General features: G+C 46.0%; 3 protein-coding genes and 1 long non-coding RNA gene across 10 annotated transcripts; 2 read left to right on the top strand and 2 right to left on the bottom strand.

Moving 5' to 3' along the window:
* Positions 1-3792: 3792 nt before the first annotated feature.
* On the bottom strand, positions 3793-17783 carry MAEL (maelstrom spermatogenic transposon silencer). 2 transcript variants are annotated; one of them, XM_050903317.1, is made up of 12 exons: positions 17627-17783; positions 16803-16889; positions 14678-14780; positions 12521-12676; positions 11958-11999; positions 10943-11070; positions 10013-10067; positions 9288-9435; positions 8009-8071; positions 6982-7114; positions 6642-6720; positions 3793-5829 (listed from the first exon to the last, which is right to left on the bottom strand). In XM_050903317.1, exons 1-12 carry the CDS (start codon positions 17756-17758, stop codon positions 5714-5716), a joined length of 1242 nt encoding a protein of 413 aa, XP_050759274.1. In that variant the 5' UTR covers positions 17759-17783; the 3' UTR covers positions 3793-5713. The 2 variants fall into 2 exon arrangements, with proteins under 2 accessions (XP_050759274.1, XP_050759281.1); XM_050903324.1 differs by having other exon boundaries at positions 9288-9429.
* A 10683-nt stretch (positions 17784-28466) lies between these two features.
* On the top strand, positions 28467-67036 carry ILDR2 (immunoglobulin like domain containing receptor 2). Of its 5 annotated transcripts, none has more exons than XM_050897642.1 (10): positions 28467-28562; positions 37895-38227; positions 39669-39788; positions 49340-49396; positions 53873-54019; positions 54772-54948; positions 60159-60272; positions 62079-62289; positions 63203-63893; positions 64750-67036. In XM_050897642.1, exons 1-10 carry the CDS (start codon positions 28517-28519, stop codon positions 64783-64785), a joined length of 1932 nt encoding a protein of 643 aa, XP_050753599.1. In that variant the 5' UTR covers positions 28467-28516; the 3' UTR covers positions 64786-67036. The 5 variants fall into 5 exon arrangements, with proteins under 5 accessions (XP_050753599.1, XP_050753591.1, XP_050753621.1 ...); XM_050897634.1 differs by having other exon boundaries at positions 60156-60272; XM_050897664.1 differs by lacking the exon at positions 49340-49396.
* A 12370-nt stretch (positions 67037-79406) lies between these two features.
* Positions 79407-83686, bottom strand: LOC127018277 (zinc finger protein 501-like). Its single transcript, XM_050899799.1, has 3 exons — positions 83532-83686; positions 81710-81796; positions 79407-81254 (listed from the first exon to the last, which is right to left on the bottom strand). The coding sequence occupies exons 2-3, from the start codon at positions 81759-81761 to the stop codon at positions 80341-80343; spliced, it is 966 nt and encodes a 321-aa protein (XP_050755756.1). The 5' UTR covers positions 81762-81796; positions 83532-83686; the 3' UTR covers positions 79407-80340.
* A 15154-nt stretch (positions 83687-98840) lies between these two features.
* Positions 98841-104144, top strand: LOC127022434 (uncharacterized). 2 transcript variants are annotated; one of them, XR_007767347.1, is made up of 5 exons: positions 98841-99531; positions 100961-101096; positions 102456-102510; positions 103062-103221; positions 104041-104144. It is a non-coding gene; the product is annotated as an uncharacterized LOC127022434 (long non-coding RNA). The 2 variants fall into 2 exon arrangements; XR_007767346.1 differs by lacking the exon at positions 103062-103221.
* The last annotated feature ends 4592 nt before the right edge of the window (positions 104145-108736 follow it).

The following is a 108736-nucleotide window of genomic DNA, read 5'->3' as shown; positions in this document are numbered from 1 at the left end:
GACTAGGGTGCAGCCATGAGTTCCCTGTAAAGACAAGACAGTCCCCTGATCAATCTACCTGCATTCCTGGACTGTTCTTGCATTTGGAAGATGCTGTTCTTAAGGAACTGCCAACCTTCATGAACTCCTTTATTCTTCAGAGCTGCCCCCCAGGGATTCCACCCCTACCCATTTCCCACATAACCACCAAGGTCTGCTCTCGCTGCCTTCCTCACTCTTCTCAGGATTTTGAGAAGTATTTCCAGTATTACACAGACACAAAAGCTGGCGCTGCCACTGCTTATTTCAAGATTCAGTATAGCGCACAATTCAGAACTGATCAGACAGAATTTATTATCTCACAACTCTTGTTGCTAGAGTAACAGCACTACTTTTCTATTTATTTGTATCATCTCTTCCAGGAAAGACACCAAGGCAGTCTTCTATCTAAAGAAGTTCACAGTACGACGACCAAACCATCAAGATTAGTACTAGTTCCAATGCATCCAGAATTAAATTTATTACAGCCCAACATAAGGGAATTTGGAACTTCTCTCTCCTGCATCTCACCTGTTCACTGGGGAGTGAGGGGAATTATTTGAAAATGGTAATCAGAGAAGCTTGTGGGAGCTTCTAAGACAGAACCAAGGAAAAGTGAGGGAACAGAGATAATACAGGGTTAGACTAATAAAAGTGTGTGCCGATTTCTTTATTTTACTGAATCATTGCAATAAAAACTAATTGGCAGCTCATTCTAGGGTGAAAGTGAGGGATGATAATCCTGCAGAAGACATCAAGAGGGCAGAAACTAGGTAACAAACTTGTTATTCCCCTGCCCCACTACAGTACATTTACTCTGCCAAATGGAAAGATGTTGTTAAAGCCTTTGCAGTCAGCTGCATATACCTCTGTCTATCAACCAGAAATTAACAACTCAGTTTCACACATATACTTGAGTCACTTAACTTCTGGGGAACGTTTGAAACTCTTGCTACGGCAAAGGATTAGCACTTTTTAATTCAACTAACAGGTCAAAAAGCACAGTACCTCTGTGTTAATTATGCAGGGTTTTTAAAAGGTATCAGGAACAGAAGCTACAGCTATTTTGCAAGGAAATCCAGACAGGGCTTCCTCGAATACAGGTTTTTATTCACCCAACACAACTTTTTATTCAGAAGCATCTGACCTTCAGCACAACGCCACCTGACTGCGATGGCTCAAGACCCAGAGTCTCCGAAATGGAAGCAAGTTTTCTACTTGGGTATGACTCAGCATGCACCTCACTCTAGGTAGCTGGCAAAGAACACACCCAGTGGAACGAGTATCAGCTGTGCCATTTGATCAAGGTTCACAGCACTGCCTCCCCCAGTTTGACATGCACCCGAACAGCAAAATCCAACACCTAATATTTGACAGACCCTCCACCCAGAAAATTCCCACCAAATTACTGCCTTCCTTCTAAGATTTTGATGACTGACATATTGCTAAAGATGTAATAAAGACTAATCTTACTTTAGACACAGCAAACACTCTCCAATAACTTAACTAGTTATAATGCAGACCCTGAAACTGGCACAAATGTTGAGCCTACAGGCCTCAGGAATAAAGAGATTACTAGGCTTCCCTTCCCACACATCACTTACTGTCCAGCTTGTTTTCTCACACTTGGGCAGTGAGAAGGGAGAGTTGCTCTTTATGTGAGAGAGCAGCCGGAATGCACGGAGCTCCACCTGCGGATGGACGAGCCAGTCGGGAGCTCACGGGTTAGACACAGAGGGCAGACCAACTTGAGTGACATTCTAGTGGATATCTGCTGTAGACAGCCTTATCAGGAGGAAGTACACAAGGCCTTCTTCAGACAACTGGAAGAAGCCTGACACAAGTGACTGAGGAGCCAAGGAGGGGACGCGCTCTTTGCTGGACCTCATACTTACAAACAAGAAATAACTGGTCAGGGATGTGAAGGCTAGGGGGCAAACTTAGCTTCAGTAACCATGAGATAGTAGAGTTTGGGATTCTAAGAGGAAGGAAAAAAGCAAAAAGCAGGATCACAACCCTGGACCTCAGGAGAGCAGTCTTTGGCCTTGTTCAGAGATGTGCTTGGAAGAATCCCGTGGCATATGGTCCTGAAGAGAAGAGAGGTCCAGGCGAGCTTGTTGATTTTTCAAGTATTACCTCCTCCAAGACAAACAGGAAAACAAGCAGAGGTTGATCAAAGAGCTCCTGACAAAACTCAGACATAAAAAGGAAACATATAGGAGGTAGCAGCAAGGACAAGTGATCTGGAGAAAGAGAGAGATGCTGTGTGAGTGTGCAAGTATGGCGCTAGGAAAGCCAAAGCCCACCCAAAGCTAAATCTGGTGAAGCACATGAAGGGCAACAAGAAGGACTTCAGTGGGTGCATCTGAATGGGAACGGGGAGCTGGTCAAAAAGGACAAGGAGAAGGTCGAGGGACTGAATGCCTTCTTTGCCTTGATCTTTACTGGTAAGATCAGCCTTCCAAAACAAATTCCAAATTAAATTAAAGACATCAAAACCAGGTATTACTGTATCTACAGTATATATGTATATATTCAAGAGACCATTTCTGCTAAATCAGAATACAAGGTACTGATAAGAATATTCTTAGCTGGAGCAGAGACAGTGGTCAACAGGAACTTCTTCCGCATACCTAGTTTCTACAGCTTATTGGAAGAAGGTGGACAAGCCAGAAATGCGTAAGTAACAGTCAAATTCATAGTTTCTACTACATAGAAGCAGTAACTGCTGCTTGCTCGACATGAACATGCTTTATTTTTCAATATCAGTTATATACTCTTTGAATAGAATGTAAAAGAATATGGGATTACACGTTAATATACTGATGTCATAGACTAGACCAGCAAAGTTGTCACCACAGTCCATTGTGTTTTCATGACCCTCAGGCAACTGCTCTCCTAGCCAAAATCTTTATAGTGGAGAGTAGTAACACGCAAATCAATAATTCATCTCCTATTTGTATAACAAGAACAAAAATACCTATTAACTTTCTAATGTGTATGCAAAACCGGGATGACTTTTACTCATTACTGTCACGGGACTGAGTAAGCTACGCTAATAGGAGGACAGAAAGTCAGGTCTGATAGAATCTGTTAGATGTCTCCTTTACAGGAACAACTCTTTAGACAGTTCAATTTGTATGGTACCTATACACCCATACACAGAGAGTATTAAGTTACTGTTACTTTTTACCATGTAGAAAGTACATGTTTCAAGCTCCCAGGCTGCATCACTCAAACTCTGCTCAAGAGCCATTCTGCCTTTACTTGGGTTTATTTCCCCTTGAGAATTCTGTCATGCAAGTGGGGACAATTTTGTCCTGATTTTGACCTACAGTTTGTGCCTTACCAGTACTATTCCTTGCACTTAAGAAGTGTGCTGAGGTTGTAAGTCACCATCTTTCCCTCATCTTTACTTTTCCATTAAAGGAAAGAAGCGTTACTGTATTGTGCTTATTAAGTGGAATTTATTTTTCAAGAAATCAAACAGAGTTTCAAATTTCAAAACAGCCAGGGAAGCAGAGCTCCAAAATGAAAGAATTTTCTATCATCCTCCAACAGCTGTTAGGGATCTCCCTCAATATATGCAGAATAATAGTATTAAATGGGCTATACCATGTTAGTGTACTCATTCTCATTACACAGATCTTACAGTTTTCACCACAAAAAACACCACAGGTTGTTGGTTATTACAGCAAGACAATTACTGCCCTAGTTAACAGCCCACTGCCTACAGCACATAAAATAGTACGTACAGCTGTAGTACTATTTAAGTTACAGGTGATAAGGTATAGACATGCCATGGAACCCTAACTCTGTACTTCTCCATTTCTGCTCAGATTCTTTATCTCAGTCTTGAAGATATATAATACCTTAAGCATAGTAACAAATTCTCTTAGATTTGTGTACTTACACTGATACTGAAAAAATATTTTAATAACAATGAATTACCTTCTTCATAAGAACTGAAACATGAAACTTTTATTGCAACATTGACCTCTGAAAATAATTCAAAGATTACAGTTCTGTATGTTTTGAAATGTCAGTGCAGCAGTGGCTGTCAGTTAAGAAACTTAAAACTCAAACAACTCTATTCCAATGCAAAGAAGCCTTTACCACTACTAAATAGACACTCTTACTCTGTTACAACATTCCCAGATGCTTCACTGGTAAATCTCAGTCTTAAAGGTTTCTTGTCCCTTATCTGGTGAAATTTAGCAGGTAGAACAACAGCCTCAAAGGAAGGAAATACAGAATAATTCAAGAAAATTCAGTGATATAAGCAAACTGTTAGGTAAGAGGCATCAAAATGGTTCAGTGATCCTGTAATACTGGAGGAAGGGCCTCAACTGGCCTTACAGCAACTGTAACAGGGTTCCAACTAAACCAGCAATTGGCCTTTTTTGACATACTGATCAGCATGCTCAAGTTTATTCATAAATGTGTCGACCTCTTATTTTGGTTGGGTTTTGCGTTTTGGTTGGTTGGTTTGGGTGGTTTGGGTTTTTTTGCTATTATCCAAAAGAATGAACTACCTAATTTTGAGTTTCAGTTTCTACAAGGAGTGAAATAAATATCTTCTCACAGTTAGTTGCTATGGAAATAGTATTTCACAACTGGACCTCTATTGGAATAAAATGTAGAAACAACTCAAAAATAAGCTCTTATTTCTGAGAATCAGTTGCTTAAAGACACATGGTCTAAGGACAAGGCTCAGACAACAGACAACTTTTTGGGGACTAGTCCAAGACTCGTACCTCCATAAAATGGAACATCTAACTTCCTAGTGATACATCAGACAGTCTCCCAGTTTTTATGTGCCCTCAAATAATTATGAGTGGTATTTACCCAGCCTGACTAAAGCTTGTGAAATTATATCTGCGGTTTAATGTATCGGTTTGAATTTGATATTCCTTTCAAAAAACCCCCATAACACCTACACTCCTCTTCAGTCTGTAAGTTTGAGGGACATGCATTTTTTTAAACAGAAAACTGATGCAAAGGAAGAAGAAAAAAAAAAAAAAGTATGTTATACTTGTTCCTGATGTATATAGCCTGTGCCTCTAAATGAACATTAATAGATGGATAAATTTGCCACCACATTCCTTCCAAGACATTTCATAGAAATTCTGCTTTTTTGCCTTGAATGACCACTCAAATTCTTCATGGCTAGAACTGACAGATTATAGCAAACCTTTAAGACTGTTACACCTTCATTCCCCTGGTGCAGCCCTTCATACCTTCAATGCCACCCCCCATCATTTTTTGGGGAGAGACTGTTATACTCTGAAATTCTGTCTTCCACATGCAGAAGAGGGGAAGGAGATTATTAAAGAAGAAATGAAGCACTTGTTTAAAGTCACATTGGCCACTAAAGAATTCTTCTAATCTAATGATATCAACTGATCAATCTTGAATTTGCACTCCTTCCATTAAGAAACAGAACTAGTATGGCACGTATTTTTAAAGAGAGGATGCAACTGTCACGTCCCTTCAAAATAAGTCTTCCTATAGATAATAAACGAGATTTTCGTCGTGTTTAAATCCAGTCAAAAGTTTTATCATTCTAACAAGAACTTGAACTGTCAAGGGTTGCCCATAAGATGAGAAACTGCAGTCTGGATAAACTACTGGTTACCTTAGGAAAACAAAGAAAATTAGAATTTACAGCTGTCCTGGATATAAAAAAGTTTTTTCAATTACTGAAAGACTTGGATAGATCAGATGCACTTTTCAGCAATCGAGTAATTCCTCTTCCTCGCATGGTACTTGTTCCATAAAATGAAGTCTTCACACCACATGGAGAATCACCTATTAAATTAAATACAGTTTGCAAATCAAATCAGCCTTTAAAAGTTGCATAAATTAATTGAATTGTTCTTCATATGCTGTGGAGCTGAACCTATTCAATAGCTCTAATACAAAAAGTCAGAGACAGGGGTTGTGTCCTCTATAAACACCAAGACCATAAGATTTCATGATTTATAATTGGAACAGTTTTGGAGTTTAATTCAGCGTGTATTTTATACGCAAGAAAATAAGCTGCAAACTCAGAATTCTTACAGTTATTTGTCTTGCAAACTTGATTCTGTTCCTCTGAAGATTAGCCATGAACTGCCCAGATGAACTGAGCTCATGTGCCTTCTATTAAAAAAATTTCATCTCCAAAAAGAAGACTTCAAATGAGCAGTCTTTATAAACTGAGTTAAAACAGAATACTTGCAACAAGTACCAGCTGAGTCTGCACATATAATGACTTAAGAGCAAGGAGAGTATTTTAAAGATGGCTCTGCCTCAAAGCACCTAAGTATATGAGAATGGACTTCATGTAGCAGAAAAATAAGAGGGTATAAATCAGAGAGCAACACTTAGAAGAAAAACTAAATTTTGAGAGACTTTTTTGACCATAAGATTGTGTCCAGTAAGAAAAGGGCAGCTCTTTATGTTTACGTCTTCAGAAATTCAGTGAAATCCATATGCAGGAATAAGCGCAGCTCATGCAGAGCTGTTTAAGCTTTATGCCACTGACAGGCAACATCTAAGCCCAGAAATTTGAAAAAGCAGCAGTTGGATTAAGTTTAAATACCTCTTTCCCCTTACAAATGTGAAAGTTTCAAACTCACAATGAGAAGGGACAAACTCTTGATCCTGACTTGGAGAAGCGAAATGTCTGTCACATCCAGAACACTCAGCGTTCATTTTCTGTATAAAGAAATAAACAATCAAAATAATATATGTGTCTTCTAAAATGCAGTATACACAACTATCCAGGAAACCTATGAATTATGGTCAAAAATCACAAGAAATGACCCAGCTAGTGATTATTTTTCTTTCATCAGTCTGCTTAATATATATCACAAAAGACAGCATCCAAAAAGAAAACAGCTAACCTGAAACTGGCAAGTTCAAACACTGGAGGAGTTAACTAGAAATAAAACAGGATAACGGTTTAAAGAATCTGACCTGAAAACGTCCAGCATCCAGTATCACCATCTTGGTATTTGTGCTTTCACCATAATCAGAGTCTTGAAGAGGTAGGTGAGCTGCTGTCAGTGAGACTCCATACACACTAGCTAAAGATTTACTGATGCAATAACTTGACCAAGAAAAAAAGAAAACAAGAAAAGTTTGGCTAAGAGGGCTGTAATGCTTATGTACAGAAGCACAGCATTTTTAGTTCTCCAACTGGCAAACAAAAGCAACCACAGACTGAGATGTACAGAGAAGATGACAGAGGGCAGAAGGACATTATCACAGCAGCTAAATAGTTATCCTGCACCCTTCCAAGACCACCAGCCTATTCTACAACTACAACTACACATGAAATTAAAACAACTGCTTCCCCACACTATCAAATGCAGCCACTTAGAAGTGTGAAAAGCAACATTTTTTTTGCAAGGCATAGCAGTACACAACACGCGTTTTTTGAATGAAAGACTATTCGTTATTATCTCTCTCAAAGTGCTACTACTACTGAGATCTTAAATGGCATTTCCTTGTTTCCCAACTATTTACTTTCCCCTTCTCCACACCAAAAAAATTACAGAACCTTATGTATCTACATGTAAGGCAGTATAAAAGTTTCCAAAGTAGAGATATACGAGAATATACTGAGAATCTCTCACCAAATACGGGTATACTAAACCTCTGAAGAAAAACAGTGAATTCTAATGTAATTAACACTTCTCTCAACTCTCCAATAGTAAGTGGAGGTAGTGAAAGGATGACTACAGAGTGATGCACATTGCTATCACAGAAATTACATCACATCTAAGTGCTCCAGCACTTAGACTCACAGCATACTGCTAAGCCATACAAACAACAATGAAAGTTACAAATAGAACAAAATCTTGGGGGCAGAGGGAATAAATAAAACTCAAGATCTAGAACTACAGTGCTCCAGGCAGTCAGAGAAGCCAGAGCCAAAGACATGCGTCTATAACAAAATCAAAAGTCATCATACTGGAGGTAACTCCTTAGCAATACTCACGCAATTTTCTTACAGGATGCCAAAGCACAGCAGAGTATATCGTTCTCTTCATGCCACTTGCACCTACATGAAATGAAGTTCAGCTTATTTCAGAAGCATCTACATCATTAACCAACATGAATAGTTGGTCTGGTCAGAAGGAACAAGAACAAATATTGAAGACGTTATCTTTTTGTCTCAGTGACCATATAGTACCTTTAAAATTTCACAGAGGACCAGCGTTCAATAACTAAGGTCTAAGTGGTTTATGCAGAGTTAAAAGGCACGCTTAACAGGCAACCTGCTTCATGCTGAGGTGGGGGGAAGGGAGAAGAGAGAATCCTGAGACAAATGGAATTTAAAAGTAACAATTTGAAATTTCCCATTAATGTGAAATAGTTCCTCTTAGTATAAGCGTCCCCACCTTCCCCTCCAAATGTGTGTTTTAATAGTACATTTTTCCATTCTTGTTAAGGTCTCCCTCTAGTGTGAAGATACTCATGGAAATGGAAAACTGCCTGACTAAAAAGATAAAGTGACACCAACTATCCCAATGGATCTTAAAATCCATACTGTAAGCAGACTTCCAAGAATTATTTTTTTTTTTTAAAGATCTACTAAAATTTAAGATCAAATTATTGGTTCTTACTTAAAACAGTAGCAGAGGAAAAGCTGAAGTATATTTCTAAGTTAACTGCAGCATCACTAAATATTCCCCGGCAACACCACAAGCTACATACCACTTTGTACAAACACGGAAGAATCTGAAAGCAGGAAAAACTTTACCGTTCAAGACACATAGGAGAAAAGAAAAAAAAAGGAAAAAATCCTACAAAGTAAATAGGATTCCAGATGTGTAATAAAGAACATTCATTCTGGAACAAGAAAGTAGGATCTAGCTTAACGCTTATGCTTGAGAATTTGATTTATACCACTGGCAAACATACCTTACCCCTCATCACACTAGCAGCACAAGGCATTTGATGTATAGCAACAGCCAGGTCCCATCCAAATTACACTTCTAAGAGTCTGAATCTTCTCACTTCTATGATTTCCAGTTAAATACCACTATATATTTTATTCCCATTTTTTACCCCCTCCTTTAAATTAGGCCTCAGACTCAGCATTAAAAAGCCACCTATCTTTACACTTCTTTTGGGAAAGCATTTTTCATTTCCAGTTGTACTCATGATGTGACAAGAAGCATTTCTGACTCTGCCCTAGCAGCATACAAGCTGTATGTAGGGCACCAAGACACGTCAGGCTAATATACGTTTCCACAAAGAAGAACCCAACATACCTGGTATTACTGGAGAAATCCCACAGGAAGACATCCAGTTCTCTACACACCCAAGTCTTGGATGGCTCCTTCTGGTATTTCTTCTGGTACAGTCCTATTACCAGGTCTTCTACAGCAAGAAGCTCCAGATGGCTCTCAATGCCTATAGCTCAGAGAAAATCCAGGTCAGGAGAACAAGAGAGTCAGTGAATATTCTGCTCAGCTCACTTCTCAGTCAGTTCCTGTTCATTGCCCAGCCTCTTACCAGAGCATCAAAGCTCTTGTAAACCTTAAAAAGTTATTCCACCAGTGGTTTTAGTAAAACCTGGCTTCTTAGCAAAGTGGGTCGTCCTATATTCCCATAATTTTCTCCACCTCAGTAATTATGTATCCTACTTCCGGGCCATCTCTCCTCAGAAGCTGTTAGTTTTCCCATGTGTTACCATACGCTCACCTTCACAGTAATCTCACTGCCTCTAGTGCTCCTTTAACTGGCTGAGCAAGAAACAGTGTATGTTATTCTACGGACGTGCTCATTAGCCAGTTAGCTGATCATGCTGCTGTTTTACTGTCACTAATGGGAAGGAAAAGAAGAGGGAGAAGCATGCAAAGTAGTTCTAGCTATCAGTACCAGCTTTTATGAAACCTTTGAGACCCGAAGATTTTCAAATACAGCTGTCCATGATTACATAACCCTTCTTCCTTGGGGGGTGGGGGAGGAAGGCCAAAAATGATCCATTTCCCACCTGTTATGCTAGCCATTCGATTGAGACACCAGTTAATTCGGAATCTGTCATTAGACTAGAGGAAAGAAAATTTCAGTCACATTGAAGTAGTACAGTATATATTTCTGACATCTGCAAGACTTCTGACTACATCTGAAAAATTCCCCTCCAAAACAAAATTCAGCGTTTGTGGGACTGAATGTACACTCTTCCTGAAAATTACCTTGAAGAGGAACCAAATGCCAAGGAGGCTTTCCAGTCAAACCCCAGGAGAAATTCTGGACTAATGTTTGGGGACAACTTAAAGGTTAACCTATACTACAGATATCTCCATTAAGTGCTTTGAGATATTTTTTCATGTGTATTTCTTCAGAGCCCTTTATTTATGGACGGAGCCCAAGATCTTGATCCTCCCCACCTTTTTAAGGATTAACATTAGGCTTGAACGGAATCAAAACGTAATATAGCTGTCATGAAGCTTAAATGCCCCTGAATCCTAACGTTTTGTTTTGCTCATTGGCAAACGAAACTTAAACAAAAATTAAGATGTATGGTATTCTCATTGGGAAAGAGTCATAAAAACGTAAAAACATCCCTTAGAAAAGCAGGATTGTGTGACTATTATTCAGCACCATCAATTTAAGTCAATCTTAAAAGCGCTTAACCTAAGCCAAAACAATGTCAGAGACCAAGTGAAACGTTCATCAGTAGACCAGAGCCAGAAGTGCAGGCTGAAAATAAGGCGGCAGAAAATTAGGTCTCTGCTTTATAAAAAGGTTAGCTTCTAGGGGCCATTTCTTCCTGCATGGAACTGGGAAACTTTGGAAGAGTGTCTTTTCCCGCTCATTTGCTCACTGATTAGGTTTTAGAGTGAAGTATCTCCTTAGTCATCCAACAGAAGTGAAATCAGAGGTTTTGATTCAGAGCATCTTACTTTGACCTTGACCATACCCTGCAGTAAAAGTGAGGCCGAACACCTCTGGCTGGCTGGACAAATTCAAGAAGTTCCCGTAAGACAACTGCGTAACAAGTACGTGAAAGATGAAATCCAGATACAGGGATCTTATGAGTGGCATCACCTAATGGGGGAGCAGAAAAAAAACCCAATTTATGAGAAGTCCTGTTTCCTTAAATGATACAGTTCCCCCCCTCCTTTGTATCTTTTTGTAGACATACATGTATACACACACACCCCTCCTCTTCTCTACAGGCAGTGTCTGTGATTAAGCTATCAAAACCTTGCTTCCGTCAGCAGAAGACTGGCGGGTCTGGGCTGTGAGCAAACACACACACACACACACACACACTTACCCCTTTTAACAGGCCATTATCTAAGTATTTGACATAGGAAAACACAGGCCAAGTTTGTTCCCTCTGTACACAAGGGCAGGAAGTGTCCTAATAGAAACAAACTGGAATCTATAAACACTACTTAAAAGTCACAAGGGAAAACAAGGCAGGCCAAGCCAGACACAACGGTAGAAATACTTTAACTTTGTTGATACATGTAAAGCTGCAAAACACTTACAACTTTTAAATAAATACTAGTATCTTTGAGTTACCCTATTATGAATTAGCACTTCATGCTGAAGATATACATACACAAGGACTATCAAGGGAAGGACACTCTGCTCAGATGGGCTTGAAAGTATTTAAAGCCATACAAAGTTGTCCCATTTAAGAAGAACATACTGCAGTTATTATTGAATTAAAATAGGAAGACAAAATACAAATAACTCTGCCATTGACAAAACCATTTTGGGTGAAGTGCTCTGCCATTTGTGGGTACAAGAAACATATAAAAGGTGATGTGACAAGCTGGTCTGTCACTCCTTTCTCTTCGAAACTTGACAAGTTCCCAGAAGGAGAAACTGTAGACTTACAAAACATTTGGATACAGATCAGATAAGCTGAGTCTAAAACTGTACACCTTTGCATACCATTCTTTTTCTCCACTGATACTCACTAGCAGCCTGGCAGTGGTACCGAAAACCGCGTGGTGGCACTTCTGGAGAAGAGCAGGGGAGACGGGAGAAAAAGAACAATCATCATTCAACATCCACAATGACAGATCCTTAACTCTCAACTTTACACCATAGTTTCATGTACAGAAAGGAACAGCTTCATCTTCCCTTGTGGCCTTGTACAAGTGCCACAATTATTTTTGAGAAAGTTATTTTCAGTTATATGCATTTTAAAAGACAAAGTATATTCTATAGTGTGCGTGTTTAGGTCCAAACAAGACAAACATTCATTGGCATGAAATATAAAGCACAAACATCTGAAGGTCCTCCTGGATTTATTCTACCCTCTTTGAAGTTTCATGCAGTTCTGACACTTAAGTTCACCTCTTCAGAAACAATCAGCACTGCTTTGATATTTTAAGAAGTCCAACCACTTATAGTCAAAGAAATAAACCTGTCTTAATACCAGAAATCTAATCTGGGCAGCAGTAACTGACATTAGAAAGCCTCCCCCTCACCCCAAAGCAAGATGAACTACTTCTTGTCTCCCTTCCTTGGAACTCACCTGGATCTATGAAGTGATGGAAATCAGCCATTATGCCATCCTGTAGGGAGTACTTGACACACCCAATCTCGCAAGGAAGGAAGCGCTGTTCACAGTGGGACGGCAGCTTACCATGGCTGTAAATGTTCAGGAAGTAGAAGATGTCTGCAACCACAGCTGAAAGAAAAACAAACAAACAACATTTCAGAAGAGCCACCAGAGGTTACAGCAAGCCATCCTGGCCTCACCTCATCCAGTGAAAGCTTCAGTGCGCTTTATCATACGAGTGAGTAAAGTAGGGTAATGACCCAGTAAAACACACAGATCTTTCTCTGTAGCTGAGATGACAAGGTAACTAATACTTATGCAAGAGTCAGGCATATCGGTAGTCCTGGTACACCTTCCATAGATGCTACTGTGTGTAGAGATCAGGGCAAAAAAAACCCAAAATAAAAGCAATTTTAAAAAAAAAAAACAAAAAATCAAACCCCAAACCCACAAGAATGTTAAGAGGCCTGGTATCCAACAGGAACTACTGTTCCTTTTTATGATAGGTCTCTTCACTCTTTAGGAAAATAAGGTTGAAAAAAATCAGTAACTGCAAAGCAGCCTCACAAGCTCAATTCAGTAACTTACACAAGTTAAATGAGCTGGTAATAATCTTCTGGGGTAAGAGGAGATGAGAAGTCTGGTAATTAAAAGGACTGCTTCTCCTCTGCTAAATGAGCTCCCAAAGAAGGCGGCAAGAATACCCAAGGCAAATGTTAAGAAATAAATTTATCGTTTACTAATTTAAAAAGTATCCAACTATGAAAATATTTCATAATACACCTTAATCCCTCTCTTCATGAATGTCACATAACGTTCTCACTGAAGTTTAAGATAGCTATTTAATCCTTGCCCTTAAGTTCTGCCCTTCATCAAAAAATCCTACTTGTTCTATTAAATAATAGAGATGTATAACTGTTTTTACACAGAAACAATGCTGTAAGCGAGACTTTATGGCATTTAACACCAGTTGTCCTAAGCTTTAATGCTGGTGCTCTCTTACATGAGTCTTAAGCTCTATAAGCTCCGGGTTAATAGGAAAGATACCTCTCCTACCTGAGTTTGAACTGCTTCCCTTATGAAAAAATTGATATAGCTACAGGGAATCATACAGGACTTTTAATGAGAAGTATTACGGAGCAGCATCATAAAATGCATCTCAGTTATCCTTTATCATTATCCCTTTCATTCAGTTTAAAGATCAATGGTGTCAGCTCAAGCCACCATGATCAACCTGATCAAATTTGCATCACAATGACAGGGGAGCATGACCTCTGGCAGGGAGGACGCTAACAGGTATTACACTTTTTATGGAGCTACTCTTTCCTGCCCCTCCATAACCATGACAACATGAAAATAGTTCAAGAGACTTGTTAGATAAAATGCTTGAGCTGAGACTTAACCACACAGCAGATACAGCTTATATTAACTGGCTGCTTCACTTATCTTGTAAGCACTACCATTTATCATTTTTCAGAATAATGTAATATTCATTGGGGAAAAGATTACAGACGTGTTCATTACTCAATTCTAATTAAAACATCCATTTGAAGAGGGGGTACAGATAAGAAACGTTTAGTTTTCAAGAGTTCTTTCAATAAGGAAGCAAGCCAGGATGTTATAAAAGCACTGACAAAGTACATATCCCCTCTTTCATTCTCCCAAAGAGGCCAGGTCATCGTTTTATTTAACGCTTCTACCATACAAATTTTGAACTTTGGTATCTAACAACTCTTCACCCTTTAAAATTGGTACAAGTATTCTTTTATGCTGAACTTGGATTAGGCCTTGTAAATCATAAATGTAGGAGTTGAAGAATTACCTTTTTCTTAAAAACCTTGAAATAATTGTAAAGAAACTATTAGTGGCTATACTCCCATCAAGCTAAAAACCAGAAGACAGAATTATTTCGGGGGTGGGGGGGAGGCAGGGGAGGGACACTTCCACTGACTTCCCTCTATACTACAAAAGACCTTTTTACAGCAGTAGACCATTAGTTTAAAACAAACAAACAGTTGACACAGATGGCTATTAGCAAAATGTAAACAGCCTTTGTATAGGTACCACTGAGAATATCTATAAAGGGCAAGCTTTTATCTACCAGGATCAACTGCTTTAAGGTTACTATACCCTGATCATTCTTCCAAGACATAACAGAGGCATCTGGAAGAGAAGTAACACTGGGTATCTTTGTGGTCAGGCAAGCAGGAACCGGATGAGCCAGATTACAGGTCTGGAAAAGATGAGAAAGTTAAAAAAAATCAAGAGAGTTTACTAGCCCCCAATAAAGTCCTTCATCTCCTTATATTAGAGGAAAATATAATGTGCACTAACAGTTATGGTTAGGTGGAACAAGTCTGAAGTTCATATACAAGTGCCTGTGTACAGGCAAGGAACTTTTCAAATTGGAATTTCAAAATTTTTTCCATAAACTTTATGAAAACATTTGGCACACGCGTTAGTTTCCTTTGACTACGAACTGAATTCATGAAAAGCTGATAAAGCCTCAACGAAGTCATCAGACTGCTCCAACACAGAGCAAGTAAGAGGGGCGCGTACGCCCACTGAACATTGCAAATCCATGCATGAACAATAAGCTTTTAAGAGGACAGGAAGAGAAACCTGGCAGGCTTACAGAATTCAACCATTCAAGACCCAAATTGGGAATAACATCCACATCTATGTACAATAATTCCAGATGATCATCTTAGCCACAGGTTGTTGATTATCAGTTTGAACTATTTAAAATAAAATGAGGAATTAGTCCCATCCAAGTAAGCTTAGGTCACGTCCAAAAGATGACGAAGACCTTTCACCACGCAAAATAACTGTGGTTGTCTGTGTACAGGGGTGTGATTAATAAATTGAGATCCCATATAATCTCATACATACACACTCCTTTATTTCCACTGACAGGCAATAAGGATGATGTTCTTTATTTTGGTAAAGCAATTATTCCTTTCCCTGATTACAGCTTTCTAAAATGCTACCGCTTGTGGAAGGAAATACAGAAGCCTCCATTTATGACTTAGTTGTCATTTCATGTAGTTCTCCATTACATATGAAAATGGAGCTCCATTAATTACATACCCCTAGCCTGCTAAATAACATAATGATGATCATGTTTTAAACAGCTCTTTCCCATACAGACAGGCCCCCAAAATCAGAAAACATTGCCTAACATCTCCCTACTAGTCTAGATTGACTAATTTAACTAATCCAGATCTACTAGTTACTCCAAACTACGATCATCCTGTCATTCTCTCTAGCATCATGCACGTGTTTTAAAGTCCTAAAATTTACCCTCACCAGTAATTCATAGTCAGTATGTAGTAATATGGGATGAAGAAGTAAATGCAGCATTATCCTTTTACTCTATCAGGCTCTTTGCTTTGACACACAAGTTTGTACACTGTCAACCAAGACTGGAATAAAATAAGCTGACACCTCACATAATTCAAACTCCGAAGCAAACTATGCTTCAGGAACCTGCTGGGAGAGGGACAGATAGACAGAAGGAAAAAAAAAAAAAAAAAGGACACACACAGACACCTTTTCAAGACAGTATATAGGAGAACGGATCTGTTTAGCAGTATTTCTGACCACAACGACCTTCAGCTTAACCTAACTGCTTACTTCTACATTGTGGGATTTTGTCCTCCACCATAGCATTACTACTCTCTCCATCATCAAACCAACGTAAAAATAATGGCAAGGTATAATTATTCTTTTTGTGTGTAGGTTGCAACATTTCATTGACCTGTTCCACCACACAGCCACTCGAGAATGCCAAATCAGCTGTGTATAAGATGCGGTTTCAGGCCATCAGACAAGAACCACCTGAATTAAGGACATCCACCAAGCAAAAGCAACATGAACCTATGACCAAAGTCATACCAATTTGCAGTATTATAAATAAAAAACCATTGTAAGTCAGTCACTGCAAAATATTGTTAAACATAAAACTAAGTTGTTAGAGAACTATATTTTACTTGGTAAAAGAGCCCAAAGGAACAAGCTGTGCTGGTTTAAAATGGTATCGAGTATTCTCACCTTTAATTCAAAACAGAACAATTTTCTTCTTTGTACTTCTACATAACCTTCATAATGGTATGGACTACCACAGCAGCCATACCCTCCAGAGGCTATGGAGACCAGGTGATCTTCCATAGCATCATAGCTGACCAAACCCCAATACCACTTATGCCCCCTCTTATTTAGCTACATCGAAGGGTGTTCCTTTCTCAGCATTTACCTCTTTCACTGTCTTCTGAGAGCATTTCTTTTCACTCCACTTACGAGCCTTCTCTGTATATGCCATCTTTTCTTCCTTAGTCAGCAACTTGAAGGAAAGTGAATTGTTAAAAAAAAGGTTTTACTGCTTCCTTCTAGTAGTCCCACAAACCAACAAACTCTGTGTAAGAAATTAATTGTGCATTTCCAAAGGACATTATCAATGCTTGGCAAGAACTGCCAACTGCTAACATTGAGTCAAACATTTCCAGTAGCTTTCTCCCTAACAAAGCCATAAGCTTTGATTTGAAACACCTAGCAAGCACATGCTTTTGAAGCAACTTCAGATGAGGGAAAACTAGCACTGCCCTGCCACAAACAAGAGGTCTTCTGAAACTACTCTTGCCAGCCAGGGATGCCACTACCCATCGCACACAAGCCAGAGCTGCCACCCCGCAGCTGAGGGGAGGATGGCATAGCTTGTGCTTCTTAGCTAGAGCCAGCTGAGGCCACTCAAAATGCCCATTTGAACCGCTAACCACACAGCAGCTGAGCCACCAGCTAGTTTACCCTCCAAGAAAGGCCACGCTGACATTTTGCCCCCCACGCAACCTGCACAGGGGCACCACACAGATCAACGTGATGGGTGCTGGTTCCCCACCAGCAAGAGGCAGGTGAGCTGCCACATAACCCACAGCCCCGGCACGCTGCAGCTGGAGCTGGAGCAGGCTTCCCCCCTGCCCTCCCCGCCATTAAGCCGCGTTAACCCGAGGCCGTTCCCCCCCGCCCCCCGCAGCAGGCCGGACAGGCGAGGAGCGGCGGGGAGGAGAGGGCCCTTCTCCTCACCGCCCACGCCTGGGAGCAGTAGGGGACGGCGTCGACCACGCGGGTCACGGGCAGCCCGCGCCGCTGCAGCTCGGGCAGCTGGTCGCGCACGAAGAAGTAGTAGGGGCTGCGGGAGCCCTTGCGGTGCGCCATGGCGGACGACCGACGACGACGACGACGACGACGACGACGACGACGACGACGACGACGACGACGACGACGACGACGCCTGACCTCGGGCTCTCCCCACCACGCCGCGGCGGCGCTGCCGTGCGTGGCCCGCGGACGGGGCGGAACCGGGGCCGGCTGGCAGCCCGCCTCTCCGGGGCGGGGCTCCCTGAGGAGCTGCCGGCGGGGCGGGGCGGGGCACGCACGCGCCCGCCCGCCCGCCCGCCCGCTTCTTTTGGCGGCAAGCGGAGGATAACCGTTATAGTGAGGGCTGCCCGTCCTCCGGGATGCCGGTGCCCGCCACGGGCTGGGCGGTCCTCGTGAAGGGCGCCGCGCACATCTCGGGTTTTAACCGTCACCTCAAGACGGGCCTTGAGGAGGGCGTGGCAGGGTTGTTTGTTGTTTGGGGGGATTTTGTTGTTTTTTTTTTTTAAATGTTCTTTGGGTGCTGAGGGATAAGGAATACCCAATGGGAGCAACAGCTTGTACCACGGTCTCGTAGACATTCAAAACGCAGGCTCCCCACCCTCACAAAATGGCAATATACTGATTTTTCAAAAGAAAAGGGTCATGCTCCTCTATATCCTCTCAATCCAAACAGTGTTCTATACTAAATTTAGTAAAATCCTTAGAAAGAGTCACTATATTAATTTATGCAAATAGATACGTTCATGTGTATAAGCAAACAAAAAAATGAACAGAAGAAGAAGAGACCCAACTGGAATTCCATATCCAAAATACATCTACTGGTAGGCGGGACTTCTGAAAATATTCAGAGATGATTATTACCGGTGGCAGCTACTTCATCTAGGCCAAAAGAGGCATCCTGCTGCATCTGGCCGTAGGGCTGGGCACTGGCAGGCAAGGCGCCTGCCCTGCAGCCTGCGTGACCCGCCTTGGCTCCTGGCTTTCCTCTCCTTCTGGAGCAGCCTGGCTCCTGCTGCTCCCTGGCAGTGACCTGACAAGGAGCTGGTACTCCATGAGACAAGAGGATCATGGTGATGTGCCTACTCTGATGCTTCCAGTAGCGCCCAAAGCACTACCAAGGCCTGGGGTCCTGGGTGAGAAAAGGGGGTGACAGATAACGGGGGCAGGGGCCCAGGAGATGCAGGAAGGAGTGGGGGAAGAGATGAAGACCAGCTTCAGTTAAGAGGCCTGGGTTTGCTTTTGAGATACGTGGTAGAAAAGTGGAGGAGGTGAGAGGGCATGCGTGTGCTTGGAAAGGCAAACTTGCTTATTAAAAATAATTTGGGAGCTCGTGTTATACAAAACTGAGGCTGCTGTCCAGACTCTCTTTGTGGTTTTGAGTTGTTTTTTGTTGTGTTGGGGTTTTTTTTCCTTTCATCTGTTTCATTGACATAATTGACACTTCCTTCACCGAAAGTTTGCATAGTGAGTCACAGTTCAGATAAGATAAAAGCTAGAAATAATCTGATCTGGATCATCTTGATGAGCAGCATGAGTTGCTTCACCCCTTAAGCTTTCTATTGATCTCTCAAAAACCAAATGATCTTCACTGGCCATAGTAAAAAAAAAAAAAAAATTAGCAGGGCAATAACTACAACTGGCTTTAAAACAAAGTTTAATCAGTTTACAGAAGGGATTGTGAAATCTGGTCGCCTGGAACAGAGGACCCTACGTTTGACCTGAGACAGGGTTACCAAAGTGGCAATGTTGGCATAGGCCCCGATTAAATTCTGGCCAGGTTTTGCTTGTCCCAGGCATGTGATGTCTCCCAGGTTCCTCACTGTTCCCCTTGTCTTTTGGGGGATCTCCTTCAGCATGCGGTTGCAGTTCCTGCAGAGCCTGTGTAGTGCAGCAGAACAAGAGCTAGCATGCTGCTTCTCATGCAGCCGTCTTCCATGGAGTCACCCAGACAATCTCGATAAAAATGAATGGTGTAGCCCTGACTTGGAAGATTCTTTCCAATCCTCTATCCCAGAGTCCTCTTGAATTTACTGTAAATCTAGACATGAGGATAAAAACGGTGATAAAACACCTCCATGCATTTCCAAATCACTGGAAAACTCTGGCTCTTCCCCTCAGCCTAGCTGCTTTTTTCATCTTCTGGTTAGGTAAAGTAAGTCTCTTTAGCTCCAAAGGAGGTAGCTGTTGTTTAGGCTTAAATCTTTGGCTTAGCTGATTATGTTTGTCCCTGCTGGCACTGCTGGCAGGTAAGGTCAGATCAGATTGCTCTTGCATCTCAGTGGTGGCTGGTTTCTCTGAGGGTTAAAAAATGCTGGCACAGTTTAGCCTTCTGGAGGCTATTCTCTCTTGTTCAAATCCAGTGAAACAGTTTGTTTTGTGTTTGTGAACCACTTACTGAATTTGCTGTTAAACATACAAGAGTTATCAATCACATTGTTAAAAATGTATGAAATCATGATGTAAACTCAATGAGAACAGGTGAGCATTTTTAAAGTCACTTGCACTGTTGTGGAAAATCATTTATATTCTGGTCTAGTTCCTGATACATTAATGCTAAATCTCTGAGGAGAGACTGCAAGAAATAACTTGCATCTTGTAAATACAACCTTCTGCACAGGGTCTGGTTTTTCAGGCAGAAAGGCAAGTATTTACTGTTATAGTACTGTAAGAGTTGTTGCTAGGAGTGCATCTGTGCACATTTGTTTTACTTTCCTTCACACCATGTTCTTTTCTCTGGTGTGCAGCTTTGGGACCCACCCTTTAGCAGCCCTTCCTTTTAAAGAAATTCAGATAATGTGTGCATCAACTGTTTGAAAAACACAAGGCTCCAGTAATAGCTCTCGTAGGGCTAGAGGTGTGGTTGGAAAATAAAATTCATAAGCCAACGTGGGGTGGGGGGCAGAGAAAAAACAGGGAACAGATCATCTTCAGAGCACAATGTCATCAGTATTCTTCCCCAGGGCCCTGAGGAGAGCCCAGTGCCTCTGAAGGAACTCGTGTTTTAACTCTTTGTCTGCCGTTCAACTTAGCTGGCAAAGGAGTTCTCTGGACCATTTATACTGATTTGTAAGTAACTTTTGTAGCACTGGGGCCATTCCAGCAGAATGTGATCAAAAGCAAGTGTTGTGCCAGTATTTATATATTACTTTTTTTTTTTAAAAGCACTTAATTCAATTAAATGACTTGATATGCCAACACTTAACTCCTAGGTACCCGGCCTTGGAAACCCAGCTCCAGAATTAGGGGCCTGTGCTTTCCCATCAATGCATGGAGTTTGTCAGATATCTCAAAATAGGGTCTATGTACCCTAGTACTATGTAGGGAGAAAAACTATGTGGAACTTTTCTGCCAGTAATGTATTTTCATTCATTCAGGATTCATGGCTATAATCTTTCCAAGGCATGTCTTGGAGTTCTTCGTCAGAAAGAATGAGCAAAGTTATTCTAAAAAACATGGCGGCACCTACATCTGCTGCTACCCACTTACCTGCTGGTCTGGGGCTAGAGCACTTTCCCACAAAGCGAAATATTTGGTGTTTATGTTAGAGGGATCAGGCCAGATCCATCAGCCCAAGAGAAGTGAGGCTGACGCAGCTCCACGCTCCGAGGTCCAACCGAAGCGAGGTCGAGCGTGTATTCCCAGTCTAACATGCCAGCTCCTCCTGTGGTGTTGCCATTAGAGATGCACCATCCGCTCCCGCCTCCCCGGCTCTCAGGGCACATCACCTTCTCGCCAGCTAGTCCAGCCTGATCCTTACTAACGCTGACACGCTCATTCGCACACTCACACCCCCCACACACACCCCCCCCCCGGCACCACTGACCTAAGGGCTTCTGACCCCTGGTCCACTCTAGTGGATGGCACTTCTTGTCACCCCCTCGGGTCTCTCCAGCCGCTGGCACCCAGGCACACGGTGCCTGCAGTCCCAGCCCAGCTTCTGGCACCCAGACCCTCACTCCCTCCAGTTGCTGGCCCCATGGACACATAGGGGCCCCTACGACCTGCAGTCCCATTACAGTTGCTGGCACTTAAGTTGACTCACTCCTGTCTCTCCAGTCTCCGTCACCCAGGCACATGGGCTCTCCAACCCATGGCTTGACTAGAGGCTGGCACTCAGACCCCCATACACACACATACACCCAAAATAGAGAGTTCTTCACTCAGAAAGAGAGTTATAAAGGAATTTAATAAGAAGATAGGAATGGGCTGTGCTGAGCAGGTGCAGTGCATGGCAGACAAGCACATCACCCAGCAAACTGTTCACACACAACTGGCCCTTTCTATCCCCTTATCCCTCTATTTTCCCACACTTGTTCCTTCCCAAATCACCTAGACCTCTCCCTTTTTTGCCTTTGATTCCTCCCCTAAGCATCCCATAAGAAGTCCTGTGCAATCCCGAAATGCTCTTCCCTTGCATCCTGTAATGTGTACTATATCCATAGGCTGCAACCCCCCTCAGTCCTAAAGTTGCTGTGGTGTTGACTCATCTTGATGGGCTTCATGCCTGCATCCTGGGGCTGAGGCTTTCCTGGGACAGCCCTGGGAGCGGCCTGGACAGGTTTTCCCTTCCTCTGAGTTCTTAATTTGGGTTCTGATCTGCCATTGTGTCCCTGTGCTCCTCTGGACTTCTGGAGATGGGCCTTTGATGGGTTGATGGCTCTTGTGATGGGTGTGGGAGGAGCCAGGGCAGGGTATTATTTGGGCTACCCCCATGCCATTGTCTCTCTGCACTCCTTTGTGGGTGTGTAGACAAGCTTTTATCACATAATCTCACAGTTGATGTCTTTCTCAGCCTGGTTATGGAGGTTTTAAACCTAAAATTTCCCTGGAGAGTGATACAAAGTGGGAACTTTGCCTTTCCAGTCCAGTAATTATTATTGTTTCACATGTAATGCATAAACATTTCAGGGATCAGAACCTGCAGGCTTCCCGTTCCCTAGGTGAATGATTTAACCAGTAACCTATAGCCATCAGCTTTTTCTTGGTCTCACTCCTTTTGACCTAATGAATCTTGGGTTTCTTTCTGAACAGTGCCACAACTGCAAAAGGAGTGGAGGGTGCCTTACATCTCAGCTGTGTGATTAGGGATGTAACTTTGAACACCTAGGAGTCAGGAGGCCTTTTTACAAAAGGTAAGCTGTATCCCCCCGCCTTGTTCCCTTGCCTATCTTTGCAGGGCTTTGCTGAGTGTTAGACCTCTTGTGAATGTCCTGGATCAGGCCTCACAGGTAGTATTAGCATCTTTCTTCCAGGTTTCTGGGGAACTCAAGTGAGAGCTGCTATGCTTCTGTCTGCTCTTCAGAAATAGTAGCGTTTGTGCTGTGAGTTGCAGTGCAGCAGGTCATGGAGTTGTGGGATGCATGGACTGCAACAACCCAGACGTACGTAAGCCTTAGCTTGGGTGCTTGTTAGACATCTATGTGCTCAGGACTATCTGGGCATGCAGAGAAGGCAAACTGTAAGCGTGTAGTCAACTTTAACAGTACATGTGTGCTTTCAGTCTCAAGTTGCTGCTGAATGAGGGGTTTTTAGATTGCAGTTCTAAATGTTAGGTACCAAAAATTTTCCAAAGTCTTGTTTTGGATCTGGCCCTAAGTAGGATGACCTGGGTAATTATAGACCTGTCAGACCGACAGGGATCCCAAGCAAAAGAATAGAATCACTGATACAGGAGTTGCTTCAATAATGAATTAAAGGAATGTAATTAATGCCAATCAAACATGGGTTTGCAGAAAATAAATTCTGTCACATTGGTTTGTAATTGCATCAAAAAGATATTAAGTGTGGTTACTAAAGGTAATGCATTCAGACACGTGAGGCATGTGACTTGACCACACAACAATAAATCAAGGAAATGCAATGATACAGAGACCATCCAGTCCCCAGTTAAAACATTAGCTTAGGATGTCTCAAAATGTAATTTTAAGGTCCTTTCTTGGCTGCATACTACTAAATATTTGTTGGTACGTTTGAAGGAAACATAGTCATCACAGATACTTGCAAATGATACAAAGATTGAGGGAATAGTTAATAATGTAGGTGATAGAGTGGGATATCCACCAAAGAGGAGCTCCTCATGTGATGCTATGTCAAAAGGACTAACGGCATGATCCCTGGAAGGATAAACAAAGAAATATTAAGCAGGAGTGATGATGCTGTAGTACTTCTGCTTTCATGCTTTTAGCAACGGTGCCTGGGATGCTCTCTCCAGATCTGGTGTTAACTCAAGAATATAGCAAAATAACAGTCTGTTGAACTTCCAGAAAGAATGTTAAGGGTGCTTTGATCATAGTCTGTCTTTACCTCTGTTCAGAGTTGCCTTAAGAAGGCCCTTCCATCTAGCTTGGCAGTACTAGAAGGTGAAGTTAGATGAAATTAGGGGCAGGGTGAGGTCCCCTCCAACCCAAAGTATTCTGTGATTCTTTTTCTAACAGATACGCTGTAGTTCAAACAGGATGTAGAGTGGCAAAGTGATGTGGCCTATTTTATTAAGAAAGCTGAATTAGACAATCCCAGAAGTCCAGTTTGTGAACTCCAGCTCTCTGAAGGCATTTGTGCTGCCCAGTTTCTCTACAGCCAAAACCGTACAGGGTTTAACAACTCATTATCTCCTTGGTTATTGGTAGATACGCAAGCAGAGTTTGTCTTATTCCTGTTCTGTGTATTTTTGCATATAGTGACACACAAAAGATTGTGAGCTGGGATGATTCACTTATGATTGTGTACCTATATAATAACTTCACAAAACATTATTGCTGATACGCACTTAGTGTTTTACTTAAATGAAAATTTCAGGTTCCCTCTGAAAGTGTAGCAAAGGTATGCTATGATTTTTGGTGTCTAAAAAAGAATCAGGAGCAGCACGAGAAATTTATACAGAGGAGTGAATACTATAGAAAGATGCTGTTCTCTTGTTTTTTTTCTGATGCTGAATTTATATTACAGAAGTCAAGGTTCACTGGAATGAGAAAGTCAAATTTCTCCATGAAACATTCTAAACATTTGGTGGTACAAACATCATGGTTAAGAACAAAAGCAGTTTATATATCCATATCACTCACTCCTGACATTAATGGGAAGTAGAAGCTATCAAATGTAGCCAGGCAGCTCAGAAAAAAAACCATATACAGAGAGTGCATATATTTGAGCAATGTCTTGCTGTGAAGCTATCAACGATTAATAAGAGATTCCAGTGTAACAAAGCAAACAAGGAAAAGTTTTAGTTAGTAGCTATTCTGAAGAGACTCACTAAACCTATGATTTCATGATGTGTCACCTAATAGCTTCTGTAATGTGCTGGTCTCAGTACTAAATCAAGAGAGCAGTGCCTAATGGCTGAATCTAGTATGACATCTCAGAAAGCTGTTGAAATCACTGTTTCTATGGAAATTTCTACAAGGGAAATCCAGGGGGCTGAATGGATGTGCAGAAGTACACATGAAGAGAAGTACTGTCATGCAGCATAGTGGGTTTTCAGGGATGTTGCTGAGATGGGTCATTCTGAGTGAGGTGGTGGTGTAAATCATTCCAGATGCTGATAACTTAAAAAGCTGACTCTGCTTATCAACAGAGGAAATGACCACAAAAGACTGGTACTGGAAGATGAAAGGAGGGAGGGGGGAACAAAGTAGTTGGTGAGAAAAGAGCCAGCAGCTGCTACAGCATGAGTAAAAAGTGAGTTTGCTTGTTTCCCTATTGTTCAACTGAATTTGTTCATGATCCCATTGCTTAGAGGAGAACTGCTCCAGACAGAGTCACAGTATCACTTATATCAAACAGTGTTGTAGCGTGGTATTCTTCTGATTCAGTCTGGGGCTAAATTATGCAGGGCAGGCATGGGGAATTTGGTCATCCGGTATCAAGGTTGTCAAGGGACTGAGGGAGGTGAAGGTTGAAGTCTACCAGTGTGCTGGTTTTCAGGGAACAGAGAATCCCTGCTGGGCTGTGGCTTGAAGCGATCTGGCTAATTGCGTAGGAATTTACCCACCGTTTGAAGGTGAAATTGGGCTAACTGCAGTCGTGCAGCTTTCTGTCTCCAAGAACTGGCTAAAAGGAAAGACAACATCCCAATGTTAACTATTAAGCCAGCTCAGATGTTGTAATCCTCAGATCAAAGGTCTACAGATCTGGAACATCTATTCAGGGCTCGGGCATCCATCATACATGCATATATACAAATGACAGCTCACATTAAGTGAAAAAGAACCGTACAGTGAGTTTGAGCATATGAAAATTTCAAAGCAGCTATAAATCCAACATTACATGCAAAACAATGGTGCTTCCTTGTATTGAAAAATCTTTCCTTCCTTTGTTGTGAGTCAAAAGTTTAGCAAAACTGATGTATGCCAAATTTATTTGCAAAAGCTGGAGTAGATAAAAAAATAAATAGCTAGGAGTAGCTAACAATAGTGACGCATAAGGGATTGTACTGCTCCCAATGTTAAACATATGAGATAATATCAACATCAACATTGTCTCAGGAAACTCTGGATCAGACTCCTGGCCAATTAAGTTACGGAAAGGCAAGGCACCAGGATTTCACTTGAAATTTTGAGGGTTGTCAGGAAAAACGGTTAGAGGGAGAGAAAAAATAGCTTTGTGTTCACCTTTTAGGAGTCTTAATTCAGCCCATACAAACCTTCACGGATCATATCCTATAGATACATAACAATGGTGAGGCAGGCCCTCAGCTGATGCAACGGATTATAGCTCCATGCGAGTTTTCTGCAACTACATGCATTTCTGGAGGCTGAAGTTGTGGCCCCAACGAGAGTTTCTACTTTGCCTTCCACCTGCAAGTATGCACAAAGGCAGTGGGGTGTCAGATCACTGTGTGCTGAAGGAGAACAGTGCTGTGCGCTGTTGCGTATGTACCTTATTTAGCATAATGGGGTCTTGGTTCCTAACAGTGGCTTCTAGCTAGTACTGCAAAACAGTTAAACTCATAATGTATCAGGTCAGAGGAACATCAGGTCACTGATTGGGGTGGGTGTGTATTTTTTTTTTTTAAAGCAATGTTGAATAAAAATAAACTTCTATGTGAAAAGTATTTTTAAATAACATTGAATAGCTCTGAATAAAACACTTAAAAACAGACTGGCTGCCTAGGGATTGTCTCCTTGCTTAATTCCACTTTAACTATATTAACAGAGGGACTACGACTGTTCAAAACCAACCAAAATGTTTCAACACTTCTTTTACCACAGCAAACATGCTGTTTTGCTTTTTCACTCAGAAATTATTGATCTATTTTTATTCACACTTTTTGAAAAAAGCTTATCTTGCATGTAGAGAAGTTCAGTCTGAAAGGCAAAATTACGAGGATCTACAGGCAACTGGAAAAAACCTGCTGGAATGCAAATGGCTTGTACAGTTTTACCGCAGGCATCCCTGTGCACCCTGCCTTTAGCAGCGGGACACACCTAGCGATGCTCCCTTCTGGGGCCCAACTTTGCGTTAGAAAATCAGAATCGTTTATGTTCTTTGGCAGAGTCCAGATGAGACGAAGCTGAAGACTACTCCCATCTCTCGTGTGGATCACTGACGTCTGCCAAATCCAAACTTTGGTTACAAACACCAGCCAAGCCCCTGACAGAAAAATGCCCGAAGATGAGCAACACGCAAAGGGAAGCTGTGCTGGATGGTGTGAATGGTGAGTGCCATGTTGGAAGGTGCTTCTCTTTGGTGCTGAGCCACCAGAGAAAGCATGCCGCTGTTTAGCCAGCTCTAGGCCTATGAATAATTCCACTGACTTATTTTGCTTTCACAGAAAGTTTAGAAGTTTTAGGTACAGTGTGTATGTATACATGTAGGTCCACTGTGGCCAGGACCGTTTAATTTCAGAGCAACACCCGTCTTTTTAAAAGTGATCTTCTTTAGCTGCATTTCTAGTTGGCTGTCCCCTTCCTCCCAGAAAACTTCCATCTCCTTCCAATATCATGTTGGCATGAAAACTTAACACCCCACAGCCCAGCTGTCCATCGTTAACAGCCAGAACACCTCCTCCTCCTCCTCATCTAAAATTATATCCTGTCTTCATCTAAAATTACAGTAATTAGTTGCAGTGCCCATGCTGGAAGTGGAAGCCCCAGGGAAATTCAGAATTGGAACAGTCTACATTCATTTCCCAAGGTATACATTTGGTTAGTTTGGGGAGGGTAGATGATCGGAGTGGACATTTTTAAGTGCTTACTAGAGAAGTTGTAAGCCGGGACGGGGCCACGGCAGAGGCAGCTGCACGCCCCGCGGGGGAGCCGGGGGCTGCGCGTCGCTCTGGGCTCGGCGGCTGAAGTAGTTGCAGAGAAACGTGCCGGGGTGCCCGTAGGCTGAGAAGAGCTCCGGCAACCCCCCAGCGGCACCTGGCAACCGAAACGCGCCTTTGCCGGAGGGAGGGAAGCAGTTTCGGGACGCCGCGTCCCCCTTCCCCCCCCCCCCGGCCGTCCTCCGCTTGCCTCCCGGCGGCAGCGCGCCCCCCGCCCGAGCCCCGCCGCCGCGCCGTCCCCGCCTGCCGCCGCGCCCGGACAGCCGCGGGGGCGGCCTTGCGAGGCGGCCCCCCCCCCCAGCCGCCGCGGGAGCCGGCAGCCGGCGGCGGGGGAGGAGCGGAGCGAAGCGGAGCGGAGCGGAGCCACACGGCGCGGCCGCTCGCCGTCAGCCCGGCCGGCTCTGCGGGGAGGCGGCTGCCGGAGCGGGCTGCGGGCGCGCCGGGCGGGGCCGCCCCCGGGCCTCTCCCGCCGCCCCGCGGCATGGTCGCGCCCGCCCCGCGGCGCCCCCGCTCCGCGCCTGCCGCCCGCCCGCGCCGCCTGGGCCAGCGGGAAGATGGATGGGCACGTCCTGGGCTGGATCGTCCTCCTGTGGCTCGCAGGTAGGGCCGCGGGCTGCCGGCCGCGGGCGGGGGCACGGGCGTCCCGGCGGCCCCGACGTGCCTATACCGTACCGTACCGTACCGTGCTCTGCCCGGCGGGCTCTACGTCTTTCTTTAGAGCGAACAACGGGAGGTTTGGGGAAATGCCCCGGCAGGCTGCGGGAGGGCAACTGCGGAGGGGACCAGCCTGGGGTGGGGGTCTTTTCGGGGGCGTCCCGCGGTGCAGTTTGCGGAGACTTCGCGGAGAGGGCTGGTCCCGCTGGGGACGGGGGGAGGCAGCCGGCACCTCCTGCCTGCCCAGGCCTGGCCGGGGGGCCGTGGGGGCAGGTCCGAGGAGCCCCCGGCGCTTCTGTTCGCGGGGGGCGCTGGGGCCACTGTTTACCGCGGCGCGGGAGGGGGGAGTGGAGCGCGCTTGTGGCGGGGAAGGTGGAAGCCGGCCCGGGGAGGCAGCAGGAGCGCGGCGGGGGCCGGAGTGTCCTTGGCCGCGGTGCAGGGGGGATGGCGACAACCCTCGGCTCCCCTCGCCCGCCCACGCCGGGCCGGGAACAATTGCAGGAACTTCTCCTTTCCCGGTGTCCTGGCCGCACACGCCGTCTAACAGAGGTGTGAGAGGAGGGGGCTGCCTTTCCTCTGCCCCGGCTTCCAGCGGGGCAGGATCCGGCCTTCCCGGTGATGGTGCAACTGCGCCCAGGCCTTTGTGAGCGCAGGACGGGACTGCCTCCTCCAGCGCAGCTCGCCAACCACCTCTTGCCCGGCCGGCTCCCAAAGAGGTCGGGCAAGCCCTCCCTAAGCAAGGGGGAGGGGAGCCGGAGAGGAGAGCAGAGAGGGCTCTGCAACGGGGAGAGGGCAGGGGGAACAAGCTGAAAAGGGGCTGGGTCTGAGAGCTGGACAGCGAGGAAAGGAGCGGGTAGGGATTACAGCGGAATGAGAGCGGCAGGGCAGCCGGGAATCGGGGAGAAAGAGGGAGTCCTGTCAGGTCAGCGGCAGGATCTGCCTCCTCTGAGCCAGTGCAGCAGCCAGGCACAGGCAGGAGCAGGAGGCTTTAGGAAAAGCTGCCGCAGGCTGACTTAGCCAGGCAGGCTGGTTACAGGCTGAAAGAAGAAACAGACACACTTGGATTAAGTGGCATATATTTCCCACCACCACCAATGTATCCCACAAAAAAGACCTCAGACTCTTCCCTCTTCCTATTCAGATTTAGGATTCGCAAGCAGTAAATTCGGCTTTTAGTCATAACACCTCTCGCCCACCACCCACCCACCCCTTTCCTTGCTTTTTCACTCTGAGTCATCTTGAACACCGATGCCTGCCTACTGCTCCCTTCCAGGGTTTCACGGCCTCATCTGGGGCTTCGGCAGCTTCGAGCTCATCCTCACTCCTAGCCTCTCTCCCTGCCTCCCTCTATGCCATTTGGCTGCTGCCGAACATATCCCGCTTCACTGAGTTGGTCTGGAGTGCCAGCGCACCCACAGCTACCACTCCTTTCCTACTAGCCTTAGTAGTATGCTGATAAATACCATCCAGGGACTGGTAAAGGAGTACAGGGTGTAGATAAACATGACATTACATTCCTCCCTCTTTTTAAAGAGCTTCATTATGTGGACATGTCTGGCTGGATCAGGACTTGACATCAAGCTAAAAGGTTGGGCTGTTGACACCTTTCTCCCTCCATTAAAGGTGGTTCATGATTACTGGCAGCGACTGCTGTTTGAAGCACGCAAGGGCTATGCAGAGAGAGAGATACCACTGCAGTAGGAAGACCTTCCAGTCTCCTCTAGTCCTGGGCTTTTGAGACAGGACTGCCTGCTGGCTGGTGCTGTCGACCGCCGGCAGGCAAAGGCTTCCGGCAGGCAACAGGTTAGCCGTAGCTGTGTGCTGAGAGATGGAGGCAGCCGGTGTCAGTTTGCTCCCCTCCAGCCTCCCGGCCGCTGCTGCCCAGCAATAGAGCAGGCGCTGCTGTCCTCTTCCATGGCTGAGAGAAAGCAAATAAACAAAGGTGTGCGTGTGTGTGAGTGAGTGTGAGCGTGTATGTGTGTGCACAGAAAAGGTTGAGAGGCTAGCAAACATGGATTCAAGATTTTCCTCTCCCCAATGGCTGTGCAAAGGAATGAAAGGTCTGCATCAAGGTAAGGAGCCTTAATCCAGTCAGAGTGGTACACTCCACTCTGGGAAAGAGAAGTGGGGGTTGGGAGGTGGAGGGGCCAGGGTAAGAGACAGAGTGCAAGATGGGGAGGAAGCAGGGAGACAAAAGGGAGCAAGAAAGAGAGAGAGGCTCTCGCCCCCTTCTCTCCCCTCCTCCCTCCTCGAGGTGGGCTGACAAATTTCTAATGAGCACTCGCAGTTCCTTTCCTCCCAGCAATAATTCCTCTCTGTCCTTTGTTAGTCTTTAATTTTTGGCTCTTGCATTTATCTTTTGTTTGGTTTTGTGCATTGTGACTTCTTACTGCAATTTCAAAAAATCCTACGTGACGTACAGTGGATTTGGTTCGGCTTCCCTTCCTCCTGCCCTGCTCTCCCACGTGCCTAAAGCTGGTGTTTTACTAACAACAGCAAAGGATGAAGAGCAGGTCATCCTTTATTCCTTCCTGTGAAGTGACACGGGTTAGGATCTGTGTGGGACGGTGTTATTCTCATGCTAGAAAAAGCAGGTACAATTTGTCAAGTATCCTTAAGCCCCTGTGTAAAGCTGGTTCTTGTAAAGTACCAAGTGCAGCTTGATTCTGGAATGAATCCTCCCCTCGTGTTTACCATTGTTCTTATTAATGCTGTAATTCCTAATGCATTTAAAACTAGAGAGAAGTGTTGCACTGGAGACTGAACTCCAGTTTTACCTACAGAACAAGCAGAGCAAATTTTTTTCCGCCTCACGACTCAGGCTAAGCTTGGAAAGATTACAGTTAGAAGACTGTCCACATTAAAATGTGATCTTCTCTCCCTGTTAAGTAATTTTTCACCAATAATTTAGCACTCGGTACCTGTTTCCCTATGCAGAAGAGCCACTGCAATGCAATGGTACAGTACAAAGGCAGGTAGATTTACTACCTCTGCTTTCTCAGCCACAGTTTAGGAGATCAGGCAAAGGGGGCATGCTGGAGCACAGTTGTGCTTTGCTGTTTCCTGGCCAACTGAGCCGACTTCTTGGGAGGGCAGGAAAATGGATGGACTGTTTTATCTGCCTTGATTTAAAGTATTCATCTGACTTCCCTTGACTGGCTGCACGCAGCATAAGTGTAGCGTAACTGGGAAGAAATCTCACATTTTTCATACTTTTTATTCCTGTGAGATCACCTTGACTGGGTGATCCACTGGGACTGGCACCAGTGGAGATCCCAGTGCCATCCCAAGGACAGGTGTTATGGCTTGGTGTTATAAGGCTTGGAAAGACTCTTCCCATTTCTTTTCCTTTGTTCTCAGGCTTCTGGTGGTGACCAATTGCTGAGTGATAGTTCTGGGAATGATTTCTGGGATGCTGAATCAAGACTATAAACCAGGAGCCACCTAACAATTGTAACAGCTTTCAGACAGTAATAAGACAGGGTGGATTTGATCTGGTGGCCAAAGCTGAGATAATTCACCTGAAAACATCCAGGGTGACTTTTGTGAATGTGTGAAAGGGGCAGGTCGTAAGAGAGTGTAATGAGCGCAGGGAAGCTGGTGAAGAGAGACCGATACCTAGAAAAGCCCATGAAATGTCCTGAGCTCTTGTGAAACCCTTACGCAGTCCTTGCCATTTCAGGGCTGTGTACTTCCCTAGAGAAGTCAGGAGCATGGGGCGCCTGGGGGACAGCATCACAGAGAAGGGGGAAGAGCAAGGAATAGTCCAATGTCTGCTGCAGTCAGTTTGCAGAGTCTGGGCTGTGTTCTACATGGAGTGTTCTTGTATTGAGGTTCTGTGCTGTGAGTTCTGGGTGTGCAAGGCCATGCTTTTCTCTGACTGCTTTGGTTTTGTCCCTTTCGAGGTTAAGCAGTTAGGGAGCTGAAATTCTCGGTTTTGCTATGGAGCTGTAAAAAGCAGTATCATGTTTTCACCTCAGCTGCAGCTGACCTATTTAGGTATTGGTTTCTTGCTGGCTAAAAAAGTTGACAGTTGGTGGCCACGGAGCTAAGAACACAAGTCGGATAGGAAGCAGACCAAGACATCCAATTCATTTCCCATAAGCCACTCAACACAATCTGATGGTGATGGCTTTTGCTGATAAATTGCATGGATTGGATTTAGTCCAGCATGACTAGGCAAGAATCTGTACAACACAATCTCAGTGATCCCACTGGCTCTCCATTCACCTGTTAACACATCTGTTTATCATCTATGACTTTTCAGTCTCGAAGCCCAGATCTTGCACTTGCTGACTCGGGCTTGATCCACATTTGAAAGTGTGGATGGTGTGCCTGTATTTAGCAGTGGGGGAAAGAACACTTTTAATTGATGCATAGTAGCCAAGGCACAAAAAAGAAGGATGTAGCATCCTTTTGCCCAACAGTTTATTTTATTTGGGGAAGTGATATAAACTACCCTAGGAGCACTTTCTCTTACCAATGAACATATGCTTTTCTGCCAAAGCCCTTAGGTATAGTCTAGGAGTAGTTTTCCTGAGGTGCCTGGTTCAGGGCCCAAGGACTTCTGTTCTCCTGTGTGCACAACTGCCACTCCTATCAATAAAGGTGCATACAATTGGGGGATGTAATTTTTGTAATTTCATAGCATCAGCTGTACTGCCTCAGGCAAGTGGTAGTGTGAGCCAAATAATTGCAAAGAAAGAGATGTGGTGCGTGCACAGATAGGGGGACCCATGCTGACCTGAAGAATAATGTGTGCTGCCTGCTCTTAGACTCAAATCTTATCTTATGCGCTAGAAGGATGCAGTCTGAGACCTATTACACTGTACTACAATATTTGACTTTGCCATTATTTACAGGGATTAGTGCTTCAGATCAACGTTATTCTAACTAGATGATCTTTAAGGTCCCTTCCAACTCAAACCGTTCTATGATTCTATTCATAAAGGCTAATTTAAGACTGTGTAGTGAAGCTAAATCTTCTTGGGATTCATCTAGCCTCAGGGAGGCATAGGCTCCTCCAGAGGGCAACTGAAAAAAAAGCAAGAGCCTAAGTCATCACCTCTCAATTGCCTTCTCTATTTTACTCATGGAAGGCGCTTATGAAGATCAGGCTCACAAGGCTCAAATGCGCCTGTACAAATATCCCCTCTGTAATCACTTCCTGGAATTTTCTTTAATCACCACTAAAATGTATTAGTGATAGCTTGTGTGTAATGTTGATTGCATAGTTTGAATGCATAATCTGAGGATAGTTTGGGAAAAGAATCAGAGAAAGGAGACAAATACACATTGCCAATGAGAAACAGACAAACCCCATACAATTATATTTCTGAAGTGTGATTATTTTTAAGCTCTTTCTCTGGGAGTGTATATATACACATGCACAGACACACAAACCCATGGATTCTTTTTATTTTCTGAGACTAAGGATACCTGTGTTTTTAAGGTGCACTTGATTAATATTTGCAGACCTTTTTCTGGGGATTTAGGAGAACAAGAAAGAAGGAAAGCAAAATTGTCATGTAGTCATGAGACTCCCACGAGCTAGATTTTTCTTGTGAAAGTTCAAACATTGTGAAATTCACAATGAACAGGTTGCTTCTCTGGAGTGCAGGAATTACATTTCCATGATGATTTTGAAATAAGGGCTAATCTTGCTCTGTCTGCATTAGTCAAAACATAGCAGAGCACAATTCAGTTTCTTTTTAGTCCTACTTGTATTAAACTAGACAGAGAGCTACCGCGGTGCTGTCACTAAGCTTGTCATCCTTTTTCACATCTTTCAGGTTTTTTTGCTCTGCTGTATAAACAGCCCAGAGTTCTGTCCTGTGATACATCTGAGGCTTTTCTTATTTTGGCTAGTATCGAAGATTTTTGAGGTCAGCAGTTTCTTCCTGAAGTTGAGGAAGTCCTAAGCAGACCTCCATGAATCACGTGCATGGACATAACTGATAGGTGTAAAGCCACCATCTTGTCTTCAGGCAGTTGAACATCCTGTTGGCCTTTTCGATGGACGCTATTACAGCAGTGACGTACTACATGAATTGATTCCGATCATTTTTTTTGGCAGAGGAAATAACAGGTGTATAATTTTCCAGTTCAGCCATATATAATTATATATAATTTGACTTAAATAGATCTAGAGTTTCCACTGCTCCAGTCTCTCAGTCTGAGGCACTGTGTTGCTCTTAAATGCTATTTCTGGAAAGCATCCGAAAATAATACTTCAAAAGTTAATAAAGAGCTTGGGATAGGATATAGAAGATGCCAGATAATTTACTGCACATCTCCCAAATGCTTTTGGGTAGAAAAAGAATTCCTGTGTTTTCCCAAAAGCTGCTTTTCTTTTCTTTTCTTGATATAGACATTCATATGGGGGTAGGGTGGGGAAAGTTAGTCAGATGAGAATTTGCTAAAGCTCAGCTAATCATTTATTAAAGCAGTCCCTGGCTTGCCAAACTCATTAATCTCATTAACAGGGAAGGAGGGCTATGGTGCATGGTTAGCTGAAAGCACTGTGTTTACTAAGCAGCGTACTTCGTTCACAAGGGAAAGATTTAAATATTCACTGTGTCACTGTTTTATCCCTGAAGCTGAAGTAACGTGATGAATCACTTGATCAGCTCACGTCACATGCTGGCTTTGGCCACAGACTGCGTGGGGTCAGGCGCAGAGTTGCCAGATACAGGTCTGACCTGGACCCATTCGTTTTTCAAGGTGTTTGTCATGTCTCTTGCATTCAGATGCAACCCGGGAAGCACGGGTCTCTGGAGAGGAGAGAGTAAGACAACGTCACCACTTGGTTCACCTTGAGAAGCAAGTGATGACGTTCTCTTAGTGCTGCACGGCCCCCGCGTTTCTGCCCCTCTAGTCCCCAGGAACAGGAGGCCTGGCAGAAACGTCCCAGCTGCCACTGCTTGAGTTATCTCTCTGCCTACGCCTCGGGAGAGTGGAGGAGCTGCCTTGTGCCCCTGCCTCTCCTGTGGAAGCATCTTGTTGGGACCTCAGCTGTGTTTTGTGGTACTCTGGAGAACACCCACACTTCAGCGCTTCGATTTGGGTCCAGGCACTTCTGGCAAAACTGATGACATCTCCTGTGGAACTTCCACATGGCACAAGTACGATATGCATAATGTCATGCATTCATTATATGCATAATATAGCATTCCTATGCAAATGCCATAGCACCCTTGTGCACTGCAAGCCTTCACATAGTAGTCCCCTCGGTCAAATCCTGCCTAGATCAGTTTTGTTAGTATCAGTGACTATCTTGCCTCTCTGAAATATGCTTTCCCCTAGGTTCTGTCCATACTGTGTTTTTATCCCCTGACTGGTATTTATAGACTTTGTTGAGATTTATAGTTTGGACATTGATAACTTGTTGAAATGAATATTCAGTGTTGGTCCAGCCTCTTCACTTTCCTTTGGTTCTGACTCCTGATCATAAGACCTCTGCTTGCTTTTGCTTTTCATGTCTGCAGCTGTCTCCAACTTGACCTTGTCCCTTCGTGCCTGCTGTTGTCATACTGTTGATGCATTTGTTGCTCTCTGCTTTAAGCTCCAGTGCTTTAGTCTATGCCTTTTTTTCCCCATCCTAAAAATCTCTCCTGTCATTTCACTTTCTTTTGCCAGCTTCCATCTCCTTTTCATCTCTTGTTTCTGGAGCGGGTGGTTTATTTTTGCTGACTCCTTTTCCTCTCATCTCTACATCGTTTCTTAATCTCCTGCAACCAGGCTCCAGCCCTTTGAAATTATTTTGACCTGGGCTGAGACACCTTCTTCAGCTTCTTCCAGCTGAATGTAAGCTTCTTGTTTCCATGACTGTTGTCCTGCTTATCCTTCTGCTTCCTATACTTACCCTGATACTTTATCCTTACTCTGTCTGTTTTCTTCTTTCTTGGTACTTGCCTTTCTCTCCTACTGCTTCCCGACATCAGGAAGCCTTTCTTTGTCCTCAGTCTTTCATTCCTCCCTAAGCTTCCCCTAAGTCCATCAGTCCCTCCTGATATTGTGTAAACATCCTCTTCTGCTTTATTCTCTTGAATGTTTCCTGGTGTCTTGTCCTCTTTTTCACTGTGCACTGCTCTGGGCCTTGGGGTGTATGGTAACTGGCTGTAGGGAGCTGCCGTCATCAACATTTCCCACACTGAAATTGGTTCCCTTTCCTCATATGAACCTCCACCGTCAGGCCCTGCTGCCCCTCAGCTGGAGACAGTGCCCCTGATTACAAACTTCCTCTTTCTTAGATGCCCCCTCCTTGCTCCTGGGCTGTTTCTGTGCCTCCGCAGGCCAGCACATCCCTGCTTGGGAAAGTGTCAGCGTGTGTTTCCAGTTTTGTGTAAGTGCTCTCAGTCATTGCTGCCTGCAGCGTAAGAAAGAGGGAAGCAGTGAAGGGCATGCGTGGGAGGTTTCGACCATTCCACTGCAAGTAAATGGAGTACCTCACTCTCCCGAGGGCTCTCTGCCGGCATTGCTCACTGACTCTCGGCTTCTCCCTAAGCTACACAAGGATGTGTAACAGTCCCATGCGTCTTCTCTGAGGCCTTAATACATCAGCTCCAGACTGCAGCTCTCCCATCAGCTGGTAGATAAACATTACGTGTTGAGATCCATCTCCTCCCTGGGAATGTGAAAAACTTAGTGTTTGGGCCATTTTTCTCCCCACCTCCCACGTGGAGCAATTTCTCTCCGTGCTACATGCCAGCCCTGGCAGGAGCTGTGCGATTTGGATCCACTCCTTCCTGCATCTCTAGAGTTTGGCAGAGCAAGCAGCACTAACTGGGCACCAGTGCACAGCAGGCTGGGCCAGGCACTGTGTGCTGCCTGACTTTCAAAGAGGAGGTGTGATGCCACCAAAATTGGGAGGGGGGGTGACTTATTCTGCATTGGGATTGTTATGAACTCCAGATCTGGCCCCTTGGCTGACCTGCTGTAGAAGTGGAGTATGGCCATCCCTAAAATGTCTCTTCCTTATCTGTGAACCTGCCGCAGAAGCAGTGAATCGTCATGCCACTGTGTTAGGGTCTCTACAGGGTGTAAGGATACTACATTTGAGCCTTCAGCCCCATCGTGCTGTATTTTTCCTTGTGGCTGTAGGCTATGAAAAAAGCAAACTTACTTCTGTTGCCAAGGAGGAGTATTGCACCCTGGCACCTGAAACAGATGGACTTTTTAATTTTATGTACATGGGGAGAATGATGCTATGATAAAATGCAGTAGCTTCCTCTTCAAGCAATGCCAAGGCATATGATGCTCATGTTTTTGTCTTTTAGCTGAGGTGGAAGGGTTGCAGGTCACCGTGCCTGAGAAGAAGAAGGTGGCCATGTTGTTTCAGCCTGCTCTGCTTCGCTGCCATTTCTCTACTTCTTCCACCCAACCAGCTGTGGTACAGTGGAGGTTTAAATCTTACTGCCAGGACCGGATGGGAGAAGCTTTGGGCATGGCAACTTCTGGTTTACAAACGATGAGCAAGAGGAACCTGGACTGGGATCCCTACCTGGACTGTGTGGACAGCCGGAGGACAGTCCGTGTCGTGGCCTCCAAACAAGGATCTGCTGTCACTATAGGGGACTTCTATAAGGAAAGAGATGTCAGCATTGTCCATGGTAACTCTCCTACCCCAGTGGTGCTTGGTGGGGGTTGCAATGGACCCTTAGCGATTTGGGATACTGGAGGCTGGCAGGAATTGTTCAGTTAACTCCCTTAGAAAAGGCTGCTGGTAGGGAGCTGTTGTATGTCAGACATTTAGGATTCAACCAACCAACCCTAGACCCAAAGGTCATTTCCTTTGGCGCTTCCCTTCATCTGACTCCATTTAGGTCTCAAACCCTGATTCTTTTCCCTTGGATGAAGCAGAAGGTTTTATTCATGGCTTCTGCATATTGCTCTGTATACAGATTTTCCTTAACAAAGGCGTGCCAGCAAGAGAGGTATGAATTCAGTCTCTGCGGGCTAGGTTTTTCTTCCTTGCAGACTCCACTGTTTTTTTTCCCAGTTCTGTGTCGTGGTTTAACCCCAGTCAGCAACTAAACACCACGCAGCCCCTTCCGCTTTCCCCCTTCCCCCTACCAGTGGGGTGTGGAGGAGGAAAGGAAAAAAAAGTAAAACTTGTTGAGTTTTTGATTGAGATAAGAACAGTTTAATAACTAAAGTAAAATATAATACTAACAATAGTGATAATGAAATATAATAATAATAATAATAGTAATGAAAAGGAATATAACAAAAAAAGGAAGGGGGGGGGAGGAAAAAACCCAGTGATGCACAGTGCAGTTGCTCACCATCTGCTGACCGATGCCAGAGCCGCGATCCGCGCCTCCTGGCCAACTCCCCCCTGTTTATAACCAGGACATTCTGAAATACCAAAATTATCCTATGCCTCATGTTTGCTCAACTCTGGACTTCACCAGCTTACCCCATCATGAACCTAAACGCACACAGCCTTGGGCAGTGTGAAAGGAAGAGATTTCCATGGGGTAAAGTCAAGTTGGGTGGAGATGGGGGGTGGCAGGGTCCTTAAACATTTGGTCTGGAAGGCTGTGTGAGAAACCTTGTCCCTCAAAAGTACAAGGCTACTGCTTGACTCAGGAGACCCCCTAGCCAGAAGTGGAGGCTCCTTGGTGTGGAGAGCATGTAATCAGCCGCAGCAAAGGGGAGTGTTTTCCTTTGTCTCCGTGTAACCTCTTCGGCGGATGACTGAAGCGCTGTAGAGGAGATGCTGTCTAAGCCCTTCTTGCACAGCATGAATAGTGTTGGGACCCCAGGCCTTAGGTAATAGGAAGGACAGAGAGTGACATTAGTTACCCCTTCTGCTCTCGGCACTCGCAGAGTGAGCTGCCTCTGCAGCATTACGTGTCTTCCCACTTACAGCCACAGAGTCCTGAGCCTGTTGTTTTTTCCTGAATAGTGTGATATTCTGCATAAGGTTAACCCCTCTTCTTAGTAAGGAAATGAAACAGATTTGGGACACGGACCCAGTGCTTTCAACACTTCACTCTTCCTATAGGTGTTGGAGGAAAGGCCTGACTCTTATTTTTTGCCTTTCAGATGCGGACCTTCAGATTGGGAAGTTGATGTGGGGAGACAGTGGTCTCTATTACTGCCTTATTATTACACCGGATGATGTGGAGGGCAAGAATGAAGAATCAGTGGAGCTGCTTGTGCTTGGTAAGCCCTCTTGCCAGACTGCTTTTTCAGCAGGTAGCTGATGTATCTTTCCTTCTGCTCTCTCGCTTTCTCTACATATCTGTGCACCATATTACTATAGGTGTAAGATCTATGTAGAACAGTCCCCGCAGTACCTTCACCATTACCTTGCACCTTGTGCAGTCATTCACACCTAGGCAAAGTGGGTGGCAAACGCTACCAAACCAGAATAGTAATGTTTACACCCACACTGCTCACACATTACACAGGCATAAATGACTACAGAAAGTGCAGGGCTGTGGAAAGTCAGAACCCTTGTTTTTAAGGCATAAAACAATAAACTTGCAGCAAAGTGAACACTTGAGACAGAGTCTTTTAAAAATAGACACCCAGAAGACATCAAATCATATGCTTTTTGCAGTCTTTTAACATTCCCTTTGTCCCACTCTTCTGACCTGTGGGGATGTCAAGAAGCACTGTGTTTATCTGCTTGAGTGTGTCAGTTTGGGAGATTTTTCTGTCTGCCTAATTATACTTGTCCAGTTAGAGGTGCAGTTTCACAGTCACCCTAATCAGGTCTAAGCTGGTGCTGCCACTAAAAGGACCTGTCCTCTCTGCAGTAGGCATGCTTGGCTCTGTTTCTGTTAAGTTCCCTTGAGCAGTGTGGTCAGCAGGATCAGTTTCTTTCCTGTTTGCAGGGTTAGCTTTCAGTGATGGCTTCCACAATCCAGCTCACTGTAAAGGTCAAAAAATCACCCGTCGCAGCTAGGGGAGAAAAGCAGAGTGGAATGGGCCTTTCAGGGACATTTGTTGACACTGCCTTGAGCCAGCTGTAGTACTTCACCCCTAGACTGCCCCAGGAGAGTAAGATGAGTTTTTCCCAACTTACCTTAAGACCTGCTGACATCAATGTTTGTCTGGTCAGCATGCTTGCATGGTTCTTGGGTGTACAGGTTCTGTACATCCTGTGAAGGAAACGTTAAAAAGCTTGGGTCTATAGTGTGTAGGAGATATGTAGAGGCATACGATAGAACATGTCTGTCAAGGGTTCTTGCTCTCATGGCTAAGGTCAGAGTTTAATTCGCATTTATATTTGGAGCTGTAGTTGTTGCCACAAAGTAAACCAGATTGAATGGGTAAGTGACTGTAACAGTGCCATCACCTCCCCTCACTCCTTCAGATGTCAGTCAGGCAATGGACAACTGGAGAATGGGTCCGTCCAGAAAACACTGTCATACCCCTGTCTAAATCCACAGTTTGACTATGTATCATATGCTAGTTAATAACAGGCCCAAGACTGACCTGTGTTAGTTCAGGTGGGGTTACCTCTGCCAGGTAGCAGTTGTAGCTGTTACGTAGCCTCTCCAGAGGAGCTGTCTGTGGCTGTGTGGTGATCGGCCGCTGAATTTTGTCCCTTCTTCACCTTCCTGTCCAGGATTTGGTGTCTTCCTCTTATGTGTGTCTACAACTGTGCTCAGACACCAGTGATGAAACAGTGCCATGGTAACAGGAAGAATCTGTTTTTCAGTGTGTACAGAAGACTATGTGGGGGGAAAACAAAGAAATCCCTTCCTCTGAAGCTGGCTTGATGATGTCCTTGGCCCCAGTTCGTTGTGGTTATGTTGGGAGGAAACACGTAGCTTAGGCTGCATTACCTTGACTGCATCTGCTTTTCTGTTCACTACAGCCTGTGGGTCTGACCTTGCACTTTGTGCAGCACTCTGCTAAGTTTGGCAGTAGCATGAAAGCATACTTGTCGTGGGCATACTTTGTTCTGCCTCATGCTGTTTGGCGCAGCTTGTGTGTATTTCTTTTCCTGGGTAGTGTGTACAGAGGCAACATTCCAGTTTTCAGAGCGATTCCAGGTTACCTACCCATTTCCTTTCCTTCCTTTCCTTCCTTTCCTTCCTTTCCTTCCTTTCCTTCCTTTCCTTCCTTTCCTTCCACCTTTGCTGGTATATTTTTGTTCTTTTTCCTTTACCTCTCCCCATTGATGGCTAAAGGAGGAAGCAGCCAGTGGTGAAAATACCATTTCTTAATATTCTGGCATCTTCTGGGACATTTTTTATTCCATCCCACTGCTTGGAGGGAGCCAGTGAGTACAGATGTAGATCGGAGCAATTCTACAGTCCTAGGGGACATGTGGTAAAAGGGTTTTGTTTGCTGTTTGCTGCTGTTTGGGTGGAACCCAGATTCCCTGTTAGAGCGATTGGAGCAGTGGAGGGATAGTGTCTGCAAGAGACACTGTGATTCCCACAGCATATTGCTGTTTGCTCCCTGCTGACAGTGGTCTTTCAAATATAATTTACATTGCTTATTTGGGGGCTGCTGCATGATTTAAGCACAGATTAGAATTTTGAATAGAGCAGAGATTCTACCCACTCATATTATCAGTGGGGGAAGACAGAAAAATCAGAACGGAAAAGGAAATAGGAAAATATCCCTTCTAGTGGTTTCATATTAATGCCAAGATGAAAGATGTGTTTAGGTTAGAGAAAGATACTACTGGACAGGGTAGTTTAATATCACATAGAAACCTTGAAAGGTCTGAGAGGCAAAAATGGTAGATACCTAATAGCATCAATAAATTAATGGAAATTTGCTTACGTAAAAGTAGAGGATTCTGTGTTTATACAGTGAATTGCACCATTAAAAATTGGTCAAAAGCTGCTTTATCACAACTTGGAGCAAAATCCAAAACCTAAGTGAATTAAAGTATTCCTTTTTTCTTAGGGAAGCAATCGCAGAGACTTCCAGTGAAGTCTTAAGTAGCCAGTCAGCCTGGGTCATGATGGGATTGCATGTTGAGTTTTGTCACCTGGATGTGTCATGTTGACACACAAAGTGGCTGGACAACTCTAGGTAGCATCAGAGAATCTCATGTGCTGTCTTCATTTCAGGCCTATTTCAGAAAAGCATATAAGCATTTATTTATATTCATTTGTGCTCAGCAAAGCTGATTGATAGGATTTATAAAGCATACCTGATGTTAAGCATGTGCTTATGTGCTTTGCTGAAAAGACCATTCAGTAGGTTTTGCTTAGTCAAGAACTTTAACCCTCTCTAATGGAATCAGTGCAGGCAAGGGAAGAAGGATAGTAACCTCTGTGCCTCAGAATCACAGAAGGAGGTTGGCTGGTAGTGAACCTCCTGTAGAGTAAGGAAAGAACTTAAATTAAAAAGTATTATTACACTTTTATTTTTACACTATTATTTACACTATTATTTGTATTTTGGTGGCGTTTGGAATCTCCAAACGGGGTCTAGCATGCTGGAAACTGTATGAACTCTGCTTCTGCTGCAGCAAGACTAAACTAGTACAGAGCTTAGCAGTTCCACAACAGGAGTCAAGCGATGCTCTCTGCACTCATGTGTTTTGCTAGAAATGTAGAACCCTTTGCTGACGTTACAGCTGGGCTAGTGAATCCATTTGCAACTTTATACATTTTTATTTTTTAGAACTAATGTGATTGAATCAAAAAGGCTGAATCCTAAATTTAGAAAGGTCTACATTTCTGTCTTAGTAGCTAGCAGCTGAGTGTCCTGCTTCTTGAAACACAGACAATGCTATTAATCAAATTGTTATTCATAGCCCCTGTGCACTGCTTTTTATATGAGAATGTCAGTGGGCTTCAGTGAAGTCATTCATTGCAGCCTTTGTTGAAGGGAACTGCAAGTGTTACCAGTGCAGTGGATGCAGGGTGCCTGGAGTAGCCTTCAAATTAGAAGTACAGGGCAGTGTCAGCGGATACCCCATCCTAGCTTCATGTGACCCAGCTCACATCAGGAAGCAGTCTAGCTTAATTGCATGGGATTGCATATAACCCAGTAAGCCTTTCCAAGAGCCAGAATTTACTAATCAGCTGCAGGGTCCTGTGAAAGCAGCTATACTGCTCCCTTCCCAAGCTGGTACAGCTATAGAGCAATGGCTGTAGGTATAGCTAGGCACAGCTGGCTACCCTGAAATGCGTAGGTCTGTGCAAGCTCGGCAATGTTTGCATTAGATTCTACATAGCTTAGACATGCTTCACGAAATGGTGGCTTCATTCCCAAGGATGTGTCAAGTTCCTGGAAGAGGCAGGAAAGTGATCCACTAATCCCAGTTATTGGTTTGATACTTTGGTTAGTGATCCATGTGCTTTGCTAGACAGCTATTGCCTGCTTTTTTTTCCATCCAATTCAGCAGCTGATGCTACATAAATTATATATTAGTGAAATATTATTTTATAATTAATCTTTTAGAAGCTTCAGCTTCTACCGTTGTTATGCTTTAAATAACAACAATTAGCACTTGAGGTTTTTGTTAATTTCTGAAGTCAGCTAGCACTTAACATTGGTAAACTGACGTCTTTGGTAGCTTGTATTACCAGCCAATATCGATATAGGCTAAACCCAAAATTTATCAAGTCTAACACCTATAGGTAGGAAAGAATGTAGATACATAGACACACAGCATATTGTACAGTAATTAATGTACTAATAGACACATGTGTTGGCTTTCAGAGAGGATAAATCTCTACAGGGACGTGTGTGTATGGCATGCAATGCTAATAAGACAGTTCTTACTCAGCAAAGTGACTCAGTAGCTGGTATAAATATAGCCAGGTTTGGAGTCTCTTGTGAGCCAGGAGAGACTGTATTATAAAAGTTGACGTGGTTTCGGAGACGGAAAAGTTCTTGGCAAAATTTTCTCTTACAGGACGATGGTTTTAGGATTTCGCTCTGTTTCGCTGAAAAGCTGCCAGTAGCATCTGAGCCAGCACTTGGTCACAGCAGTTGGCAGAGATGTCAGTGCTATTGGCCGTGTGTTGGGGATGGGAGGGCCAGATCTCAGCCAGGGAGGTGTCTGTAAGCAGCTTCATGGCGAGGGCTCTCCGACCTTGAGCTGCGCCTTCATGGCCGAAGGCCGGTAGTGCCCGCAGGCAAAGGAAGTGATCGGCACGGGAGCCCTCCACTTAAAAATCCAGGAAAGGTGTTGATGCCAGAAAGGCTGCTGGTGTACTCCCACCCCCAAAGTGCTCGTCCTGTTCTCGCTAGGCGCTGCTGCCCTGCCCCGGACCACTGTGCTGCTGCCTTTGTAATCTGGGTCCAATCCCCCTTGTCCTATCCCGGCCCACTCCTAGTTATTTATTTCACAGCATTTAGAAGTGCTACTTGTTGCCAAGGTTTTTTACCCCTCTTTTCCTCCCTGTTTGCCAGCGACAGCCACACGCTGCTCACGTGATTAAAAGACCTCCCTTACTAAGGTAGCCATGGCAACAGCCTCCTTGGAGGTCTTTGTTGCCTGCTAAAACTTTGATCTCCAAGAAGGGCTGCTGCTGTTTCTCCCTCCAATTGAAGAGAAGGATGGGAAGAAAGGATGAAGTTTACTCTGAGCCGGGGGAGCACGGAGGAACTCATTGCAGAGCCATGCTCTCCCAATAAATCTCACAGCAGCTTCCTTGGAAAAGTATGTGATTTACAAGCGCCACACTTCCTCTCCTATGCTTTCTAGTCTCCCCTCAGGGCAGTGTCCTTTGCCAGGGGCCTCTTGCTGTGGCACGGCTTGGCAAATTTCTCTGCCACTGAGGAAGAAATAGTTTGCTCTGTAGCTGCTGCCTCCTGTGGTCCCACTGCTGCAGGTAGCGCTGTGGAGGCAGTCCTCAACAGGGAAACCAATTCAACAGTTATTCCCATATTTACCCAATATTTATCACATTTATGCAATTGCCAGTATTTACCATGTTCCCGTATTTACCCAATTGCCATGTTCCTGACTGCACCTGCGCCTACTTTATTCATGTCATCATTTCTTTTCAGCTGCACCACTTACCCTAATTATTTTTGTGTCTCTTCTCTGCAGACTCTGCTAATTGTCTGCTTGACTCCAGGTCCTCCCTGATCTGCTGCTATTTGCTCTCTCGCTCTATCACCCACCTGCCTCTTGTGTATTAACTCCTGTCCTTGGTCACCTCTTCTGTATCTCTGTACCTTCTGGAGCTGCTCTGCACCCCCTCAGCTTTTCCTCTCCCGTTCCTTCTCCTGCCCTCTACCACTGCATTCTGCCAGTGCAGACTGGGGGCTTGTGGGCTCCCTCGCACTTCGAGGCTGGCCGGCTCCTGGCACTTGCGGGGTGCCCGGTGAGAGGCCGCTGCAGGCAGGTAAAGCCCCGCAGCAGCACGGTGGGAATAGAGATGGGAGCGTGTCCCAGATCTGTGCTGGAACGAGGACAAGCTCCTAGCTCCAACAGAGCTGCCCGGGACAACCCTGGTGAATGTGGCAATCGTCTATTCCCTCTTTCCGCCAGGGGTGTCTGCTGGGGCTCAGTGGTGAGAGCTTGCACAGAGGACACGTAGCCCTTGCGGGTGGGGGCACAGAGCTGCGGCTCGGCAGCCGTGCCCAGCCACGTCTTGGAGTGCCTGCGGTCCTCTTTCTCAGGTGGGCAGAGCCACCGTGCAGAGGTGGCGTGGCCAGATGGTCTCTTGGCAGGATGTTTTACTAAGTTGTTTTCTCCCCACCAATTGCTCTCTAGCCCCAGCCCTCCACCTTAAAGTTTCCTTAAAAAAAACCATAAGAGAAGTGAGGTGAGCTTAATGCCCATGGAAGGAGCAGCCTGGGCGTAGGGAGCCAGGAGGGCGCCGGCCATGGGCACTGTGGCCGCCTCCTGGCTGGCGTTTCAGCCATGGTTCCAAAAGGAGGCCTTGCTCACTGAAACCCTGCCCTCTGTGCCACAGCTCCGGGCACTGCGTGACCCACTGTGGTGCCATCCGGGGCTCCCCTCCGCTGGCTACCGCCTGGCTTTGGGGCATGCCCGTGCCTGGTCCAGGCTTGCACAGGGCAGGCAGGCGAGAGTCAGCGGGGGCCCTTGCCCCCCGCCCCGAGCCACCCTGTCCCTGTGCCCGCTGGCTGGCGGGCTGGGTGCTTTTGCTCCACTTGTTGCTGGCAGCAGCAGGAGGAAAGTCACCTTCAGTGAGGGGCAGTGGGGGGAGCCTCCCGTTGCCGTGGCAACCACGGGGCAGCCATGGCGGCGGGCAGCCCCCACCTGTTGGCTTCCCCCACGCAGGGGGAAGCGCGCGGTGTGGAGAAGGGTTATCAGTGAATTAATTCAGCCCAGGACAGGGAGCGGGGAGAGCTGGGGTGCGGTGAAAGCTGCTGGGGGCACGGCAGTCCGGAGGCGGGATTTGTGCTTGCTGGCTGTCAGCTGGGCTGGTCAAGGCGGCAGAGTTCAGGCTGAGCCGTGGTGGGGTTCGCTGCTGCCTCGGGCCCTCCCGGGCTTTGTGCCTCCCCCGCTGGTGGCTCTGGGGTCCCCGGGGCTGTGCGAGCCCTGCTGGCGGGGCAGGGGGAGCAAATTCCCCAAGGAGATACTCAGCAGAGCCGCGTGAGGCTGCACAAGCAGGGAAATACTTGACTGCTCGTAGGTAGCACAGAGGAGCTGCTTTGGTTGTCTTTGTAACGAGTTACCAAGTTCTCAAGCACTGTTATTTTTGAGGGATGCTTCTTCCCCCTTGAACATGCGGTTCCTCCTGGGGATCAGGAGGCATCATAAGACCCAGCACTAGCAGAGATCAAGGCTCTTTGGGTAAGTTCAAAATAAAGCAGGCGCCTGTTTGGACTCGTGAGATGGAGCTTCTGCTCTTTATAGATGTCACTCCCTTACCTCTGGTACCACAAATCCCAGCCCTAAATTAGCTATATACCTCCAGCTATTTGTCCATTGGTGTCTGCTCTCAGACGAGGGCTGCATGTGAACTTGTGCGGAGATAATAACACATGGGAGGCAAGCTGCATGCCTGTGTCTGCCCATATGTTCTGCGTGTGTGTGGTTCACGTGTGCATTGTTCACATACACACACACACACACAGAGACCTATGCAAGAATTGCGTATTTTTTTGTGTGTGCTGAGAAAATAAGGAATATATTTAATATGCACATGGAATGTAATGTAAATCTAGCATACTGTGACAGAAGGCATAGATTTGTTGCATGTGTTTGGAGCTCACTTGTGGCACCCAAGACTTAAGCCACATGTATGTTGTATCTTGTAAGCAGAAAGCATACATGAGCACTTTCCCATAACAAGCTAGCTGTGAGCAGTTTGGACACTTGATCCTTCCAGAAAATGGACTGCAAAGAATGTCATGAGACTCTTTGTATATGTTGATGAAAATGTTGCAGTAGACTGATGGCAAGAGTTCTCCTTCAAAGCAGTAAATTATCTGAAGGATCAGCATTGTATCTTTTGCTAAGGCTTCAGGAGCACCTCATCATGATGGCGTTACTGTGAGTACTAGACAGCTTTGAATTGCAACTGGTTGCAAAGCACTGCCTGCATCCTGAGTGTGTTTATTATGGCTCCAGCAGGCATCCATGTGGATTTTTGATCTCTACAGAACCTCTGCTGAAGCACTGAGAAAAAACGGACAGTGGGAATTTGATTATAACACGCTTCAAGGACAGACTAGAGGCTGAGGAACTTGGGATCCAGTTCATCATTGTGTCTGAGTGCTGCTTAGTGCAGGACCTGAAGGGCATGTGGGGAGGTTAAAGGTAGCTTTCTACCACTTTTGCACTGGCTTACCCTTAGCTGCTTCTGTTATGTTATATCCACAATGTATGTGTCTCCTCAGAGTGCAGCTTTCCTACCTTATGCATGTCTTTAAAAAACCTAGCATGATCCTGGTGCTATGTTAAAGAGTACGCAGCACAGCTGCACATAGGGCTGTTCTGCCGATGCACAGGTGTGTGTAAATTACAGCTGAACACCATGCAGGATGTTTGCTGTGTATTAGAAGTGTCCCAGACTTTCAATGCCAAAACAAATAGGCACCAAGCTGCCTTTGGGCTTGGATTTTGTTTGTACTCAGTCACAAATTAGAAGTTGACTTGCTTTTTTTTTTTTCTTTTCCCTTTGCAAAGTGATTCCCCAAATTTCTACACGAATCCTTCCCTGGTTGGTTTGCTTCGCTTGAGAGTTGGCCTTGTATCACACAATCTCACAAAGTTGCGCGTGCATCTTGAAATAAGTAGCACATACTCGCAGTCATGCTTCAAGACTCCTTTCCTGGGGCTGTCTCTGCGGTTGTGGAGCCCCACACGGAGAGTACCACCCACAGGTGTTGGATGCATGTGGCTGACTTGTCAAGGGCCTTGGGTTAAAGTTGTTTCACATCCATCCAAACTACATTAGTACATTTTTAAAGTACACTAAATCCTTCTGTTTGAGGGCTGTTGTGCATTTCCAGGAGCTTTTTGCATGTGTGGAGCGTAACTCCAGAAAGATGTTACCATGTAACCACGCTAAGGGGACCTCCCTCTTCTTGTCATTTTGTGCCTAGATTGGAGAAGCTCTGTTCCAGATTCTTTCCCCCCAGCTCTGCTGATAAAGATAAAATGCAAGGACACAGAAATGGCAGAAGTGCAGAGGCAGACACCAGGCATCAAGCAGGATGACATCTATGGTTGATTGATAGGAATTCACTTAACAGAGCGCAAGTGGGCTGATGAGGAAGGGGACTGGAGGCTAAGGCAGGGGCTGGGGAGTGTGTTTTTCGTGCAGTAACCTCTCTCCTTGTTCTCCTCCTGTCTTTTCTAGGCAGGACAGGGCTGCTTGCTGATCTCTTGCCCAGTTTTGCTGTGGAGATTATGCCAGGTATTCAGTCATTTCACCCTTCAATCACCCAGTCCTCTGTCATCTTGTCTGTTTATCCTGCAGCATCTTTATGTGGTGTACGTTTCACTTTTTTGTGTGTTTTATCTGAGGATAAAAAGAGAAAAGCCTGTCGCTTACTGGGAAAGTGTGTTGGGTTGAGATCTGAGAGAGCTGATGCTGGGACTTGGGGGAGGAATGGCCATGCTGGGAGCCAACATACAGAGATGGTTGATGTCATGCCAGGATCAGTGTGAGAGCAGAAATGCCAGCACTGTTCAGGGGAGGATTTTTATCAAGGTCTCTGCTCTCCCCCTGCTAGCACTAAGGTAATGCTGCTCCAGCCTGCGAGACCTCGGCAGCCTTGTGTGCCCGTATGGCTTTGTACGTCAGCTGCTCTTGTGCAGCAGTAACTTCCGCTCCCCAGACCCTGTCCTGCAGGTACCGTTGTAGCCATCACCACAGATGGTAGCACAGGAGGTGCTAGAAATAGAGCGCTGGTTAGCAACCCATCAGTGGCACAGGCCCTCTTGTGCTGCATGGCCAGGACATTATCTAGGTGACACCAGGTGGTTGGACCAGACATGAAAGCTCTGTGCCCATGATGAATCCCTTGCTAGCCAAACTGATGAGAGCCACCAGTTCTGGCACTCCTTGCAGAGGAAGCAGAGACTGTGCATCAGATTGTCCTTGAAAGGGAAAAGCTGTGAGAACATTTAGCCCTTGAGTCATCTGATCATCCCCTGACGGTGCCCAAGGAGTGTTTCTTTCACACATTTGTGCAAAAATGCAACTCCACATAAACGTGTGAAGCTATTTTCAAGTCTGTCCCAGAGATGCAAACAGAGAGAAGGCAGACACTCCCCCACCTCCAGTGTAACCCAAAGCTCCCTGGAAGTTCAGCATGGCAGGAGAGGGATTGGTCTTTTCAGCATAGACAGAGGTTGATTCTCTGTTGCCTAAAGTTTTTTTTCCCCACTATTTACAATTTTATTGAATGGGTAAAAAATTTTTGTGTGTTGGCCAGGTAGCTTTCTGGTTCCCTCACTGCATGGGTATAAACAACAAGAAAGTGTAAAAGGCAGCGGCAAACCACATTTCAGCTGTTAGCATTGCCTGTTACCTGCGTAAACAAAAGCAGATGCTCCTGCAAGCACAAAACAGTAGTTTCCAGACAGCGAGGACACATAGCATTTCAGCTTGGTAGTCATTTGAATCTCAGGGTTACACAGTTGTATCTGGAACTGGTTGAATCCCAGTTTTGTGCCTAAAGGAAGAGCCAGCAGGCTCTTTTGCTGTTTTCTTAACCTCATGAGAGAAGCAAACGGTCTAACTTCCTGTGAAGTAAAATCCTTCCTGATTCATGGGTCCCTGTAACTGGGACACTGATTTCAAACATCCACTCCTGGTGCTGACTGAGTATCTTGCGATGTGCAATGTACATACTAACCTGGCCTCCTTTTGTACTCCTAGAATGTTTTCATAGAGACCACAGATATACTTACAATGGACTTGCTGTTTTGTTTTTTCCTGTACCAGGCTTTTATCCTTTATGGAGTGGTTGTGAACTGTTCACTAATAGCTCTGGAGATCTGACATCTGAGCTTCATTGCATAGCTGTGGCTGGCCACTTCTGTCGTGCAATACTATTTCACCACCTTCTTTGTATCAGTGATGGTCGTAGAGAACAAGATGAGAACGTGACAAAAGAAAAAGTCACTGAGCTGTTGCCCTGCTTGGATTGGCATAGATCAGGAAGTACAGGACTGGAAAGGATAGACTGGCTTGCTATGTTGCTTTCTATCCTGAGCACCATGTCATTTCATCCTTTCTATAAGCTTAGCAAGCTTAAGAGTAGTCTGGGTTTGGCCTTTCTCTCTCCCATTGGATTGCCTTCTTTGATGTGTTTCTTCTAGCTTCTACCTTACTCATAGCCTGTTTATGCCCATTTATGTAAGACCTTTTAACTATAACACCTGCTTTTCCTCCTAGCATTCATCCTCCTAGCATATTTACAGGCAGCAGCTATGTCTGCTCTCAGCCTTCTTTTTAATAGACTAATGCAGCAAGCTTCAGCTCTCCTGCTGCAAGGCAGGCTATTGAGTCCCTTCATTCCCTCAAATCCCTGCTTTGCATCAGCTCCAACGTGAATTCATCTTTTCTTGTACAAAGATGACCAGAGCTTTATAACATCAGTAACTTCAGGTGAAGTTACATGGAGGCCTTGTATGATGGCATTAATATTTTCTTAACGCTACTGGAAATTCCTCTTCTATTGGGCATAGGATTATATTTGCCATTTTTGTGGCTGTATTGCATAAGTGGTTGCAGTTGTCCTGTGATGGAATAGTATACTGGATCATTTCTCTTGTTTTTCAGTTGTTTTCAACTAATGAAGTCCTGTTCAGAACGGAAATTGTTCTTAATCTTTGAACATGTGACCTTGAAAGTATTGCTGCATACCTTGAAATTCAGTATATTGCTGCATTTCATGTTTCTTATTGTAGGCCCAAGGACAACTGGCCCTTTCTATAACATATCCCAGTCTTCATCTTTAGTGACAATGCTTCCCTACCTCTTACCCTCAAGATACATTAATTCATTCTTATTTTCTGTGTCAAGGTCATTCAGAAAATATTCAATAAGGTAGCTCCTAGAACCGGCACTTGAGGTACTGTATCAGTAATCTCCTCTCAGTTCTTACTTTCCCATTCATGAATGCTTCCCTCCAGCCATTTCCTTATTCATTAGCTGAATTTTTCTCAGCATATAGTAACTTCACCAAAAAAAATTATTCCACAAGGACCAAAATTATCTACAAATTTAAATGAAATCCATGTTTCAGCCAAAAAAGACATAAAATATTCAAAAAATATAAAACATTTCACTTGACACTTCTGAAATGAAGTGTTTTGATTTGTAAATGCCGGATCTTTCACTGACATTTTTTAAAGGAAATTTTAAGTTCTAGGTTAAAAATGGCATTTAAAAAAGGGAATTGTTTGTAAAAGAGTTAAGGAAAACTCCAGCAAAGCAAAGAATTTTACTTTTGTTCAAACAGAGTGCTGTGGATGAATCAAAAATGACACTTCTTATTTTTCCATTTTATTAAGAACTAGAAAAAACTTCTGTTTTGATTGTTCCAAGTGGAACATTTTTCCTTGACTTTTCAGCTTAGCGGTGCAGGTGAGAGGTGCCCTATTTTTCCAGTCTGATTCTGTACTCACATTGCAATCCTTGTATCAATACTTCTTCATCTTAAATAATAATGTACCAGGAGACCCCTTAGTGAATGCTGGACTTCTGTTTGGAAACAGTGGTCTGCTGCTTTTTATTCTCTGGGGTGGGGGTAAACCCTATGCCACTGCAAAGCAGCCCCACCACTTCTTTCTTTGCTTTCTTACCGTCTTTCCAAGGTGGTTGAATAAGCACCTGGGTATACCTGGAGTCTTTTCCCACCAGCGGTCTGACTTCTAGGTAGGTTCGTGCATCTCTCTGACGTAAAACCAACTCCAGGCCTCCTATACTTTCAGAGTCTTGAGATTTCTTGGTCCGGATGTGTTCAGTGACCATTCCCTTAATCCGGGGAATTCCCATGTGGTAGTAGGCGCAGCCCTGTGCACGCCATCCCCTGCAGAGCGAGGGTGGCAAGATGCAGAGCTGGGAGCTGCCCCGGCGCGGGCTGGGCACCTGCTCCCACCACGGCTGCTGCTGCTGCAGATTTCCCAGCAGCAAAGTCTGAGAAACTTTTTCTCGCTCCCCTTCCCATTCAGACCCCATCCTGGTTTTTGTGGACCAGCTCTTCTGTGCTTTCACTTGTGGGGTGTTTTTCAGCCACTCCCTTTCGGGGCCTGGCAGACATCCTCTGAGGCTTCAGCAGGGGGTGGGGGTGGGAAAAGTGGTTGTTAGGTTTCCTGGCTGGCTGCAGTGCCTGAATAGGATGTTCGTTTGGCACATTCAAAAGAATAATTGCATGCGTGGGCCTAGTTGCAAAGGGGCAGGCCTGGCTCATTTACTGGGCTATTTATAGTGTGCTTTTCACCATCGTTTGTCCCATTAAAACTAGAATGTGGGTCGGGAACAAACACACAAGCAGGGCATGAACATGGCCAGGAAGAATGAGTCTTTGATGAGATCCAAATGCTAATGGAGCATGTCCTGCGGCATTCGTACAGGTCTGCTGTGGGGTGAAGGGTTTCTGTGCTGGGGAACCAGAGCTCCTGCCTCTGTGCTCGCCTCTCAGCTATTCAGAGACGACACAGGAAGGGACCACATTTCTGTACCTCCATTTCTCACTGTCATGTGCCGTATTTGCTTCGACACAAAGGGGGATGTAGTCCTAGACCCACAGGGAGCCCACTGCTATTATTCACCTATCTATTTTGCCCCTATGCTCTCCCCTGGCAGGATGTTGCTGACGTTCCCTTCCACAGTGATTGCAATCCTGTAAGTATCTCCCTTTCTCCCCTTGTTTTCCAGAGTGGGTCTTTGTGGGCCTAGTGATCCTGGGGGCGTTCCTGTTCTTCCTCCTGGTGGGGATCTGCTGGTGCCAATGCTGCCCACACAGCTGCTGCTGTTACGTCCGCTGCCCGTGCTGTCCTGAGTCGTGCTGCTGTCCCCGGGCGCGTGAGTGACCCTGTCCAAGCCTGGTGCAAATCTTCTCATGCGCTTCTTCTGCTCCCTGGCAGAACAGGAGGAGAATCTGCTAATATTGCTTCCTTTGCCCTGAGCACTTTGCTTCACTAAAGAACTAGTTCTTAGGGGGTGAAGCATCTGACCTATTGCTCAATGGTTGAGTGCTCAAAGTTAATTACAAATGTAATTCCCCAAGCCCTCCCTGCATTGGCAGCTGTGCCCGCTTCTCCAAAGTGTCATGCTCCCCTTCCAAAGCTGTTGTCGTGTCAGTGAATGTGTGGGTCAGAGCTAAGAGCATCCTGGGACATTTCTTCCCAGCAGTGCAAAGCAGCTGACCTCTACAACAGTGCAAAATCCTTGCAACCCAGCAAGGTTCCTGGTCAGGCTCAGGCAGATCTGTCAAGTTTCATGAGCCTCATCCCTGCTACTTGAGTCATCAGTTGTTTTTAAAGCTGAACTGCCACTAAATCATGGCAGCAGTAATGCCGGCTGTAACATGCTGAATGTCCTTCGGTTGCTGGGCATCTTGCAATGCTCATCTGACCTGCTGTGTGCATTTTTTAAACTCCCCTCAGTGCCCTTTGGGGCTTAGAGAAATTCAGATTGGTCCTTGTCATTTCATTTGTCTGGTTGTCTCCTGCTGGGTTGTCGGCAATGTTGGTGATGTGCAGGTTTCGGCCACGTGCCATGTGGGTCTGTGGGAGGCTGGTGTGATGCTGAGTGCTGTTCTTTTTCTTTTTCAGTGTATGTAGCAGGCAAGGCAGCAAAAGCTGGGTACCCTCCTGCAGTCTCTTCCATGCCAGGTCCATACTACATCCCCAGTGTTCCTGTAGCTGGTGTCCCGTCTCCTGCTGTGCTGATGGATAAGTCGCACCCCCCTCCCTTAGCCCCAAGTGACTCCAGCGGAGGAAGCCAAAATGGTAATTATTTGCAGTGTCAGGCACAACATTCAGTCCTCTTACTGGGAGCAGGGCTGGGAAAGGGAGGAATGATTGTTACTGATAGAGTGGTATGAACAGAAGAAACACAGAAACTGCATTTTAATCCTGGCTCTGACAATGACATTTGCATCCCTTAGGGCCACATGGTCCAACTTTTCTAGTGCCATCAGCACAGTGTCAGTTTGTGGGTGCCTAATTAGGTCAGCAGGGAATGGGAGGCCAAGTTCATGCCCAGGACCCCTCTCATTACTGCTGCAAATGTTTACTTGCGGAGGACAAAAGGATGAAGATGATTTCAGGAGAGCAGAGGCACTGGCCGTTTTCCCGTTAGAGCTGATGCCTTGCAAGCTGCTCTCTCTCGGTAAGCTGTTCTTCCTCCTCTCTGTAGGGCATTGCTTGCCCTCTGGCAGCAGTTTTTGCTGCAGCGTGTTTTAGTGTCCCCATGGTGTTTTGGGTTGAAGGACATGCTCCCTGGGCGTTTCTGCCCAAGAGCATTTGGGGCTGGACCTCCTCCCCTACCTTACAGAAGTCAGTAGGTCACTTTTTCTGTTCAGCCTTTGCATTTGTGTAATGTGAGTGCTAAAGGGCTTCTAAGTAGAAAGGAGTTGTGGATGAATATCAGACATAGAGTATCAGTATGATGACTCAGTCTTGGTGAGGGTCACTTCTCCCGCTGCAAAGGAAGCTGCCATCAAGGAAAAAGAGGGTAGCTATTTAGCCACATGCTAGCATTTCAGGATCAGAGTGGCTGTCTAAATTCAAACATGCTGCAGCAGAAGTGACTCACCAATGTGGAGTCACTATACTGACACGGTATGTTTGCCATTGATCCAGCCACATATCTGATTTCAAAGCACCGCACTAATTATCAATTGTTAAATTTGCTCATGACAATGTGTTGATAAGACACTTCTGAAAAGACAAGATCAAGTAGCATAATCAAATAATTAAGCTTTTAGAACAACCCTACACATCCTTCCACTGCCCCAGTCAGTCTATTAACCTTTCTGGAATTACAGAAAGTATTTTCCTTCAACAATCATACTTTTTTTTTTTTCCCACTGAAATCAAAACAGAGCTCTGGAATGGAGCATTTTGAAATAGGAAATAAATCAATCACTGATCCAAAGCAGAACGTATCCAATTGAAAAACCTTTGTCAGAAAATGATGAATGACAGCCCAGTGCTTAAGTTTTTTCTCCTGTGAAAAATGTCACTGCATGTAGAGTGTGGTGTTGGCCGTGGGAACTCCAGGGATTTTTTAAGAGTCAGATCACAGCCCCAGTCTCGTCTCTGCTGTACATTACTAGCAGAGCACAAATGCAGAATGAAAAACTGTGGATGCATTTGGTAACCAAATGGAACGGCTCTTAGCATCCCATGTTCATTACACAGAAAGATGCATTTATTATATAATCTGAATCAGCTGGCTGGACTTAATCCCTCAACTCAGTACTTGACAGGAAATACTATGTATTGCAAATAAAACCATTATTACAGAGTTTTAACTGTTGCAGCAAGACAACACAGGTTCTTAAGCTTTTTTTATTTGTAATTAATATTTTTTGCAATAATATGGACAAACCCTTAGTCTGGATCATGCACCTGTTGTTCAAGGTGTTCCTTGAACTGTGGAGCTAAGGAAGGGTGATACCCTGCACCCTGCTCCTTTTCTCTTAAGGTCCTCCACAATGCCAGAATATCCCCTAATTACAGGCTGTAGAAGAGAAAAGGTTATGTGGCTGTTCCAAGCTACTTATTTGCTGGTTGGCCAGACAGCAAGCTAAACAAAACAGGTAATGGTTGAGTTTATAGTAAAGGCCTTTTCTCAGAAGGAGCACTAATTATGGTCTCTGTGTCCTCCACGCAGCCAATGTAGTAAGTTTGATCTGAAACTTGGCATCTTTGAGACTTCAACCTTTCTGTCAAGTTTATTTAAAAAAATGAGATCAGAAGTGCTGGGGACAGAGACTGGAGGATTCTGTAATCCTGGCTGCCAGGCTAAAAAGGACAGCCTTTGCCCTAGATAGTTTCTGTGCTTACAAATGACCCCTGTGAGGTGATCTAGTGAGCAAACTCAGGCATGAGGATATTCAGAAAATTTGTCTAGGGTTACATAAAAGCCATGTGACAGAGCTCCAGTGAAGCCTACGAACTCCATCCTAAACTTAGGACTGAACAGGGAAAAAAACCCAAACTTTCAGCTCTCTAATTTAGAAGAGTATTGGCAACACGTAAGTTAGGATGTATGCTCTGTCTGTTTTAAATGCAGTGGTTACTTGGAGACTCTTGCATAAATTCCTTAAACCGTGCACACAGGGAAGTTTTTGATCCGAGAGCTGGACTCCAGACCTTTAATATGGAAAGTGTATAAGGATGAGACATCATTTACTTCCTAACCACACTTGTCTGAAAAAAATAGTAGTGCTGTCCTTTATGGGGAGGGAAGCAGCTTACAGTTTTGGCTGACTTGGTTCCACCCACAGAAGAATAAAAAAAGTGTCTAGTTAAACACAAATTAAACATTAGAAATTTATGAACTGTTCAGGAGAAGAAAATATGGTCTAACAGGGAAGAATGTTCCATTCCCTTTGGCTTCAGTGAATAGCTCTGGACAAGTGGTTAAAATCTCTGCATCTTTATTCCCTTATAATTAAGATGGGCCTAAAAATATTCAGACCTTATTAAAGAGTTATGGCAATTTACAGATGAAGAAGGGTGTGAGGAGGAAGCAATAATATCTTTGGTTCTCACGTGAAGGAATAATAAAGAGATTTAATAAATTGAACATTCAATATAATTTTGAGAAGTATTTAATAAATAAATGTAGAGACAAAATATGCTTCATCTATAATGGAAAATACTTTTTATGAGCTGTTCATGGTCATCTTTGCAGATTTAAATCCAGAGTTAATTTCTAGATGCTTACAGAATTAACCAAGAAACTCATTTGCCTTTTGATACACAGCTGCAATAGCAAGTCAAGCATGAAGCTAGCATGAACCCTAGCTAATTCTCCATCAGTTCCAGGAGCTGTAGATGTTGCCCAAATAGATATTTGGCACAACCTCAGCGTGAGTAGTGGCTCTGGGGAGACAGAGTCTGGAAGCTGCCTGTTCAAGTTCCCCAAAGGTTATTAGTAGGTCAGAGTCATTTCCAGCTGATGGTTGTTTGCTGGCCTGTGTATAAATGAGATGGCAGCTTAGCTGAGCTCCTAGTAGACACATTAGAAGAAAGAATAGTGAGAGGCCTCTTTCCTGGCAAGGTACCAGACAGAGGTCAGCCACGATGGTGAGGTGAAGTGCGGAACTCACCTTGCTGTCGCTCATGCAGTGCAGCAGGTGTCATCACTTCTGAGCCCAGTCAGCCCAGCCCCTCTTCATAGCAGCAACATCACTTCAAGAGACGTGATGTTCTTCCACTTCGGAAGGCAGAGGCAGGGTTCCTTGTGTTCTGTAAATCACTGTGTGCATTTGCAGTCATTGTGCACACATTCACGGGGATAATAAAACACAGTGAAACTCCAGACTGCTGTCAGCAAAGCTATCTGGAGACACGTTGAAAGCAGGACCCTGATAGACCCATACTACATTTTGACATCTAATACCTTTCCGAAGTACAGATACACAAGGTAATATTTCAAGGTGTAGTTACTTACCTTACATGTGCACAGTCAAAACCCACAGTAAAGCGCTTCTCTCCCAAAGCAATTTGCGGGATGATTACAGGAAGCATTCTACCCATTTCTATGGCACAGCCGTTTCTGAAGCAGAGCATGGTTATTTAATAGTGCACAGACACATGCACAGCAGTTTAGGAGAGAAGGTGCCTAAGAATACCTCTGCCAAGTCCTTGTTCAGCCCACACAGTGCATACTACGCAACGTACTACCAAACCCATATGTTAGTAGCTTGATGTATCGGGGTGTGTGATAAAACAGAAAGAACAGGTTGGCTCAAAACCACCGTCCAAGTATTTAAATCATGCCACAAGAGGAGCACTCGTGCAACACTGCAGCATTCATGCAAGGGAACGTATTAATCCCATGCAAGGCAGACAGGTTCCATTTTGTAGTGCTAAGTGAGTTGTCCTCACAACAGTTCTCTAATGAGGCTGAATTTGAGGGTTGTAGTCCTCTTTTGTACTTAGACCTGTGTTTCTGTCAATCTTGAAATAGCCCCAGGCTGAGACCTTTCTTAAATAATCTGCTGTAAAAGCCTTATTTTCTTCGAAGTCCTGATAGGTGGAGTTCTCTGCTTGCTGACTATAGACCTGCCTTGAGGGAGTCAGGCTGTTCATAGGGTTAGCATGTAAAGTGTGCGTGGAGCCAGCCTGCCATAGTTAGCCAGCCTGCTGTGGCTCCAGGTGTGTAGGGGCTTCTTTTCTACACACAGGAATGTGGAAAAGCCAAAAAAGCTGTCCAGACTTCCCCTGCACATGGAGTAAGCCCAGGAATCAAGCACTTAATGTATGTGTAAGATGTACCTTTTCTGTAAAATAAAGCAGGTAAAGAATGCCAGAGCAGGCAGTTTCACAGTTACCCAGTGACCTGATTGGCCCCATCACTGGATTCGGTATAAATTTCAAAGCAGTGTGATGTCCTTTGTGGGACTTTCTGTGTTTCGTTCTGTATTCTGTGGAACTTCTCCTACCACATGCTCTTCAACCTGTGTGAGCAGAATTCATAGGGATGGGAGGGTGGAGTGGTCCTGCAGAGTGACAGCTCCCAAATGCTCAGCCACCTGCTTCCCTTGCAGACTGGGAGCTTACGGCCCCTGCTACATAGAGGAAGCCTGATCTCCTGGGACTGCTTCTCCCATACCATGACGAATCCTTTCTGTAGTGCTGGGGAAGGGGAAATGAGTGCTACTTTTCTCTCTGCCATCCTCTGTGGGAGGTGGAATCACTCTGTGGCAATGGCACCACTTGATGCATTTGCTTGTACAGGCTGGGCATTTCCAAACCATTTTTGCTGTTACTGCAAACTTCGTAAATGATGCAGCTGCTCACAACTTCACATCCCACGTTGTAGACAAATTTCTTCTGAAGGAAGGACTGACTCACTCTGTTTTGGAAGACGCAGCCTACCTGCCTGCAGACGTGAGCTCAACTATAGAAGCAATATTGTCGAAAAGTCTCCTTGGACTTAAAAGTGTTTTCCTCTAATGCTTTTCTTTTCTCCCTAGCAGTGCGCAAAGGGTACAGGATCCAGACTGACAAGGAAAGGGACTCCATGAAGGTGCTGTACTATGTCGAGAAAGAACTGGCTCAGTTTGACCCAGCTAGGAGGATGCGAGAACGATGTGAGGAACAAGCATGGTTTGATTTTTTTTCACTGACCTGAAAAAGACTGCAAATTCATAGTTAAAAGTTCACTGGCTTTGCCTTAGAGCCAGCCTCTAGGATATGATGTTCAGGATATGGTACTTGGGGCAGATAAAGTCTAGATTTTGGGCATCTACAAGTATGTTCTAATTTTAAAGATCTACTGCTTACCTAATCATCCTTAGTTAGAGCAAACAAGGTGAGGGACACGCAAATGCTCATGAAAATTGTCCACTTGGATATTTAAACTTTTGGATCATCAACATCTGAAAAGCCAAGTTCGTACTCATGCCTTCTGTAGCCTGTGGTGTGATAATAGCTGGGATATTGTCTTCACAATTTCTACATGTTTTACAGTGTGGTGCCTGTAAATTCCCAGCATGGCAAAATAGGAGAGGGATGATTTTATCGAAAGCATGTTTTGTGGGCTGCAATGACCACAGTGTGGTTTGAAGGATGCAGAGAGGTAGTTTGGAGTGGCTGTTGCCCTGCAGAAGGAGCAGGGACTACAAGAAAGATTGAAGAAACCAGGGGATTGTCAGATTTTGTGACACTTGTCAACGTAAGATCAGAGGCGGTACACACATCAGTACTGACGGCTTAGCAGTCAGACAACTGCACGTGAAGGGGAGGAGGGTGGTGAATAGGAACATGATGCAAACTCAGAACTGAGCTTCTGCGTGGAACTCCTCACTGTCTTCCGATAGCCTCTTGCAAGCTTTATTTCCCTAAATAAAGGCTGAGGCTGCACTTAATGGGTGTCAGAATACAAACCCAAGTGAGGATCTTTCCACATTAGGAGGGATCTTTCCACATTAGGAGGCAGAGGTACGGTGGTGAGACAAGGTGCGTGCATGAGGAGGGCTTGCAATGCTACTCTTTGTCCTCTAGCTGTTCTGTGCAGAGGACAGCAGCAGGCTGGGGGCTCAGTTCCTCTGGGCAGCATCTGACTCGCACAGAGCTAACCCACGTTAAGCACTGGTGGAGGCTTATTTAAAACAGACACGTGAGATCCTGCAAATCAATGAAGGTAAGGGCTTTAGGGAATGACACTACATCAAAGCTCTGGACAGATTAGGCATAACTAACAAATTATATATACCTCTGAAACAGTCATTGCTGAGCACACTGTCTTCTCCACCCACAAGATTTACTATAAAAAGACCTCTCCAGATTGGTATGTCAGGCCTCCAGATGTCAGTGTGCTTGACGGGGTAGAGACTGACAGTGATTCAGACAGTCTCTTTTTTCTTCATCTTTTTTTGAGGGGGTTGTTTTTGTTTTAGCTGGGCAAGTCAGGCCAAATCCGGAGCCAGCCTGTCTCACACCAGGAAAGGGGGAGGTGGCGCAACTGCTGTGGTGATGTTCCACCAAGCTTGGTGCCCACCTCGCGAGGGCAGAGAGCTCATGTATTACTGAAGCAGGGCTGAGGGGGAATATCTGCATGAAGGCTGAACTCAGTTATCTGGAACACAGGCATCTGATGCCAGTTGCGATACCCTTAGAATATCCCACCTGGCTGCCAGCTACCAGTTCAGAAGACCTGTTGGTCTAACAGGAGCTCTGTGTCCAAACTGAGCCCCAGGAGTCTTGGGCAGGATCGGTCAAGGGTTTGAAGAAGGGCCTTGGATTCCATTTTGATTTTTTTCTAACGGAGGGCAGCTCAGCTTCTTTCTGAAAAAGCTGCAGCTGGACTCACCACAGCCTTCCTGTCCTCTCCTCCCCTCTCACACATGCTATCAGGTGATGCCTATCTCATTTCTTTTCTGCACCCTCCCCTGCAGATAACAACACCATCTCTGAACTCAGCTCTTTGCATGAAGAGGACTTGAACTTCCGGCAGCCCTACCGCCAGGTGCGAAGGAAACCTCTGCCTCCTGCAGGGGACCTGGATGGCGATGCTGAGTACTGGGCAGGAGTGGTCGGCGGGGGCAGCACGTCAAGATCACAGGCTGTCTCCGATTACAGAGATGAGCGGGACAGTTTCCGGCACAGGTGAGGAGTGCCATGTTGGGAGGCAGCTACAACTGGCAAAGCAGTAAAGAAGGGACGGATGGACTGGTAGCTTTTCTCCCTTTCCTACTGCTCTGGTTCTGCTTAGCAGGACAGAGGGGTTAGAGAGGAACATGAAATCTGGAGATGTCATTAGTGGGGTCGGAATGAATCTGATTCCCACAAGCCTACTGAAGCCTACCCAGCTGCGCAAAGCTAGGTACCAGCCCCATTTCAGGTGGGATGTAAAAGTGAGATCAATAGGAAACCAAGCCACCCTTCCCAAAGCATTCTCTTGAGATGTGTACCTGATCCCTCCAGCACTTCCCAGAGCTGGTGTGCTTTATTAGGAGTCATACCCTGGTGCTTTGGTGCAGCAAGACCTGTACTCCAGGCCTAAAGGACTGCCACTCTGGTGCCTAGAAGAGAGACATTCTTCCCTCACGTACCAGCAGCCCAATCTCCCGAAAGCAATGGCAGGGATTTCCTTCCCTCAGTACTGGGCTGTTGTGCCAGCTCACTCTCTTTAAACCTGCTTCAAAATTGCCCTGCTGCGAGCTTCTGTAGCCAGGTTCTTGGGTTTTCCCAGCAGGACATACACCCACAAGCTTTGGGGCCAAGGAGAAGCAAGTCCAGTCCTACATAGTGGAGGACAAGGGAGGTGTACTCTGGGGTTAATCTCGGGTAACATTAGACATGTAGAGTCCGAGCTATCCGCACTAAGCTGCCTTTACAGCCAGCAGAGAGAGCAGGGATTTCGAGGATGTGATACATCTCTTCCTACAGAAGATGATGAAAACAGGTCAGATGATTCATGCCCCAGGGGTGCCTGTTTCCCTCCATTGTCTGTGAAGGCAGCTGAGGGGATGAGCACAGCTGAATTGTGCCCTCTAACACTACCTCTTCCCTCCTCCAGCCAGCAGAGATCCAAGTCTGAGATGTTGTCCCGTAAGAGTTTCTCTGTGGGAGTGCCGGCCGTCTCTATGGACGAGCTGGCAGCCTTTGCAGAGTCCTACAGCCAGCGGACCCGGCGGGCAGACAGCCAGGAAACTCGGCGTTTCGAGCGGTCAGAGTCGCACGGCGGCCGCGGCGGAGGGCTGCCCCACCAGGATAGCTCCATGGAGGAGTACTACACCAAGCGTAGCAGAGGGAACCGAGAGCCGCTGACGGACTCGGATCGGGGCTGGTCATACAGCCCACCCCGGAGACGGGCCCATGAGGAGAAGCACCTACCCAGGCTGGTGAGCCGGACGCCCGGAGGGAGCCAGAAATACGATCACTCCTACCTCAGCAGCGTCTTGGAGAGGAAGTCCCGGAGCTATGATGAGAGCGGTGACCATAGTGAAACCCCGTCAAAGCTGAGCTCGCAGCCCAGCCAGAGAGGAGGGGGAACGTACTATGCCTGGTCACCACCCTCTACCTACAAAGCCGAGAAGTCGCAGCAGCAGCCGCAGCAGCCACCACCACCGCCTCAGCAGGAGGAAGAGGAGGACACCCTACCCCCGTACAGCGAGAGGGAGCTGAGCCGAGGCCCTTCATACCGGGCCAGGGAGCAGGCCTACCTCAATGCCTCTGAAAAGAAGAGGAAAAAGGACCCCAAGAAAACAGTGAGGCCATGTCTGGTGCTCCTGATCCAAATAGGCTGAGCAGGGAGCCACCAGGCAGGGGTTACTAACCAGAGTTTACGGGCAAGGGGGCTCTCCAGGAGGGTAGAGCCTGGAGTCTGAGTGTGGGGAACCCCAGATAAGGGGAGTGACTGTGGGAAGAGGGCAGTCACTGTGGGTGTAGGAGGCCAGAAAGGGACATAGCTCCTACACAGGACATCATGATGGAGGGGAGAGCCAGATGTGCGTGGGACTGGGCAGGTAAGGGATGTTTTTGGCATCTGTGGCCTGGTGATCCAAGGAAGTGGGAATTTATCTAGGGTTTAGGAGGATCATGGTAGGGAAGGGAACCTACCCAGGGCTTACAGAAATTACAGAGCATTGCTTTGGCCTTGATCCTTGTTAAGGAACGGTTGAGAGGCTCTGTTCTTCTGGACTGGGACAGGGCTAGTAGCAAGGTATGGTATAAGAGACCTTGTCTTTCTGAAAGGGGTGAGATGACAGACTCCTTTGGGTGCCTGCCCATGGGCATGTGTAGGGGCCATGCATGCCAAAGGCATTCCTCACACAGGATACCAGCAAGTGCAAAACATTCTGCCACAGTCTGGGCTAGTGAGGACTGATGAGTTCATCGTTGTTGGGGAAGGGGAGCTGGCTGAAGTCTGCTCCATGAGGGAGACCTTGTCGCTAGAGCAGCTTGGCTGTTAGGCCTGAGCTTAAGTGGCATGTGTGAGAGAGGAAAGGGGTGTGAGTGGACAAAGCTGTTGCTGTTTGGTTGTGTCTCTGTCAAAGCTATGTCTGCCTCTCTGTCTGTTCCATGGGTGCTTTCCTGTTGACATTAATCTCTCTTCCCTCTCAGAATGATTTCCCAACGAGGATGTCCCTTGTGGTTTGAAGGACGTGTCATGTTGATGGGCTGGATACCATGAGGTGACTGCAGTGGAAAAGATACAGAGCAACAAGCAAGACAAGCCTCTGTGAACCTTTGCGGCCATCAGCCATGGACTCTGTTTCAATTGTTTGTTTCATCGGGGGAGCAGAGGCTTTCGTAAGAGACAGACTCCCATGAACAGCACTCAGTCTCAGAGGCTCTGGGAGTCTGCCAGGAAAATGAGGCCAGGGCTCTCTTTGGCACCCTGTTTTCCAGTGCCCTCCATTCTGTGCTGGAAGGCAGCCACGTCCCTGCTATCCCTGCAGCCCGGACCTACAAGCGAGGCTGCCTTTGTGCCTCTTGCCCTGTCTCGTGCAGAGAGAGGTCTGTGTGCATACCTCTTGCTCTCTCTGTCTCCTCAGTTCTCTGTTTGGATCAAAATTGTCTCCATACTTATACTGAGAGCCTTTTCTGTATCATCCCCATGCTGGGAGGAGGCCTTGTTCTTACAGCTGCAGACTGCCTCCAGCTGATGGGGCCCTAAATCGTGAAAGAAAATCTACGTCCTTTCAGACACTATAGAAAAGGACTGATGAGGTGTTACTTTGGCAAGGGCTGAACAGAGGGAGAGAGACAATTATGGGCTGGTTTGTTCAATATATTTAGTTCTGTTGATTGTGTGATGAGAGTTGCAGGTGAGATTGATGTATTGTTTTGAAAGTGGATCAAAGTAGCTTTTATTGTGATGAGAGCATGATGTGTTTTTTCCCCCATCCCCAACTGTGATGTTTTGATACAGTTGCATTTCCTTGCAGCTGAGCTATGACCCTGCAGAGCTTCAAGCTAGAATATCTACTCCACCATATCATAAGCAGTGCTCTGGCCTTGCTGGCGCTCTGCTTCCAGCACCACCAGACATCTGTGCATAGTGAGTGGCCTTTTTGTTTTAAAGAAGCAAAAAGGAGGAAAGTGTCAGTGAGAGGGCAGCTGCAGATCTTCATTCTGTGCTACTGGTATTACTCCTGTCTGGTCATTGTTCCCAGACGCTGAAGAGAGCAGTAACAGCAGTGGAAAAAGAATTAACACTGTGGATGAACACAAGCTTTGAAAGTCACCTTTTTCACTTACAACCATTTCATTCACTTCAATTGCGACATGGTTTTAGTGGCTGTTGTCTCAGGAACAGCTGAATTTAGAAGTGAGTGCTTCACACCATTTGGAAGCCTGACATTCTGGTTTTCATAGGGTATAATGCAGTCATTTCTTTAATTTTTAGCTGCTAAAATCATGATGTGAAGGAAGATGATGGGAACATTTTAAGGTCCAGTATCTTGATCCCTGTTACGCCTAGAAACAACTTAGTGCCCTATTGTGTTATGGACATTGTCAGCCTCTGAAATGCCGTCTCTGTTGTTACTCTGGAAATTCGGGGAGCTGTCTGGCCTCAGGTGCTCACTCTGGCAGTACAGTTTTGAACACGAGATTTATTAACATCGCTGCAGTTCTCCATAAAAATGATAGATTCATTTCTGTATTACTCCTTTGCCAGATCAGTTCACCAGGAATGGTCAGGGGAGAGAAAGAATAATCTCCATAGATTTGATGATAGTGCAGTTTTCATGCTAGAAGGTGAATTGATGAGAGGATGGCTTTCTTCTCCTCCCACGCTGCTCTAGTGATGACTGTAGTTTTGGAAATCCCAGTCCTGGGTCTTCCTGGCCAGAGAATGATTAGCCTGCAGAGGCATACAATCATGGAACCACAGAATGGTTTGTGCAGGAAGGGACCTTTAAAGGTCATCTAGTTCCAACCCCCTGCCGTGGCCAGGGACATCTTCCACTAGATCAGGTTGCTCAAAGCCCCAGCCAACCTGACCTTGAACACTTCCAGTGATGGGACATCCGCAACTTCTCTGGGCAAACTCTTCCAGTGTCTCACCACCCTCACAGTAAAGAATTTCTTCCTTATATCTAATCTAAATCGACCCCTTTTAGTTTAAAACCATTGCCCCCAGTAAAAAGTCTCTGTCTTTCTTATAAGCCCCCTCTAAGTATTGGAAAGGCCGCAATAAGGTCTCCCCAGAGCTTTCTCTTCTCCAGGCTGAACAACCCCAACTCTCTCAGCCTGTCTCCACAGGAGAGGTGTTCCAGCCCTCTGATCATTTTCATGGCCCTCCTCTGTACCCGCTCAAGGAGGTCCACGTCTTTCTTGTGCTGGTGGCTCCAGAGCTGAACACATTACTCCAGGTGGGGTCTCACAAGAGCGGAGTAGAGGGGCAGAATTATCTCCCTCGACCTGCTGGCCGTGCTGCTTTTGATGCAGCCCAGGATACGGTTGGCTTTCTGGGCTGCAAGCGCACCTTGCCGGCTCACATCCAGTTTTTCATCCACCAGTATCCCCAGTCCTTCTCTGCAGGGCTGCTCTCAATCCATTCATCCCCCAGCCTGTACTGATACTGGGGATTGCCCTGACCCAGGTGTAGGACCTTGCACTTGGCCTTGTTGAACTTCATGAGGTTCGCAGGGGCCCAATCCTCAAGCCTGTCAGGGTCCCTCTGGATGGCATGCCTTCCCTCTAGCAAATCAGCTGCACCACTCAGCTTGGTGTCACCCACAAACTTGCTGAGGGTGCACTCAGTCCCACTGTCTGTCATTAATAAAGATATTGAACAGTATCAGTCTTAATAGAGACCCTTGAGAGACACCGCTTGTTACTGATGTCCATTTGGACATTGAGCCATTGACTGCAACTCTCTGGATGTGGCCCTCTAGCCAATTCCTTATCCATCAAATAGTCCATCCATCAAACCCATACCTCTCCAATTTAGTGACAAGGATATTGCATGGGACTGTGTCAAAGGCCTTACAGAAGTCAAGGTAGATGACATCAGTTCTTCTTCCCCCTATCCACCAACACAGTCACCCCATCGTAGAAGGCCTCCAGAGAGTCAGGCACAATTTGCCCTTTGTGAAGCCATGCTGGCTGTCTCTGATCGCCTCCCTGCCATCCACATGCCTTGACATAGCTTCCAGGAGGATCTGTTCCATGATCTTACTGGGCACAGAGGTGAGGCTGACTGGTCAGTAGTTCCCAGGGTCCTCCTTTTTACCCTTTTTAAAAATGGGTGTGATGTTTGCCTTTTTCCAGTCACTGGCGGCCTGACTGCCTGACTGCCACGACTTTTCAAATAGGGAGAGTGGCTTAGCAACTACATTTGCCAGCTACATGCCAACTACATCTATTTGTATTATGGCTGGAGAGACTAAATTTTAAGTATTTTCATCTTTTCTCACCTTTAATGTATGTTCCTAGGAAAATCACAGCACAGTTGACAAGAGGTAGGCAGGTGGTTGCCATCTGAGGTCTCCATGGCCTTGAGAAGTCTACAGAGCTACGCTACATGCTATTTTAAATTAAACATTTCATCCCTCGCATGAGATGATACAAGCAGCAAGAAATGTTGATGTTTTGTTAGTCTGAAAACCTTGGGAACCCCTTTGCCATGAATTTCAAAGGAGTTTAGCCTGCTGTCTTTTTCTTCAGACATCCAGCAGACTCAGGAAACATTTTACATAGAAATTTGAAAGTGCATCTGCAACAATGACTGTGTCAGAAAGAGGCCAAAACAGTGATTTAACAGTCTCTGAATACCTATATCTTTTAAATCATACTGAAAGCGAGGGCGTCACAATCTCCTCCTCATTTCAGTTACGTCTGTCCCTTACCTCAATCACTGCAGTTTATTTGATCAAGCCCTCAGGAATGAGTTGTGTGTATTAAAAATACAAGCCTTCCCCTCATTTATTTGAATCAGTTTTGTTTGCTTGATGCCGGTACTTTAGGGCATTTGTACACTATAAGAAGTTGCCATTTATGTATCTAGCTTATTTATAAGTAGTTGCAAGCTAACTCTCTTAAGAAAACTATTTTAATTGTAGAAACAACTGTTCATAAGAACTGTCCAACATTTCTTTTGAATCCAGGTATCTGGAAAAGTATTGAAGATTTTATGACTCGTGATTCTACGAGTTTTACCAGATGATAAAAATGTCAGCCTCAAAAAAAGAGAGCAGGTCTTAATTCCCTGAAGGCAGATCTGGGCAGCACCCATCAGTTGGCTCCATCTTGCTCTAAAATTTTAGATTTCATATCTCCCTGTACAAATCTGAAGAAATTTTCAGTTACTGCTCGTGTCTGTCCTCAGGCCGTCTTTATTTTTCCCATTAGAGATGTGTCTGCAGCAGCACCAAATGGACCAAATCAAAAAGTGAGGCGTGACGTAGAGTAGGGCTTCCATCTCTATAGCTACACAATCCTAATGACCCGTGACTCCTGCAACAGAGGGGAGCAGGGGGCCAGAGGCTGAGAGGAGCCGCTTGTTTCAGAAAAGAAGTAATGGTTTGTGTCTGCGCCATCTTTCAGAACACCTGCAGAATGCTGGCACTGGAGAATAGTGAGCCTGGTTATGATGGGGTCTCAAATTATAAATTTTCCAGTGATCAATTTTTACTGCTGGCATAAAATTAAAGTCCTTTTCATACAGGATATGTCTGGGTCATGTCAAGGACACGGATAGTTTTGTGGCCTTAAAATGAAGCATCACAACAGTGACTTGCTAAGATGGCAACCAAGATGATGAGTGAATCCTGTTAAAAAAAAAAAAAAAGCCCTTAGAGCAACAGCAGGATCAAGCATCAGCAGTAAATTCGGCTGTGCTGTCAAAAATGTGATCTGGGCCACTGAAAAAAGTTTTCACATAATGGAATGGGAAAATAAATACCAATGGTAATGACTTCTCAACAATCCCATTATTCCTTTAAAGTACATTGTAAAAATTCCAGTGGGTGGCTTCAGTGTGAATATCCTCAGACCACTCTATTTCCACTGAAATGGAAAATTAACAAAAGTAGCACTTTGAATACTTAAAAATTTTGACAAACTCCAACATCTGTCACCTGAGACAGGCAGCCAGACTTATTCAGGTCTTTGTGCTGGCATATAATATAGGGGACAGGGACTGTAAGCATCCCAGCCTTTGTTACTGTTACTAGGTCAGAGATGGCCATCAGCAGCATGCCCCAGGCCCACCTCACCCTCCCTGCAGCCAGCATGGGCAGCTGTGTGTGCCAGTTTCCCCGAGAGGTCCCAGCTCCTGCTCTGATGTCGGGGTCCCTCCGTAGCTCGCTGAACTGTGGTTTTCATTCTGGCTTGTGACTCTCGGTGCCTGCTGCTGTGGATCCGCAGTTACACTGCTTTCCTGACCTTTTCCAACAAGTCCCCTCTAGGTGGGCAATACCAGTTCACCTGTAACATAAGACAAATGGGTTTGCAATCACCAAAGAGACTTTTACATGCCAATCCTCTCCAGAGTTACCTAAAACTGGCCAGAGAAATTTGCGGGAGGGAGTAGCAAAGAAAGTACCAGGCATTGTAAGATGGAACTGGCCTTTTGCAGGGAGGAGAGAAGGGGCATTCTCAGAGCATTTTTTTCAGGGAGTTTCAGGAGAGTTAGCCACACGTGGATGCCACCACTGGGCTGTGACCAGCTTCCTCCGATAACAGAGTGATCTGACATTGCGCAGAAGAGCTTTGCTTGGTCAAGTTGCTGGCCTGCTCCTACAGTTCCAGGTTGTCTTGAGCAAAGTAACTGCTAACTCTCCATATACTTGGAGAGGACTATGTCTCTTTTGAACCAAGGTCCCTCCCAAAGCTGCTTCTCTGAAGAGATGCAGGACAGCCCCTGGGCTGTACAAATATAGATCCCTGAGAAGGAGCAATCACAAAACATTTTAGAAGTCAAACCTTACCACAAACTGTTACAGGTACATAAACACAACAACACAGTGTCTATCATGCCTGGGCTATTCTGAAAATAATTTTAATGTCATGGAGATTGTTTTGCTGAGAAACTGCTTGGAGCTATCTCCCTTTTTCTCCAGGGAGCTTTCACACAAAGATGTGGGTGAGGATCTGTTCTGTGTCACTGAGTACAGGGTTTGGGACATGTGGAAACAGAAGCTAAAGGGGCTTTAGCTCATTTCTTGGCTGGGTCCAGGAGCAAAGAGACCTTTGGCACAAGCCAGGTGCTGCAGATCTGACCCTGTTGACTCCAGAAATCTCTGTGGTACAGCATCTCCATCGGGCTATACTGGCCATACGTGCTTTCTACAACAGCTGTGATGCTGAAGCCAGCCTCGTCGTCACTTGGGGCTCCTAAAGCCCCTTTCCCATTGCCTGGAAGATCAGAAAAGAGATCCATTTTGTAACATGCGTACAATGTAACAACGTAACAACAGCGTAACATGACAGGACAGCTATCATTTTGATATGACCTTTAAAATGGCAGCTGGATTACCAGCATTAGGAACAGAAAAATCTTAAGAATAAAGTTAGCTAGTACTAAAGGAATTGGTCTGCCATGATTCCCATATGAATTCTCTTGTGACCTTTATAATTGCTTTTTGACATTCACCCCTAACTGCATGGGGGCCTTTGCCAGGAGAGACCTTCACCTTCTCTGCCTTTCTGCCTGTCATTTTTTGTCATGCTTGTAATCCTTCTCTGACCCCTCTGCTTTCCTTGGCTATTTCCAGTTAACCTTCAGCATTGCACCTAGGGGTTCTGGTCAATTTAGATGTAGAGTGAGTGGCATTTTGTAAAGAGAGATTTTTACCCCCTATAAAAGCAAAAATTACAGAATACACAAAACAAAACACCAAGGCCTCCAGATACTTTCTCAAGCCCAAGCAGGGATGTTACTGGAAACATGTTAAAGCTGAACATAATTTCAAAACGAGTAAGTATTGTTTTCAACCCCAGGGCAGCTGCAGTCAGAGCTCTGAAGAGCAAACAAGAGAAGCAAATGCATTCAGTTTTCATTGTCCTTGGTGAGAGCAGTGGCAGAGAGAAGCAGCATTTCATGAGTCATAGAAAGCAAATGGGCTTCCAAGATGCTATTAATTAGTTACATTTGAGTTCAAAAGTATGAACTAAAAGTTGACAGGCTCATTTTAAAAGCAAAATTCAGTTCAAGGAAGTGGTAACGTTTTAATCTCTAATGCCTGGTGGTGGCTCTCCACCACACCTGCTCACTTTATATAGAAAAATACATTTTTTTCTGCAAAGCCTCTACTAGTGCTCTGAGAACAACATGCCCTCTGTGCCCCAAGCACCAAAATGAATTTGGAGGTGAGAGGAGCCTCTTGTGCATCCCTGTCCCAGGCAGACAGTCTGCAGAGCACCAACGCTGTCCCCATCGTGCATCCCAACAGACTCACCTTTAGTTCTGTTTGTACAAGCTACGCAGTTTGGATACTCTGGGCTGGGAGCTAGGTGCCCGCTGTTGCTGACTTTCCATAGACCCTGTTGAAAGCCCTGGCCCAGGGGTACAGTCCTCTTGCTGTTTGTCAATGAGCTGGGTTTTTTTCTGCTGCTGTTGCTCGCCTACAACAGCCATTTCCCACCCATTATGCAGTGAGTGGCTTTCTTTGCTGTACTCGGCTGTTCTTATTTTACTTAGATTGTCCTTCTCTCCTGTAATGAACTTATTTTCAATATGGGGGGGGAGAAGGACATAACAATACTCTGTGTAATGAAAATGCAACATTTTTATAGTTTTTTGGGAGACATCCTCATCCCCAATTACCAAGCATTATACATTTGCCATGCTTGCAGTTTCAAAGTTGTTGCTTTTGAGTTGTCACCATGGAGAATAAAAGCAGGAAAAGTTACCGCCAATCTGCCTTTTTATTATCCTGCAGGCAAACAATTTGCCCACTTTTTGCTAAGAAATTAGCAGTTTACACGAGCGGTTTTCAACCCTTTTTTGATTAATGGATGATAAACCAAACATTTTCCAGTGGAGCAGCAGACCCCTTCATAAATTTCCTACCTAGCTCACAGGATAATATATACAAGCACATTCTGCCCAGCCTCCTTTCATACGAGAAATCCCTGCAAGTATCCCATGGAGCCACAATACTTCACAGAAGGGATAAACTCTCCCCTGGTTTTGCAGACCTACAAACTTATTCCCTGCGGATTTTATTGGGAAACTTTATCTTTTTCCTACAGACATGTTCTTTCCTTTTGGCAGTTTGACCCCTTTGTCCTTATGTCTGCAGTACTCTGGACCGATGTTTTTCGCCTCTCATCAACAAGCAACTTCATTCAGATCCTGTCTCCATGTTATAAATAATGGATGCGGACTCTCACGCTGTTTGCAGATGTAATCTGAACAGCATTTACATGTTTAGATCCATATCCGCTAGGCGTTATCAGCGGTCAGGTGCAGGAGAAGTGCACGCAGCTCCCAGCTCTGGTCTGTATTTCCCTGTGCAAGGCACGTCATCCCTTGGCTCTCCAGTTTCCTCCCTGTGGAAAGGGAAGCAATCCAGGGCCACCTGTTTCCTAGGGCAACGCTGGTCAAGCCCCAGCGAGCTCAGCCCTGCTCTGGATGCCTCTCCCAAATGCCGGGCTGCATCACAACTCCACTTGAATTTTCTGGCTCTGCAGTGAACTGTTGCCCCAGCTTTATACCCTTGGCAAGTATGGATCCAGACGCAAGCGTTACAACGCAGGCTCGATCCTCACATTCGTACCCTACTAAGTCAACAGCTGTGGGCCCTGGGCCAAAAATACCACCTAAGCAAGCTCTCTCCTCGGAGACCCACCAGGCCCCTCAGCCTGCAGCACAGCACTGAGGGGAGGCCCCCCAAGTAACCCGAAACAATACCCCTCACGCCCTCCTGTGCTGGGGAGAGGAGCGGGGGCAGTCAATTCAGCTCCTGCTTCGCCCAAAGGAGCCCACTGACTCAGCCGCGCCGTCCCGCTTGGTTTTAATCGCCCCCTCACAGGCTGCGGGGGGGGGCGGCCCGGGCAGCATCTCTCCGCCGGCGCCGCCTGTGGAAGGGCACCGCCTGGCGGCCTGCCCTGGGGCCGCGCGGTGAGTAAGTAACGGCCGCCGCGCGGTAAGTAACGGCCGCCGCACGGAGGCGGCGGACGGGAACTGCCTGCCGTTCCGACCCGAAGCGGCAGGGTCTGTGGGGGGGGGTAGGAGTCGGAGGTCTGGTGAAAGGCTGATCGAATGGAGTGTGTAGCGTTAAAGATCTCTAAGCTTAACACTTGCCTCTGAAAATCATCATTAATCCTTTTTTTTTTTCTCCGTGTGTGAAGGTGCTCAGTGTTTCTTTGGGCCTCTTTATTCCTCCTCCTTCCCTCAACGCCCTGGCCCCCCCCGAAGAAATCTCCAAACCTACAAGAAGAAGGAAGGGTGCCCATACTTTGAAGACAAATAGGGGTGAGGAAGATGTGACGACAGAAATACTGAGGTCGCCCAGCTCTGCAGGAGGTCACTTCTGGCTGGGGAAGTGTTTATGCTAGCAAGGTAGAAGCCAGAGGTGCCCCTACAGCTCCCACAGTAACTTCTGGTTACCCCTCATACAGGTACACCCATACTCTTCTGTGTCCAGACCCAGCTGGTCCAGAGCTGTTGGCTGTAGATACAGGTTTGTGATTCAGGGCCATTTCTGAATTAGAGAAATGAGCCTGAAAAAAATTGCCTCAAGTGGCACAGGACCACTTATTAGAGGAGGTGCAGTGCTTTCAGTTAGTCCTCACTGTGTGGTAGAAATCCTTTCTGGTTATATCTCAGGTTTGTTTCTGTCAGCCCCTCTAGAACAGGTGTTGGTGATTTTCATGTCCCAGTTATCACATCTTCTCTTTGAGCAATGGATTAGTCAGCATACTTGTCTCTGAATAGGTACTCCAGGGTAGTGAGAGTTTGAGCTTCAACTGGATGCATTTTACACTCAAGAGCCTGCTAAATGATTAATTTATTTAGTCTCTTAAAGTTCCCTGCTTCCTGGCAAAGCCAGAATGTGTGTTTCTACAGGCCTCAGTCCTGCTCACCTTGGATTTGCAAGTTTTGGCGAGGACTTTAACATCCAGTAAGGTGGAGATCAGGTAAAACTGTAGCATAAAAAGCTAAAAGCTTTACCTCTTGTGGATATACTGTCGTGTCCTACCTAAGGACCACTGCATTTATTTGTCATCGCTAAGTTTATGTGCCATCACAGAAAAGACACTTGTGGTCCATGCAAATGGATCTCCAACTGGAGGATGTAGGGGTAAGTATGGGTTAAAGCAAGTCAGCCAAAGGAGAACTGCCCAGGGGCTGCTGGCACTGTGGGATTGTGCCCTTTTGCAGAGGGCATAGCCCAGCACAGCTTGCTGCTGCTGGCTGTAGGCTCCCTGTAGGGAGCAGCCCTGCTACTGACAGCAGCCCCCTGTCAGCATTCCCAACAAGGGGAATTGGAACCCCGCTCTCATCTTCAGATCAGTTAAGATTCTGTAAGAAGGGTGAGGTTACTAAAATGAAGACTACCTTAGCTATATAAGCTCTTCCTGGATTTCTCTTTCACGTTTTTGGCAATCTTAGACTTTGAAGGGTAGGCCTGCACAGTTAAAGTTTGAGGAATACCTGCCTAAAATGCAGGTCCTACAAATCTTTGTGTGGACTTGGCTACTATTACTAAGTGTGTGCAGAAAGGATGTGCAGGCCTGGTACCTGGAAGGTTTTTCTTTAGAACTCAGAGCCTCAGCACCTTGAGCTGAAACTATCAGCACGGTCAAGCGCTCAGGATTTCTGAGAAACTAAAACTACTCACACTAGCAAAAACACATGTCCTGGTTTCAGCTGGGACAGAGTTAACTCTCTTCTTAGTAGCTGGTACAGTGCTGTGTTTTGGATTTAGTGTGAGAATGATGTTGATAACACACTGATGTTTTAGTTGTTGCTAAGTAGCGCTTATCCTAAGTTAAGGACTTTTCAGTTTCCCATGCTCTGCCAGCAAGCAGGTGTGCAAGAAGCTGGGAGGGAGCAGAGCTGGGGCAGCTGACCTGAACTAGCCAAAGGGGTATTCCATACCATGGAACGTCATGCCCAGTATATAAACAGGGGGGAGTTGGCCGGGACGAGCGGATCGCGGCTCTGGCATCGGTCAGCGGGTGGTGAGCAATTGCATTGTGCATCACTGGTTTTTTTTTCCCTCCCCCCCCCCTTCCTTTTTTTGTTTTATTCCTTTTCATTACTATTATTATATATTTCATTATCACTATTGTTAGTATTATATTTTACTTTAGTTATTGAACTGTTCTTATCTCAACCCACAAGTTTTACTTTTTTTCCCTTTCCTCCTCCTCACCCCACTGGGAGGGGGGAGGGGGAAGTGGCTGGGTGGTGCTGAGTTGCTGACTGGGGTTAAACCACGACAACGCAGTCCGCACGCATCCCAGTGCAGCCAATTTACAGAGACTGCACTGAGCACCCCCGGCAGCCAGAACCGACTGATGCAACTCAGAACCTGCATCTTTGCTGAACTGAGCTGCCAAGACCAAGAGGAGAGCACTTGGTCCCATGCACAAATAGGCCTTCACCTGACAACCAGAGTGACAGAACTTGTGTGGGTAGGAGACTCAGAGCCTAAGGTGTGTTTTAAGTAGTACCGGGGGAGTGAAATGTGGTTTGTTTGTTGTTGGGTTTTTTTAAATAGAAATATATATTTATATATAGTAATTTTCGTCCTCACTTCTGAAGAGAGATCTGAGGCTGCCTTCTGTTCAGGCCAGTATGGTGCCCGAGTGGAAAATTTCACTCTGTTTCAGTAAGGTGCAACTTACGCTGGTTCTTGTGAATAGTTGTAAGAGGAAAGTTACTGCAGCAGAGCTCTGTAATCAAGAGGTCTCCATGGACAGCCTGTCATCCTAATGAGAGACACTTCTTAATTAAACAAAGATGCCACATTGTAGTTGAAACAATTCCTAAGTGTCCCAACTTCCCTCATCATATCAATGAGTCTGGAGTTACAGAGCTCCCAACAACAAGGGGTTTTAGAGGATTTCAAATGAATTGTAAGTCTAAAAGTTCAACACTCGAGCACGTGCAGTATGCAGAGAACACATTTCAAAATGTGTTTGAAGAGCAGTAACGCAGTTTTGTACTACTGCAAAGATCTTTGAAAGGAAGAGTGCGGGTAGCATCCCAAGTATTGCCGGGGAGACCTGAGATCCATGCACTTCTGTGAAAAGCTCAACTTTACTTGTAGGCAAATCAATTAAGCAGCAGCCCTTGCAGCTAAGCTTAACTGATTTCCTGTTTGAGCACCTCCATTACACTGATTTCATGATTACACTTGTTCTGATTAATGGGAAAAACGGAAAGAATCCATGGTCAAAATATTGGACAAACTGTTTAAGCTAATGAGGGAGGACATTGGTGTTTGTGAAGCAGCTGGTAGTGAGAGCCTGGAGGAGAAAAGGAAAACAGCTGCCTGCAGATAAGCACTTAATTCAAGCACGGGAGCAAAGTGAAGGGGAACATGCTGGTGTGCTTCAACACATCAAGTGGCAACACAGAAAAGCTGCATGAATATTGATCCATCTTACTCAGCTGATTAGTACCCTTAGGTTATGTCTACACCAGCGTGTAATATAGCCCCAGGGAGTGAACCTGGGTGCTCAGCCCCTGATCATCTGCTCTGCATAACCTATTAGTGTACTATATTCTATACTATATTCTGGAGTAAAATTGCTTGCAATAGTCCACATTCCGTAACTCTAATTGCTCCTGAAGGACCACCATTTGAACAAGGCTGTCCACCAGGGTACCCTGCAAGAGCTACATGTCTAGGAGACTAGGGCACAGGCGCACCAAAACCAACACGTGGTCTGGGCCATGTCTAGTTAGATGGCAACCTGGCATTTTTGGAACATGAAAGCCAGATCTCAGAGAAATCATGCAGCAGAGTTCCAGGCAAGTCCTCACAGCATTTTTGGTTGCCTTTCCTGGAAAGAGGCTGGTCCCAAAATGGCCCACTGCCCATTCTTCCTGTACCTCTATGCGTGACTAAGAGAGAATATGAAAGGTGTAGGACAATGTCTTCAGATGTAGTTTCTTAGCTCTCCCCCTCCCCCCTGACCCCAGGTAAGGGAACCATGTATTAAGCTGAATTGTGTGCTGTGGGCTCTGAACTAGGGAGTTTGGAACAACTGAACAGAGAGCGCATGAAGTGCCCTGGCTTGTCATGGCAAGAGTGAATAGAGGGAAGGCACAGGGGCGTGCGCTGCCTAGAAGCAGCGTCTGTATGAAGATTCATTGGGCGCAGATAATGCCCGTCAGCAGGTTCTCCATGTGCCTAGCTTGAAAAGTAAAGAGAAGCAGCGTTAGAACAGGAGAGTGCCGAGGAGTTCACCTGGGCTAATACTACTTGGCTTCTGTGCCCCTGGCACCTTTCACTGTGTAGATGTAACCACCCTGTTCATTGCCTTGCTTTGCTCCTTTCACAAACGTACATGATGATAGGCTGATATTCCAACTCCAAGGCAAGAGACATGTTTTCAGCCAGTTTATGGGGGAGAACCACCATTCAGAATAAATAAACATTTTGGTAACAGTATGTGCAGCAAGGGCACCACAGAAATGAACTGTAGTTTCCATCATATTGTGGCAATGGGGGTCTTCCTGATGGGGCTGGCGGAATGCAGAAACAATAAAGGCAACGTATCAGGCTTTTCCAGGTCTAGTCCTCCCTAGAAACATTTAAAAAAAGGGAAGAAAAGTAACAAACATCTTAAATGATGTGTTTCTTGGGAACTAACAGCAATACTGGCCGCATCATTTATTTCCTTTTTGGCCTGTCTGTTCTCCTCTGACACCAAGCCTCTCAGTGGTATGTACCCTGCTGCTTGTGAGGCCATGGTCTAGATTGGACTAATGCAGTTTAAAATGAACTCTTCACAGCCTGTCATTTGAAAACCGTGGATCGCCTTACGGATCTGACTTAGGGCACAGCCATGTGAACAGTTACTCAGCACAGCTGTGTTAGTTCAGGCTCTAGGGGAGAAGGTGGGAGTAGAGTGAGACCAAATGACTTACACCAGATCTACTGCCAACGGAGCATGAAGCTGTGCCCTCTGTGATAGCACTTGGTGGCTAAGGGAGGTATGGATGTACCTGCATTACTCAGCCAGTAATTCCAGTCACATTCCTTCTGTTCACAGCTTGCTTGTTTCCTCGGGATCCTCTGCTCTTCAAGCGGGGCGTTCTCTTTGCCCTTAGCGATATCCCCCGTTTGGGAGCTCACCTCCGTGTGAAAGCTCATTGTTAGCATTAGGCCTATACGCGGTGCCAAAAATAAAAATTCTACAGCACAACAGATTTGATCACTTCATTTTCTTGCCTAAAGCACACTGTGATTTCTTTCCCTGTTTGGCTCCGTGGGTGGAACAGGCATTTCAGTATACACTGCCACGTTCATTACAGGGAGTTCTTCCGCGCTAGAGATATTAACATCTTTGTTATTACTGCCAGTTCTCTCCTCCCCCGTACCAAGCGGTGGCCTGAGCTAGAATTCCTTTTAAGGACAGACTCCCAGTAGTAGTATTCTCCTCCTCAAAGTGAAGAAGATCTCTTCAGAGGTCAGCTCCTTCTGCTTTCTCAGAATCTTGCCTCCCCCATATTCCTTAGAAAGTCATTATTAAATATGTCAAAACCACTTGCAAAAATATCACAGAAATTCTAGAAAAGTGTCATAATTACCTCTTCGTAGTCATTAACAACTCAAAACCATAGTGTTTGAGTTAAAAAGTTTTATGCAAGAAAAACTGTTTAACATTTAATATAAAATCAAAGTTTGACATAGCTTATTTTTCAAATGTCATCCTTTTTCTGTTCATCAACTGACAATTAGAAGAACACAATTAAAAAAGTCATCCTAAATACTTTTAAAAGCCTTATAAAAACATTCATAAAGTGCCACCCACAAAAGCACCTAAACAAGAATCTGAGAGAAATACCTATTAGGATGTTAATTTACTTAATTGCTGCTGAGCACTAAGCTGTCAGACAGCAGCGTAATTTGTGGAACTGTCAATTTAACAACCATACAACCCAGCAAAAATACCGTTCCATAGACGTGGCCCCAACAGAGCATCAGCTGGGCCCACAACATGTACGCAGAGGTACCCAGCACAGTCTTGTGGGGTTTTAAAATAAATAGATGCTAACACCACCTAAAACCAAAAATACCGGCAAGTGGGAGATGTGGATTCTAAGGGGAGCCATCATCCCAGGCTGTGGCCTTACCGCGAGGGAAAACCTAGGCAGCTTGTACAGAAAACGGGTACAGATTTTAGCTGTTTTTTACTGGGATAAAAATCACTCCCCACCAGAAATAACAGAAAAAGGCACTGATCCTTGGAACGTCTCTATGTTCTCCTCTCTGGCCTTGAACGTACCATACTGTATAAGCACCTTTCTTATCCCCATTCCCAAAAGAGGGGCTCAGAACCACCACCGCACCGCAGTGAACATGCACTAGTTAGTTTGGCAGCGGCCTCCCTCTTTGCTCGAGTGTCTGGGCAGTGCTCACAAACACATTTACCCAGAAGAAAAGGGGACAGGCTCTCAGGGCTCCCTCCCCCAAAATTCACGCCCCATATGAGGTGTCCAGGGAGCAGCTGCCTGTCTTCCCAACACCAGGTAGCTGCCTACGGTCCACATGGCCTTCTCCTCCCCACCAGCTACTCCGTATGGTGCTTCTGGTGGCGCACCAGCTGGGGCTGGAACCGAAAGCTTTCCCCACACTGGGTGCAGCGGTACGGCTGCTCCCCAGTGTGGATGCGGGTATGCTTGATGAGGTTGGAGTTGCCACTGAAGCCCCGGCCGCACTGGCTGCATTTGTAAGGCTTCTCGCCAGTGTGGGTACGAGCGTGGTTAATGAGGTCAGAGCTCTGCCCAAAACGTTTGCCACACTGCCCACAGGCGTAAGGCCGGATGCCGTCGTGGGCTCGCTGGTGCTGAAGGAGGTGGGAGTGTTGGCTGAAGCTTTTCCCGCAGGCTGGGCACTTGTAGGGCCGCTCACCTGTGTGCATACGCTGGTGCTTGATGCAGGTGGAGCTGTCACTGAAGATCTTCCCGCACTCACTGCATACGTAGGGTTTGAGCCCGGTGTGGATGCGCTGGTGCTTGAGGAGGTTGGAGCTCTGGCTGAAGCTCTTCCCACACTCGGCACAGGTGTAGGGTTTCTGGCCTGTGTGGACCCGCCGGTGCTGGATGAGATGGGAGCTCTGGCTGAAGCCCTTGCCACACTCCCCGCACAGGAACGGGCGCTCCCCCGTGTGCATTCGCTGGTGCTGGATGAGGTGGATGCTCCGACTGAAGCCCTTGCCACACTCAGAGCAGATGGTGGGCCGCTCTGCACGAGGGGCTCGCCGTGAGGTTGCTGCCACTCTTCCCTCCTGTCTTTTCACCAAGCTGATATCAGAGCAATGCAGCTTAGTCTCCTCCTCCTCCTCACAGCCACCCTGCGGAGCCTCTGAGGAACCGTGCTGACTTCCATGGCTGTCCCCCAACTGTTCCTCTCCTCCTCTGGACCCCACTGGCAACAGCAGATCTGCACTTGCAAGGTGATCTGGAAGGGGATCTACCTCACCACCTGGAAAAAAAGTATGACTCTAACTGTGATTCTCGCTGGGAAGTGGCACAGCAGAGAATGGGCAAGCTGTTATCCTAGGGAGCCTGGTCTGCACTGTGTAGGAGAATCAGTAAAGGGAAGACTGGGAGCAAAGGGAAACCTAGCTGCAGGAGAGGCTGTATGGCCTTGTCATGCAACCCAGAGCAGACGTGCCACGAACAGCAGAGCCAAAGGCAAAGCTACAGGTGTCTCCTTGCCCCCAAGAAATCTTCACATTTTGTCTTCTTAATATTCTGTCGTCTTATACATACTCTTAACAGCAGGCTGACAAAGGCAGGCGGTCTGCCTGCCCTGAGGGGGAAAGAGCAGGTCTCAATATGAGCTGCATGAAATAAAGTGGCTTAAATAACACTGAGGCAGCTCAAAGAGCATTTTGCTTGCTCTGTGTTTATAAACTTATCTAACTTATTCCTCACCCATGTGTGTCTCCTCCAAGGCCTCATGATCTTGTTCTTCTCCTTGGTCCATCTGGGCAGTTACGTCAGGTTCAGCAATCAGGAGTCCTTACAAAAGCAAACAAAAGTAATCTTAGTTGAATATTCAGCAAGAGCTTGTCATATGTCTTAAAGTCTACTGCCCCTGCTGAATATGGGGAACAAACAGAGTGGTTGCATAAAAGAATGGAGTCAACAGAGCAACAAACATTTATGGACATCCTGTGCACTACGAGGTATCTGGTGTCAGATACTTTCCTTAAAGGAGATTCAAGGTTGTCCCTCTTCTGATAAGCGATATACATTAGGACATACACCAGACGTGCTGGACTCAGAATTGGTTGACAGCAATCATAGATATAGGTGTAAGCAAAGAGCAAAACCCAGCCATACTTACATTTCTTTAATAATGACAGCCAAGAGACTAATTACTCTCCGATTATTTTAAATCGAAAATGACTCTTTAGTCACCAGAACCTGATTTTCTTACTTGCTACCTCATCTCTTCTTTCTCCTCCAAGACTCTCAGGCTGAGGCAGCAAAACCCAACAAAACAGGCAATTTGATGTCTTGTCTACGCTAGCTGGATTCTGTTAGTTCCCAGCCTGGCATCCCTACTGAGTTCCAACAACTGCCACGAATGCAACTGTTGGGCAGGGTGCGCTTACAAACGCCATCTGCACCAAAGACAATAATTTTTCCTTCAGTATTTTATTCTATGTGGCAAAGCTGGACAGAAAGAAAGGCAGCAAGCAAAAGGGAAAGACTGCAATGTTGAACTGCAGAACGATGAAGAAAAAAATAATAAGATAAGCAAAAAAGCAGCCTTAGCAAAAAAAAAAAAAAAAAGCCTTAAAAGTTAATAATCTTCCCTACTCTAAATATTTGCTGAATGCTGAAGTGGACCACCCCTGCAGATGGATCACTTCCAGCAGCTCCAAGCCGATATACAAAGAGAGGTTGCTTTCTGCAGCTGTACAGCTCTCAGGACTTTGCCACTACTGAGAATTTCTGCTGCAACAGTTTGGCAGTACAAGCTGACCAAGCTATTCACATGCTGCAGTATGTACCAGATGGCCCATCCCCACTCTAGAGCAGGAGGAGTCAAAACCCTGTCCACACACAGACCTTTCCCCCAGGCAGCTAACCACAAACAGCAGGATTTCTCTCTGAAAGCTGTCAACAAACAGGAACTTTGGAGGAGCAAATCCCTCAGCATTTCAGAGGCGGTACCAGCATCTGACAGATGTCCAACAATCACCATCTGGGGAAACATCTAAGCAAGCAGACAAGGTAGAAGGAAGAGTTCCCTTCTGACCCTGTAAAAATTTCCTAGCTCAGGTTGCCACTGACGCACTGCTGCTATGCTCAGATTTGCTATGGCAGCTCAGCAGAAAGCAGATAACCTTTATACAATTAACAGCCTAGTCTGGAGTAAGAAAGAGTTTCTTCCTTTCCCACGATCACAGTCACGTCTCTGTGAAAGGAGCAGACAAACCTCATCAACAGAGGGGACATTCCTTCACGGATTTCATCTGTTACTAGCAGAGGCATATCCTTGGGCGTATTGGGTTATTGCTTGAATGTGGAAACCGAAACAGGAAGAACGTCTGTGTATGTGGGTGTGTGGGGTTACTGTAGGCAACATCCACAGCTTTACTAAAAGAAGATATGAAGGGTATCTAATTTGGACCTCCAGTCGGGGCTTTGCAAACACACCACACTGTTCCCGGGGCCTCGGCTTTAGTATTGTGATAGCATACATAGATTTTTGTAGCTGGGTCCTACAATTTATGTTCTTTACCTTGGCTACTTATTTTCTCTTCTGACCACTCAGCTCCGTATTCCTCCCATGGCTGTACCAAGCTGTGGAGGTTACGGGACTCATCCTAGTGCAGAGCTCCATACTTTCAGCTTCTCATACTCCTGAACTGCTGTCAGTGGCTAAGCGCTCTCCGCACGGTCATGCCAGGCACGACAGCACAAACCTGCAATTCAGAAGAAGGCATTCAAATCTTCGTCTCCCCAACTATTATCTGGGATAGATAATGCTTGCAGTAAAATCAAAAGGTGAAGACATTTTTATCACAGAAAACAGTTAATTATGCCGCTGCACGCATTTCTCTTGGGTGTGATGAGAGCCCCCTTCCCTGTACCGTCAGATTTGTTCATGAACTACAGCGCTTGTCGGTGACCGCCTTCCTGCCCAGCTCTGAGCCCAGCTAGGGATGCTGGGGGGGTCGCTGGGAGACAGACACAGGAGGCGGAACGGGAGGGCCACTGTGGAGTGCACTGCCAGAGCCCCCAAAGGCAGGGGGGTGTGCAGGAGGGGGCAAGTACGGTGTAGTTTTTGGGAACAAGGATTTTCCACAGAGCAGGGGCAGGGGTGCAAAGCTGCCTGTCTGCAACAGCGATCAGAGGCACTGGGTGGAAACTGGGGAAAGATACGCATTTGCTCTGCGGCAGGTGAAAGGGGATGGAAGGGGGAAAACTGCACTATAGGTAAGGGACAGAAGCAGACAAGGACGGCAGCTACAGCAGAGTGGGGTCTGTAAAAGGGGCAAGCTAGCCCTCCCCTTCTCCGAGCTGCATTTCTTCTTCTCCTCCGGGTAGCTCCTTCCTCCACAGGGCCGACGGACAAAGGCTCTGACACGGGCTTGAAGCCCGGCTCTCAGTGCGGCTGGCCTCCCCGCAGAGCCGGCACAGGCCCGCCCGGGCACCCCGGCCCTGCCCCTCGCTGCCGCCCCGTCCCCCCGCCGAGCGGGTGCGGGAGGCCCGGCCCCGCCGTGCAGCGCCGTGCCTACCTGCAGGGCGCCCGCTCCCGCCCGGCGCCCGCCCCGCTGCGCGCCGGCAGCAGCTTCCTGCTCCGCGGGCAAAGGGCGCTTCCTGGGCGGGGCGGGAGGTGCCAGGCTGGGAGCCGGGGCCGGCCCTGCGGGGAGGCCGCCGCAGGCCGGGTGCCCGGGGCATCCGGCGGCAGCGCCGCCCGGACCCGCGCCCCGCTCTCTGCGCTGCTTGCGGGGGGAGATACGCCGCCCTGGGCCTCTCGGCTTGACACCCTCCACCTGCTTGCCCGGGGAAGCGCGCCGGGGACGGGTCCTCGGCGGGGTCTAGCGGGAGGAGGGATGGATTCTTCGCGTCTGTACCTACTCCGGAGCCTTAAATCCAGTACCTCTCAGCAGGCTGTTGCCCAGAGGCAGGTCCTCGCACGCCCCAGGGTTTTGAAACAGCACTGGTTTTTTATGGCCCCGGTGCAGATTATTGTATTTGCTGAAGTGCTTTCCCTTAGCGCAGTCAGGTGCTTTGACATCAAACTGCCAAGCTTAACTTCAGGGCAGAAGGGAAGCAGCTGAAGTGGGGAGTGTAGTACTTGTCTACGACAACAACCAACAACCCAGTAGAAAACAGGACACACAACAGCACACAGCAGCCCCTTGTGAGGACACCATGCCATGCAAGGTGGGAGAGGAGACAGGAAGTCATGTTGTTCTGGAATTACTGCCTCAGTTGGAGTTTCCCCAGGGGAATGAAACGTACACGTGGTTTTACAAGACGGTGCCTGCTCGCCTTCATTTCTCCATGAAACTCGTACCTGGAGGGAAGAAGGTAGATGACTACACATGTTTTGATGAAGTGTGGTACAAAACCTGAGAGCTCAGGCGTGTAAATGAGTTCTTCCCTCACTGACGTTAGAGGAGTTCTCCCTACACAGTAGGTGACATAGGAAAGGGCTAGCTTAGGCCTCTGCAGTTCTGAACCTAAGCCGTGCCTGGAGACCCCCTTCAGGGCACTGGAACGCTGTTGCATTGGGGTGTACCAGCCAGCCCTCTCCCCAGGCAATTCCTAGCATGGCACTGCACTTAGAGCAGTCCCCACAACGTTACTGCTTACCAGTATAAACCAGGCCATTCCACTTCGATACACCCACTGCGGCACCAGCCTCCAGTGCTATCCCAGCTGGCTGCTTTCTTGTGCGGCGTGGGGGCCTTCACTCCCTCAGCCTCGCACGGTCAGAAGTCTGATTCCGGGGGGCTGCACCTCAGGCCTGACAGGGACCAGCCATCTGTGAGACCGCAGCTTTTCCTGCCGTGGTGACCTGGATGTTTGCCGTTTTCTTGCCACGGTGACATTTGGGTTTCCCTGCTGCCTTACCAGGGGACCGGGAGTGGGTTTGAACACGGAGGAAGCCACCCTGTGGCCACAGGCACAGGCAGGAGACAGCAGATGTGCTTCATTCCACGAGGCCATAGAAACCAAGCAGCTTTTCACCTTGGCCCCTGTATCCCAGCTGGTAAATACACTGCCTTTTTGGGTGGTGTTTTTTTCAAGCCACTGCTTGCTCCAAGGTAAGAATATAGAAAAATACCCAGCCTTTCTGGGAGCTAAAACACCCAAATACGTAGTATGTGCTTAGCGGTACAAAACAGACCGGCAATGAGATGAGGACCCAGATGAGGGCACAGAAAGGAGTGGTTTTCCAGGAATCTGGAAATCTTTCCTACTAACAAAGTGAAAAATACTCTCAAAGCCTCCCAATTCCCTTTCAACTTCCAGCTATTGTTAGCAGGGCACAAGTGATTTGCATTAGTCAGAAACCTTAGTGACTGCGTGCCCTAAACTGTACGGGAATTGCAGTAAGAGAGAAATGAACGGGGTTCAGTGTTGTCATGCTGAGGCTGTGTTTGTTAAGGTTTAAGCATCAATTTGCATTAAAGACTCTTTCTGTTGGAGAAGTGATGACTGATATGGGCTCATTAGACTCGCATTCTGTAATTTCACTGGCTGTGGACAGATGGAGAAATGGTCGTCAACAAAATAAGATGGGAATACTGAAATAGAATGAAAGGGAAAACATAGCCCCATCAATTTACAAAACAGTACAACTGACAGGCACATTGCTGTATCCTCCTCATGCTTGTAGCATATAGCACATTTGCTGAGAAGTGCGGAGGGCTGAAGATCAGTATGCTCACAATCCAAGTACAAATGTATGCAAAAGAATGAAAGAGGAAAGTAATCCTGGTTGCTGGATCTCCGTCCCTGGAGGTTTCTGAAACGTGGCTAGACAAAGCCATGGCTGACCTCATCTGCTGCTGGTGATAGTTCTGCTTTGAGCAGGAGGCTGGACTCCACAGGTCTCTTCCAATCAACATTTCTGTGATTCTGTGACCAAGATGTGGGTGATTATGGGTTACCGTACATGTAGCATCCCGCAGACAATTCAATAATTAAAAGTCGGTAATTTGGGAGAAATCTTCAGAAAAGAGTTTGGCTGTCTTAAAAATGCGTAAAGCAATAAAGTGCACAAAATGGGTGATGTGACCATCTGTTGTGGTTTAACCCCAGCCAGCAACTAAGCACCACGCAGCCGCTTCCCCCTCCCCCTTCCTAGTGGGGTGGGGAGGAGGAGGGAAAAAAGGTAAAACTCGTGGATTGCGATAAGAACAGTTTAATAACTAAAGTAAAATAAAATATACTACTAAGAATAATAGTAATAATATAATAATAATTGTAATGAAAAGGAATATAACAAAGAAATAACACCCAAGAAAAAACCAGTGATGCACAATGCAACTGCTCACCACCCACTGATCGATGCCCGAGCAGCGATCCACCCCTCCCGGCCAACTCCCCCCCATTTATATACTGCGCATGACATTCCATGGTATGGAATATCCCTTTGGCTAGTTCAGGTCAGCTGCCCTGGCTCTGCTCCCTCCCAGCTTCTTGCACACCTGCTTGCTGGCAGAGCATGGGAAACTGAAAAGTCCTTAATTTAAGATAAGCGCTACTTAGCAACAACTGAAAACATCAGTGTGTTATCAACATCATTCTCACACTAAATCCAAACACAGCACTGTACCAGCTACTAGGAAGAAAATTAACTCTATCCCAGCCGAAACTAGGACACTACATTTCAGGGAAAAAGAGAAAGAAGCAAAATGTCTCCAGGTTGGTATAAATGGTAAGCCAGCATTTGCTAGATCACTCTTAAAATACAACTGCCTGAATCTAGACAGCTGTATTCGTTCAGAAACTCCACTATGTCAAGCCTTGGCTCCATTTTTTACTACTTCAGAGCAATTTCAGTGTTTGATGACTTTGAACTTCAGCTGGCTAGTGATTTGGAAGTCCCTTTTCCTTTTTTTGTTTTGACAAAGCTGATGCATCAGTCTTAAAAGGTTCTGTGCTTTTAGTGTTAAAAGTATTTTGTCTTTAAAAAGGCCACAATGCTTAAATAGTTGAAATGACCAAACCCCCATGTCTAATGAGGAGCTTGTTGGAGAAAAGCAATCAAAAAAGCCCTGGTGAGAATGACAGTAGATAAGGAGAAGTACTACATATGGGAGTAAGTGTTTTTCCATTTTGCAGTAAGCTCTAGCTTATCTGCAGCTTTACCGTTCTCTTGGTATTGTGGTGCCGAAAGGAATGCCATGCCTACCGAACAGCCTTTACAGTAATTCATTTACACTCAGCAAAACTGCCACCTGAATAGAAGGAAGGAAGTTTACTAAAGACATTTGAAAGATTGTGGCTGCCCACTGAAGATTGCTTCTTAAACTTATGTATTGATAACCATTTTCACCTGCACTGAAAGAGCTTTTGGTGCAGAGTGATACATTAATCACTCATACGTAGAGCACTGACACTCTGCACAGCTGCTAAAAGAGAAATAAACGATGAGAGCAGTTTGCCGTCTTACTCTTCTTCAACACCATTTGACAGGAAGCACTATTCCAAGTATTTCAGCTCCACCAACACATGCAGTTTTCCATAGCCTAGAGAAGATACTGCTTGTTAACACTGCAAAAAGTTAAGTGCAGTGCTTTCCAAGAAGATAATGACAGCCCTTGGTTTGGATTTGAAGTATTAAAGCTTCCCCCCCGCCCGCCAGTAGTTTCTGATATGGGAACTACAGAATCACAGAGTGGCTGAGGTTGGAAGGCACCCCCCAAGACTGTCTGGTCCAACCCCCTGCTCAGGCAGGGCCAGCCAGAGCCGACTGCCCAGGACCATGTCCAGTCAGGTTGTGAGTATCTCCATGTCTCCATTACATTTCAGGGAAAAAAATGACAGGAAGCAAACTAACACCAGATTGACTGAAAAATTGGAAAGCAAGCAGTTGCTATATCAATGCTAAAATGCAACTGCCCCAATCTAGGCATGTGCTCGTGGAAAAAACAAGCAAAAAAGCAAACTGCCAAACAGCTTAGCAGCATCACCGTGTCATGTTCCATTTTTTAGTACTTCAGGGCAACTTCATTGTGTTTCAAGGATACAATTTCTTCAGGCTACAATACGTGCCAGTACCCTAGGAGGATTCCAGCTTAAGGTATTCATACTGTGTCTTAGTAGTAACTGCTGCTTTGAGCTTCTTGCATTGAATCAAACGTGCTAGCAGCCTTAAAAATGGATGCAGAAAGAAGAGCTTTCTGCTAGGAGACTCAAGGACACTTATGACTGACTGGGACTAAAACGGCCATCAGAGCTATTACAAACACGTGATCAGGGCAGCCCAGGAATAGCAACCCTTTGTTGCCACAAACTTCTTGCTAGGTTTGATTCAAGCTTACCCAGACTGGATAAATTACAGATTTTCAAATAGAAATTAAAAAAAAAAAAAAAGGGTGCACATCCATGGATCTGCTTTTTAATGTGTTATTTTGTTTACAAATGATGATATGCGTTCCCTTTTTGAAGAAATCAACGTCAATGTGTTTGGTCAATTACATATGAGATGCAAAATCAAAGTTATGTTTGTGCACCTGATTCACCACTTACTTTGGCAAGTAACATGTAGCTGAGGAGATTGACTCTATTTGACGTTTAACGTCCCCCGTAAAACACTGTAATCATTGGGTGTTTGCCTAGGTACACTCTTGTAGACCAGCAGTCTGTAGTTGACATGTGTGAAGGTTAGTGTAAGGAACCTGTGATGGACCCTTCTCTCACCCAAAGTGGACAGTAGCTGTCATTGTGTCATTTTTAGGACTCCCTAAGTAAAACGGAAAGAGATAAGGAAAAAAGCCCTTGTAGAGATAAAGGAGTGTAACGGGTGGGGAAAGAGAATCAACCAGTGAGTAAGCAGAGGCATTCCCAGCATTGAGTAACTAACTGGAAAAAAAAATGAAGAGAAGACTAGAACAAAGAACATGTGAACACACCTGTGTGAGTTTCTGCATGAATTCATCAGAGACAACCCTCAGGCTCCTAAGGCTCCCGAGACAGTTGGCCAACGGACTGGTGCAAGCTTGTTAACGGAGGCTATGTTTTATGTACTTAACATACGTGCCCCATAAAACTTGTCAGTTAAAGGAGTGACTGCCTTTATCTCAGTTGCTGATTGCTTAATTACCCAGTTACCTAGATTTATTGCTTTGGCTGCACTCTTACAAAACCAAGTAAGGGCTAAAAACTGGAGAAACCTCAAAGACTGAAAAGTAACTGGGAAACTGCACTGAGGAGTCTTTCAACAGATGCTGAATTTTATCACATCTTTAGAAGACAGATACGATTTAAATAGTTTGCTAGTTAAATAGTCTGAACCTTTTTACTTCCCTGTGCAGCCTGTTTCCTCATACCACGGGAAAGGGAGACTGCCATTTCACCATCTCGTGATGGTGGCAGGTAGATGCCTCTCTGTGCTAGCAGAGTGGTGCCCAAAGACTTGTTTGACCCTTTGAGTCCCCCTGTTTCACGGCTTTGGCCTGTTCTGTCCTCTTGTGTTCAGTCTTCCCTTAACGCATCTGTAACTGAAGGATTAGGAGTAACCGATGACCCCTCTGACCCCTCATACCTAGGAATAACGGAGAATTTTCAAGGAGCTGTTATAAAGGACTTCTGAAAAGCAGTTAGCCACATGAACGAACACCACTTTTCACAAACAGGAGCACTAGATGTCCATTTCCCCCCACGACGAATCGTAGCCCTTCCGCTCTCGGGCAGCCCCGGTGGCACTCCCACAGCCAGACCCCGCATTTCGGGCCTGGCGGCAACTGCGAGCTGCCCAACCGCCAACCGCCAACCGCCAACCAGGCGCGCGCGCTAGCCGCCGCATCTCGCCGGCCGCCACTCCTCCGACCCGCGGCGCCCGGCCGCTGCGCACCATGGGAAGTGGAGTCCTGCCGCCGCCGCGCCCGCCGCCGCTTCCCCTCCGCCCCGTGCTGGCCTACAATACCCAGAACCCTCCAGTGCGCGGGAAGCCGCGCCGCCAACCCATGGGCGAGAACAGGTGCTAGGCTGTAGGCGTGTGGAGGAGGGCGCGCATGCGCGGTAGGGACACGGTAGGCGCGGCCGGGACGCCGGCTATTTAGTCTCTGCCGTCCCTGCGTGTATGTAGCGGGTCTTCGCTCAGCGCCCCCGGGCGGGGGGGCGGTGGCGGGCTGCCCGCCCTCCCTCTACTGCCATCTCTCGGCCTTGGGGGCTTCTCCAGCCTCGCTGCGATGGCGTGGGATGTAGTCGGGAGGGGGTGGGGCTCCCCAGCACCTGCGGCGGGGCGCTTTGCTGTGAGCGCCCTGAGGGAGGGAGCCGGCCCCGTGAGGCCTCAGGCGCGGTGGGGCTAGGAGGCGGTTAGGGGCGGTTGTCGGTGTGTGTTGGAGCCGCCTTGGAGAAGAGCGGGAAAGATTTGGAAGGAAAGGGGGCGATGCAGGGGAGAATCAGTTCAGAGAGGCAGAGAGAGCGGTGTGGAAAGGGCCTGGGAAGAGACTGCTGGCCGAGGGAGCGTGGCTGTAGGGAGTGTGTGCGTTGCTGTGTGTGTGAGGCTTCAAGGAGCAACAAGGGAGAGGGCAAAGTATGTCTTGGATCAGTGTGGCACTGGTGGGAAAGGCAGAACGTAAGCTGTGAACTCTAGCTTTCCTTTTGGCCTACGCTGTCTGTTTCCATTAACAAATGATGCTTGTTTCCCTGGTCACTGAAGGATTGCCATAATGAGTCACACTAAAGATCCACCTAAAGGCTTGCCTGTAAGAAGGGCAAGCGTGGAGTGATGCTCCCTCTGTGAGACTCTTCTAAGTCCAGCTTACCTGCGGCCTGACCACTTCACTTAAAGGTTGTATCTGCAACTTTGCATTCACATGGCTGCAGCTGCGGTACTCTGATCCACTTAGGAGTGTAACTTACGTTATCATTTACATCACACTTTTACAGATTTTTTTTTTATAGTCTTTTACTTGCAAATAGCTGAACACGACATTCTACTAAACATCTTACTCTCACTCTCTTGAGTTGTCTGTATCTGCAAACAATACTACCTACTGATTTCTCAGTTTTAATTAAGCTGAAAATGTAATCTTAGTGGTCTAGAGGAAGAATTCAACATATATAGGGGAAAGTGCCTCTAAAATGTGGAAGTTTTGCAGTAAAGCACTGTAGTTCCTCATGTTTTACACTGAGGTGTTTCAGACTGCTCAAAGTATAATGCGGTCTCCCTTAATTGACACTTCTGTCTGTGGGAGGAAAAAAGACTTACTTAAGCATTTACTTAAGGCTTACTTAAGCTCTCAAGAAAAAGGCAAATGTCATAGATCATGCCCTGCAATAGTGGTTTGAGTCTGGCATTGCTGAAGCTTGCTGTTGTCTACTAGTGTATTTTTAATACCCAGATATATTTCAACATTGTACTTGGTGACTTGTCAGTGCTGTCATTCTTTTATGTTTGTGGCAGAGTGAACTAGGAGATCAGTTTCACTGAGGATGCAGAGTCTGTGTCAGGGCATTGATTAGGTATTTAGAAAACACATGCAAAAAGAGCATACTGAGCAGCAGAAGTTAGGCAAGAGGAAGTGACAGGTATGCATTCATTTTTCTAGCAGTTTTCGGGGAAGTAGTAAGATAGTGCTGGTATAGTCCTGTGTATGGAGGGACATCAGGCAGTTAACAGCATTGGGAAGCCAACCAGAATGGGTGAAGTGAAATGTCTTGTACAATTGTGGGAGAATTGGAAGGAGAACCATGAATGAGATGCTTATTACCTATATTTGAAAGCCTGTTTTTCACCAGAAAGAACTTGCAACTTGTTGTTTGTACAGCTTTAACTCTGCTTTGTTTATTTTTTTCTATTAGACAAATATCCCAGGGTGTGCTAAGAAAGCTAGATATTGCTCTCATATCTGGGGAATACAATGTTTGTGTACAGAAGGGGTCAGTCTTTCCCCATTTCTTCCCTCAGGCAGTCTGGTATTGAATTACTTTATTTTAGGTGATGGTTGATCCAGGAACTGAGCTATATTAATGTGATTATTTGTATAAATATGTATTTTGTCAGCTTCATCAGGGTAATTGTGTTATGCAAAGGAAAAGATAACAGCCTCGGGTCCCACTGCAGCTTCATTTCAATTGGAACCGATTGGCTGACAAGTTCTAAGTGAAACTGTGTACCTGAAATTGCATGCACATGCCTTATCTGCCCAAAGGTAATGGTATATGCAAATTATTTGGGCTTCAGTGGTCTGTGGGTGCTGAAAAGAAATAATTAACAAAGGAGACTTTAAACAGTTCAGGTAATCATGAGAATACTGGAGGCTAGTACTCCATGAAGGTTTTGCATGGCAAGCCTATCAAAGGGAGGCTGGAGTCACTCAGCTGGTTTTCTTGTGAGCCTTCTCTGATTACAACTGCCTGAGGGTCAAACAGGCAAGACAAAGCTTAAAACAAAAAGCTCAAATAGAGCTGCACATAAATATGTGCATAGACACATGTGCACCTACACGCACATCTTCATCATCGCATGAGAATTATGAAGGGCACACTGATGTTAAAAAGACCAGTGTGACTAATGGTGCAAGTCAACATCTTTCCGCTTTGAACCCAGGATAAAGCAATAACTAAAATGCCAACTACCGCTATTCAGCAAGTGTTGCTGCTGTTTTGGACTGTGTGAAGACTCAGCCACTTACTGACTACCTAATAAACGTGCTGCCATTTATCCACGTAACAAAGAACATCACCAGTTTAGTGTGGCAGGCAGGAAGAAGAGGACCTGTGCCATCACCAGTAAATCTGCAGTAGGTTGAATGGATGCCTTTGGGGACCTGCACTGCTTGTGGAGCTCATTTAATTAGTCTACATGTAGACTACCATGCAAGGATTGATACTGGGGAGGGTGCATCTGAGGCAGCATGCTGTCCATCTTTGTTACAGCAAAAGATGTTAATTATTGGTGTAGCTGCTCTCCTTCAGAGATCTTTTGAAACTGAATGATGTTTGTTGCCAATGGCACTAACAGACATCCGGCTATTTATCTGGCTTCATTAAATCGCCCTATTCATTTAGATCTCTCAGTTGCTGCAGGACTGCGCATGGTTTAGAATTCTTGTATTTGCTGGCTTTTTGTGCTTGTTTTTTGCTATTAATTTGAATGCTTTTGTGTTGAAAGAAGCTAGTTTGCAGTTTTTCCTCCCTTTTGAATGTGTAATCATAGGTTGGTTGTTTTCAGGGTGCTGTGGTTTTCATAGTCTCCATATTTGCTGAAACAAGGCAGTAAAAATGACCCACAAAGCTGTATTTCATGGTTGTCGTGGTTTAACCCCAGCCAGCAACTAAGCACCACGCAGCCACTCGCCGCCCACCCCAGTGGGATGGGGGAGAGAACCGGAAAAAAGTAAAACTCGTGGGTTAAGATAAAGACAGTTTAATAGGACAGAAAAGAAGAAAATAATAATAATAAAATGACAATAATAATACTGAAAGAATTAGAATATACAAAACAAGTGATGCACAATGCAATTGCTCACCACTTGCCGACCGATGCCCAGTTAGTTTCTGAGCAGCGATCTGCCCCCCCCCCCCGCCAGCTCCCCCCGTTTATATACTGGGCATGACGTCATATGGTATGGAATATTCCTTTGGCCAGTTTGGGTCAGCTGTCCTGGCTGTGTCCCCTCCCAACTTCTTGTGCACTCCAGCCTTCTTGCTGGCTGGGCATGAGAAGCTGAAAAATCTTTGACTTAGTGTAAACGCTACTTAGCAACAACTGAAAACATCAGTGTGTTATCAACATCATTCTCACACTAAATCCAAAACACAGCACTGTACCAGCTACTAGGAAGAAAATTAACTCTATCCCAGCCGAAACCAGGACAGTGGTCAAACACATACCCAGTGAAGGTAGCAGTGAAGGTTATGGAGGCTCTCTGGTGAAGTTTGCACACGAGAAGTGCTTGACTTGTTGATTGTACAGCAGCACGTATTTTTAGTCAGGCTGAGGTCTTTCAGACGGTCGCCTTTGAGATGTCTATCATTTCTATATGAGTGCAAACCACAGCAAGCAGTTATTTTGGATAGTCAGTGTGAGTCAGCTGACATTAATTTCATTTTAAGGCTCTTGGATGCATGCTCTTCTATGACCCTGTACTTGCTGAGTTTGGGTCCAAGGTGTTGCTTGACAAGCAGAGACAGCCTGTTCTCCTCCCCAGAAGTTCTGTCCATTTTGTTGCTCATTCTGGCTCTCAGCTCTGCCCTACGTGCAGTTTCCTTGTTCCTTGTTGAAGTAGAGGCAGTGATTTGGGGAAAAACAGGAGGCAGCAAAGACAGGTTCAATCAGTAATTTGCTGCTCAAGTTGCAGCCTTGGTACTGTGCATGTTCTGTGAAGGGAAACTTCACCCTAATTTATGGGCTGTCTGTCAGGCTGGGAAATCAGATTCTATAAATGCCAGAAATAAATTTACTTTCTGAGGTGACTGCTCAGCTGGCAGAGATGTGTTGGAACCACGGACTTCTCTAGAGACTCGCAGGAGCTTGACTTCTTCACATATGCTCCTTTGGCATATCAAGAAGTGCTTTGCGCTGTCTCCTGTGGCTTCATTTGGTTAGTCATATACACGCTCAGGCAAAACTGGAAGCTGAGCAGGATGCATGGCACTGCTTTGGGTTGCTGTATGGTGTTGCACTATTTTACATAAATTTCGTTTCCTTGGGGAAAGCTCCTATATTGCAGGTAACTGTAATGCAGTTCTTTGTTGTAGACATCCTCACACCTTTGATGATAAAGCCATGCACCTTACCAAACACAAGAGCTTTTGCAGTGTTGGAGTATTTTTGCAGAGGGCCAGAGGAGCAGTTGTACAGACATGCAAGTCCATCTCTAGCAATAAATCTTCCTTTGCTGACCTGCAGCTACACCTTTTCTCTGGATTTCTTTTTGCTGTGAAAAATCATCTGATAGTGCTAACCTCCACTGCTGCACTTGTGGCATGGAAAAAAGGGAAACTTAGCCACAAGTTCATAGCTGATACTGCTCTGACAGTGGTTGAAACCACAGGATTTTTTTTTAACAAAATAGCTATTCTATCTGAGAATTCTCTGTTCAGGTTCAGTAAGGAAATGATTAGCATGCAAGAATACTTTAAATATTTTTCCTCACCTTCTTCCTTCAAGCCATATCATTCGCTAGGGATCTAAGCTAGTGGAATTTAAAGGTTTCCTGGTGAACAAGCCCATAAAGAAGTGTATACATAATAGCAAAGAAAAGGTCACTTCTGAAATATTACTTATTTTCACCTTCCAGGCTGCATTGTGTGCACTTGTTATTCTTGAAGGTAAGAAAATGTATTTAATTCTTAATAATTCTGTAGTAGCAGCATGCTTTCATGCTAAACTGAGTTTGGTGTGGATGTGTTCTTAGAGGTTTATGCTGCTGGGTTTATTAGCTGCAGGACCAGGACAACATTTGAGTTAGGTTGAAACAAAATTATGTTCCCAAAGTGTTTTAGCTTGCTGCACTTGCTGTTTTAAGTAGCTTCTGCTTGACATTAATTCCACTGGGAAATAAAAGACTTCAGCTAATGGAATTACGTCAGTATATTTGGAATATGAAAAAGCCAAGCAATTAAAAAGAGAATATTCATTAGTTAAGCTTACAGCTTCCTCTTAAAGATTTAATGTTTGAAGGAGTGCTGTAATAAACTCTAGCAAGATAATACTAATAAAACAAATATAATTTGACAGAGCTGGCTTATTAGATATTATTAATTGAGTATGAGTTGTGAGTTGTGTCTTTGTATTTACAAAGTATAAAAATGGCTGATTCATTAGCTGTCAGGAATACTTTCCAACGTGTATCAGGTTATGCCATTTGTGGCTTTATTTCATCAAAAATCTCTTACAGGAGTTTAAAGAAATTTCTCACTTAAGCTTTATGAAACTGGTAAGGAGGAAGACTAGTACAAAACCATCTGCGCATAATCTATGGCACTTGGACAAGCCAAGGTTTAGTGATTAGTTTGAGATCATACATTTCAGTAGCTGGATTTGGAAGTGAATCCCAATTTTCACTCTTAAATCCAAGCTCCCAGGTGATGTTCTAAAACCTGTGTCATTGCCAGAGTTTCAGCCTGATGGCTGTAATTATGTTGAACTGTTTGGTAACAACTTTTTTCTGTGCGCACTGTGTTTTCAGCGTACAGTGATGTGACAACAATAGATGGGAGAGTGTGTGGCTATGTTATTTTTGACCTTGACTATCCCCAATTGGAGCAGCCTTTCGGATCAGCTGGCACAAGGGAAATACATCCTCACAGCGCTGGACGCATGGCAACGCTGGCCATGGCCAACGTATTCGTATCTTTCCTAATGGGACTTCGGGGCTCCGCATGGTCAGGAAAGAGGATGCAGGATGGTACACAGCCACGGTGTGCAACAGCTCTCAGCATTGTCTCTACCAGAGAAAATTTCAGCTACGTGTGCATGGTGGGTATAAATTCTCACTTTAAAGTCCTTGCCTTTCTGTGTTGGGCTGCCTGGATCAGACACTTGGTTATGTTACAATGTATAGATTATGTATTCACGGTTGACAGCTGCTGCCTTTGTTTTTGAGCTCATGTGATAATCTAGATAACACTTGCATGTTATGTTTTTGATTAAAGGTTTGTTATGCTTGCAATTAGTATCTACGCTTGTACTACAAGTCTAAAAAAAAGCTTTTACAGTTAGACACTTAAACCCAACCGTTTAAGCTCCTAAATGTGCTGAGCTCTTATTGAGCTTCCTTGTTTAGTTATTGGGTGCTAATTTTAGACTCTGTTTCAAATCTTGGTTTTTCTGTCTCTTCATCCAGTGCTTGAATTTACCAGCTAGAAAAATCAGATCTTTATTTTGAAATATGTGTTAACATAGCTATTGAGGTCAACCCAGTCCAGCAAGGTTTACTGAAAGCTGCCTTAGCCTTCATGAAGTCTGACCCACAGTGGAATAATGTGCAGATTTAGGGACCTACAAAGTGCTGATTAGGACTCTCCTCCCTATTCTGAGCATCCTGGCCCTTGAGATGTTACAGTTCTTCAGGGGTACCATGACACAGAAGATTAGTCAGGGTTACACATTGTTCTGCCTTCCTCTTTCCTCACTCTCAACACCACCCTCTGCTTGTAGTTTCAGGGCTGCCAGAGGGCCCACAAAAATAAATACATGCTCTCTCTTCCCAACAACCCCGTCTTCCCTGTTGCCTTTCACTCTAGTTCCTGTGTTTCGCAGCCAGGAGTAGAGGATGAGAATGAGTTTCCTCCTTACGCTGCTCCCTTGATATTGTCAGTACCCAGCAAAGCACTCTGGTTGCCTTGCCCTCCCGCTAGCTCTGGATGTTGAAGGCAATTTCATCTTTTGTGCTTCAGTGACTTGAACTTGCCATCTCTGACTCATGCCAGAGCAATACAAGAACATGGAAAGATAATGGGTTCTGATGACACTGCTGTTCGAGGTGACTTGTTATTTGTGCCTTTTAGTCAGTGCCCCTCCTCTGTTTCCTGGAGGTAGGAACCAGAGAAATTTTTTTCCTTCTTGTGCATTGGATGGGTAGACAGAACAGACAAACAGGAGGTGTTCTAGGCTGTTTGAGATGCGTCCCATCTTATTTTGAAATAGCTGGGCAACTGAACTATATTATGGCAGGTGGTTTCAATGTAGGCAGAATCTTTGCTTGTCAGGGCAAAACAATCTTTGCCCAGAAGCAGTTAGCTTTTTAGAAGCAAGCAATTATCATTTGTATGGGAGTTATTTTCATTCAGACTACAGTAATTTTATAACTCAGACATGCCAAATTCAACTTATGACAAAAGGCATAGGGTTTGTTTCCAATTCTGACATAGCAGCTGTTGCAAATGTCAGGATCCAGTTTTGTAGGGAAACTGTTAAAACTTATTATTTGGGTTTTGGACAGTGTCAAAGACAATATTCTAGATGTGTCCCTAGGCATTAATATATATGACGGATGCTGATTCATAATACACTCTTGCTATGTCTTGTGACCTCCCGGTAGGATTCTCCCTTCCTAATTCAAATCGAAGTAAAATGCTTCCTCAGCCTGACAAGGAAATGGACCTTCTCATGGTTCTCAGGGAACTGTTCAGGGACTTAATTTGTTATCTGCCGCCTTCTTAAAAGCAAGCTCTGGCTGCATGCAGGTTCCCAGTAGATAACTTGTAAGGCTGTGTGGAAATGCTTCGAAGGTAGTAAGAGATTTCAAAAAGCAAATATAGATGATGTCCTGTACATCCCTTAAGTAAATATGCCTGTGCTCTCTTTCAACAGGGCGCCTTGTCAGAGGGCTTGTAGGTGACTGTTACTTTTGATGTGAACTGCTTGCAATCAGCCGGGTATGCCCGTGTCACGTGGAAGAAAGACAACCAGCAAGTGGCCAAGACAAGAGAGGCAGCAAATGTCCCTACGATCTACTGCAACAGAGCCCATGTGTTCCCCAACGGCAGCTTGAGCCATTGCCCCACGCGATGGGGGGATGAGGGAGAGTATGTGGCAGAAGTATGTGACCAGGATGGTGTCCATTTGCTTTAGGAAACTTTTAACCTGGAACCAGACAGTAAGTGTGAGCATGCAATGCAAGTGTGATGATGTATTTTCAGTAGGTGGCCTTGCACTGTTTGCATGCCTTGTTTTGTCTCTGGGGTCTTTTCCCAAATGGTGTGTTTTGTAGAGGAATGCAATATCCAGAGAAACATTCCCACATTTCTTCCCTTCCATTCTCTGAGTGTAGCTGTGTTGTAGGACATAAGTCTAGAAGTGTAGTTTGGCTGGGGGTGGCCGAGCAAGGAGCTGCGCTCATTTGTATGGTAAATCCTGAACACAGCACTTAATGGTGTATGCTGCTCTGGCAGGTTTCCTTGTCCAGGGCCTGTGTTCAGAAGGTTTCTCGCTTCTGAATTCTGACAAGATGGTGAGCCAAGAGTGGTCCGCTTCCCCCTGGGCCAGGCCATGCTTATGGTTTACTTGCCAGCAGAGAGAAAAACAGAAGTATAACAAAACCCAGTCAAACTCGGAATTGGGAGAGGGTCCTACCAGGGTTCAGACTCCTTTGGTTTGTGTAATGCTTGAATCCAACTCCAATTACCCTTTGTAACAAGAACCCAGGCTTCAATCCACCCTTGTCACTCCTGTGTCATCTCATAGTTTGCATAGGTGGGAGAGGGTCTATATACGTGCAGGTTAATGTCTGGGACGACTGCTTGGGGCAGTTGTGTGCCTGAGGGTGTTCTCATGTTGCTAAAGCAGTCTTCTAGAAGTTAATTTGGGGAAGTCCTGCTGCATTTCAAGCCTTCTCCAAAGTGCAGTGGTCTGCAAGAGGGCCTGGTCTTGGTTGATGAAGAAAATGAACTCTATCCCAGCCAAAACCAGCACACAATTACTGTAAAAAGAAAAATAAAATTCACACTTCGGGCTTGCCTCTTCTTCTTCTAATGCCGACAGACTCTCGTGTTCATGGGCCAGCGCAGCTCTGGGCAGTGACGTCTTAGCTTCCCAATGAAATGGCGTGAGTGCTGCTTCAGTGCTGCACGCGCTTCCCTGGAACACAAGGCTGATGTACTGTTTGGAATTCTCTGTGATACAGAAACCCAGCCAGAGTGATACAGAGAGACTTACAAGTATGCCTGAGTACCATGCAGCGATACTAAAATGCCTAGTGTGTGAATATATCTCACTAGCTCTTCTTATCATACCTTACAGGTTTCTCAGCTGGTGGTGTGAGGCAGAAAGAAGAGCCAGTGAGCCAGGCTGTTGGCTGAGGTCTGTCCCAATGTCGTGGGTTACAGGCTCCCATAGATGCTTTGTGAAAAGAGGCCCTTTGGTTGTAAAATCCTTAGAGAAAATAAAGAAGGTAGCCTTTAATTTTAGAAGTCAGCTTTCTGACAATAATGTACATACAGGATGTTACAAAAAGAAAGATCAATAAAGCTAACCTAGTACAGCAGGATGAAGATACAGTAAGTGTTTTTTACAACTGAATTTTCCAGGTAGAACAAAAGGAGACGTTCAGAAGAAATGCTGTTCGTGTACCGTTCCATATTCTCATAGTATCACTAGGAGTTGTAATTATTGCTGTCCTGGTTGCGCTGATACGGCATTTTCAGAAGCACAAAGACAGGTCAGGTAAGATATTCTATTCAACGCTTTCAGAATGCAGAAGCCCTATTTAAATAGCCATTCCTGCGTAGATCCAGTTCTCTGCATTTCCGGGCATATCTGACAGTGCAGTTGCTACTCTGCGTTAGGTTAAGACTAGCAGTCTGGAGCTTTACACTGCTGTCCGTGCCGGTGACGGCACATGGCTCTGCAGGGACTGCCTGCCTGAGGCTTTTCCACATCGACGGGAGGACTTTCTGCCCTGCCTGCTGCCAAGGTCCTGTGCTGGGTGCGTCCGAGCTGGTGCTGTGCCTCTGCAGCGTGCACTTGTGGCAAGGCCTTAGGAGGTCCCAGCAGCTGCCGTTTTCCTGTTTGCATGGTCTGCTGAGAGATGGTTTTGTCATTTGGAGGTGGGACGTTGGCTGGTAAAACAGGGCCTCGTATCTCTGCCTGGTGGGGCTCATCTGCATTCGGTTGCTTTTGGGAGCACAGCGTTGGCGACTGCGGGCAGTGAGGGGCGACCCATGTTTACTCCGGAGTCAGTGACCCTAGCCTGAACGTGATGTGACCTCCCCAAGCCCAGGCACCCCGTCACCCACTGTTGGAGCTGTGCGGGTGAGCATTTAACTGGGCTCAGCCATGGCAGTGTTGCGCAGTATGCGTGAAGCTGTGCTGCTGCTGCTGCTCAGGAGCTCCCTGTGAGCTCTGAGGCCTGTGTGAGATTTTAATCCAAATTGAAGATCTTCTGGTTTGCCAGTTCTAAGTAGCTCACACCCAAATGGGGGCAAGATGGGAATGAATGAGAATCACGGGTCCCTGCAGCAAGGCATAAGGTGAGGAGACAGTGGGTCTGTGTGGCCCGGAGGATGGAAGATGATGACCTTCTCTGACAAGAAGCTGTTATTGCCTGGAGGTGCTTTCAAATGCAGTTCAAAGGCAAAGTTGTTCCAGCACACAGCTAATGGAGACAAAAAGTAGTTTGTCCCATATGGTAGGAAGGAGTGGGTAGTGATTTGAAAGGCTTTAAGCTAAACAGAGGAGAGGAAAGGTCAGAAAGAAAAGAGAATTGGGAGGAGGGTGCATTCTTGGGGGGCTGTGTGCACGAGGAGACTGAGAAATACAAGAAGACCAGAGGGCAGAATATCCTCCATGGTGCAGAGCAGTGAGACGCACCTAAGTCAGAGCCGTTATCTTTAGTTACGTGCTCCCGAGCCTCGCTTTTCTCTAGTAAGGGATGAGCTGTAGGGAATTGGGCGATATGCTGGGTATCGGTTCTTCCACCTCTTCCTGCAAATGTTTCAAGTGTATTTGCCCGCTTTTTAATTGACTTAGCTTAAGTTTGGATCACAGTACCAAGCGTTTGACATGCAAGTTTGATCCTTACAGATGAGAGGGACAGTCCCGAGGAACGTGAAAAGGGATGAAAACAGTCCTTGTTCAGGTGAGTATCCATCACTGTGTGGCTTCCTGTTGGTCCCAGAGAGGGAGCCTAGAGTGTGATTTGTCTGAGCGTGGTTTAGTGAGGCCCGATTGTCTTACTGAAGCTGAATATTGTAATCAAGGGGATCTTTTTCTAGCACAGAAATACCTGAAATTGGAGAGATCCAAATTAGTCCAAGTACTCAAGAGCTGCTGACAGCCTTAATACCAGGGTAGTCACATGTGCACTGGACTAGGACTATCTAGATAATGAGTCTTCTGCAGTCTCAGGTCCTTCCTAGCCTAGCGGGCTGTGTCCTCTTCAGCTGTGTGCAGAGACTTATGGTTCCTGTTAGCTACGCACTGCCTGGGGATGGCTGGTGCTCTCCCTTCTTCCAGTTGCCCTGCACATTCGTTAGGCATCACGCTTTCTGGGCGGAGGGGGTGGTTCAGACTGTGCAGGGCAGACGGCGTCTCTCCTGTATGAACTGCAGTGATCCTTCTTTCCATCTGTCTGTCCTTCTGTCCTCCCCCATGCTCTCTCCCCTCTTCCCCTTTGTGATCCTTGCACAGGAACTCTCACGTGGTAGGAGTCGTTTCCACCCTGGCTCAGAGCCAGGCCATCGCACGGTGTTTGGCACATGTAGCTCATCAGCCTGGAGACCCTGTCCCCTCGACACCAAGATGTGATCTGCGGGGAGCACAGGGAGCAGACCCTGCTGTCCCCTCTAGGGTGGGTGTGTGAGGAGTCCAATGGCTTCTCCTGTGGACAGAAGCGATTCCTGCATTTGAGGGCTGAGCACTGCAATGCTAGAGGCGTCACCTGTGAACTGGGAGATTCAGGGACTAGATGTATCTTCTTGGGCTCCTTTCCTGCTACGTTTTGTAGTTATAGGAAGTGATGGAGGTAGTGGGTAAAGTGAAGTGAAACTGGACGCTCTACTTGAGAGGCACGTTAGCGACTTAGGTTTCAATTTACCCTTTTTCTGAGTTTTCAGTAAATATACAAATCTAATAATTTTAGAAACTTGGCTTCAGCTGTGAAACAGACATTTCTGTTTGCTTTGTGCTTTAAACAAGTTATTTCCTCATGGAGGAGGTTCCTCAGCCCAGATGCCCAGAATTACTTCTGGAGCATCCCGTAGCTAGTACCTACCCTCGTGTGAGTCCCCAGACTGGTTACTTTCCTGCCAGCGCTGGATTTGTCAACCAGGGCCTGAGAAAAACACGTTGACCTACTATGGGAGCACTTTGCAGAGGGAGTTGTGATGATGTTCAAGTGAAAATGCTGTAACTGTAGGCGCTGGTCACAAACTGTCCGTGCTGGCGTGTTTGCCAAAGCCATTTTGCCTGTCTGGACTCTGAACCTGGAGCTAGTGTTTTTCTTTCTTTGACTCTGAAAACCTCCATTCCCGTCCCAGAATTAGCTTAAGAGTGTCTAAAGGCAGGCAGTCAGAAGTCAGCCCAGGAACTGACATCTGAACTCCCTCTTTGTTGTTGTCTACGCTCTGAGTTTGTTTTCAAGTAAATGGTTTTTTTTTTCTCCTTTCAGCAAATGATGAAAATCCTAGTGTGCAGGGACTAGATGGTACAAACTCCACTGAGCAAAGGAGTAAAGATTTGCTGAGAAGCAACAAAGAGGCTGACCCAGCAACAGCTGACAAGGTGACATCTTCTTCTGTCTCCAAATTTCAGGTAATCAGAAGCCAAAGCGAGTAAACAAAACAAAAACTTAACTAGAGTAAAACATCAAACAAGACAGAAGAGCTTTAACAGAGCTTCCCAGGGACTGGTGCAATGGATTGGAAGCAAGGTTCAGGTTGGGGCAGGGGAAGTGCTGCTGCCCAGGCAGGGCTGCTGTGCTCAGCACCTGGCCTGTGCTTAGGGCAGTGTGTTTGGCCAGCGCTGCCCCACGCTCTGGTCAGGGACTGCACTGCCAGTGGAGCTAAAGCCCAGGCCCTTTTCGAGCTCTTGGCATGCAGAGCTGCAGCCAGTCCCGTCCAAAATGCTTGGGTGGCTCTGCCCAGCATTACTGGCAGATGCCAGTGCAGGCAGAAGTGAGCTGTTGGCCCGAAGCCCTGCTCCCACCAGCTGAGCACGGAGGAGAAAGAGCGGGCAGTGAGGCCCTGGTGCCCCAAAGCGCTTGGCCGTCCAGGTAGGAGAGTCCCCTGTTGTGCCTCTTCCTGCAAGGGGCTGCTCAGGCTGTGCTTGTGGGTGCCGCCATGTCCTTTGCACTTAGACCCACGTCTTTCCCCAGGAGCTGTGGGAAAGGCCTGAGCTCGGGAGCTGTGATCGGAGCCAGCTGCCTGCAGGGGCTGTGCCCCTCTGCCCACGTGGGTGGTGGGGGCTGAGGGAGGTCCTGTGGGTGCAGGGCCTGCGGGCAGGCCGGGCCCAGCAGGCTGCATGCTGCACCTGAGCCCTGCTGTAAACCACCGGACGTCCGCTCCTGCTTTGTGCGAGCGGGAGGCAGGAAGGAGTGGCCGATAGAAACGGAGGAGTTGCTGCGAGCACTCGCGCCCATTGGTGCTGTTCTGCCGGCAAGTGCTCCCCCGGGGGTCTGTCATCTCCCCCATGTCCATCTACCTGCTGAGGGCCTGGCCGTGGGTGAACCAGCCCTGCGGGCAAGCGATGAGGGAGTGTGTGCTGTGAGATATGGCTCCGGGTGCCCCAGCGCCTGCGAGCAGCTGGTCAGCGGCCTCTAGCTCACCAGCTGCTTTGGTGAGGGGCTGACCTGGCCGCTCTCCCTCCCTCCTGGAGGATGGGAAGTAGAGGGGGTCCTTTTGCACATATTCTGTGACTGCTTTGCACAGATTCTTTGGCCAGCCTTTGCAAACTTCCGGCCACGGGTTTTTCCTGTGTCTGTATCATCATCATCTTGTCTAGTCTGTGGCCTTCAAGAGATTTCTACTCAACTGACTCTTTTCCTTCCAGATGGAGGAAGACCCAAGCTGCCAGGGCTCAAAGGTATGAAAGCTGTAAAGCCTCCCGCTTCAGTTAATGAAACGTGTGTTGCCCCAAATGGTGAGACCACCACCCATCCAGAATTTGAGCACTGCAGTCCTCCAGGATTTGAGGGCTGCCTTCCACCAGGTTTTGATCACGCCATTCCCCCAGTGTTTGATGGCTGCTCTCCTGCAGAACTCAGTTCCTGCAGTCCTCCAGGATTTGAGGACTTGAAGGATGACTCTGTCATTTTGTGAAATTCAGACTATGTGCCTTCAGGATCCAGAGAGTCCTGGAAACGCAGTGGAGGAGACATGTCCTCTCAGTATGCTTTGATCAAGAGCACAAGGGGACTCCCAGAAGACAAGTCTGGAGATTCAGTATGCAGTTGTTCCCGTTAGATTTGTCAGGAAAGATGTCCACAGTATGACTTTGAACTCTTCCCTTCTCTCTCAGCTGCCTTTGAGCTAACCTTGCAATTCTGATGTTCCTCCTATAGATCGGATTCTTTTGTGCTTTGAAGAATTGGCTGGAAGCCTGAAGAGAAATCTCTCTGTGGATCGGTTTGTTTTGCAGAGCTGATGCCCTTTTCTTCCCTCTGCTGAAGGTCTTCCAGGAGAACCTACGAGGAAGCCCTTGGAAAGCAGACATGGTGATTAACCCTGAGAAGAGTTGAGGCCCTGCTTCGCTCTGCTTCCACTAAGAGGCGTCCCTGTGAAGAGAAGGACCTCGGGGATTTCTGGAGGCCACATCAGGGCTCTGACCTCAGTCCCCATCTCCTCTTGGGTGGTCCACACACCTGTCTGAATGGACAGGGGAACGGGGCCAACACCTTAACAGCTCAGTGGACATGGGGGGTTTGCTTAAGCTTCATCGAACACGTACAATGTTAATAAAACCACAGTTTAACGTGGTAGATTTAAGCATGATTTTACTTCTGTTGTTTGCTTGGAGGAATGTGCCGCTTAGGTGGAAGTCAGTTCAAACTGTATGAGGAGATGGGAACTGCACTGAAGAACATGCAGCAGCTTTTTAGGAACTGTTGTTTTAGGAGGAAAAAAGAAAAGGAAAGAAAACAGAACATTGCTAGCAAATGGGTATAGCCATATATGTAATTGCCATTAACGAATGGCCTTGAGAATTAGATGTTGTATTTTCTGCAATGCCTGTGTGAAGTTTTATCTCAAATGGTGTGTAGTAATTTTAAGATGGCTTTATCTTAGTGATAAGGTGCTGCTTGTATGCTTCATGAAGTATCTTTTCTCACAGAATGTCGAATAAAAGTTTGTTTTGTTATTACTAAAACGGTGTTCCTGAATGTCATCATGAACTGGCATTGTTTGTCATCTGTTTTTACTGCTTATGTTCTTTCTGTAGGTAAAATCTATGGCTTTGTATTCTAACCCTGCTGTAGGCAAAGACGCAATTGTTGGTGTCTCTCTTGAGCAAACGGACGACTTTGATGACAATCCTGCTTCCTGACTGCCCTTCTTCATGGGGAAAAACCCCAAACCCAGCCCCTTTCTCATCTTGTTCTCACAGGGCCATTCTTGCATTGCTGTGGAGTCTACAATCTGTCCACATCCTTCTTAACTTTTGATTCTCAAAACTGACCACAACATTCTTGTTGGATTTTAAAGTACTCGGGGTAATAACTCCCTGTCTTCATAGCTCTTGCTCCTCCTACTGTGTTCAGGAAGGAAATGTGTATTTTTTTGAAGGGGATCACCTGCTGGCTCACATTCAGGCTTATCACAGAAAATATTCTGTCTGAAGGCAAAATTCAGGTTTACCTTCCAGTCTATGGTGTGAGCTTATGAGTCTTCGTGATGGAAGAGCTCTTTAAATTCCTGTTGGGTACTTACAGGAAAAAAATGAAAAAGCTGATTGTGCTGGTGATCTCCAAGAATTCAGTGAGGGTAGATTTAGACTGACTGAGAAACATCAGGATCTGATTACAATGAAGGACACTTCTGGAGAGAACCAATCTTGTAGTGTGATGAAAAATTAAGAGCTGATGAGTACGAAGTGCCTGAAAACTGAGTGAGAAAGCTTGGCTGGATTGGAGAATGGCTACTAAAATTGCAAATTGGAGGATGTCACGGCAAAGGAGTTTCCAAAATGGGTTGTGAGCTCATGTTGTCCCAAAGATCAGGATTCTTTCACCCGGTGTGCAAAAAAGCCGATTAACACACAGAGTCGAGATCTTTGTTTATTTCATGTCTGCGCAGAGATGGGTGCTAGGTGGTAACTCCACAAAGCTAGAATCCTGATTTTTGGGACAACATTTTGGCGACCCAGATGGGACGGCCATAAGGCCTTGCCCGGGTCGTCTTGCCGTCCCCGACAGCGGACCGGACCGGACTGCGCTCCAGCGCGCACCGACCTATTGATCGGGGACTCCTCCGGATTCCCTCCGAAGCCGGGGCGACGAGCGACTCAAAGGTGCAACGCCGACCAGAGATATTTGTATCAGGGTGAAAGGGGAATGAATCCTTGGATTGGTGAGTATAAAATTTAATTCCAAATTCAATGACTCCCATGGAAGGTGAAAGGGTAAAGTCGCACGTAGACGCTCGGCAAGGGGTGCCGTAATTGACCAGGGGGGTCAGAGCCGAGTGCGCATCAAGTGCCGGGGGCGCATAAAGTCGCACGTAGACGTTCGGCAAGGTTGCCTTAATTGACCAGGTGGGTCAGAACTGAGTGTGCATACTGACCAAGGGGGGTCAGAGTGGAAATTACTGACCAAAGCGGTCAGAGTGGTAATTACTGACCGAAGGGGTCAGAAGGGTAATTACCGACCAAGGGAGTCAAAGGCGGCAAATAGGTAAATTCAGTTAAAATGGGAGCAAGCCAATCCACGATTCCTCCCTGTAGCCCTTTGGGGTGCATTTTGAAAAACTGGAATAAGTTTTGGGGGAAATCTGATGACTAAAGATAAAATAAAAAGATATTGTAATCAATGGTGGCCAAATTATAAATCGGGTTACGATGAGGTCTGGCCAGAAAATGGATCGGTAAACTATAATACTATATGACAATTGATGTCGTTTTGCCATTGGATGGGGAAATGGGACAAAGTACCTTATGTTGATGCCTTTATGACTTTGTACAGAAAACCTGATATGCGGGAAAAATGTAAGCTAAAGACTGACCTAGTGATGTATACAGCTTCTGAGAAAAAGGAGAGTGCTTGTTGCATAGGCTGTGATGATAGAAAGATTGCAGGGGGAGAAGAGCAGAAAGATGTGCAACTGTTAGTCCCGACAGCCCCACCACTATACAAAAGTAGTGCTGGACAATTG

Source organism: Gymnogyps californianus, chromosome 1 (genome assembly GCF_018139145.2).
Source record: "Gymnogyps californianus isolate 813 chromosome 1, ASM1813914v2, whole genome shotgun sequence".
In the NCBI taxonomy this organism is placed as follows: domain Eukaryota; kingdom Metazoa; phylum Chordata; class Aves; order Accipitriformes; family Cathartidae; genus Gymnogyps; species Gymnogyps californianus.
The sequence above is the reverse complement of the archived record's forward strand: the minus strand, read 5'-3'. Positions and strand labels throughout refer to the sequence as shown.

What these genes read in the sequence shown, in the direction of transcription:
- MAEL (XM_050903317.1), bottom strand. Translation starts at nt 17,758, where the DNA reads ATGGCGCACCGCAAGGGCTCCCGCAGCCCCTACTACTTCTTCGTGCGC. An exon ending in GATTTCTCCAGTAATACCAG is followed by an intron (nt 8,072 to 9,287) that starts GTATGTTGGGTT and finishes CATTTCATGTAG; the next exon opens with GTGCAAGTGGCATGAAGAGA. An exon ending in GCATCCTGTAAGAAAATTGC is followed by an intron (nt 7,115 to 8,008) that starts GTGAGTATTGCT and finishes TTCTTGGTCAAG; the next exon opens with TTATTGCATCAGTAAATCTT.
- ILDR2 (XM_050897628.1), top strand. Translation starts at nt 28,517, where the DNA reads ATGGATGGGCACGTCCTGGGCTGGATCGTCCTCCTGTGGCTCGCAG. An exon ending in CGTCCTCCTGTGGCTCGCAG is followed by an intron (nt 28,563 to 37,894) that starts GTAGGGCCGCGG and finishes TTTGTCTTTTAG; the next exon opens with CTGAGGTGGAAGGGTTGCAG. An exon ending in AGATGTCAGCATTGTCCATG is followed by an intron (nt 38,228 to 39,668) that starts GTAACTCTCCTA and finishes TTTGCCTTTCAG; the next exon opens with ATGCGGACCTTCAGATTGGG.
- LOC127018277 (XM_050899799.1), bottom strand. Translation starts at nt 81,761, where the DNA reads ATGGACCAAGGAGAAGAACAAGATCATGAGGCCTTGGAGGAGACACAC. An exon ending in CTTGGAGGAGACACACATGG is followed by an intron (nt 81,255 to 81,709) that starts GTGAGGAATAAG and finishes CTTTTTTTCCAG; the next exon opens with GTGGTGAGGTAGATCCCCTT.